General features: G+C 40.4%; 2 protein-coding genes across 2 annotated transcripts in view; one reads left to right on the top strand and one right to left on the bottom strand.

Moving 5' to 3' along the window:
- Window positions 1–3,318: 3,318 nt before the first annotated feature.
- On the top strand, window positions 3,319–95,127 carry unc13c (unc-13 homolog C (C. elegans); the record flags this gene model as incomplete). Its single annotated transcript, XM_083994036.1, has 32 exons — window positions 3,319–7,405; window positions 13,204–13,226; window positions 13,861–13,907; window positions 15,082–15,160; window positions 17,985–18,056; window positions 21,984–22,203; window positions 23,364–23,591; window positions 26,961–27,102; window positions 28,917–29,086; window positions 31,568–31,683; window positions 31,964–32,127; window positions 37,912–38,068; window positions 39,190–39,258; window positions 48,647–48,736; window positions 49,797–49,925; window positions 58,042–58,175; window positions 60,331–60,416; window positions 72,516–72,642; window positions 74,042–74,138; window positions 74,765–74,908; window positions 75,145–75,222; window positions 77,344–77,421; window positions 78,131–78,157; window positions 81,137–81,225; window positions 81,586–81,723; window positions 82,863–82,986; window positions 83,536–83,595; window positions 85,525–85,605; window positions 88,868–89,015; window positions 91,879–91,971; window positions 93,733–93,892; window positions 94,842–95,127. The coding sequence occupies 32 exons, from the start codon at window positions 3,319–3,321 to the stop codon at window positions 95,125–95,127; spliced, it is 7,743 nt and encodes a 2,580-aa protein (XP_083850162.1).
- A 36,139-nt stretch (window positions 95,128–131,266) lies between these two features.
- igdcc4 (immunoglobulin superfamily, DCC subclass, member 4) overlaps window positions 131,267–144,179 on the bottom strand; it is a gene marked incomplete at its 5' end in the record, with an annotated part of 26,040 nt that continues 13,127 nt past the window's right edge. The window contains 7 exons of the mRNA XM_084001558.1: window positions 131,267–138,728; window positions 139,137–139,265; window positions 139,403–139,634; window positions 139,820–139,922; window positions 141,338–141,472; window positions 141,579–141,749; window positions 143,582–143,709. Coding sequence (XP_083857684.1) covers window positions 138,192–138,728; window positions 139,137–139,265; window positions 139,403–139,634; window positions 139,820–139,922; window positions 141,338–141,472; window positions 141,579–141,749; window positions 143,582–143,709 — 1,435 coding nt within the window. The 3' untranslated portion in view covers window positions 131,267–138,191. The remainder of the gene's footprint in view (window positions 138,729–139,136; window positions 139,266–139,402; window positions 139,635–139,819; window positions 139,923–141,337; window positions 141,473–141,578; window positions 141,750–143,581; window positions 143,710–144,179) is intronic.

Below are 144,179 nucleotides of genomic sequence, written 5' to 3' on the forward strand. Positions count from 1 at the left end.
ATGAGTGTGTGTAGCCACTCAGAGCACATTCAATTGCAATGCAAATTTAAAATGTCTTAATACAGTTTAAACAAGTGAGCTATAAAAAGAGACTCTCCTTAATTTTATACATGAAACAAATATATAAGTATTACAATTTTCTCAAAATATTGGTTAAATGAAATTCTCGAATAAGAATGGTACTGTAACTGTATGATTTCACTGACACCACCTGTGTGGATTTGTAGAGGCTTTAAATATTTACCTGCAATGCAAGTGCTATAATTTCTCGTGGTTTTTTCCTTATATTGTGATACAATACTTTATCAAAAAAGAAAAGAAAAAAAAAATTGCTTATTCTCTCATCCTGGTAGAATGAGCCAATAAACCCTACTCTAACAGCTAAAGGTTCCCTTGAGCAAGGCTCTCAGTGAGTAAGCTGCTCACTGACTGACACAAGTTGACTTGTGCTGAGACACCTCAGTTTTTGCATGGGGACTGGGGCATGGGGTGGTGACCCATCAGTTACAAAAGGCAGCTCTTGGCTTCATCCCAGTCTTCAGGAGAGCTGAGTCATGAACCCACTCATACCATTAGAATTTACTGGAATCCCTCTTCACCTCGTCCTGTCATTCCATCTCTGTAATGCAAAAAAGGGTTTTCTTTGGACAAACATCTCAGCCTCAGGGCTGCCTCAAATCTTATCCCGTGAAGCTAACAAATAGTCAGGCTCCAGGATTCATTCCATCCTACAGTGCTGGCAGAAATTCATCTATGTTGGCAACCTAATCTTAAGCTCTATTTGCTAATGCCTGGTCCTTCTTCAGAGCCCTGCAATAAAAGCTAACTGTGATGCTGTGTTTCACAGCTCATTTGAAGTGAGCATGTCTCTGTGGTCATGAGACTGTAGACACATCGAGCTCTAAACCCCAGAACTAATGTGGAGCAGCTGTCAGATCCTCTGCACAACAAACATTCCTCTTTCGACGCAGTTGGCCAGTTCCACTCTATAGAAAACACACACCTATCAGAGCCACTTCAAGCTGTTAAAGGTTTAATACCATGCAGCTTGATTCAAGCAGCCTCTAGCCTGTTTTTCACAGGCTTGAGATGACCATTTGGTCTGCTGCATATGCATTATACTTGAGTGGTTCAGGTAGTGAACCATTGCAATTAATCGAATTGGGACATCAAATGTATGACCATTTAAGTCACTAACTTCATCATTATAATTAGTGAAAAATGCCACATCATCTTCATCATTTTATAATAGATGGAAGATATGGCCAAAAAAGAGAGATTTTGTCTCAGTGTTGAACATAATTTTGAAAAACGGATGTGTTGAAAATGAATTTAAGTAATACACAATGAAAATTATTGTATTAAGACCAAATTTCAGACTCGGCGACTCGTTATTATTCTCCATAATTTTTCATTATTATAATGAAATACATGGCTCAGCAATGATAATGGTTTAGTTTTGACAACAGTATTGTAGCACTGAGGCAATTAGAATAATTGGCTATCTCCTCCAGTAGAAGCTGGATACATCAATGTAGCCAATGGGTCGATTGACCTTGACTGACACATAGACACATACATGAATACATGAATGCACACACAGTCCTGTGCAAAAGATCATACACACACATTCAGCACTTTTTGCACTGTGCACAATGCTCTGAAGGGATAGTGCATAATATTTACCACTTAAACAAAAAATGAAAAAACTGTGCCTTGTTGGAATGTTAAAATGAAGGTCAGGGGCCGTATTCACAAAGAATCTTAAGGTTAAAAGTAGCTCCTAAGGGCCGAATTTAGGAGCAACTCCTAAAAAAAGTGGGCGTGTCAGTCTTAAATTTAGGACTCCTAGTTTTTTAAAATAAGAGTAATTCACAAAGTATTTTATGCCTAAAAGTAGCTCCTAAGTCTGGGAGAGCTTAAAAGTCCTCGTGAGGACTCCTAACTCAGTAAGACCTATTCACAAAGAATCGGAAATGGCTGCAGCCAGGCAAATGTTTGGAGGACTGCGAATTGCTGCAGAGGGGGGTGCTGGAGCACCTGCCCCTTTGCCCTTTGATGCCCAACGTGCCTTTTTGTCGATGTTTTTTTTTTTTTTTTTTTTTTGTCATCTACAACATTTTGGCTATTAAACGGGAGTAGTGACGGTGACGGACTGTCCAATATAGACGTCACAACGGTCGGACCGAGGTAACTGCGACCGCTGCGATGCAGTCATGCTGATGTGAGCCAAAAATATTTTTTTTAACTTGGTGGGTGAGCTAGACACATATTTCTATTAGTAGTAATAGCTCACGTGATAGGGCAGCTCCTTCAGTAAACTAAACTTGTTGTCAGTCTGGGTTCGAATCCTGCTATAGGCCACAGATGTGGGTAAGCCTAATGCATTTTCTTTTCTCATCATTATTATGATCACCATATAATATTAGGGCTGTCAACGAATGTGAAAATTAATATTCAAATGTGGGAAGAAAAAAAAACCAGCGGCTGCTTTGCGAGTGGACGCACTGACCATCATTGCATTTGCACAGCGTCACACTGCAGAAAGTGAAAGTGACACGCGACAAAAACTGTAGCAGAAAGATGCAGATGGCAGAGAGAAAGACAGAAAGTTCAGAGCCCAACTCGGCAGCAGAGACAGTGGTTTGGACTCGAAGCAGTCTAAAAAGCCCCGTCGGACCTGACGGCAAAGAATAAAATAAAAAAGTGGAGCGGAGCTGCCGGCGGCGGCGAGGGGAGGGGAGGGGAGGGGGGGCGCCGCCGGCACTCAACAACCAATCACCGTGTTGAGCGCCTCGAATTCGTGCACGAGAATTGACGTAATCCATAGCAACGGGGCGTCACCAGGGCGTCACTCTTACTCTGCTCTTAGTGATTTATCCTTAGTAAGAGTAGGTCTCAGCGGCTTTGTGAATAGCTTTTAAGAAAAAACTCCTACGTAAAAACTTTTAGTGCGAGTTAGGAGCACTCCTAGCGGTAAGATAAAAGGCTTTGTGAATACGGCCCCAGATCTTTCTTCATGTCAGTTATCAGTTTCCTTCATGTCAAGTTTGGAGATGAAACAATGAGAAACTTCTGATATTATGCATGTTAAGATTTGACAATTGCATTTATCAGGACAGGTAATAACAGCCTTTTTTTTCTTTCACAGAGATGAGCCTTTTCTGGAGGAAGACCACTGGATTTAAAAGTATTAGTGAGTCTCTACATGGACTGTGCTTTTAGAGATTGTGAGCTGGGCTCTCACTGTCAAGCACAGATTGATTGTGCTTTGCTTACCACCGCTGTATAAAAAAACAGTCCACCGGATTGCCATCCATGGTTTCTGCCCTAATCAAGACTATATCAACCTACATTGAAAAGATTTGCAAAGGAATGTTTACAAAGAAATTGGCAAACCCAATAAAGAAGAAAGAGAGAAGCGAAAATAAAGAGCCGAAATTGACCTCTGATTTGCAAGCGCACAATCTAACTCTCTCTACTACACTGAAGACTACAGTGAAAAAGATTTCCAAATGCTCTTCGGCACGTAACATATCACTTGAAGAAGACGACGGAAAGAACGACTGCTCATCCCTGTCACCCACTTTTAGTTATCGTGTCGCTATAGCAAATGGACTCCCAAAAAACTCTCTTTTTTTGAATAATAATGAAAGCATCTTTCCCGAGGTTCTTTCAATTGATAGCAGTTACTCTGACTCCTTGAGTGAGACAAAACCTATCCGGAGACTGGATGAGCATAAATCACACACTATGCCTGTAAGACGAAACAGGAAGAGCCTCATTAGTTTGGCTCCCTCTGATGGCAGTTCTGAGGGTGAACGAGTGGAACGCTCCAGTCTACACACACTTAGACTGGGTGCCCTCCGCAAATTAAGAAAATGGAAAAAGAGTCAGGAATGCGTGTCCTCAGACTCGGAGGTGAGCAATTGGAGGAAAACCCTGGGCATCCGGAGTAAGTCCTTGGACCGTGCAGGACGGCAGCAAAAGAGTTCAACCCTGGAGCCTGGCTCCTCCTCCACAGGTTGCATCAGTCAGACGCAGGATGTAATGGAGATGATCTTTAAGGAGCTGCAAGGGATCAGCCAGATAGAGACAGAACTTTCTGAGCTACGTGGTCATGTCAATGCCCTAAAAAGCTCCATAGATGAGATCTCCAGTAGTGTGGAAGTAGTTCAAAGTGAGATTGAACAACTTCGCTCAGGATTTGTCCAGTCTCGAAGGGAAACACGCGATATCCATGACTACATAAAACAAATTAGCCACCAGGCCAACAATTCAACCTTACGGTTCCTTAATGTTCCTGAAGAAAAGTCAGAGAAAACAGAGAGCATAATATATAAAATACTAAAAGACAAAATGGGTTTCATTGACGCCCCTAAATCATTAAAAATTGAGCTTGCCCATAGGTTAGGGCAACAAAGAGAATGTTCTAATGCAAAACCTCGCCCAATTATTGTCATTTTTGCGACAACCCAAGATAGGGATATCGTCTTGAAAAAATGCTATAAACTTAAAGGAACGGGCATTACAGTCTCCACTGACAGCTTGACTCATGATGGAAAGGAGAGAAAAGACAAAACAATGTCTTCATCACAAACCTACGAAAGCATGGATCTTAAGGTCTCAGGAAAGGATAAAGTAGTGGAGAGTGATGACTGGGACTCAATGGACAGTGATAAAGAACTGGATGAATTAAGCAGAAATAAATATGCAATGGTGATTTCAAAGCCTGTTCACAAGAGTAAATCAGAGAAAAGGCGATCCCATGACCATAGCAGGTCTAGAGAAGAAGTAGGCTACTCAGGTGCAGTTCATTATGCTGACGATTCTTACTATGACCCAGACAAGCATACCAAGGCTTACTATTCTGATTTGACCCCAGGTTGGCTTTCCCAGAGTGACTACTCTACCCCTAAACTCAGCCGCTCTGAGTCTGACTGTTCAAAACTTTGCCAGTCATATTCAGAAGACTTTTCAGAGAGCCAATACTTTACTCGGGCTAATGGCTGCTCCCTGCTGTCCTCCTCAGATCAGGAGCTCTGGCAGAGAAAACAAGAAGACATGGCCTCCTCTTGGTATGCTAGCCCTAGTCACCCACTTGGCCATGAAAATCAAACCTATGAACACAATGAGGTTGAGACAACAGAGACTATTGACAGTGGAGTGAGCAATGGACTTGTCTGCATGTCAGGTGACAGAAGCCACTACAGTGGCTCCCAGCTCTCTCTGCAAGGTGATCTCTCACCATGGAAAGACTGGCATCATCTGGAGCAAGGTGCTGACTCTGGCTTGGAAGCCTCCATAGAGGTCAGCAGTCCCTTTGACCCATCAACCATCCCTGGTTTTCCAGAGAACATCACTAAATGTCAGGAGGTTGATTTACAATTTGAGGGAGACGAGGAATTCATGATGCTTGACAGAGAAACCTCTCTGCCACCTATAACCACCCACATCATTCCTCCCGCCACAGAGCGAGAGTCTACGATCAAGACATCCACTCGGCAGTCTAAAGAGGGAAGTAAAGTGACCACAAAAGAAACATCTAAAGTATTGTCTAAAGATTCCCCTAAAACTGCTGCTAAAGTGACACATAAACAAACTAAGTTAGCTTCTAAAGAAGAAACTACCAAAATATTGCCAAAGGAAAGTCCCAAGGTAACTGCTAAAGCTTCACCCAAAGTGATGCCTAAAGCAGCTCAGAAAGAGTCACCTAAAGAGTCACCTAAAGAATCACTTAGAGAGATTCAGAAATCAGCAGTTAAAGAATCCAGTCAAACCCTCCCCAAAGACAGTCCAAAACTAACACCTAAAGAAACCATAAAACCCACTGTTAAAGAGGTATCTAAAGTTACACCTAAGGTGACTTCAAGTGACAGTGCAAAGGTCAGTCCTAAAGTGGCCCCAAAAGACAGCCCCATAATGACTCCAAAACAAAGTCCTAAAGAGTCACCTAAAGAGAGTCCTAAAATAACTCCAATCGAGAGCCCTGTGCTAACACCTAAAGAATCACCCAAGGACTCCCCAAAAGTCATTTCTAAAGAGCCCCCACAAGTTACATCTGAAGAAGGTCTGAAAGTAGCTGCTAAAGAGGCTCCCAAAGAAGCTGCAAAACTGCCCCCAAAAGATATGCCAAAAGTAGCATCTAAGGAGGCTAGTAAAGTACCCATGAAAGAAGTTACTAAAATTTCACCTAAAGAAGCTCCAAAGGTAGCCCCCAAAGAGAGTCCTAAGGTGTTGCCAAAAGACACCCCAAAAGCAGCCCCTACAGAGACCCCTAAAGAGGCACCTAAAGTAGCCTCAAAAGATGCCCCCAAGGAAACGCCTAAAGCAGTTCCTAAAGACAAATTCCCCGAATTGGATGTCAATCACAGCTTTCACCAGCCCCAGGGTAAATCTGCAACTATGTACCGTAGTCAGAGTGAGATTCGTACAGAAAAGGTTGAAGAGGTTCCCAAGTCTTGGAGCAGCAGGCTGAGCATTGATCTTAGTGAAAAGTCCTTTGGTTTTGGTTTTGGCTCCACACTACAGAGGGCTAAGTCAGCTCTGGAAGTTGTTTGGAAAACTGGAGCTCAGCCTACTCCTACTCCTCCTACTCCTACTCCTGCTGAGGAGCCCACCAATTCCTCTTCATCGTTTATGGGGCGATTCCGCACCCTGTCCACCTCCACAGCAAATAACTCAAGTACTACAATAGACTCAGATGCCCACAATGAGACCTTCTACAAGGCAGAGGAAGAGACAAAGGCTACAGAGGCAGAAGTAGGTGATCAACCAGTGGACAATGAAACTCACTATGTTGAGGTGATGGAGCAGGTACTAGCTAACTTGGAGAACAGAACTAGTGCTGCTGAAACAGAGGAGACGGATGAGCCTGCACAGGAGTGTGAGACTTCTCAGGACTATGATGTATCTAATGACATTGAGGCATCTCAAGATAATGCCTCTCAGGACTTTGAGGCCTCTCAAGATTATGAGGCTGCAGAGGAGTATGAGCCCAATAAAGATGTATGTGTTCTGGAGTATGATTGCACTTTGGATGAGCCGTATGATGAAGAATACAGTGAGGATTATGAAAACCAGCTCACTGAGGACACTGCTGAGTATGATGCAATGGTGGAGTATGTAGACGTAGAGGAACCAGATGAGACTGAGGACAATGATGTGACAGAGGAGATGGAAGAGGGTGATGAGGAGTTAGAGGAGGTCGATGAGATTATCGAAGAGGCGGCAGAGCTGTCTGAAAAAGTGGAGCAACAGCAGGAAGACGAAAACAAAAATGTTCCTGAGGAAAAGCCCATAGAGGCCCCACCTAAGAAACGTGTTCGACCCACATTCAAAGAAGCAGCACTCAGGGCCTACAGGAAACAGATGGCTGAACTGGAGCAGCAAATCCTGGCTGGGGGTAAGACTCTTCACTCATTTTTTGTTTGCCACTTTGTGCTGTTTTATTATGCTTTACATTGTCAGTGCATGGCAGGTCATACCTTTGATTTTCTATAGCTGCCATAAACAACCAATGACTTGTCAAAGCAAATGACCAGAGTCTTAAAGCAGCTGTTTTAAAAACTCTTAATACATTCAAGTCTGCTCTCAGAAATTGAATCATAAAGGACAAAGAAGTAAAACTGGAGACTAGGGAAAGTGCCATGTGTATTTACTGTACATCATGTGTAGCATCAATGCTCCATACACTGCACCATGATGGGAGCCTCCATGACCACAAAAGCTACAAACTGCTAATGGTTGCAGCGCACTACAGCATGTGATAAGCAGTATTGGCAACAATTTAGAGGAAATAATGAGAACACCTCATTTAAATGATTTATTATTGTTATCTAAAACATGCACAAAAATTGGTCTGGTCTGTTAACAACATCTACATCATCTTGGTGTTCCTGGTATCAAAGTCCATTTTGTAGTGTATAAATTTAACTTATGTGGTGGAGACAAACTTGGGGGTTTAGTGTTGTTTGATTTATGAGAACCTTTCACTTTGATCCACTTAAGCAATTACTCTTTGCATAAGTAATTAGTTTTGAGTTGAAAAGTGAGGAGGGATATTTTCTGTAGGTGGATAGCAGTGTTTTGTGACATTAGACCTGTTTTTGTATTGTCATTGCACAGCTTTAGAGTATTTTGTAGAGGACTGTAGCTCAAGGGATAAGACTGTCAAATAGGTTTTCTGGAAGTTTGTAATTTATCATAAAGATTTAATACACCTTAAAAGCTACAGTGGGGCTGGACTCCAGCACTACCATAAGTTCTTGAAAATTAATAGAAACATTACTACAGTCAATTATTGGGTGACATTGTGTTGGCAGACAGATAGAGGAAGTGTGAACATAATGTCTGCAAAAAAACCATCATCAACCAGAATGTTTTGCATGTCACAGAATTTTGTACCATGTTATTAGTTAAACATATTGTGTTCCCTGAATTTAGCAGAGAGGTGATTCTGTCATTTGTCTTTTTGTATCATACATTCCCTTCAAAGCAGTAATTTCCTCCTCAAGGCCTTCTTAAAAAGTATGTGATTTCAATCATGGGTGTACAAATGGTTGGGATTGCTTCACTGAAGGAAGAGTTGTCTTTCTACTGGTAGAAAAGGGAGACAAGGGAATTTCCACTCTTACTTAAAATGAAAAAGCTCTTGACCTACATATGTAACTGCAACTGTGGTACTCATGGAGAGGTAGGCATTGTAGTTCAGGGAATACAGGCTACACCTGAAGACTGTGAAGTTGTGACAGATGCGTGCACAAACATCGTACCATTACCTAACATCGAGCAAAGTATAAATCCAATGTTGTTATTTACTGAAACTCTTAAGCTAGGAGATCTGTAAGCACACAGCCTTTAAGACCAACGAATTGCAGCTTATATGAGACATTACAACGTAAGATGAGAGTACGCTATACCTTATCATCTAAATTATTACCGTAGTCCTACATATATAATACATAATCATTTGAATTATTCCATTGAATTTAATTTAAATGTAGCACTACAGTTTTAGCAGACACATTAATACCTGAGCATCCCCTGGGGGCAAAATATATGAGAACACAGGAAGAAGGGATGCATCAATAATTCTTGCTGAAATGAAGGCCATACTGATTGTAGATTTAAAGTCTTACTAGAAAATTGATTTAAGTGAGTGAAAGAAGATGGTACAATGTGTGTGCCAATTTGTGTTTTTTAATGTGACAATTAACCAGCCTAGTTACATTTTTTTAAAGTATATTTTTGGGGCTTTTTGGCCTTTAATGTACAGGACAGTTGAGAGAGAGACAGGAAATGGGAGGCAGAGAGGGGGGGGTTGACACGCAGGATAGGGCCGCTTGGCGCGGGATTTGGACAGTGAGGACTATAGCCTCAACACATGGGGCGGGTGCTCTACCAACTGAGCTAAACACCACCCCCCTAGTTACATGTTTTACAGGACTACTTTAGTACACAGTACCTGTTTGGTAGGTCACACAGTAGGTTTCTGTATTTTGCCACGATGTCTGCCTCAAAGGTTGAAAACAACACCGGCTCTTCTCAAGTATCTTTGTCATTTCTGTACTTAAGTTTTATTAATAAACTACATTAGTGCGTTGTCTATTTTTTCTGTGTACATCTAAGTTGTTTTCCTAACCTGCTGGACATTTTCGTGCACATTATTTAGTATAAAGCTTGATTCTACAATCACTTTTTTACACTTCCTTGAGGTTTTACCATAATGTTTCCATTCCAGTCCAAGTAGCATTGGACATTGTCACAATGGAATATGGTAAATTCTGTGTGACTTCATTCAAAATGACCATTATTGTCACCCGTCAAAGCTTTGGGTCAAACAGTTGAATTGCTCGTCTAGAGTTAATGGAAACACATCAAAGGTGTGTTTTTGTGAGACTAGGGGCAGTTGTTTCAAATTCATTATTTTACTGATGAAAATGTAGCTATAAAAGGAAGGACACAACTATAGTCCCTACTCCCACTCATTAGCTTCATGGCTTCATCTCTTGTAGCTGATGTGTGCTCACCATGCTCGTGCTCTGAAGCGTGCTGGCTGGTCGAGGTGGGAGCTGTGAAGGGAGTCTCAACAGTGCTGCCACTCCTGCCAGGCCTGTCTTCAACTGGCTACAGCAGCGTCTGTATTCAGATGCTAATTCACACTCCCAAGGGCATTCTGTAACCAGGTCAGCCTTGCTTGGAATATTTATAGAGGTCTACTGCTAGTGAAGTTTGCTGCTTGCTCCTGGGGGAGCAAAGGAGGTAGACCCTCTTTGTGCTTAGTGCGCCATTTCTAGAGAAAGTGTTGATATGTAAAATTCAGATGCAGGGAATGAAGAGTTGTTTTAGGAGACCCCATCCGATTCAAAGCAGTAACAGATTTTATTTTGCTGTTGACTGTTGTAAACAGGGAAATCCCTTTCCTCACAATTATATAACATGTAGTGTGTGCTATTTACATTGTGCCTAGTGTCAGCAAGATTTAGCCCATCATCAGTTTACCTCTATCCTATTCTCTGTGCTCGTTAACCAGCGATCACTTCCAAACCACCTCCAAGCTGCATTGCTAAAATTGTGAGGAATCCTGATTACCACAAAAGTCATCTGACAAAATTACCATACACATTATGTGATTTCAGCTTTATTTGCTTGTAAAAAAAATAATTCAGAGAGAAAATAAGAAGCTCATTCACGTCAACTACAGTCAAGTTTTTTTTTCTCCATAATAGATAATTTAGAGGACGGAAAGACAATTACAGTACTAGCCTATTTATCAGTTTCAAGAAGACAGAAAGACTTCTAAATTTAACTTTTGTCATTGTACTCATTGTACTTCCTTAACTTTTCCTGGATCTGAAACAATTAAAAGTTCAGCATTTAATAATGTTATTAGTTACACATTTTCTGCCATGGCATGTCAAAATGTCTGCAATGAAAATGTAATTTCTTACATAGTTAGTTTTTTAATGAATTTTCAATCAACTTTCCTTCATCCGTAGGGGCGATTGAGTTATACAAACCCAGTACAAATTTACCTGTGACAGTATGTGTAATGTTAATATAATTAGGGAGTCCCATGTGTTTTACTACTCTCTACAGGTTCATTCTTTAAGCCCCTAATGAAATTGAAATACTATGATAATAGAGATTTATTACCGTTTCAATTAAACACTTTCCAGATCTTCTCCAGTGTACAGTTCTTCTCTATTTGTAAGTTTAGTACTTTAATTGAAACTCAACACTGCACCTCAGTGTGCTATGTGTGTGTATGTATGTTTGGGGGTTTCTGTGTAAATATGTGCTCGACTGTGTCCACATAAGAACACATGTTTCAGTGTGTGCTGGACCAAGGGTCAGACCTTTTTGTACTATCGGCCACATGCTGGCTTTTCTGCTCCATTGAGCTCTGATCTATGTACAGGGCAACGGTGTGTGTCCGCATTGAAATTCAGGATTTACTGCTGCTGTTGCCACCTCAACACTTTTACCACACACACACACACACACACACACACACACACACACACACACACACACACACACACACACACACACACACACACACACACACACACACACACACACACACACACACACACACACACACACACACAGGGAGGTGGTTTTCAAACAATCAATGACATTTCTGTTCCAGAGATTTAAGGTACCTGTGAGATGAGGTTTATATCAGAGCTCTGCAGACTATCTTTGTGGTCTGGCTTTATTTAAGGACTTGCTGGTGGAGGAGATGACTCTATCTTGTAGAGTCATGCCGGAAAGTAGCTTAGCTGGTCGCTGTCCATGGTCCCCACTTGGAGCTTAGCTCCTCTGCTGTGTCTCTGTGCGCTGCTTTTTAAAGTTAAAGTTAAATTTGAACCAAAAAATGAATTGAGAAAAGTCTCTACCAGTCAGTAAGCAGTCTCTGCACTTTTAATGTTTTAAAGTATCAGTGCCTCCATGAGGACCACTCATCGTGAAAAGGTGGACACTTGTGGTGAACACTATAAAGCACTCAGGTTAATATCTTCCACCAAATTATTTTCAAGCAGTGCACACGTTCAAGATCTTTTTCTCTTTTAATTGTTATCTATTAATATTTCAATTATGCTTTGACGATTTCTTTCGACTAAACAGACAAAACAAAATCGAATAGACACTGAGGAAATTAAGAAAAGAAACAAATTTACACTGACTTGTGCTGGATTAGTATTAAAATAACTACATGCCAACAACAAACAGTGTGTTTTAATCAGATCAGCAATTTGATCTTTCTCTTCTGAACAGCTGTTTTGTGTTTGTGGCACATTAGATCATGACTATGCTGCTATTTATCACCCATGGATCAATAGCACAGTAATAACACCTCTACAGTCTTGTTTGTTTAAAGGGCTCGCCATCTCGCAGTTCATTTCTAAAGTGGCAATATGATACCAACTGCCTATCCTTACCTATAGTATAGTAATGTCCCACAGGTAACATCAACAACAAAGACATCATTTTTATTCCTTCACTTCATGATGTCCAGAGCTGGTGGTGTATTGTTTTTGGGTTGTCTGTCAGCCTTAATTGACCTTCTTCAAGTTTGGCACAAATAGGATTACCTGTTTAGGTTTTGGTAGCCACGGTCAAAGTCAGTGACCTCACAAACCACAGTTTTAGCCTTGTAAGCGTAATATCTCTCTCTCTCTGAGGGAATTCCTTCAAATTTGATAAAAATGTTCACCTGGACTCAAGGACAAACTGATTAGATGTTCATTACTAAAGGTCAAAGGTCATGGTCACCATGACCTCACAAACTTTTGGCTGTGTCAACGCAATATGTCAAAAACTCCTCAAGGGAACCCCTTTTGAATTTTGCATAAATATCCACCTGGACTCAAGGATGGATCTGATTTCACAAAACACATTTTTTTCCTTGTGCCAGATTACTCATTGTTCAAGGAATGTTCTTTTCTTATTTTAACCTTTAGTTAAAAACCACACCATGTGTGTAAGTTTCTTTCTCTACTGGTTCTGCTGTATGTGGTATTCCTCTGTTTGTAGCAAGTCTCGCTCAGGCATGTTGAAACTGTGGGAAAGTAGAATTGTGTCGTCAGGCGATAATGGCAGATTTGAGTCCTAAGTGTCCTAACTAAGTGTATGTATTTTCAAGTGAACTGCTGCTGTCTAACTCTCCACCTTCCTGTCATTTTCTTCTCCCAGACACCAGTGCTTTGGATTCTCAGGTTTTAAGTCATTGTTTATCAGTTATAAAATATAACCATATAATGTGATTTCCTTGCATGTGCATGTGTTTGTGTATGTGTCTTTGAGGTATGTGGTGTGATGGTGTGTTTTTGCGACAGCCACCTGTGTGTATCTCTGCGTTCGTAGTGTTTCTTTGTAGATACAATTTGAAGTAATATGTGTCAGTATAAAAGGATGAGTACAGCATGTGCCTTTGAGCCATCTTGATGTCACTTGTGCTGGTTATCCTTTTATTCCTTTCTTTTCAGAAAATGATTTGTGTTCCAAACTGGACATTTTGGTCAGTGAGGAGGGGGCATTACACAATAGGCAAATCTGGCCTGAAGCACCAAGAGCGGCAAAACTCTCAGTCTTGAGCCCACAAATTACATTGATGTGGAATAATTTGGTTTTTTGCCTGTGGTGCTTCCCTCCCTTCTCCCTGTGCTGTACTCCTCTCCTATAATTTATCTTGTCCTGAATTGACCTCCAAATATACTGTATTTTCCCTTTTACATTTTGTTTGATTGTGTGCTTGTTTTGTTTTACTGTTACTGCACTGTGCTTTGTGTGTCGGTGTACACGTTTACCTCATATTTCTTATCTTACATTTTGTGTTTCATCTCTATGCAGACTCGCAGTCTTTTGGACCCCAAAGTGCTCGGCTTGCAGTCTGGAGGGTGAGTGGTAGCTCACGTCCTGATATGATCACTTCACAATTACACAAATCTGAGCTGCTGTGTTGCCCCAAGCTGCTGTGTTGCCCCAATGTTGAGGCACATATATGGAGCAGTTAATGTTGATGAAACATGCTGATTCTGTGTCATGCAGCCCCATTTATGTTAGTAATGTATCATGTGCATCATTTTTGAGTCATTTGACGGAGAGAAGATGAATAGAGATGTGTCATGCCTTCACAACATCTGTGCAGGAAGTTATACTAATTTGACTTCTCATATCTAATTGTTTTCATGTGAAGAAATGTTCATGAATGGTTTGTTCTGAACGTGTATGTGAAAGATAAGTGATTAGAGCTTAGCGATGTAGCCAACTGTTGTCATAATGTCAAGAGCGAGCATAATAATGATATTTACCGCATTTCATGGCATGACTGTGCAGCCATCTGCAGCACGCATTGTGCATGAAGGCAGCAAGAGGCGAGGACCCTGGGGTGAGGCAAGGGCCTGTGCAGCTCATCACGTTGTGTATCTTTAGGGTCGCACCACTGATGTTGCTGAGAGTACTGGCGGAAAAGCTTGAGGAGCTTTAGTGTGAAAGCATTGGGCCTCCATGTCAATGTTGAGGTCATTAGAGAGGCTGTGAGTGACAGTTGAGGTGATGCTACTGAGAGCCTCACGGGAAAGGAACTAAGACGGGTGGGAAAGCAGCCAGGGATCTGTGGATTGTGCACAAGGGAAGGTGGAAGATGGAGAGAGATTAAGAGGGGCGGAAACTGCACTGTGTCAAATTTTGATGTGTGGAATCAGTTGTTTGTATAGTTGCTTCACTACTTTGTGTATAACATCTTCGGTATTCATAGTTTGCAAAATTACTCCAATGATAGGTATACAGTAATATGAGTCATGAAACACTTTACAAATTGAGATAACATAGAAGAGACAGAGTCTCTGGGAGCAACAGAGAGTCAGAGGGATTACATGGAGCTCCAGTGTGGGTGGTCTGCACCATGCAAAGTGAAGAGGAAGGGGTGAGACAGGTTAGATAGGAGGCATGATCCATGGTGTTTGCCAGCTGTGTAAATCAAGACCCCCCCCCCCCTTCACTGTAGTAATGTCTCCCCCAGCATGGCATTATTATGATATTAATACACCTTAAATCTGTCTGCTTCTCCAGGGCTGGCAGTATTCTTTATGGTATTGACAGCATGCCAGATTTACGCCGCAAGAGGACAGTGCCTCTTGTCCGAGACCTGGTGAGTCATCTGCCCCAACAAGGTTATTTGTGATTTATGTCCAATCTATCTGAGTGACCCCACATTATAACACACTGGTGGAATCCTTTCTTGTGTAAGTATGGACCCTTGCTGAGGACAACAATAACTTTGCTGACAACCTGATAATATGTGACAGTGTTGCAGAGTGACAGTGATTTTTTTATTGTCTTTTAATATCCTTAGGACTTTATATTCTCAGAGCTGAAGTCTCTGTAACATGATTATTAAAGCCTAGTTTACAATTTGTTTGGGGCTTTAATCAAAAGTTTGTTTAAGCGCCAAATGGTGATGATTATAAACCAGTGGTTCCCAACCTTTTTTGGCTCATGACCCCATTTTGACACCACAAATTTCTGGCAACCCTCCGATCACATGACTAACTATTCAAGAAAGTGCAGTTGCTCAAGATTGTGTGTGGTCCCGACCCCAAGGTTGAAAAACACTGTTATAAACACTTACCGCTTGTATGTCAACCTGCTATGCAAAGTTAAATAGGTTTTTAAAAAGTCACATAAACTTTAATATAGATTTAAAAAAAAAACAAGCTAGGGAAGTGTTGATTGGTAATAAAAACAGCATCCTAAAACTCTGGGCATTTAGAATAGAGTAGGAAATGTTAAATGTAAACTTAGCCATAACTCTATGGCATGATTAATTAGCCAAGAGAGGGTGTTTAAGACATTGCATCACAGTGATGCTCTGCCATTTGTTTTTATTGCAACATAATGTGCTATAACATATCCCACAGAGAGGCCTGTTGCAATGCAGACCACGTTAGCACTGTGCCACATGGTTAGGCTTTGAAAGAAAACACACTGTTCTGACGCCAAGAGATTTCATGTCTGTTTACAACTGTTGGTTCATTATGTTCTGCATTGGTATCTGTCTGTCCTGTGTATGTTTGTTTCTCATCTTCATGTATTAGACAAAACAATGGAATTATTATCAGACTTTATTGAATTAAGTCTCTAAAAAAACATGTTTAAAACATTTCACCCTTTTAGATTATCATGTGATAAAATAGATGGAAATGATAATGCAGCTTGATGTCATACACATAGATGCTGATGAATGTTTATATCACAGTGAACAACATGAGTTGATGCTGTATTTGTCCATATCTCTCATGAAATTAATAACCAACAATGTCTTGGTAAGTATGGGTTGTCGTTTTTTATTTTTTATTTTTATTTTTTGGATTTTGCGTGTATATTTGCCATTCCGACATAGACCCATAACAGCTATGGGTGATATTTTTCAGTGAGTTGTCAGATTTCACCCTTGCCGATGCTTGGCCATTTTTCTTCCATTTTTCCTCTTTTTTTTTTCTTTTTTCTTTTTGTTGCTCAGCAGGTCTCAAAAAGATTTGTATTCAACTTGAAATGTTGACAACTCAACCCAAAAATATATCTAAGAGACTTCATTGACTTCTGATTTAACTGTGTGAGGCTTTTAAATCATGTAAAAGTGACACTGAGCAAGCCTTTTACACTTGGGATGAAGTCACTAGTCAGCAATCTAATTGGTCCCCTTTCATGCCTCTCCTTTGTCAATGTCCCACATTTGCTGTGTGATTGCTTCAGGGCAGCAACAGCGTTTGATTGGAATGGACAGCAGGGTTCCCCCACATTATGGCGGGATGCAAAACCGTAAACAAAAAAACAACTAAATTAAAAGGTGAAAATCGATTCACAAAGCACTGAACGCTATATTGTAGCTGAATAGATAATATCTGGACAGAGGGTCATATTTTATTGCCCGCAGCAACCTCAGCAGTGCTGGTGCATGTTGATAAACTTACATCAACACTCACAGTTCATGTAGAGGTCACGTTCCCTCCTACATTCTCCATGGCTTCCATGGATCTTTACCATAGCTGGGCTGTACAGACAAGAGGGTCGTGGTAAAGACTGATCCAATATTGTCAGCTGTCCATGTCTGCATTCCTCTGTTACGTAACTTCCTCCAGTATGGGATACATGTTTATCAATTTCTGGTCATCCAGACTCAATGGATATTAATATAAGAGCTAATTTTCACGTGTGTTTTGGTGTGCGTCTGTGCGCGTGTGTTACCTGTTTGTGTTTGTGAGAAGCCGTGTGTGGGTGTCTACTGTTTTATGTCACAAGTATGCTTGTGAATGTCTGACGAAGATGTGCGTGTGTGTTTCTATGTTTCTACGTGTGTATGAATGCGAGTCGGTGTTGTGTAGTACAGTTGGCTTCACCCATACATGAGTGTGTGTGTCTTGCGTTTCTCTGTTTGTGTCAAACTAATGTGCAGAGCAGACAGCAGAAAATATGATCAAAGCTTCATTCAACAGAGAAGTGAATATAAATGCCAAGCATGACTGCAGTTAAGTAACCTCCAATGCATGAGTGGATAAAGAATCATGCAGCAGCTGTATAGTCTCTCCTGATGGATAGTTGAATCTAAAACTCTGCGCCCTAACCAGCAGTCCTGCATGGCAGTTGAGACACCTATGCGCTCAGTATGGATTAAAAAAATAGCACCAAGTCCTCTGCTGTTTGTGCTTTCAGCCGTCGCTCTCCCACTCCTTGTCTAATTAAATGTCTTTATTTCTTTCATTCCCTATTCATGGCCTCTCTGGAAATCACAGGCTTTGGTAAGCTTACTTTCTCTGCGCACTTTGATCACCTTTTCACAAGCCATTTATCTACAGTAGATGTTGTGTTTAAATGCCATTGTGTGCCACACTGAGACGCTGCATAAAAGTGCAAAAAGGTCAAATGGGTCGCTGCATAGTATATCCTTCATCTCTCCTCTCATCTTCTTCTCTCAGACCCTCACTGCTCGAAAGGCAGGCATCTCGTTCGCTCTGGTGAACCGGTCTACCCTGAATAATGAGGACCTGGTGAGTAGTAACATGCTCACATTTCCTGCATGAAAATCAGTTACTGGCTATTGTGGAGTCTTATTTGGGTAATGGAGGGTTGTTCAGGGACACAGGATGCTTGGACCCATGCTCTCATTACTTTTAGGGAGGTGTTTGGAGAGCAGGGTGCTGGAAGTCTGACAATTTTTTTTACGGCTGTGCTGTGCGCTGCAGCCATTGTACTTGAGGGCCCAGGATCACATTGCCAGGAACACAGGGTTCCAAGATGAAAATGAGATGGACTGCATTTTTCACTGGCCTTATTTCTTCAGATGTAGATAGATACAGTGTGCCATCATCTGTCCGTCTGCCTGTCCCTTTGTCTATAATACACACTGCAGTTTATTAAAATGGTCTCAGTGGCCAGCTACTCACTCTTTCTCCTGTGGCCCCTTCTGTCAGATCATTTGGCTGAGTTCAAAAATGAAGAGATGGTCCCAGACAATGCCCCACAATTAATGATAAGCACTGTGCATCGAGGAGGGCAGCGCTACAAAGAAGGGGCAGAATCCTTCAGTCGATGGTGACAGACACTTCTGTGTTGACCTCCAAAGCTTGCTCTGCATTAATTGATTGCAATTCTTCCCTCCCGGAGGGAAAATGGAGGAGGAGGCAAACAGCAGGGGAAAGCAGTTTCTCAGTAAGACAAACAAGCAGACAATTTCACATCCACTTATGTGCAACACAGGGCTGAATAAGTCTACAAGATTACGGGATTCAAATGTGCTCTGTACATCATGCGCAAATATTTCATATTTTCAAATGAGGGACGTTGCCCACAATTTGTTCACACTGATTTGTGTGCCTGCTCATTTCACGCATCTATTTCGCACACTTGACTTGGTCCTCATGGTACACATGCCCAGTTGCCCTAAAGTAAAGGGGGCTTGGTTGCTTACTAATAGCCGTCGGTTTGATTAAAGGGGCTTTAGGGATGAACAGCTCATGTCCCAGATGAAGGGGAAATGAAATGATAGTCACAGTGTGTTAATTGGTGTATGAAGGCAGTTGATTCTTGGGCTGCAGTGGTAAATAAGGTTTGAACTTTAGCGATAGATGTCCGGTTTCCTGATTAGGAGCAAAGAAAGAGGAGTTCAGTAATTGGCGGTTGAGGGAAACTGAGTTCCGAGCAAATGCAGATTGTGCACTCTTTGTAAGTAGGACGAACAGATGTCAGAGTTTTATCTGCTGCATTAAGTCCAGGAGAGTGCTTCCCTGTGAGGACTGCGAGAATATTGAACGACCATATGTAGTCCAAGAGTGTGGAGGACTTAGACAGAGGAAAGCAGTGTGAGAAAAGGAGGGAAGTGAGCATTGAATAAAAGAAGATCAGAGCTGAGAGTGACAAATTGTCACCATGGTCCCCCAGCCCTGATTTCACTGATCAGGCAGCGATGTTGAACAATGCCCCCTCTGGTCCCGGGACAGATGTTAGAATCTATTTAGAACGTTTCCCTCTTGATTTTTTTTTCTCTGTTTCAACATTATACATAGTAATTAGATTTAACGGTCTTACTCTGTCACTGTGGACGTATTACCTCCCTCTTGATGCCATTCTCTCTCTGACTCATGTCTCCCATGCATCTGCTTTTTAGAGCAGAAAGGAACATTATGTGTGGGCTGGCTAATGCCCCGTGTGTCCGCTCAGTGATCTGAACACCAGAGACTTTTAACTACGACTGTCAACATAAACCGGGGCCACGCTTACCTGCTGAGACAAAGGCAGGGACTCACTTGTACAAAGGAGGAAGGAAGCTGCGATCTGACACAGGTCAAGAACAATGTGGAAATAAAATGTGATGTGTTGCTTTAAGTCAGTTCAGATAACATCAGGCTGGTTGTTAGTAGAGAAGTAGACTTCACTGATTTTAAAATGCTCTCCTGCTTAATGTGGTTGGTTTTATGAATCTTGCAGGACATACAATAAGTACAGTTTTCTGAATTTAGGTCAGGATATTCTCAGTCACTGCTAAAATTGTGGAGTAGTTAAAGATTGGAGGTGTAGAGGTTTGGAAGAGGATGAGGAGGATTGCACTGTCAATGAAGTGGCTGACAAGGACAATAGGTGGTGAAATTGGAAAGGAGGTGGAGAGATTAGATTCAGCTCTGTCGTGTCGCTCTCAGGCAGAGGCTGCAGCTGTCAATCAAATCCAGCAGTGTCTCGCAGAAAAAAATCACCAGGGTTTCACCAGTGTAACACATGAGAGTCACACATGCGGCATTCTTCCCACACAGGCAACACAGTGCGACACAGGTGTCAGGGCTGACAGTGAGGAGATTGAGCGAAGGAGGGACATTTCAAAAGGCAGAAGTAGACTGTGGAAATGAAATCAGTGGTAAAATATTACTCATGCAATGGTCAAAGAGTGCTGAGGCAGAAAATGAGTTCTACGTTTCACAGGTGTAGGACCATTTTAAAGATTGAGTTGACTTGTAAAATCAAGCCAGGGTTAAGTCAATTTGCTGATAAAAGCAGGGACTGTGAGGTCTCTGCCATGTCTTTGATCGTACGCATTTTGGCTCACTCATTTCTTACTGGCTTTGTCAGAATTAGACAGTTCAGTATTAAATTTGATGAGGAGAATGCCTCTGGTTGTGGCTCTGTTCTAGCTCACGGGGAAGTTGTGGATAAATCAGAGACATCTGCTTTATCTCATCATCCTCAGATTAAAAGGGAAATCTCTGTTTCCCTATGAGTGTCATGAAAGGTTCTCCAGGGTTCAGCAGCCTCTCCATTGCATCAGCAAAGTCTCACAATGTTAGATAACCTTGCAGTCCTGTCATCTGGTTTCATTTAATCATCTCTGCACTCTGTATTTGTGTCTGTATGCGCTTCTGAGTGGGCCACGCTCTAGTCTTTATAAAGTGTAGCGCTGCTGTTCAGGTGTTAAAGCACATTGTCAACACACTGGGGGCTGACAGCATGCGGGAGGGGTGGAGGAGCAGAGGTGAGTAGTGGAGCGCAGTAGAAGTGGAGTGCAAGTACCTCTCTAGATTTATTTTAACCACCATACATCTCCTTCTCTTTTTCTGTCACTTTCCCTCTAGCTCTCTCTCTCTCTCTCAATCTGGATAATGCTCACTTTTAAAAACCTTATTTACAGCATCCATTGATTCTGCCTTCAAGAATTGGCAAGTCCCGGCCCTTTTTCCGGTCCTTGTGGATGGAAGGGCTGCTGCAGTAAAGCATTCAATTTGAAGAGGCTTCTGTTACACAGCAATCAGTCTAGACAGGCCTGTAGTCGACTTCAGTATTTGGTCTGAAGGAGATTTTGTCAGTAAACCACTGTGTGAGCAAGGCCTCTTGGTAAAGAATGCTGTTGATCTCTGAGATGCAAGTCTGATTTACTCAGTCAGTAAGGATCAACCAAGCCTCCTTCAAGTTATGTCTTGCAATAATTTACATAATCGTTAGAACCCTTTTTCAAGAAAGCGTGAACGATGCTGCAGTACTGAATACTAATAGATGATAGCTGCACTTGAAAAGTTATGCTGTGTTAATGCCAAGATCAATGCAGATCTGCATGTACCTCAGATGCAGAATAGTTTGAATTAAACCCACTGTGGTCAGGTTTCTGTGAAACTTATAAACTAAAACGTATTATACCCGCACATGGTGGTCTTTGAACAGGTGGATTTCTCTTGATATCAACATGTATTCTGAGCTTGAGAAAAGCAATTTAAGTGCAAACTTTTTTATTAACTTTTGAAGTTGTTATATCTTATTATTAAATCTTATTTTTACCAGCTCATAGTGCCATGAGAGTATAACAACATCAGCTGTATCTCCTCTATTTCTTCCATCAGCACACACTTTTCCATCTTTGTTTTTATACTCCAGAATGCCTTGCACCTCCTCAGTATCTTATTATTACATCCTCAATATCTCAATTAACTTTTTTTCAGAAACTACATGTCTTCAAGAAGACGCTCCAGGCCCTGATCTACCCAATATCATCCACAACACCCCATAACTTCGAGGTGTGGACAGCAACTGCCCCCACCTACTGCCATGAGTGTGAGGGGCTGCTGTGGGGCATTGCCCGTCAGGGCATGCGCTGCTCAGAGTGCGGTGTTAAGTGTCATGAGAAGTGCCAAGACCTGCTCAATGCAGATTGTTTACAAAGTAAGGAAGCCGATTTATTTATGCATCATAGCTGTTTCCTTTTACATCCTGTACTGTTTTGATTCACTCTTCACTGAAAGTCAAAGTACCCACAAATGTAGTGTGTGTGTGTGTGTGTGTGTGTGTGTGTGTGTGTGTGTGTGTGTGTGTGTGTGTGTGTGTGTGTGTGTGTGTGTGTGTGTGTGTGTGTGTGTGTGTGTGTGTGTGTGTGTGTGTGTGTGTGTGTGTGTGTGTGTGTGTGTGTGTGTGTGTGAGACAAAGAGAGAGAGAGAGAGAAAGCAAGTATGTTTTTATGCCTAAAAAACCTCTTACAGAAAATTTAAATTTTTGAAAAATTGATACTGTAATTTTTGAGTAATTAACAGATTCATCAGAGATGAGTTAAATCTAAAAACATTTGTTTTTCGCACACATACAGTAGTCCTCCAGTGTTACATCAATGTACCACTAATCATCATATTGAATCTTTCTGACTTAAATGTTGTTTTGGTGTACACAACACACATCAGTTCACTCATTATTTCAAATGACGTGCTATGTTTACTCTGCTCAAACAGTCACTTACACTCACCCCAATCTCCAATCAGCTTTTTCAATCAAGCTCACCCACGTTGTTACAGCAGAGGCTGAGGTGAACAATGTGACGTGCTGGCTTCAGGATGATCCTCACGGCAATCCTTGCACACCTTAAGTGGATTAGCTACACTCCTGAGTGCTGTTAAAGTCAGCGTTTTATAACATATCAGTTTTTTTCATAGTTCAAACTGGATTCATCTTTATCATGTTTCCATCTGCACTCTTTAAAGCACTGTAGATAGAGTACATGACACTGATGCAGATATAGAGAATTAACTAACAGACATGCCATGCGTCAGGCACATGAATAATGGCACAAGATTTTTAATCTTGCATAGATGTTCATGCAGACATACAGTAGTGTGTAGAGTCACAGTGACATATAAGATCTGATTAGATGTAGAATGATTTCACACTGTGGCAGTATATACAATACAATACTGTATATGTATATGTGTATATATAGTATTTAAGGCAAAACAATAAAGTGAACTAACCTTAGTTATTAAAAAATGAGACTATGACAAATGTGTGTTGAATTCAGTGGCACTGAGATGCATCTCTGTCACCCTTACTTGTTTCAGGAGCTGTGGAGAAGAGCTCCAAACACGGGGCAGAGGACAAAACCCAGAACATCATCATGGCTATGAAGGAGCGCATGAAGATAAGAGAGAAGAACCGTCCTGAAGTGTTCGAGGTGATCCAGGAGATGTTCCACATCTCCAAAGAGGACTTCACCAGCCACCTGAAAATAGCCAAGCAGGCTGTGCTCGATGGGACTTCAAAGTGGTCCGCCAAAATCAGCATCACAGGTTAGTCTACCTCCTGTTAGTTTCCTCAATCATTTTGATTTCAATGCCATAATAGAATCTTTATAAGACTTTCTTTTTATTAGCTTTGGTTGCACATTTATCAGTCAGCCAAACTGTGACAAATGCTCTGTAAATATCAATGGCCTTCTGCTGCTGCTGGCAACCCTTGACCTTTTGGAACATGACCTTTAACCCTCTATTCAATCCTCCGATGCCAAATCAACAAAACTGTCATTACAAGTGAAGCTCATCCCAGATGACAAACATTGTTATTCTAATTACTTGTTATTAACCTTAAGGTCTTGGTCATTAACCTCTGACATGGAGCCCCAAATGGAAATGTACATTTAATTAGGAGAAACAGAATTTGATCAGGTAGTAGAGAGGAGATGTGATTTGTTGATAATCAGAAAATGGGCTTTGTGGACAGTAGATAAAGATTTGTTTAGTTGTCATAAATTATTACGATCATTCACAATCCTGTGACTAATTCACCAAGGCAATTATTTGTTTTTAGTAACATGTTTATTTTAGATCGCAGCCCAGTCTGTGACATGAAGTTGTAATGAAAACATGATAGGATAGAAGTTAAGCAGTGGGAGAGCGGCACAATAAATAAAAAGCACCTGAGAGGCTGCAGTAAAGAGGCTATGGTGACTTATTATTAGGGTTGACAAGTACTTGCTGCAGCTGACAGAGATCTTTATGCCTTTTTTACAGCTCACTAACACTCTAATACAGATATACGGTTATGCAGATATGATGAAAGACCTTTGTTCAGTGTAGTTTGGATATGAGCCCTCCAGAGCTGCACCTTAAGTTCTGCCAGGTGCCAATCAAAAGATCATGCCCCAGAGTGCAGTTTGACAGTATACTGCTTCACAGAGATGATCAGATGGAAAATTATTTCTATGTTGTTGTTTTTTTGTGACACACATTTTGCTCCATTTTGGTAGAACCATTAGTTCTTTTGGTTACATAATGCTTGAGTGTTTTAACAAGTCAGACCGAACATTTTTGCTTTTCTGTCTCCTAAATTGAAAATTAATTTGAAAACCAATGTTCTTCCTTTTCTTACCTACTGTGACCTGTTTTTCTTTATATTCCAGCCCCATTAGTGAGAGGGAATAAAACTGACCCCATGTGCATATTTAAGAAGAATTTCTGTGTTATTTTATACCCACTTTAATTACATAACCACTGCTATTTGTTCTATTTTCTATTTTTTGCTGGCTCAAAATCTAGTTTTCCAGTGTTCATATTAATATCATTAACATTAGCATGCATTAGGGAATCATTAACTTTACAAGAACGCAAATGAACAAGCATTAATATGTTTATGTACTTGTATATGTGAAGCCAATGCAATGTCTGTAATATGTTGTCTGAAGTCTCAAACCTCGACTGTAATCTGTTGGTGTGGTATCAGTGCCAGGCTCAGCTCGTTTATTGCCCACCATTTCTCGCTGTGTCTCAGAAACAGAAGCAGAGAGGGAGGGAGACAAATAGAGACGTAGAGTAAAAAATTGGATAGGAGATGGAAAAGAGTGGAGGAGAGGAGAGGAGGAGAAGAAAGAGGATAAATTAAAAGGAGAGGTACACAAGAGTCAGAGAGATGTGAGAAAGATCCTACGTTGCCTTGGTCAATTTCCCGGGGGTTTATTGAACGCCTCATTTTAGACTGTAGTTATTGAGTTGTTATTTATTTATCATCTTTAGATAAACAAAAACTGGCATTAGCGCTGACAGTGACCCTGAGATCCTGTATTTCTGGTGAACGGGCACACAGCAAGGCCTGGCAGAGAATATCAACCTTCAGATCAGAGACACTATAATCGGCTATTTTGAAAATTGAAGCTTATCACTTTTTCTGTTGTGGACTTAATGCACAAAACATGCAATCCGGAAAGTCTAGCTAGCACGTTAATGTTAATGTTTATTTTGTGTAGTGGTTTTTCATCAAATTATCTGTCTTATCATCTTGTCTTTTCAATTATTATTTAAAAAAAAGCTAAAACACACCCTGATGTCTTCGTACGGATGTAGACATATACATAGTTAATAACAATTTATTTATTTGGTTTTAATTGGCCCCACCCCAGGCTCAGCAAATATTAACGTGCTGAGGCAGGTATTTTCTCTGAAGGTAAAACTGTAACGTGGTCATGCAACACCTAGTTTGAATGGATTGGTTACAAAAACTTTTGCAAAAACATCGCTCCCTCTTTAATTAACCTAAGAAATGCTCAAGATTAACCTGGACTTGAAGGTTGGGCCAATTTCCACCCCACACACAGAGTGGTAAGATGTGATAACTGCTCATATGGAGATAATGGCTCACACTCTTCAATCTCCACTTGTTTATACATAGGAAATGTGTTAAAGAGAGGTGTAAACCTGCTTTCACTGGGTTGTCAGGTCTTTTTAGACAAAATGCTTGGTGTCATACATCATCGCTACATGAAAAAGTGTGATGGAGGGGTTTAGGACCCTGTTGAATGACCCAACAAGCCCTTTGTCTCAAGATTACTGAATCCTTTATATGTACAGCTCTCTCAGGCCCCTCCTTTACTACAGGAGGCATTTGATTTTAGTACTCCTGGAGCAAGCAGGCCATGCCCCTTGGAACCTCTATATCCTGCCTACCAACTCCAGTCAGCATTGAACTGAAGGATATATGTACCCTGAATTATTTAGACTGTCACTTATGCATATTTAATGTCTCAGTGTCCTTTTTCCCTTTTATGACGCTGTGAAATACTACTGTCTCTCCTTCTCTGCACCTTCTTCTCTGAGTGTGGAAATAAGATTCTGAATCACAGATCTTTTTTTGAAGCCAAGTTTTAGCTCAGCATGGGCATTTTGAAGCAGTGGGCACACAGACGGGGGTGGAATAGCTTGGTTGTAAGAATAGACAAATCATAGATATATTGAGCACATTAAAAAAAAGATGAATAATGGCTGTGGCCATTGAACCAAAGAACAGCTTTGTTGCCTCAGCTTTTGGCAAGTGAACAAAGTTGTCGGCAGCGGAAGCTGTGATGGGGCTTTGATGTTTGAATTGGAACCAAGCAACCAACCAAATAAACAAAATGCAGGCAACTGAGTAATGGAGACAGATTCATGAATGGAAGTGAGAGTCTTCCAGGAAACCTCAGCCCCCAGTGCAATGCTTCCTGACTCCTAAAATAATATACATCTGACAATCGAGTGAATTTAGTTATAGCTCAGTTATATCATAAACAAATTTGGAACAAGTGACTATATGAAATTAAATTTTCTAAACCTTAACATGATCAGATACGGTATGTTGCCTGCGGTGCTTATGATGACTCTTCTTCCTCCTCTCCAACCCTGTCTTGTCTACAGTCATGAGTGCACAGGGCTTACAGGCCAAAGATAAAACCGGCTCCAGCGACCCTTACGTAACCGTCCAGGTGGGGAAGACCAAACGCAGGACAAAGACCATCTTTGGCAACCTCAACCCAGTCTGGGATGAGAAATTCTACTTGTGAGTGCTCTTTATTTTCTTGAAATCTGTCTCACTGGATTATCCCCATCAAGCATAAATATCACATGTTTAAGAGAATCTTAAAGCATTTATAAATACACAATTCAGGGGTTTACCTATATATCTATTTTTGAAATTAAAAGACTCAGTCACTCAGGAAATTGCTATCAGTTATGACATTTTACGCACCAGCTGCACTGCAGAGATTCTGCGGATCGAGACTCTGCTAAACACAGCTTTACGATGGTATCTATCAGTGAGGACAGCACGGGTCTTAACCCTGTTGTTTCAACAACAAAATAAATCCTTCTGAGCTTTAGTGCTTAAGAGGCTCTTCTCATTCTATATGGTTTCTCCATTGTGTGAAGGACTCTGTCGTGTTTCTTTGTAGCACAAATTATTCTCATTGGTCAGAATAGGTATGCAATTACCACAGGATTTTTGCCTCAGTCTGCTGGTTTCGTTTTTTTTTGTTAATCCTTAAATGTTTTTTTCCCTCACAGCGGCAAATAAAACTGGTGGACACTAATGACTTAGTTTATAGATTATCAAGATCTAACAGTAAGTAGATAAACGTGAATGATTTTCGAGGAAACTGTCTGAAGTCTGTTTACTTGACACTACAAATAAGTTGCTTTAGGAAATGTGGAGATTTTGAAAACACTGCAGAGCTCATGTGCTCCATATGACACAAAAATAATATGGACATAATTTGTTCTAGGTCTGGTTTCAGCACACTGGGTATTCATTTTTGTCTTGTCTCTTTTTTCCCATTACATTTTTAAATTGTACTTCTCTGTCTGTACAGTATATGGTGTGGGATCAGGGAGGGTTTGACATGTTGACCTTAACCAAAGAGAGAGCAGCTAATGGCTTTTTTTTTCATTTATGCAATGAGTTTTCCAGTATCACTTCTCTGGTTTCTGATTGTAGTTCGTGCTGATGTTCCTGTAAGAAAAGTAATGTTATCTTAGAAAATAGTGACACATGTGTACTACTGAATTTCCTGTACCAGTTACAGACAAAGCTGCGCACCTGTAATGAGACTCGATGATGGTTACTGTATAATGAAACTATTTCCCTTTACTACAGGGATGTAGATTAATAGAGCAGTACATTACATTACTGTGTGCTTGGCAGAAAGTCCCAGACTAAAGCAGCAGCAGTAGCAGCAACAACAACAACTAGTACTTCCCCCAGAAAGGGATTATTCAAAAAAAAAATACTGCAGATGCTTTTTCTCTGGCTGTCACACCCAAGATGTCGTTGAAACAAAATGTAATCTGTCGGTTTTAATTCCAGAGCCAAACAGTCCAACCCCATCTGAAGCTAAGTGCTTTGGCCACCTCTTTTCTTTTTTCTTTTTTACTGTGAAACGTCTGCCAGCTACATTAACGCAAGTAGGACCAGAGAGATGGAGATGTAGCTTCACTGTGAATGCTACAGCCATTTTTGTGAAGCATTCAACTCTTTCTTGATGATCTTAGCAGGAACTGAGAGAGAATAAAAATACAAAGATGCACAGTAAAGGTCACGCAGTGTCTCGGGGTAATTCCTCCTGCCAGGCAGAACAGATCACATTGAAGTCATGCACACTCACTCATACCCGTCCATATGGACACACAAATACACACATTCGCTGTTTTAAATCAAAACTTCTGTCTCTGAATTCACATTTATGCTTGAATTGTTCATTTCACTTGTCAGTCTGCTCCACTGAATACCTTTGCCCAGCGAGTGGCCACTGAATACACCGTCAGCAATTATGTTGTTGTGTTTGTTTTGACCTGACATAATCATCTTCCAACTTGCAGTGAATGTCACAACGCCACTGACCGCATCAAGGTGCGTGTGTGGGATGAAGATGATGACATCAAATCACGGGTGAAGCAGCACTTCAAGCGTGAGTCGGATGATTTCCTGGGCCAGACCATCATCGAGGTTCGCACTCTGAGCGGAGAGATGGACGTTTGGTACAATCTTGGTATGTTACCCATTTTAGCTGATGAGAGGCTGACTAATTTAAAATCATGGTGGCAGGTAAATGGTAAATGGACTTGCACTTATATAGCGCTTTTCTAGTCACTTGGACCACTCAAAGCGCTTTTACAATGTAATGGTCACCTTTCACACACATTCATACAGCACTGTTCTCAGACTGTTCGCAGACAGGCTTGGGAACTAATCATTCACACACATTCATACAACCGATGATACATCGAAGGGCAAGTGTGGGTTCAGTGTCTTGCCCAAGGACATGCGGACTGGGGGAGCCGGGAATCAAACCACCGACCTTCCGGTTAATGGACGACCCGCTCTACCTCCTGAGCCACAGCCACCCAGTTATGCTGGGGCCTTTATTAGTGATTGTTTGAAACTTGATACTAATTCTTATATAATCACCATTAGAGGAAAAAAAAAGTTTCAACACCTTACTTGGAGTAATATAAAATCATTTTCTACAAATTGCTTTTCATCCATGTAGCACAAATTGCTTAGATTCTCATGTCTTGATTGAATATTATTTCAAGACATGCAGCAGGAGGAAAACAGCAATACATGAAAAAACTGGATTTCTCTCAGCTTGGGAAAACAACAGAAATCCTATCTTTCAAACTGGGTTGTCGTGTTTGAAAGTTGTGAATGTTTACCAGGCTATCAAGTTTAATGGCAAATATAGAATCCTGTGTTTTCTGAAATTAGCACATAGTGACCAGACATTCAGTCCGGACCAGCCAGCACTACAGCTATTGATACTTGTTTTCTCCTCCACTACTCCCATTACCCTGTCAACAATGACAAGATATGAAGATTGATGTTTGGGCGTAGAAAGGGTTGTCCTCCAGTTGAGGTTATCATTAATGTCCATATACCAATAAGCCACAGAGAGCTGTGGTTCAGTTTGGGTACTGGTTCTGTTAATGCAGGTCGTTTCACAGTTTCTTCTCATACATCACTGGTTTCACCATCCTGCATGAGGTTGAATGGCAGCGTAATGGGAGCTCCCACTTCTGTTGAAGTATTATGACTGGCGGGGGCTGTCTCTGTTTGCCTCTCTAGCTAAAAGGAAGCAATTTGTGGTAATAGTGACCCCTGCCCACTGCCGCTGCTCTGTGCCTTTTTAAATGTCCACAATGAATGTCTAAACAGGCCTTTGCTGGTGTGGGTGTCACCCCCCCCCCCCCCCCCTCCAGCTGCTCTCCTCTCTAAGCCTCTTCAGCTCCTCTTCAATCTGGGCTTTTGTGTTTACAGTGCTAGTCTCTCTCTCGCTTTGTCACGTTATTATTTTTCACTTGTCTGTCTCTTGACCAACTAACTGTAAAAGGAAATGTCCCCAATTGACACAGAGGAGATGATTTGCCAAGAATATGAGAGCACAGAGGGTGGGCATTTGAAGTTGACAAACCCCTGCAGCTGTGAAGGCACCAGCTCTCTGAGCTGTCATATACCTGCATTTATGCATCTATGTGCCTGTCTGTGTTGATGGTGACATTGCTCATGCAAGTATTTATTTATTTTTGCAGCAAGGCTCGGTTCATAGATGTGATGTCATTAACCTTTTCAGGACATGATGTCATGTCATTAATGTTTTGTGTTTCAGATGATGTCATAAATGTCTTTTGTTTTTAATCTCTTAGTGTTTTATATGTCTTGCTGCCATGGTGTGGTCAAGGGCAAATCTCTGTGGAGGGGGACAATAATGTTGTTTATTGAACTGTACATTGTATCACTGAGTGGGGTCATTTATGTGTGTGTGCTTGAGCTTATCTCCTTTTTACTAAATGTTACAACATTTATCTTTTACTTGTTCCTCCATCTACCTGGAGAACAGTTTGAATTCAGACCCAGTGATGTACAATTCAGAAACTGCGAAGAGAAACACCTAAAAATCTAGTCTCGTCTTCCCAGTGATTAGTAAGTGTACTGCATCATCTAGGATGAAGAAGTCAGGGAGACTGATGTACTGACTCCTGCTGAACAAGACTAGTTTGTTTGTTTGTTTATTACATGGATCCCCATTAGCTGCCGCCTTGGCGACCACTAATCTCCCTGGGGTCCATAGGGAACATAGTATGTACGGACCACGTGGTATTTGGATTCTGCTTATTGTCAGCTGGTTTCAGCCTCTTATCTCTTTGAAAAAGTAAGGGGCTCATTCACATCCAGACTGTCCAAAAAGCAACAAAACAAGTGAAATTATCTGTTGCTAGGTGTTTTCTTAGATGATGAAAAAAAATGAACAGAGGCCCCAAAGGATCTCTAAGATCAGAAAATTCAGTAAGAAAAGCTTCAATCCATTTTCTTTTACAGCAAATCATTTTGACCACTGATAATACTAGTCTGCGGTTAGTGGTGGACATCTTGGGCCATGCTGTTGGGGTTAAGGGGAAAAAATGATACTTTAACATCTTATTTTGCAGGTAGATTGAAACTAGAAGTCACTAATATAAGTTTTGTGTTTCAGATAAGAGGACAGACAAGTCTGCTGTGTCTGGTGCCATCAGACTGAAGATCAGCGTGGAAATGAAAGGGGAGGAGAATGTGGTTCCTCCTCACGGCCAGTACACCTGTTTACATGAGGTAACCTTCATGATGTGATTCAACATTATGCAAAATTAATGATTGGGGAGATGGAGTATTGCGTTTGCAGGGACACTTAGTAAAAAAATGATAAACTGCTGTGACTACTCTGACAAACTACTGTACCAGTGACTGCACTGTGCAAACATGCCTCCAGCAGTGATAAGGGTCTGTATTTGCTGCCATACGTTGCACAAAGAAATGCCTCTTTTATTACTTGTTGTGACACTGTGCTCCATCACCATAACCTGTTGCATCTTATCTCTCGTGCCACTCACAGAACCTGTTCCACTGCCTGACCGAGGTGAAGAACAGCGGGGTAGTGAAGATCCCACAGGTGAAAGGGGACGAGGCGTGGAAGGTCTACTATGACGACGTGTCTCAGGAGATAGTGGATGAATTCGCCATGAGATACGGAGTGGAGTCCATCTATCAGGCCATGACGTTAGTACCACCCTGATCTATGGCCTTTTACCTCACCGTTCAGTCACTGTCTCATTCGACAGAGTGAAAGGGAGAAGGAGACGAGAGAAGGAGAGCAGAAGGAGAAGAGTAGTAAAAATGTCTCCTCAGCAGAATTAGAGCTTAGGAAACTATTGAGCTCCTAAGTTTGATTGATTAATTGCTGCTCCCCTGGAAAAAAAAAGGTCCTGCCTTGGTCACATTGATTGTGACCACATATAAACAATCTAATTTCCCCTTCTTTCTGTCTCTCTGATCCTCTCTGATTTTGTCCATCCACAAATCTGTCTCTTTCTCTCTCTCTCCGTTTCCCCTGCTCCATTCACACACATTGACACATGCAGAGACACATCACCAGAATCATTAAGTATTGATCAAGGTCATGCAATGTTACACTACTATGCAGTGTTGATGTGTTGGTTACCCCTGCAGAATCTGCAGCATGCATGTAACCTTACGTGAAACTTCAACTTTTTCTTGTCTATACAGGTGTTTTATACAGTAGACATTATAAGAGTATGTGATTTTCAGAAACAGTGTTTCTAATGTAAGATTTGTAATGTAACCACCTGAATACATGGAGATGGGACACTGTCAACTGTTGTGCATTGGTTAAATACAGTATTACTGTATTCCAGCAGACGGTCCAACCATATGACAAGGAGCATTCAGGGAGCTGTGGCTCGATGGACATTATACTTGAACTTGATGTTCACTAAGCTGATCAGGAACTGTTTTAGTTACATTTGGCCACTGCTACTTGGGTCATCGTCCATCTGCTCTAGTCTGAGATTACTTTGAGGTCACCAAAGTTGGGGACAGTAAGAGAAGGCTTTTTACTTAGTCAGCACTGGTTGCAGAGCTTGTTGTGTCTGTAAGCTATATTTTCTGGTGAGCATCTAAGCATGTCATTATGTCTCATAGCAACAACAGCTATTTTAGACAGATTCAAAACCAGCTAAATAAATTCAAGTAATAATCTGTCTGAGCACAACTGTTCCCCTCTATGTGCTGTTATGTTGCTCAGTTTGGGTAGCTATTAAGGCTTTTATCCTCAAGTTTTTCTTCAAAAGGGAGAGTTTCAAATTGGTGTTGTAGAGGAAATCCGCTTCGTCTGTGGAGAGTGTACCTGCGCTACCCTTTAAAGTCAGTAAATTGATGGCATTAGATTTGTACCACAGGCTTTTGAGCATGCCTATTTTTGTTTTCTCACACTAGAAGCACTTCACAGTGTGACCAAAGGACTTTCCTATTTAAACACTATCTTAAAACAAATTCATAGACACCTCAGACCAACCTTGCATTCTTCTGGACCTTCCCCTTATTCAACAAAACTGAGTGCACTCAGCTTGATCAGTATCACCAAATTGGATTAGTGTTATTTAAGTAATTACAAATCCTGACCATTTAATGCAATTGTATTTGTTTTAGCCAAAGACTAAAAATGATGAGGCCATTTAATCTAAACATTGAAATGTTTTGACCATTTAAACTCTAATTAAAGGCCTGGATGAAATAACCAACTATAACAAAAGGCAATAAACTCTTGATATTGTGGATGCCTTTATATATGAAGAAGACCAATTATATTCTCCTATACATGGATGACACCAGCCCTGCACAAATCTGTGAAAAGATGTTCTGTTATTTTTCACAGATGTATCTTTTCAACTGCTTTTTGCTGGAGGGGTTTTTGTCGCTATACGTTCAGCTTTAAAATCCTCTGAGGTTACACCACTGGTTTTCTGGTTTTCTCCTTTCCAGATTACGTGATGATTTTTGCATTGTGTGTGGCATGTTGGACAAATTCCTCTCCTGTCAAACACATGACAGGGAGTCATCTCTTCATTCAGTATTTAAGTATATACAGATCTGCATTCATTGTGTAATGTGAGTTTTTTGCATTCATACGCCCACTCCCACTCTCCATCTGACCAAAGAATGTGCAGGTAGTATTCATCATGCTGCTTTTCATTTTTTGTGAGTAATTGTTTTTTTTCTTGGATTCCTCCTCCTTGCTCCCGCTCCGATTTTTATGAAGCCGTGAAATCTCGTGTCTTATGTTCTGGTAATTCATTACCGTGTGGATCCTTGTTAGATGAAACACAATCCAGGTCAGGCCGTGGCTTCGGCTCTTATGACCTTTACCGTGGAATTTTCCTTAATTGGAATTGCAGGTGTGCTTACGTTGCATTGACGTTGTACTCTGGAGCCTGAATTTCCTGCACTGCTGGTCATAAGACCACACACAGTTTTGTTGCACTCAGTTTTGTCATAACCTGCCAGTTTGTTAATTTCAAATACAAACATCAACAATCACAGCTTTTGTTTGGACTCAGACTCTTGTCCATTGTTTGCCTCTGACTTCAGTAATTCAGGGAGTAATAATGGGATAAGGAATACCTCTTGCCTCACCATTACATTGTGAATAGAGTTTGAGCAGATGTTTTAAATCTCAGATCACCTTTTAAGCTCTCTGTCCTCTGCAGAGTGCACTTGTTGGGCAGTCCCAGTAGCTGACTATGTAATTAGCTGCTGCCTTAGTAAATCAGAGTCTAATTACACACAGATTGTGTTGGCAAAGTGCAGTTTAAATTTGTGCTTTCATGTTTGGAAATCCGGCCATGTGTGTAGCTGAGATGAAGCAATATTGTAAAACGGTTTTGCTTCGTCATCCTGAAATCGCTTAAAATCAAGAAGTGCTTCAACTGTAGTAGCATAAAATAGTCTTGCATTGGATGGTGTCTAATGTTATGTTGTGAAATGAGACCACTGGATCTGGATGTACTGTGTCCTTTGTCATCCTCCTACTGGTCCCATGTCTGAAACATATCACTGGGTTTCTGTTGTGAGCTCTCTAAAGCTTAGTTTAGCTGTTTTGATGATTCTTAAACATCCCACACATCCCACGTTATCAGCCATTGTGTCCACATAAGTGCAACTGCTGTAGCAACATGTGTGTATATAAATAAAACGAGTGAGTCGTGTTTGATAGCTTTGGTGCTGCACACTGGTATGGAGTTGTGGTGTTGCCAGGTGACAGACTATTGTTTTAGTGTGACAGAGTATACTGCAGCAGATGAAGAATTGCTGGGTTATTTAAGTGTAGACGAGTGAAGGAGTAAGTGGCCTTATTACCAACTTTCTCAGGTGGAGTTAATGCTTCAGGCTTGAACCTTATTTAAGCTCTGCGTTTCTCATATCTGCTCTTATTATGCTTCATCAGGAATTTATGAAAGACCCTTCCTCTCTGTTTCACAGAACCTTGACTCCCAGTCACTCCTGACATGATGGCTGCATAAATCACAGCAGCTGCAAAGGCACTCCCACCCTCCTGTGCCACCCCACCCCCTGCCACAACAACCACCAACATACCCCATCCCTTGTGGTCGTTTTTCTTCATCTCACTCCATCAGCACTCCCTACTCTCTACACCTCCCACCCCTCTGTTTCTCTGTCCCTGTCTCTCGTCATCTTTTTCCCATTTCTTACAGCTATCTAAGACCATGAAATGATACAGGCGTGTGCGTGTGCGTGCGTGTCTGTCTGTGCGTATTGTAAATCTCATCCACTGGTAAAAACCAAGGAAGGGGTTATGATAGGACAAGCAACGTCTCCCTCTTGAAAATTGGCTCAGGAGATCCAGCTCTAAAAGCGCCATGGGAATTCAGCGGATGCCATCATCACTCTCTCTGCATCACTCTCTTGCTCGCCTAACCCCAAGTGCTCCTGGGTAATTTGGAGGCTGAAAGCAAAGTAATTAAATAGGCCTCCCGAAGAGAGCGTGTTTGTGTTTCTATTTGCGCGTGTGTGTGCGCATGCATGGGTTTGCACATCGGAAGGGGGGGGGGGGGGTAAATCTGTAATCATTACTCCACATAACTCAGTACCTAACACTTTGGCTTTATGAAGCAATGACTCACTGAGCAAGATGATATTAGTTGCACAATCTTTGTGAAACTAATATCACTATTTGTGTAATAAAAAATATTCATTTAAATGTTAATATCATAGATTTCCCATATTAAAGTCTCATTTTAAAGTCAGTACCAATGTATATCATCCTACAGTTTCACAACAGCATTTTAAACTGAAGTTGTAAACAATATAAATGACCAGCTTTTCGGCTTGACAATAAGATCATAGAATGTAGAACAAAGTTAATGAGCAACCAAATTGTTTTTCCATATATTTATATCTTTAATGCATATCCCCGCCCACTCATTCTCACTTTAATCTCTCAGGCATCTTTACTGTACTGTAAAAAGCATCCAGTGCATCCAGATGTTTGCTTGCTGTGGGTCACGCCGATGGCTGAGAAGGAAGCCCTTATGTATACATTGTCTGCTGCTTTTGAATAAACATACAGATTATTATGCATAAGCATTTTCTCTTTATATCTGGTATTCTATCTGCACAATCTTTTCTGAGCTGTAGGAATGAGGATGGAGCTGGGAGGCTGTTTCAGTGTTCTCTGCACACACTAACACACTTTGTCCAGTGTTTTGCAGGGTTAAAATGAGCATATGCTCTTGACTCAGGCAGAGATCTCTGCTCAAACCAGGTCTCCCAGGCTCCAGCACTTAATTACTGCTGGGTTATGCTGTTGCGTGTGTGTGTGTGTGTGTGTGTGTGTGTGTGTGTGTGTGTGTGTGTGTGTGTGTGTGTGTGTGTGTGTGTGTGTGTGTGTGTGTGTGTGTGTGTGTGTGTGTGTGTGTGTGTGTGTGTGTGTGTGTGTGTGTGTGTGTGGAGGGAGAGAAAGAGAGAGATTGTGGTAAATATGAGGTGGCAAGTGCATTTGTTGCTTGAAAGTGGTTTAAAGTCAGAGGGAGTTAGAATGCTAGTGGAGACAGGAGAAAGGGAAATATGATTTCTTTAAACAGAGGACACCAGGTTTGCAGCAGTGAAAGACCCCTGCTTCAATCCCTCCTCAGGGAGAGATGGCTTGAGTAATTTTAGCACACTGCAGTGTACTGAGGTAAAGTTTGTGCTTGGCTGACTTGTGGATTCACCTCAAGTGTGCACACTGTGCTGGTTTGTCTCATGGTATTTGTTAAAGAGTAAAAGAAACAAACAAGTTCAAAGTGAGAAAGTAAAATACACAACTCTCTTCCTGTCCTGTGATGATGATATCTTAGTTCCCATTGGAACAACTGATTCACTGCCTGACTTACTCCATCTATTACTTTGCAGCTCTATGTTGTTGATAGTAGGTTAAACGGCTTTGATGCATTGCATTATTTGCTACCGATAATCATTAAAGACACTTTTTTTCTACATGGTCGGAGCAGTGAACTTCTTATGCACTAACTCATCCAGCTGAAGTAATTGTATGGAGCACTGAAAATATGCTCTCTGTTTACGAGTTACAAGGTTAAATGATGAAGACATACTGGAATATCTCTGCCCTGCCTTTTGTTTTTTGACTGCTGTGGTTTCTGCATTGCAGAGCAATGAATAGAGAGATACCATATGGCAGCTTTTTGAGCCATACTCTATATTGAAAGGAAAAGTTATCTTAGTGATGAAAAATATTTCTTGTAATCTTTCTCAGCACTGTGTACTCATGGATTTTGAGAGTTTCTAAAGGGCACATTGATTGCTTCCTCATTCTCTTCAAGTGTCTAGTTGACATCAAGTCTCATCTTGTTATATTGTATATTGTTTTCTTTGTATGTTTGTTTACTGATCCATGTTGTCCCTGAATGTCCTCATCACTGTCCCTCATGCTACATTGAATAATAGCTGTTTATTTTTCCCCTGCAGGCATTTCTCCTGTCTGTCCGCCAAATACATGTGTCCTGGTGTGCCAGCAGTGATGAGCAACCTGCTTGCTAATATCAATGCCTACTTCGCCCACACCACCACCACCACCACAACCACTGCCTCTGCTTCTGACCGATTTGCTGCATCTAACTTTGGAGTAAGTGCTTCTATTCTTATCTTGTAGTCTAATGCTGAATAAAAATGTGTAGTGTTCAGTGTCGAGACTTAAATAACACCTGTTACTATCTTATGTTCCGTCTCATTTTTTGTCATCACTCCTTTTAGCCATAGTTAAAGGTAGGGTTGGAGATCCTATTCTGGAGCATTTTTACTAAGCTGTTTGAAATCCTCTTCACACTCTGATTGCAACCAATTAATTAAATGCTTTTTCACAAAAATGAAAAAAGTCAGTCACCCGGGGGACGGACAATCCTGTAAAAACATGATGTAATCATCTTGAACACGATGTTAAAGTCAATTGGATCGTGATGTGTCAATCAAGCTGCCGTCTCTGTCCCTCCCTACTGCTCTACTGCACTAAACGCATGCGCAATCAGAGTCTTCAACGAGTTACGACCTTGGAAAAGAAAATGCCAGTGATCCAGTGTACCACATTGAAGTCTGGTAGGTGGGAATCTACCTCTAAGCGTGATGCTGGATGGCTTTGTTATGATGTTAGGTGTTTTCTTTCACTGAGCCATGAGAAAAAGCTGGAGAAAAGTTAACGATGCTGCACAGTGACACGCGACAGTATCACGGAAAGCAGCGTCACTGACATTGGGATTACATTTGATCGCACCACGAGAGCGACACCTTCGCGGCTTCACCTTGATGTGTACCCAACACCGAACAAGCGTTGCGTGTTCCTGCGCTCTGGAGGTGTGGCTTCAGAGAGAAGTCTGAGGAAAGGGGCTTGGACTTTTGACGTGTGTATGAAAAATGTGGCCTACTAGAACCGTTTTTCCAGGATCTCCAACCCTACCTTTAATCATTTTTCAGTTATTTGTCTAAAATAGGTTGTGCACTTGAAATCAACAAAATCTCAGAGGTGGCCAGTGCTTTCTGATTGAATTTTTAATAAGCTAATGTTGCAAGGCATCAAGTAATATTTGATAGAGTCTGGCACAAAAGTAAATCACAAAAAATTGTTCCAGGAAGTACAAATGAATCACTGCAGAAAAAAGCAGTGGTATGGTCCATGCAGTTATAAATTTTTAGGCCCAGTGCTTTGGGTGTGGTGACACTTTGAACTGATTGATGTAATTTCTTTCCTGACAGAGGGAGAAATTCGTCAAATTACTGGATCAACTTCATAACTCATTGAGGATCGATCTCTCTAAATATCGGGTATGTACAAGTGTTTTTTTTTAATCTTCGTTCATGGGACTTGGGGCATGGGACTGTCACTCGAAAATAAGTTTTTTGGTTGTTTTTTTTAAGTTTAAGTTTTGTCCACATATTGCCTGGTGGGACTGCATTCTCATTGGATATTAAAATGTGTCTCTGTTTTACACATTGCAAGCAAAATCTTTCAGTGAAAATGCAGGTTGCGTGCCATTTTGACTGAAGTGTTGCCATTAAAGCCACCTGCCATCTGCTTGATTTGATACAGGCTTCTAGTTTGATTCAACTCTGTTTACAGTACACTGTGTGCTTTCGTTATCTGGCATGCAGCAGCAATCCATTTACACTTTGCATTTAATGCCAAATTTGCGTCTGTTGCCCTCAAAACATGGTTATTGACTGGATTCTTCTCCTTCTTGGATTCAACTCAATCTGTATTTTATGCCCCCTTTGAATCTTACGGTGCACTCCCACAGGATCCACATTAATGCCATGTGTAATGTTTTACATTTAATATCAGGATTATGCTGAGGTAAATGTCATAGATATGTTGATGTCACACCAATGGCATTTGGTAATGTCTCGTGCCACACTTGTGGCATTTAGTATATGGTTTTGAAGACTGTGGCATTAAACTGTGATATCATGGGGGATTTTTGAAATATATACTCATAAAAATCTTTGATTACACACAAAAAGACCCAGAGACAGAGACATGCTGTGCATTGTTGCTCAACAAAAACAGGAAGAGGGTCCTGGATGAAATTTCATAAATTGAATTTGCATGTGTGAAGGGGAGCTTTGCCATCTCAAGAAATACTGGTCCCAGTGGTCCATTTATTAGACCATTTAGTGAGTTTTTGGACACTTTGTAAAATCTGTAAGATATGCACCTTCATATCTGTATATTCAATAGCATCTGTAGAATGATTTGATGTTGGCTAGCCTAGTGCTATTATTAAAGCAACTACGAAGAACATAAAAAAAAAAAAAGTTTCTGCTGATATCTCTGTGTGACCTCCAACAGCAAATGAGGCTATTTGTGGAAGGATAAGCTAGTATTTCTTAATAGTGTAACTATACCTTCTGGAGGCAGTGGTAGGGTCGGGCCACTGGACGAAATGATTTACACACCTGGCGTGGCTATAAATTAGCATTGAGTTGTTGCTACGCTATAGCCAGTAAAACCGAGCTCAATTTCATTGCTATATTTTCATCATGGCTGATACTGGATCAGGATCCACAAAGAGAAACCTACCGCTTTTGTCTACAGGGGTTGCTAAAATCAACACAAAATGAAAGTCCTCGTAGTTAGGGTTGGGGTAGCTTTAAAAACAAAGGACATACTAAGTAAAATTTACATATATTTTATTTCACTTCATGCTTAATATTTTGGCTCTCAAGCTTCTGTATCCAAAGTTTGAGGCTTCATGATTATAATATTATTAAGTGTTTGCTAGATAACCATGCAAACTGTACTACAACCAACTACACTACAGACTACAAGTGAGTGCAGCACAGAAAGCAAGGATGAGACAAATGTCCAGCAGGAATTTCCACTACCTTTCAGAATGTGAAATCATTAGGTTTCTTATCAATGTACAATATTAGAAAGATATGATATGCATAGTTACCTGTATAAAAAAAGAAAAAAAATAATCAAATTTTTCCTCCCCCTACACATCCTCTGGGAAATGCATTTGCTACATAAGAACAGCCATAGTGACATTTCATCCCCCATTGGAGTTGTTCACACTTGTAGACCTATTTGTCGTATGAGATGGCTTCATTCTTCACGGCCATTTGCGTTGTGATTTCCAGTGAATGATGAGCATAAGGCAACATAAGGAAGCTTGACTGTACTGCTCTATATGGAGAATTTTATTTTACGGCCTGACCTGTTATAGACATATCATGTATGTGTGAGATGCAAACTGCTGACTGTCACCGTTTGATGGTCTTATCAGGCTACAGGCAGTCGGTGTCTATGAATCTCTTTGTGATGAGCCGTTTGGCACAGTCTTGCATCACATGTTGTCTTGCACTTTTTCTTTTTGTCGTATGTTCACTGACGGATACTAAATCTGCTTAGTTGTGTGGTAAACTGGAATAAAATATTAGAACCAAGACATACCAAAATAATACCTAAACTAACTGTAAAATTGCATTTAACATTTAAATCCTAATAAGGATGAACATTATTTCAAAGATCAATCAAACACTATTACAAGACCTTCACTCAAAACATATAATAAAATGTTCCAGTTAAGCAAGTGGTAGGCTATAGATTTATGGAGCTATTTGTCACTATTGCTACATGGCTAACATTAGCATTTAGTCATCACCAGGGTCAAAGCTTCAGTTATCACTGCATTTACAGGGCAAGAGGTTTTAATATCCTGTGAACAGTGCTATGTCTTCAGCGCAGCCTGGATGCTACAGTGACTGTTAATAGAAAGTGACTGAAAGTCCGACTGGGCTGGAGCTAGTTGGTCAGCATGCTAACTTGCATGAGTGAAAAGAGAGCTACTCCATCCCTGGATGCAGAAAGATCTTGTTGAGTAGAAGAATGGATTTTGATGCTGATCTTACAATGGGTGTTTTTGATAGACAAGTAAACCACTGTTGAAGATACAGGGAAACATGCAAATAACTTTTTTAAATAACCTAAAAAAAAATACACAAATGATCTAACCATACATTTTTCTCTATCAATATACAGTATGTCTCTCTCAGGCCACTAAGGATGCCTCAGTATGTTACTCAGGCAGATTGAAATTGTGACATACAGCACATAATCTTCCAGAACAATTCCAGAGGAGAGTAATCCTGTTAGACACCACACACCACCGCACACCACCACACAAACACACCCAGGCACTGATTTGCCTGACCCTATGTACACACATGTACATACACCTTAGCTCACATGCAGGAACATAATACAAACGTGAGTGCTGCATGCGGACATGCACACATGCTTTTATCTCTCCCTCGCCGCCTCGCTTTCACACAGACAAAACCACTATCTCTAAAATACCCTCCCCCAAATGTGCAGGCATCCCTACTGGTGCTCACTGACTCACACATGCACCTGAGCAGCCAAAGACGCACACATCGCCACACTGCCTCCCAGCTGGTGGTGTTACACGCTCAACTGTAACTGAAAGATGACCCTCTCACCTTTAATGTGACACAAAAGGCAGCGTGTCATCGAGTGGGTGATTGCTCTAGTTCTCCTGCTCCTTGTCACAGCTCGCTGTGTGAAGCCACATGTGATTACAGAGACACACCCTGATAGCAGTAGACCTGCTGTCTGCTTGCAAAGGCAAACTCGACAGGATGAGAGAAGGGACAGTACATAGTGAGAAAGAGAAAGGACTCAAGGGGGACACAGAATTAAGTTGCAAATAGTGAGGGAGGGAGAAAGAGGATTTGGAAAGAGCGGTGGATGAAACAAGCTGAGAAAAAGAGAGAGAGCTAGAGAGGAGATTTGGATAAAGAGAGGGAGAGCTGTAGGGAAGAGGAGATGGATTTGGAAAAGACAGGAGGAGGAGCAGATGAAGAATGGAAGGAAGCACGCTCGGTGGATGACAGAGAGGGAGAGGGAGGGTTAAGTGAAGGAGAGATGGCCCTCTTGTATTTTCAGATGGCCTGGCTGTCTGGCGATAAAACCTTCACTGAGACCAGTCACAGAATATCACATTGGCTTCACCTGCCAGCACTGCCCTGCTGCTCTCTTGTCAAGCCTGCCACAGGCCAGTGGTCCATGCACACGCGCACGTGCATACACACGTACGCACACATTCACACAGACTGTTCATACTCTCACTTTTTGAAGCCGTCCCATAGAGCCAGCCTGCCGCTATTCGACAGTAATACGATTCAGATCTGGCTCCTCCGCCCGCTCACCGTATGGATTTCCCTATAATGACATTCTGAGGGGGATTGAGTTTGCTTTTGTAAAACAGAGGGCCTGAATCAGCAGAGAGGGACCCACACTGCTGCTGCCACTCTGCATTTTGCTACATATGTGTTTCTTCACTTTAAACTTTATTCTCACAGCCCTCATGCACAGTGACACCTTGTATAGGCTGTCTGTCCCAGCTGGGATTTAAGGGTTTCTCTGGGCTGGACATAAAATCAGAGTATTCAGAACACGCTGCAAGGGATTTGGGCTGGCTCAGTTTAGTTTGATATAAAGTGATGTTTGTTCAACAAGAACCCCTGGGAGGTGTGTGCTATTCTCTTAAAAAAGGAACTCACTGCAGAATTACCGTGGGACTTTAGAGAAAAGGTTACTTAATATAAACAGTTGGTTTATCCTGTGTGATAAACAAGGCTCTGCAGCCTTCTCCACAGAGTGAAATACTGTAGTTGTTTTAGGCTACACCTGTACAACTACACAGAGATGTTCATAAAGCTGATAAAGCATAAATCAGTGCCATTCCCATGATAGCACTATACTCTGTCATAGAAACATACAACCAGCCTATGTCATCCTCATATGACACAGATATCATTTTCTATTTTCTGTTCGACGAAGGGAATATTCAGGGAACAAAGCTGCATCAGCATTGTTGCAAATATTCGAGATAATCTCGTTCTTTGCGGAGCAAAACCTGAATAATCCTGAGCTAACCCTTTTTAAATTTGTGACAGACAATGTGGAAATTCGAGCGCAGGAGACAAGCCAGTATAACCTTTCATAGAGTGCACAAGATAAGGCACCTGTGCCAACTCTGACGGACTAAAAAAAGAAGAATTATAAAAGTTATTGAAAGGGCAAAGGATTCAAAGTCAAAAATGCAGGAAGTTCTGCTCTTAAATTATCAATAATCATATAAACATACCTTCTTAGCATAGTCCAATAGCAAGGATGATGACATAAGCACTGACTTATACTCTGTGATGTACACCTTAACTCAGGATGGTCAGGGTGACCGTCACAGTGTTCCCATGGCAGTTTGTAGTTCAGTGCTTTTGATCTCTTTTAACACATGATTACCTGCACTCACTGCAGTTGTTCCCTGGTATTTGACCTGCCATTATTCAGCCACTGTAATCTGCACAGGGCATAATAAACGGTCATCCGTTTCACTTCCAACGTTCGACCTGTTGTTACATCATCAGTATCTACAGTGCATTCAGATGTTTTTCAGACAATTTCCTGCTGGCATCCCTGTGTCATCTTGTTGGCATGGTTTAGGTTTTTGCTTTGTTTCCCCTGAACCTCAGATCCTGAGCTCTTTGTTTTCACCCAGGATTACTCCATATTTTCTTGCATCCATCTTTGCCTCGATCCTGACTAATCTCTTAGTCCCTGTCATGGAAAAATATCCCCACAGCATGAAGCTGCCACGGCTGTGTTTGAGGATCAGGATGACGTTAATAAGGTGATGCTCAATGCCTGGTTTCCACCATTAATACTCTGTGGAAATTAGATCACATTGTTCAATATTCATTTCATCAGACCAGAGGATCTTACTTCTCACAGCCTGAGAGTTGTTGAGGTGCCTCTTGGCAAACTCCCAGCAATCTGTCATGGGCCTCACAGTTAGGAATGGCATCCATCTGTCCACTCGACCATGTTGTTACTGATGGCTGCTCTTATATAAGGTTCTCAGACCTAGCCTTAATGTCTATCTCTTTCGATCTGAGTTCAGGTGTGAATGCATTTGGATGGGGTCTAGACCACATTTGACCAAATTCTTTTAATAGTATGACAGCAAATGTGTCCTGGGCATCAACCTACGCAACTGCCTTCCTCTGCCACAGTCTAATTAGTCCCACCACGGTTTCATCATGAACCTCAAAATATTTTACTATTTCAATCCTTTTGAGTTTATATCCCTTCCACTCCCTCTTTATTCTTTCAGTCTTGCTCACACACTCAAACACATTGACAACAGACCCGTGTGTCATTGTCAGACTCGCTAAAAACAGCAAGCACATATTGAGTGACGAAGTGTGATCCGATCACAAGTGGTCACTTAAAGCAGAAGTAAGTGATATATTTGTGTTAATATAAGTCTTAAATAGTTATATCTTCCGACAGCAATCACTTACATAGAGTGTTTGGTCTGAAACACGGGTCTGTCAGTCACTCTGCTCTGCTCTGAGCCGAGGAGAAAACATTTATCGTATCCTACAGTTTTTATCCAATGAGGAGAGAGAACGGCATGCAGGGCTGTGTGGTGCAGCCAAGGAACGCCGTGAATGTGGCGACGTAGGGACGAGGACTGTTATGGTGCGTTCAAGGAAACTCGTGTTTTTCCGACCGTGAAGTCGTACCAGTTCGATCTGGTACGAGTTCACCGGTCGGAAGTTACGAGTGGCCGTTATAGTGACTTTCACCGGTAAAACAGGTCGGAAAAACACGAGTGGGTTGCCTGGAACGCTACAAAGTCGTAAGTTGTGACTTGAAGCTGTAATTTACGATTTCAAAAGCCTGCCTGGAACGCAGCATTAGCGAAAACGACCGGACCACTTACTTCTGCTTTAAGATGCATGTGGAGATGCATCTTTATGTCAGGTGTTAACTGACTGGGTTAATTAGCAAGCAATGGCAAGTTTCGTCTGTCTGTCAATCTCCTCTAGCACAGTATCTAATGCTCAAGGATTAGCGCTGTCTGTAGCAATAGTTAGGAGTGGACTTGCAGAACTTTTTCTTTTCTTTTTTTCTCTTTTTCACAGACAAGAGAAAAATGAATTTTGAAACATGATGCTGGAAATCTTTAAAGAATTATCCTGGCAAACAATTAAAAATACATACAAACTTAACTTCCCTTGCTTCTCAAACACATTGACAACAGTGTGTGTGTGTCACTGTCACTTGATTCAATGTGGAGTACTACATGTTGACCGATCAGAAATACTCTCACTTTCTGTAGGCTATGCCCTATAAGAAGCTGGATACTGTAGTTAATTGGAGTGGGTTTCATGTACCATTGCTGACCTTTCTTTAATTTGATGATAAAAGCAGTTACTTTTTGAGTTCAGCACTCAGAGTAGGCACTGGTCCCACAAAGTATTCAGTGTAGACGACAAAGAAGGAAAAGCTCATCAGCATCACTCAGTCTTCTTCCCATCTTATAATGGACTTTCTGTCATCTTTGGACAGCAGTGCTGATGTTGTCTCTACTTTTGGCGCAGAGATGGATACTTTGTTTCTTTAGTATGCCCGCCTGTAATAAATCTGTCCCTCTTTCCTTTAGTCTTCTGCTGATGAAGTTGGAGTTATTACTGGTCTTTGTATACTCAGACATAGTAGCTGTAAGAGCCAGTCACAGCTCTATACACTCTTGTTGCTGCTTCTATAGAAACAGCTAACCTTGAGAGCAGTTATTTCTACATCGAGGGACTTACTGTAGGCTTTTTTATTTGTAGCAATGGAGAAAGGCTGAATTACATTTTACAGTACATTCAGTTCACAAGTACAAGCTGTGCATCAGTTTAAAATATCACAAATTTAACAGTGAATACTCCTTTGTGAACCCTTACCATTTGCAATCAAAAGAGGCTGTCAAATATGAAATTGAATTGGTTGATGAGATCATAACATTTTGTAAGTAGACATTTGGTTTTTGTGAGGAACCCAGCAGCCACAGAGTCGGTGAACACTTGACTTACCTCAACTTCAATCATCATAATTGTACAGCTGGATTGCCTTTTTCATGTTAATTAACAGACTGGATAAGGCTACACTGTGAAGTATTTGTCCATTTAAATGTATAGAAAATGATATAACATTTTATTGTGTTCATTTTAGTCAAACAGTGGATCACACCTCCACTATCACTGGAAGGCAGACTAGCAGTAGTGATAATTGCACATTTCAGCTCTCTGATCGAGGTGTCAGTGCTTCTACTGGAAACGCAAGAGAGCTCAGATTAGTTGGACATTACTTCAGGGGTGCAGGTGCTTTAATGGATTAGCTGACTTCATTTTTCAGAATTACTTTTTAGCAGCAAAATCACATTGCATTCTTAATTGGTTTCACCCAATAAAATATCAAATTCCTATAAACAAAATAGGCAAATAAAAGACATTTTGAACTATTGCAATAACTGTTCGAGCACTGTGATTTCAGGGTCTGTGCAGACAGCAGCGTTCAATGTTGCAGTGGGGGCTACAGTACAACATCCAAAGGGGACTGATTGTTTCTCTTGTGTCTGAAGGCTAAACACACATGAGGCTCAGGTTATTGTAGAGAAATGTCATTGTCAGCAGAGAGGGAAAGGGTAGTGAGTGACTGATGGCTCTTATGGGCTCCATGCTGTGAGTGAGACAGGTGTCAGTACCGTAGCTGAAGGATTTCTGTGAAAAGGCATCTGGATGAGTCACGATCCTCAGGTTTCTTAAACATTTCCAAATTTTAGATGAATTTAATCTTTAAGCTGAAAACACATGATGAAATACCCCAATAACTACTGTTTGTGATGCAAACTGGCTGCTGTCTTATTTCACCATCAGCAGCTAAATATAGTTTAACTGGTCCACTTTTGCCTGCGCAAGATGCTTGTCAAGCTTGTTTGCCTGGAGGCAGCTAAGCATGTTTTTATTGGGGCCTACACTTTCACCTCTAAACTAGACTATTCCTCATAATTCTGTGTCTAGAGAAATAGACTGTAAGCTCTCAGTAGACAGCTGACTGTCTGTGAGGCATTAGTGGGCCATCTGCATTTGTTTCCACTCTGTTGGTTAGCTTTGAAGACCAGTTACCGGTTTGTGTTGGACAATTATTTTTGAAAAGTCCTGCTCCTGTTTTGTGGTTGTTGTTTGTTTTTAACTCGATCATTATCTTCAATCATATGTCAAACAAACACATAACAAAACAAAAAAAGCTGCTCACATTCAGAAGATGTGAGGCTTCTGCTGATCGGCCTTGACAGAGCTCTCCACTCTTGTGCTGTCAAGCCCACAGGTTGCTGTGAAGATTTGGCTTCATTTCCTGAATCTCTTGTGTGCTTTTATTGACAAGGTAGAGAAGGGCTAGAAAACAAGAAGAATTTTATTAGAGGACTGAAAGAGTTGGAGAAATAGGATAATGTATGGGGCGGTGATGCCTTTCCTCAGGGCTGTCAGGACTTTATATGCTCCCCGTCACGGTGCTGTGCACTGCCTGATGACTTCATGGCCCTGAAATAGCGGTTTTCATCAGCAGAGACCTCCCATGTCCACTAAACGATTAGACAGACAGTCATTTCGTTATGATTGCTGGGCGTCGCTCTGTAATCAATTTCAATGTTTTGGCCTAAGCGATGTGATGTGGGGAGTCAGGGGTGGTAGCGGGTGGGTGGGTGTGGGCTTGTGACGTGAGAGGGCTGCTTTCAATGAGATGTCCATCTCTCTTCATGTTATTTTCCCCTCTCTGTCTCTCTCACTCCAGGATAATTTCCCTGCAGGAAACCCAGAAAGACTCCAAGATCTGAAGTCTACTGTTGATCTGCTGACCAGCATCACCTTCTTCAGGATGAAGGTAGCTTGTGTGTATGAGTGTAATAGAAAGAGAGAGGGAGAGTTGCTTGTTTGGGCTGGAAACAATTTGAAGGGCAGCAGTAGAATACGACACTCAATTTCAGAACGATTGAAAGAAACACAAACATTGCAAAAAATGATGAGAGAGCACAACAGTAGGTAACCTTTGTGTCGCTAAAATACATGCCAGTCATAAACTTTTACCACAGCATCGAGGTGCCCTTGACTAAGTGACGGAAACCTTTAATACAAGGTCCAGACTGTAAAATGTATAAACATTCATTTATAAACATAAACCCAGATTGATTTTAGCCACGTTTGCTATATGTGAAATCAATCAAGACCCATAATTCTTGAGAACTCATTTGTCCCAACACAACTTACCATTTAAATCTAAATGATTTATTGTTGCACAATTTTTCAACCGCAATCCCTATGCATTGGGGTTGTGTTTGTGTAATGTGTGTTGACCTGCATATTACAGTAAGCCTCCATGTTCAAAATGCTTCCAGCTCTGTCTTGTTTCCTCTCCACAAACAGTATGCCGACATGTCTCCCACTCCATTCAGTTCTTTTGGCGGGAGTGGGGGTGTAGCACTGGAGCACTGAGGCATAGCTAAGATGGCAGCTGTGAGCAAAGGAATGAAAACTGTCACTTTAGGTTACTAAAGCTTTCACTCTGTGCCATGCCCATGCTGGGCTTTACTGTGTACATGCACCACTGCTCACACACAGGAGCTACAGTGAATGTGTAGTATAGAATATACTGAACATGCACCTCAATGCCAGTCTGGCCTCATGTCATTTATCTTATACATAATGGATGCGAGTAGGTAGCCCTTTTTACATCATCAAGTTATATCTTTTTTTATTAATACTTTAAACATGTAATATAATATCATTAGATTATCACTCCACTCCTGGAGGGTTATATACATAGAAATGCATTTAAGATAAAGTAGTTGCAATCGATTTGTTTTTCTGAGACAGATCAGCCCAGGAGAACACCTAACCCTGAAAGCATACATTTTAATCAAGCATGTATATTTGTATCTGTGTAGGTACAAGAGCTGCAGAGTCCACCCAGAGCCAGCATGGTGGTGAAGGATTGTGTGAAGGCTTGCCTGGACTCCACATACAAATACATCTTTGACAACTGTCATGAGCTCTACAATCAACTCCTCGATCAGGTGAACAGCTTCCAAATTTGTTTGACTATTACTGCTTATCAGCTTTTTCCGTTCACAAGAGTAAACATCCATCCTCCACAGTGGCAGGTCACATGTCCTGCGCAGAGCAAACAGCTGCCAAAATCTTGAGATCTCTATTCCTTCAGCATTTGTAGGGTTTTTTCCATGAGCCTGTGTCGGTTTAATATCAGCCACACCATGATTTCATGCATATCCACATATACAGCCATTAATTACAGGTGTTAGCTGTGCTGGGCTGTGCTGCTGGCGTCCTGTAAGGCAGCCTTACTGATGACAACCAGCCTGGAGTCTCAGTCTCCTACTGGTGTGTGCAGCAGTGTGACCAGAGAGCAGGTTTTATTGTTTAACTCTGTGTTCAGTTCTTGGTTGCTGTCTTTTACCTGAATCTCTAGTTTGGAGTTTAGCATCATCATCATCAGTTTCACATATTAGCTTTATTTTGCTGATTGCTTTCAGTTGTAAAGAATATGTATCAAATTACTGCTGATGCAAACCAAACAATTTCTACATGGGCACTCCAATGGGAGTGTTTTTTATTTTATCTTATCACTGAGTTAGAAGGACAACTCAGCCAGATATGACGGTGATGAGGAATATATATTTAAATATTGCAGGGGAGGAACAGCAGAAGCGGAAACAGCCACAGTGAGCTGAAAAGGGCTGCAGGTGACAAGCATCTGCTGTGGTTTGCGGGAAGCACACTTGCAACACCTTACCTTGCTGTGTGGCGCAGTGGAAAAACACTCATTGTATGCCAATGCACCTTGACTGGTTGTGACACAACTGAGCACAACCATCCCCCCTCAATAGAAAAACCCTGTTAATGATTCCTCAGTTGGATTTAATGTTATCTTGCACAACAAAACCATGAAATTAAAACATTCACAACCAGAGCTAAGGAATGCTGCTGGTCATAGGAGCCATAGGAGTTACTGTTTCGGTTTGTGCATTAATTTAGGGTGCACATTGTTAGAGTTGAATCACGATAAGGGCAGCTGCCTGCATGGTTCTGCATGGTGAAAACTTCCATCCCTCAAAACGACCAATCAGATAGCCTCACTTTTTTTTCCATAGAAGAACAGGGAGAGAGGCTCTGCTGTGAGGGTTGTTTTACTTTCACATCAGGATTCACATCAGGTTTTTAAAATGTGCGTTGCAAAAAAAAGAAGAAAAGAAACAACATCCTGCAAGAAGCCATTTTAGAAATAAGTATGTTTGTCTTAGTTTTAGTGATGTTTATCTGCCACCTGTTCAGCTTTACTTTTGTTTTGTTTCTGTCATTATGGCCATTGTCTTTATGGCTTCCCTGAGCTTGAAAGTCATAACCCAGCAGACTGCTGCCCCATTGAGAGCAATGCTCAGTTGCTCACAAATATAAACAACAAATATAATGGTCAAGACCGTTTTAACCAAGATCATTTTTATTTTTATGGATTACACACAATGTAATGGAAATAATGTTAAAAAAGCAGAAAGATCAGTGTTTTCATTGTTCATCATAAACTTCTTGTATCAAGAAAAATACACTTTCTGCAATTGTGAGTCTTGATTTGATGAGTAAACACAGTGTGAGCTGAAGCCTTAATGAGCACAACTCACAGCATACCTGCTGTGTGGATTCATACTGTCACATTTAATCTACAAACCAGCAACTCAAAATGCAGTAATGAGCTGGGCAGATCAGCAGCATAAACTAGATAACTGATGCTAAATTGAGTCTTAATTAACTTACTCCTTGCACCATTGCAAACTTTAAGCTGTTTTGGGTTGCTGCTGCAGCTTGCTGACATACCTCATAAGAGACTAGAAGAACACCTTAAAATATGCCTTTAATTACAGGTATTCCCAAAAAAGTAATTTATATTGAATAAGCTTATTACTCCAGGGTCACCTCTAATCAGTTTGTCAATTTGTCTTTTCTCAAATCTTTCTGCAAGTTGCTAGAAGGTAATATCTCCTGTCTCACCTGATTTGTTCATATACTTTCACCTTCAGCCTGCCATAAATCTGACATCACACTTTCCCTTTCAACTTTACTGTGTTTTTGCATTGATGTGTGACAATGCCAGGAAAATATAAATTCAATCCAGCAGGGCTGGAAATCAATAGCCCATATATCATGACTGACGTTTACTAGACAGTAAAACTTGTACACCATCTCTATTGTAAACTTTGCATGAAGGACTTCAACCTTCGAGGAAAAGAAGAGTCCACCATAAAGAGACGTATATAAAAGCCACCAAGCATCAAGCAGCTCTGATGTAAATTACCATCTCTGTTGTTTAGGGAATTTTTGGCTCTTAACTGTCTGGATGGATATTGCGTGAGCACAGAAAATTAGCTGGAAAAAAAACATAAACTTGTATTACGAGGGTGTCATGAGCAGCTGAAGGCATGTTTTCATGTGCTCGCTCAATTGAGAACTCAACGTCTCAGTTATCATTAATGTTGTTTTTCATGTTATTATTACACTTATGAAACAGCATCACCCAGTCCTGGATTATACTCCTCTGCTTTGAACTCATGAAGATATTCACATGCTTGTGTCTGAGTAAATAATCAGGTGACATGCAGCTCTGCCTGATTATTTTATGGTTTACTTCCCAAAGAGAATGGCCTCCACACCACAGAAGATAATGTCTTTTTAGGTCGTAATAAGGTCCAATCCGCTCAAAAGTTGAATAATAAGCTTCCTTTGTTTAAACAGCCTTAGGGGTTGTAAGCAATTACCAAACCGGAGAGATAGACACTTTCCCTAATTACATCTTCGTCCACCACAGTTTCACAGTAGACAGCCTCTCCATCAGTGTTTCCTCCCAGGCAGAAGAAAAAGACATCAGCTTCACCCCAAAGCAAACCTCGCTGTGGCTATAAATTATTACGTTCACACACATTGGTAGCCTTTGACTCAGAGGAAAGAACACATTTCAGACCCCAATTCTCCAGTTGCTAACAGTGACTGAGTGCGGCGACAGAACAACTGACACGGTGGTCAGGCAGGCGGAGAAATATACCAGCCACGACGAGGCATCTTGCATAACATAACAACAAAGCTCTCTATTCTGCCTAGGCATAAAGTGACTGTGGGGGTGGGTTAAGGCAGAGAGAATCTAGCTTAACAGTTTCTGAAATCCCAACAGGAGAGGAAGGATGTTGAAAAGCCAATAGAAGGAGAAATGGAAAGAGGTCAATGGAATCTAGGGAAAAATAAAACAACAAAAAAAAAGAAAAAGGGGCAAACTTTTGACTCATCCAATGTGAAGGAATGTGGAGCAGCAGTACAGTAAACGCATCAGAAAAGCCCGCTAACATGCACATGAATCTATGAAAGCTATGTAAATATATGTGCATTATGCAAAGATTTATTCTTAAGTAGAAGCAATCTGGTTTGGTTGGTGATCTATGACACGCGCACAGGCAGGGATCCACTGAGCTCGAAGTCAATGCCACTTGTTCCTGAGCAAGCAGTTCAAATTGATTGATAAGGAGCTCTCTCACTAACATCATCTCATATTTGCCCACATTACCCAAGTGGTTGATTAAACTGTGTTTGAAGAACATGTTTATTTGCAGAATATGTGTCTTTTAGTGCATTTTCCCATACATAAAGGACAATATTTACACATACAACCGATTTTTACTGTGTCTTGAAGAGCAGTGCCACAGCTCCAGTTCTGCCCTAGCCTCTTTCTCGAGGGAATTTGATCACATCCTCTGAGAGCTTCCTTCAATCAGAGACTCTGTAATTTGTGTCACAATGTGAGAATTGATGAGGAGCCGGTCGTATGCTAATGTTGATTCCCCCCACACAGAGACCGAAACTGCCGAACAATAAACATAAACCACTAACTATCCTCCAGAGGAGAGATACGCTGCTATGAATATTTCTGCTTTTGCCGCCCCATCACTTTGTGTACTGGTAGTAGCGGAAGCACTGTACAGTATTCACCCCCAAGAACGGCTAAGAGCAGAGCCCATGGGTGTGTTGTGACTGTAAAAAAACAGCAGGCCACTTAATCACCTTTAACAATGTGTTTGCATCTACTTGAGGTGAATACCGATAAGGAAAGTTAGTCTACACTGTGTTTTACTGGGGATGCATACTGCATCTAATCCAGGAGGGATGACACAACCTTCATTGTCCTTCATACATGCATATAGTTATGCACGTGTGCACACACACACACACACACGCACAGGCAGGTTTTGCATAGCTGACTCACCTCCTGCAGAGACATTTTTGTTTCATTATTCATGTCTCCAATTTAACAGAAATTTACCTCACTGCAGATCTCCCCCCTGATGGCCCACGCCTTTCGCACCAGGCTTTTCTCTTTGAAGTACTGTATGTGTCACTAATTCTAATTTCATAAACTATGAGTTAGGGGCCAAAATGGATTGTAGGACTATTTCCTACATCTTTGATCTAAACTCATAAATTGCTCATTTTCTTTTCACTAGTAATCACTTGTTAATCTTTCAGTATTCTGAATTGTATGATTTATGGTCCAGGCAGATCTGTCTTTGAGGTCGATTGTCTTAATTTATGATCACACGGAGCAGTGCTGCTTCACTTCTCCAGCAGTTACTGTAGATTATCCTTTCCGTTAGAGACATTTGCACATGCATCCAGTGCCCTGTACAGTCATTGACTCCAGGTTCTGTTTCTCATGAAGTCCAGACTGTCTTCCTGTTGCCTCTGTACTGAAAACCCTTGCTTGCTTTTTCCATGTCTTGCTATATGGCAAATATTAACAGCAAATGCAAATCAGAAAGTTGTGAGCCTTTGATGAATTAACAGTAATCCCTTTCATGACTATGGCACATAAGATGATAGACTTAACTTTTGCAGCCCCTTTGCAGATGATTAAAGCCGTGAACCCTGGGTTCACATGATCAGCTGTCACAGAATCAGCCGTAAGCCCTATCAGTGGTTCTTGTTCCCATGAGATTAAATTCTGTAGCTCCTTCAGCTGCAGCATTTTCAAGACATGCAACAGCATTATACAGTATGATGTGCATTACCAGATATTTAAACCAAGAATCAACATCATTGGACTGTAGTTGATTATTGTAGGAATTGATTAGATTCTGAAGACTGTATTGAGGATAAATGGAACCGTGTTGCATTTTCATTTCCCCAGCTCTCCCTAAACGTCTCTTCTGTGTGCTGTGCCAAAGTCAATATGCAGAGGGTTGATAAATAATTCAGCCTGAATTATTCAAGAACTGATTTGAACATGTTTCATTTTTAACGCAATTTTCTATTCATCAGAAATACGTTTTTCTCCAGTCCGAATTACATACACTAATGAGAAATGGTGTTACACCCTTTCTTTGGGGAAGGTGGGTCCCCACAGTCCACAGTCCACAAGATTATATTTGTTACTGTCAGTATCCATACATTAGCATGTAATCATGCCTGTGTATGATACATATATTTTAGTATGGTTTAGTCTGCTCCACCATACTCCCTCAGTTTCGTGTGTGTGTGTGTGTGTGTGTGTGTGTGTGTGTGTGTGTGTGTGTGTGTGTGTGTGTGTGTGTGTGTGTGTGTGTGTGTGTGTGTGTGTGTGTGTGTGTGTGTGTGTGTATGACAGAGTGAAAGACTGTGACAGTTACTTGCTGACTGGTGGATCAGTGTGGTCGCACTCAGTGTGGGGGGAACAGATGGTCGAGTCAGTGTGGTTTTAGATTCAGCACCTTTCACCTCGGGATAGCAACACTCTGACACACACCCACATCTAAATGACTGAAGAGTTGTAACATTTTTAATACTTTGAATTTATTTATTAACACAATGTAAGACTGATTTTGCAACGCCCTGAACTACAGGTCCCTAAATTCGGTATCGGTAATATTTTTTGCAACATCTCAGTGAAGTGGGGTTTTTTTTTTTCTAAGTTTGGCAGAAAAATTCACTTGGACTGACGTAAAAACATGGTTTTGGCCATAAATGGAATTCTAATGCTAATTACGACAACCTATAATACAAGTGTCTAAGGTAGTTTTAAAAGCATTTGACAAAAGCATAGAAACATCACAGCCAGTGCACTGTAACTGATAATAAATGAGTGTCAAATATGACTCACTGAAACTGTGGAGGGATGGTCTCTGATGAGTTGAGCAGCCTTCTGGCTTCAAACTCAACACCCCTCATCTTCATGCAGATGTCCACCTCCCACACCTGAAACGTGGAGAAAAATATGTTGACAATGTTTGGCAACTGCACGGGATAAATTGAGCGTAATGTAACAATCGACTGCCTGAAGTCAGGACTGTGTTCTTACCAGTTTTGGAGGAGGCCTTGCTTCATCCTCCCTGAGCATTCAGACAGAAAGGGAACACAAGTTTTATCTTCACTGTTCCCAAACCCTCATTACTGTACAAACAGATTACTGTGACATGAGCAGAGTTGTGTGTGTGTGTGTAGGGACTACAGTGGGTCTTACTTTGAACTTGTAGGAGCTGCAGGGGGTTTTCGACTTCAATAGTATCTACATTTTAATCACACTTAAAACATCGGCCACTTAACAGGTGAGTCTAGTTTACATAAAAGTATCGGTACCCACCGAAAAAAAAAAATCCTGACTTTTTAAATTCTTGGACATTTAATCCTCCAACAATGCAATCTCACCTCCCATGTGTAATGTCAACCAAATAGTGGCATCTGCTTGTCAGAGAATTCCTACATGGACACACCATGATTCACAGCCTCATGGTTTTTAATTTCCAAGCCTAGAAATGACAGACAAGAAAATCAGGTTAATTTTCGGTTATTTCCCCAGATTTTACAAAGCTTGAAAAAGCTTTCAACAGACTATGCAGTACCCTGAATGAGTAGTTTATAGAAAATACAAGACATGTAGAGCAGTTGAAGTTGTTGAAGGCCTTGAATTTCTGTGGCGTCTGCAATGCTATTGTGACGTTCAGATGACACATGTAGAAGAGGTATAGCAGGAAACTAGTTAACAGGTAAACACAATTATTTTGATGCAATGACTTGCCAGGCTATTCTACTTGAAGGATTATTGCTTGAAAGTCCAGGAGCAGTAAATTTAAAAAGGCGTAAATTAATCCAAGAAAGTGAATCAGTTTTTATCAAGCCTTTTTCAAGGAGAGACCCATGGGTCCTTTTCATTTTGTTCACTTGGATTAACCAAGTGCCCAAAATGTACTTCAATCTCTTATAACAGAATCTGACCACAAATTACTACTTCTATCCATTAATGGTGGGAGTGGGCATATGATAAAATCTCTTGGAATCGTATTTACACTGTGCATCAACAGATTCCACCTTCAAAAAGCAGTAAAAAAAAAAAAAAAAAAACACGGACCACTTTTTTGTTTTATTTATTTATGTATTATTTCTTACTTTTCTGCACAGGGTTTAGCTTAGAGACAAATATTCCAGGACCAGACTGTGATCTCACTTTATATTTGCCACCAACCCTCACTTTGAATCAAGGATGACCAGTTGACCAGATGACCAGATTTGAATGTCAAAGGCCAAGGGTCAAGGACTGTGATCTCATAAATGTGAGCACATGGAATAACAGAAATAGATTAAAATGATGAGGTAGTGACAAATTATATCCAAAAGGTCAAAGGTCAAATTTACTGTGACATCATAATTTTCGGGAAAAGCAATTTTCTGGCCATTAACTCAGACCAGAAGGGGAGATTGTGGCCGTATTTCCTGCAGCCTGACTGGTTGGTGAGGGACACAAATCCTCACTGTTAACTAGGAGTAGCAGGAAATGTTGTGTCTGAATTAGCAATACATCAGCAGAGCAGTGAACAACGTGGCTGGTATTGATGAAATGTAAACAGTAACACTGAATTACATTCATTCACCATTTCCTTCAAATTCTTGATGTATGTGAAGATCATTTGAATCCTAAGGGGGGATGGAGGACTCAAACAGTGATTTCAGATAATGATAAATGTAAAGACACAGAATAAGTATCGCTGAAGACTGCAGCTACTAATTATCATCACAAAGGGTTTTATTTATTCATGAAAAAAGTGTGACATTTGTCTTCGTTTTGCTTTCCTTTTCTTATTCCAGTTGTATTAAATTCCTTCTCCACAGAGCCGGAAGCAGGACCTTCCCCGTGAGGAGCAGGGTCCATCAATAAAGAACCTGGACTTCTGGCCAAAGCTCATCACTCTCATGGTGTCCGTAATAGATGAAGACCGGACAGCTTACACCCCAGTCATAAACCAGTATGTACTTCTTTTTTACACCATGCATGCTCTTTGCCAAGAAAGTACAACAAGAAACACATCATAATGTTTTAATATAACTATAATTTGCCAGTGGATCTACTTGTTAAATTGTTAAACGCTGAGCTGAGTGAGTGATATAGAAGAGTTTTCACTCTAAAATGTATTGTATAGGACATGTACGTGAGTGTGTTGTTGTGAAAGTAATAGCTTGCAGGTTGAATAGCCATATGCAGATTAACTTTAAATTACTTTTTCAATAGCTGTTATTTTTATTGTGTTTAATTGTTTATTTGGCTAAATTAAGGTCAATTTTGGCTTCATTATTCAGCACAGAGGATTATATAGATGAGGAAGAGAAATCCGTCCTAAATAATCACCTCATATTAATTTTTGAGGATGTAAGGGAAAAGATAAGGGTCCTTCCATTTGCTTCAGTATAATGTGAAAATGTTTTCTGTAATTTTTGAGACAAGAATGGGAGCAGTGTTGCACAAGAAAGCTGTGAGGCAGCCAGAGAAGCCAGCGATGAAAAATACTTTGTTTGCATGGTGAGCCAGAGTACAGATGCATCAAAGGGGAACACAGTGTTGCTGAATTACATAACAGCGTAGAGATTTGTGGGTCGAAAAACAAAGGGGGACAGAGGGCTGTTTGGTTGGTGGTGCTGAGAGAGCTGCAAGATGTTTGTGTTTGTGCCCTTTAGATGATTTGGTTAATAAAATCAAATAAATTGTGAAACCTGAAGAAAATGGAGTGGAGCTTGCCTTAGAAGAAATACGATGTCTCACTCATACATATCCTCTCACACTTTAGCCTCCCCCTTTCTTCTCCTCTTCTCTCCTCTCCTCCCTCTTGCTGATTTATGATGCTTATTAAGACTCTGTTTATGCCCTGAGCTTTCTCTCCTACACTGTCTAATGATAGATGTGCAATATTCATGTGCATTTCCTCCACATTCCTCTGGTCAACTTCCAGAGTGACAGCAACTCTCATGTTGTTTCACCATAAATCCAAGAATGGACCTGTTGCTTTTAAATAAGAGGAGCTGGTGCCAGTGGGAAAAAGAAAATATTAGTCTGTTGCTCTGTGCTCAGAATAGTTACATGGGTAATCTAGCCTGAATGTTTTCAAGACAATAAACTGATCCACAAAATGTATTTTTAATTAGAAGTATCAGCTGTTTTTAATTAAGATAAGAAGCTTCTTCAAAGACCACTTCCAGAAATACTGCACAGCATCAGTAATATCACCAAATAGGGTTAGGGTTAGGCATGTACAGTGGCACAAGATGTTACATTCATTTTTTGCTATAAAGGGTTTTCATTGTCTGCCTTGCCTACAGTACAGCATGTGGGTGCGTTGCAGGGCTGAGGGATAACCAGAGAATAACAGGAGAGGGAGATTCTCAGAGCAATACAGATGAAAGAAGATGCAATTGTTTCTGAGATTCTGTTTTTCTTCTCCAGTAGTGACTGGAAGCACAAATCCACCTCCTCGTCTCAGTGTTTGTTTCTTTGCTTCACAAAAGGATACACCAGCATTTGGAGACAAAAGAGTGTGTGTGTTTGTGTGTCTGTGTGTGTACGCGCACGCACACTTGGGCTTTGTCTGTTGCAGGAGTGTCCCAGCTGAGCAGATGATTCTAACTTCAATAGAAATTGGTGGACAAATTAATCTGTTGTTGAAAAAACAGGGCGGTCTCCCGCGAAAGTAAAACATTTCCAGATAAATTGAACTTTCTCCCTGTCATCTATAAATGTCCTCCCATCACTGTCTGAAGATACGGATAATTAAACAATCGACATCTCACATTCAGGCTTTGACTGAAAATCTATAGGTATTCAAAAAAGTAGATTACTTGCCAAATAGGTTGCCACCCTCTGTCTCCTTCCTCCACTTTGTCATTTCCCTCCCTGTACGTTTTTCCCTCATCTTCAATCCCACGGGTATGTGTGTCCCATTCCGCCCTTACTCAACCAGGTTAGGAAATAATGGGGGATTATTAGATTAGGAGATCCACCAACCATGTCTTTTTGCACATCTGTTAAGTCATTTGTTAGAGATTCGGGCTGGGCTGAGCCATCAGGCCACCCAGTCGAGCATGTCATTATACGGAAATGAGTTTGATTGGAATCCGTCTCAATTCCTCCAGGTTTCCACAGGAGCTGAACGTGGGCAGGATCAGCGCTGAGATGACGTGGAATCTCTTCGCCCTGGATATGAAGTATGCAATGGAAGGTCAGTAATGCTGCTGATAAGACAATTGCTTCTTGAAGGTGTGTGAGTGCGTGTGCGAGTAAGGGAGTGAATAAGATCTTAACATAAATTATATAAACCGATTGATGGAACAAAATAACAGATAACACTTTTGGATAAGGTTCATCATGGTTTGATGTGATGCTCTCTCCTTCCTCTATAACTGCACAGGGATGCATTTAAAGTGTTACTGTGTTATACCTTTGCATATCTGAGTGATGTTTATTGGCTGGTATCACAGTGTTGTTTATCAGCTGTGTCTGGCTGTGGTCAGCTCTACTGCCTATCTAGATTACACTTCCCTGATTTCACTGTATTGATCACTATAGAGAAACTGGAATGTCTTGTAATCAAGATTAACATTGGATCAGTGGCACATTGTTGATGTGCAAGTGCATGTTTCGGTATTTTGTAACCTGTGTTGTGCAAGTGTTTTCACAATTAAGGCACAGTTGTGTATCTGACAATTAGTGAGAAGCTTTTTGATGTATGATTTTTAAGCGGCCTTATCCCCACAACCTAGCATGATTACAGACATACAACAGGCCTTGATGAGGTTACATGTATAACTCGTTTGACGGATGAATTGCCTGCAATGTGCAACATTAAGTCATAAAAAGGGAGGTTTTGCATCATATAAGTGAACTGAACTGATTAACAATCCATATGGACCAAAATAGTCCATCACCCTCCTTCACTATCACTATATACAGAGGAGTGTAAACCAGTCATTCCATCGCAGTTATGTAGCGCTTAATTTAAGCAGAAAAGACGCAAGAAAGTAATTCACATTAAGCATTTGTGTAATCTGCAATAGGTTAGAACAGATTTTGTCCACAACAGATAGCCTTTTTTTTTTCAAAGAGCTGAGATTTGCAGTGATCGAGCAATAAATCTCTGATCTGCTCAGCTGGCAGGAAGACAGATGTTCCAAGATATAACGTGGGTTTTGACTTCAGTCTCCACCCCCTTTTTCTCCAGCTCACCTCCCAAACGGCTGCAAAAGCCTCCAGGAGGTTATTGATTGAAGGAGCTGGGGTTTTTTCAGGTTGGAGGCTTCTGGATCAAACCCCACAGGATATCAGGATATATGGAGAGGGGTGTGGGTGTGGGTGGAATGCAAAAGGGAATTAATGTGAGTGAGGTTGTGAATGAACGTTAAAATGCCTGTGAGTGTGTTTGCACTTAGGGACTCAGTGGGATATCACCCAGGGTTGTGGCTTCATGTGAATGCTTGTTCTGAAGTTTGCCTTGACTATGTCGCTATAAAGCAGTGAGGATTCTTGAGCTGCAATACTTAGAGATCATGCAATATGATGTTAATGCTCAGCAGCAGCACACACTGTAATGTTCAAGTTTAGCAAATTCTCAGACTTTAGCCAGACTTTGTAATATCACATGTTCAGAAATTTGTGATGCCTTTACTGGCACCACACGCCTAGCTTTTATCTTGATGCAGCAGAGTTTTTCACACAGACCTTGCTTTATCCAAGTCAAAGCACATCTCTGGTGAATTAGCCAAGAGAGATAGGAAGTGGTAAGAGACACTGGGCAATCTGACTGAGGTCACAGACTGGAAATGCTCCTTAGACTGTGGCTAAGACAAAAAGCAGAGATGCACCAAAAGAGTCAGCTGCATTTACAGCTACAGAAGCTATCTCAGGACAGTTTTCATATACAGTCCAGACCATACCATATAATTTATGATTTATACCTCATCTTTGCAGCATATACCTGCTGCTTTCTCCTTACAAAATCATTTCAAGTTGCTATGGCAACTGCATACTGCAGTGTCTTGATATACTCTCACATTCATGCAAGAAGCATGTTGATTCTATACATGCAATATAAGAGGGTGTAAAATGTAATCAGCTTTAGCTAGAAAAGTATATAGTATTGAGTATTAAGCACGTAAATCTGACCATGCATCAGATTTTAATGAGACAGGTGTAGATTTATTGGCACGTACATCATGTACACACATGACTGTGCCTTCCTGGACTGAGGTAATGAGCAGCTATAAAGCAGCATGTGTGGATAATGTGAGCTGAGATTTATATGAAATCACTAGTCATAATATATTTTTCTCACTTCTCCATATTTATATAATTTTTAAGATTCACCCTGGTTTTGTAAAATTATCAGTGAAACCTTGGTGGAATATTTACTGAAAATGTATTAAGTGTCAGGAAACATCAGTCTTCCTCACACTAGTGTTATTGTCGAAGTTATTTTTTCTCAGACCTCCCCTGCTTTCTGTCATAAATAGGATGTTAGCACCCTGTTGCCTTCCTGTGCCCTAAAGAGAAAAGTCTCCATCAACCTTGTTTCATAAAGTATTTTCCACCGCTGTGTTTGCACTGGAAGAACATTAACCTATTTATCATGTGTTTTGTGTTGTAACGCAATCCAGCAGATTGTTCACATAATCAAAGTGCATTAATATATTGTGATTTCACAATATATCAATGCACTTTACACACAAGTGTAAAACAAAAAAGAGGTGAATACCAATGTCCCTTATGAGAAGACAATTTAGAAAACAGTTAAAACAGTTAGAAAATTGTGTTTATTTTACTCAATCTGAGGTTCAGCCGCAGCTTTTTAATATGAATGTTATATGACTATGAACAAAGAATCATCAATCCAAAAGAATTCATCTATGAAACTGTCCTCAGCAGCAAGTAGTCATTTTTCACATGTCTTCAAAATAGCATGACTTTAGTCTCATCACATTTTATCGCAGGAGGATCATTGCATTTATTCACACTTATGGCAGAATGGTGTGTCATCAGCATAAAGCTATGCACTACAGTCAGTTCGAGGCTAAATTAATTAGAATTATGTCATTTTTCTTTTAGATAATTAACAAAAAAGGTGTAGCTCTTGGGGGATACCTAATCAATTTTAGGAGTAAAGATCAAAAATCTACCTGTGGTCATATTTATTGAATAAACTACTGATGGACATCGCAGATAAATGATAACCTAAAGGAAACTACACTGCGCCTGACAGGTTTATTATTTTCGAGTGATTACACGGCTTTAATGCTGTTTTACAAAACAACGCAGTTTCGTGATAGCAGAAAAACTATTTATATCATTTGTCTTTTTTTCACTGTGTGAAGGATAATATACAGAGTCACGTCAATCGATAAACAGATAGAGACAGAGAGACTTTTTGTGACCATATCTGAGTCGGGGCATCTGGGCATGTGACCACCTAGGGTGTTCCTGACTGCTGTCACAGCAGGTTTGGGCAGTGTGAGTGTTTGTGTGTATGTGTGTCTGATTTGCCTGAGGGTGTCCGTGTGACAAAAGGAGACAAGAATCATGGATGCACTCGGTCACATATCCGCTCTTTCTGGCTCCTTGAGCTTGAACCCTCTTCCCCTGCTTTTCCTCCTCTTTCCTCCTCTTGTCAGTACATCACTGCCCGCCCACAGCGACACGTGCCAGGAGGAGGACATGACTGTCATCTTCCTCAAAGGAGCACTTTGTATGAATTATTGCTCATTTCTTGTTGGTCCTGCTGGCTGTTGGAGTTCTAGGTTTGGTTTGGTGGAGACAAGCTCGTAGTTAAATGAAGAAGAGTCTGATAGCTCATAAACGAACAGTGCAGACTGTAAACCACATAATATGTTTTACTACAGAGATTGTACTGTAAAATGCATTTAAAAAAACAGATGGCGCAAGTTTGGACTTGGCAAACTTTACATGAGGCAGCAGAGACAACTCCATGTGTGATCCCGTATATTGCTCACATTTAACATCTTCTATACGGGAATTTAGTGCATTTTTGTGGCATTAATATCTGCCTATTCATAATGTATTGGCCATAGTACACTACGTTATGTAACCAGTGTATTTACGTGCCATTTAGTTGATAAACTGACTCTTTGTTAGTCACTCTATAAATCTATCTAAATCAAAATTATCAAAGGAAAATATAACAAATTGCATAACAGATACACAATACACATTTTCAATCAGTAAGACATTTGGCTTCATGCATCATTGGACTCTCCTTACAGAGAACACAAAGAGCAATTAATGAATGCTCAATGAAGAATTGATAACATTGACAGGCAGAGTAATACGTGCAATGTAAGCTAACCATAACCTGACAAATGAGGAAAGTTCCTATCAGGTGTGTGTGTGTGTGTGTGTGTGTATAAAATGTGTCTCCAGACAAAAGGGGACATGAGTGGCTATCTGTTAAACACAGCATTGAAACCATAGGGGATTTAATTACTCTAGTAACAGCTCACTGCTTTCGACAGATCACTCACAAAACATTCCTCCGGTTGCACATTCACGTCTAAAAACTGGTAGTGGAAGAGCCACAATTTATTGTACTTGACTACACGTTGGGGGAAGGTGAGACAGTTCTGATTTGACTCAATGTGTTGCATCCATTTTGTAGGAGAAGTAATACTTTGGAAGTTTTTTACCCTCTAATTTCCCACTGTGATACTTCCTGTACCCACCATCACACTGACAAGCACCTTTGGCAAATGCCTATGTGCATGTGCGTGTGCCTGTTGAGATGATCAATTAAAACGCAACAAACTCACAAATGGGTAGTATACATACTATATGCATGCAAGGTCACATTTGTAATGTATGCACTCTGCACACATACATTCATGTATGTGCTTTTACACAGTCAAAGGCGATAATGATGTGGTAGAGGGTTGGAATACTGAGCCAGTCGAGGTCGTTGCTTCTCTTTCTCATCCAGACAAACGGAAGTAACTCACAGTGACCTGTTTACATAAGAAGGCACAGCGAACTGGCAGGGCAGCTGACAGAGACACCCTGAAGGAGGCGGGCCAGAATGTCCTGCTTTGTTGGTCTGTGTTTTTCTGTCTGTGCATTTGGGCGAGCGCTCACTTGTGCAAGTAAAAAAGAGAGAATGAATGAGGAATAAAAGAGGAATCTATCTGTGTGTGTGTGTGTGTGTGTGTGTGCGTGCGCGCGCACATTACTTAATGAAGTCTTTGATGCATCCTCTGCTTCCTGCTCCGAGGCCCTTGGTGCTGGTGCAGAAATGGATGCTACTAATTTTAGTATCTTAGTGTGGATCTCTGAATGTGTGAGAGAGCAAGTAAGTGCGATAGAGAGGGTGGATGGAGGAACAAAAACAGAATGGATAAAATTAGAGACAGGGAAAGGAGAGGAAAGATGTGAAGGTGAATGGCTGCAGCTAAACTCATTCACATATTCTCAAATGCCTATGGTAAATACTCCAAACGATGCTCTGTTGTCACCCCTAGGTTTTGGAGTGGTAGGTAGAGTGGTTTTAAAGCTCAGAGTGGAGAAGTTCCTGCTGTTGCCTCTTTGCTTGTACCTGGCTCTGATGAACTCCCGGGTAAACCAAAACTGTGTAAAGCAGAAGGGGCGCATGTGGAGCTCAGACTGTGGTGTATGCCAGCTTGTGGCAAACATACGTTCACCCACCTGACACTCAAAGAAGCCAGCCCTAAGTAGTAATACTGTAATAGACGAGTTAAGTTGGGCATTTTAACATGGGAGTCTATCTCTTTTTTTTCTTTTTCTTTTTTACCTGCTGAGGTTGTCACCTTATTTCACACTTTTATCATCATTTTTGTGATGATATCGTAAAATTCTTGATTTTTCAGAAATCAATCTAAAGCTATCACACAGAAAATTTAGATTCAATTAAAACATTGACAGATTGCAAACAAGCTCCTTGACAAAGGTTGCATGCCAATACAGTAATTTGTCTATTCTCTGGTAACAAAGGGAGTTATCGATAGGGAAAAAAAAATAGTGCTACATCCAGACTTCAGAATACTTCAGTGATGAAGTCCCACAGTACATGCTGTATATCCACAGTATGGTTGTTTAATGCCCATGGTCTCTGGAGCATGTCATTAAAGATCCAATGCTCCAGCAGCCTATTAACTCATCTTCAGCTCACTGGAATAGCTTCACTCAACAGAATATTTTAATTGAATTGCAATTAATGTACCTTCAGCAGTGGGAGCCGTGTTTCTACAGAAAGACATTGTTTACGGTGCTCAGGCATGGCTGTAGGATATGTGCTGCAGATTTTAATAAGCTAGCCTATAATTGTTTGTCTCTGATGCCTCTTTGCAGTTATCAGAATAACACTGCACTCTTAGTTGTCTGTCTGTCTGTACCTCAGCTGACAACTGATCTCTTTTTATATTGATAGGGTTTCTAAAGCACCGACATGATGTTCAAGACCTTGCAGGTGGTGCATTTCTGTTACACTTATGTAGATACAGTATTTCATAAATACTTGATACATCCTCTCCATCATCAGTACACGCAGAACTACCTGCAGGAGGTTTTTTTTTCTTCTCTTTTTTTTACAAACACAAGAGTCCTCTAAATGCCTGAAGAACAATTTGTTGTTTCAGTGAATTTGTTTTGATAAAGTTGATAAAAAAACAACAACTGCAGTTTACATTTGTAACAGAAAAGTCACACTACAATGTTGGTTTTCTATTCTAAACCAGGGTGGACTCTTAGATTAGTGAGTCATAAATTTGGCTTTGTCCGAATGCATTATGTGTTTGAGTCACATCAACAGGAGTTAGTGTCTCTGTGGGCTATGGTGTTATAGCAGAGCTGTGTCAGTAGGTCCTGTGATACAGCTTAAGAAGCCTTTTGACAAAACTGGGTCAGAAGCCAAGATGAATGAATTATGTCACACAGAAAACTATACTGGACTCGGCTACTATACTGTTCCCCCAGTCTTTTTTTTCTTCTTGAACAAACCTAACCATATGCTCCTATACATATACATATGTATGCTCAGCAAATGGTGATTGGAGGATGGTGAGCAACTGCAGTTTGTCATAATATCCATGGCATTTAAATCAATGAGGAAGAGAGTGCGTTTGTCAGTCCCTGTGGGCTGAGTCAGACAAGATGACATCCTCACCAGGGACCTTGAGCCTACTCCTCCCTCAGGACAGCCCACACTGTTTACCACCAGCAGGGCACAGAGGCACACACACACTCACACATGCACACACACACACACACACACACACACACACACACACACACACACACACACACACACACACACACACACACACACACACACACACACACACACACACACACACACACACATACACACACACACACACACACACACACACACACACACACACACACACACACACACACACACACACACACACACACACACCAGGATATGAAAGTACCAATGCACAGACTTAAGCACATGCACACATACACACTTGTATGCACACATACACACTTGTATACACAGATTTGAGGGACCAATTTTAGCAGCATAATTATTGCTAGATTATGTGTCTACAGACAATGAGAGCGCATTCAGGCACAATTGATACTTTTGTTTATATATGTGCATTTGAGCATGTACATGCTATTTGCAAAAGCATGGATTGAAGTGGAATATAAATAGAATGTGTGTGATGGTTTATCATTATCTTTTCAGCCCGTCACATTATCTGTTCAGCAGCTGTGCCAATCACAGTGGCCTGTAATAAAGTGTCTCACCAAATGAACCAGACCTACATTTGTGTATAAGACTAAGAAAGCAATGGCCAGACTGATGTGCACTGTAGTTGTGTGATTGCTTTATGACAGCTCGGTGCTGATCTCACACATCCCTCCTTCAATCTAGAGACTGCAGATTGTTTAGGTGTCAGTCAAATGAATTAAAGACAAGGGTGTCATACAGTTTGCAGGCAGTTGTGGATGACATATGCTGCTAATAATTAATGAATAATCTCTCTAGCGTTCTTGATACAATCATTTTTTTTTTTTTTTTTTAGCATTTTTTATGGTGAGGTTAAATAATTTGTTTGCATATTCCACAGCAGTAAATATAGTCCTGTTCACCAGCTGTCTGTTCTCATTTGACAGTCAAAATTCAAGTTTTTGGAATAATTCAAATACCTGACCTTGTGGCATCTCATTTGCAGGCAGCTACTGTATTGTTGTGCCTCTGCTCAAACCTTTGCATCATTCACAGGGTGCAGGGCGCAAACATGCCATACGAATAGATAACACGTGTTTCAAGGTCAGAAAAATAACACATTGTTGCTTTTTGTTTCCACAAGAATAGCACACATTCAAATGTGCACATGCGCATATACACATTATGTGGAATGCATTCTTTTTTTCTTTTCTTTTTTACGTGTCAGTCTGTGTAACACTGCAAAGAGGCCTCAAGAGGCTGCATTTGCATAAACAGCATGAATAACTAAGTGCCTAACCTTCCAGGATGACAGATTGTCCATTTGAAAAAATCTGACACCTAAGCTTACAAAATTATTAGTCCTATGTGAAATTCATCAATGAATGATTCACATGGAGGTACGCCAGCATGTAATTAAGTGTTTGAGCGGTCTTTAACAGTTTGTTAAACAGAAAAACACATGCATCTCTTTTTTCCGAATTCTGAGAAAGAAATTAAATAAAACCCTTTTCTGGATTATGAAGAAAAGAAAAACAAGTTTCACAGTGTCTGTATATTCTGTTGTGGGATCTTAAAACACTGCTCCCTGTGGCCTCATTTCGCTCAGACTTACTCCTCTATTCAGACAGTCACATTGGGCCCAGTGAGTGGAAAATTATATCTTTTTGCTTTTATTCAGAGTGTGCAAAGAAGCACATTCAGTCCCTCTGTTCCTTTTTTCTAGGGAGAGAGGATATCAGCTTTATGACTCCTAAACGGAGGAGTTACGAAAGATGGAAGCTTCTCAAGGACTTATCGCTCTGTTAACCTCTCGCAAGTGTTGTTATAGAATATTTGGATGAACCATTACATTCTTTAAATGATATAGACCTCAATGTGTTAATGTTAATGCAGTACTGCTGATCTACAGTAAGACAAAGTTGTCTACTCCTCCTGCCTTTCCTGGATATTTGTTTAAAAATATTCAATATGAATATCAGTTTAGTGCAATCTCTGAATTAGGGACAAGACTCTTCACTCATTCATTCATTGTTTTTCCTTATGTCATTATGTGATTTTATATATATATATATATATATATATATATATATATATATATATATATATATATATATATATATATATATATATGTATATATATAAAGAAAGACTTGGAATTAACACTTCTTCTGAACCTTTGAATTGAGACAAAAAAAACTTAAAAACATGCTTAGTGACATTGATAAGTATGTATATGATAAATGTGTGAGTGGATATAATGAAACACACACACACACACTCTGCAAACACACATACAGCAAGCTATCACCTGCTGATGTTAACTTTTTAGTCCCCCAGCTGCCCTCCATCTGCTTCCTTTAGGTGACTGTGTGACTGTGAGTGTGTGACAGTGAGTGTGTGGAGTCAGAGCTCAGGGCAGAAAGGTTGACAAACTGTGATTGTGTAGTGCATGTGTGTGTCCTGTCCACCCCTGTACGTATTAAAGCTGGCTGGCAGTGCCAGCTCTGTTATTAAAGTGGCACTGCCACAGTGGGCCCTCTGTTCAGATCACACAGCCTCTGCAGCAGAATAACTGCAGGACCTCTCCGCAGTAAAACAATCTCAACTCAATATTCACACTGTTTAAACCACCTGCTCCTTCTATGACACAGACTGACTAGGTGAATCCAGGTGAAACCTTAAATCCCTCTGCAATTTCAGCCATCAAAGCCACTTTGACCATGAAGGTTAGGTGTAGATGAAAGCAGTGATCCCAGCCGTTTCTAGTCTTCAGCTCCAACAGAAAATATCTGCAAGGTGCTGGGATCATTGTGTCATTGTAATGCACAGGACATTGTAAAATTTAAAACAATCTCCTGCTGTGGCTCCTGAGATTTGTGAAAAGTTGTCCGTTAAAATCTGTTTGTGCAAGTCAAACAAACCCCAGGCATTGTGTAAGAGGAGAAAATAACCTGGATAGGAACGATGCAGCACACAATATTTTATGGCTGTAGTTCTGTATTGGTTTTTACAATAAAGGTCCATCTAGACACCAATGTCTAGATCTGTCATACAGTCATGAGGCAGAGGCAGTCCACTCTGTTACCATGGCTCCTGTAATGAAAACGAAGACATGACACTGTGATCTGGGCTGATTAGTTTATCTGTTTAACCCTCAGTTTTAAAAGTGGGTTTGCAATGAGCTGCAGTAAACTGACTCGTCCAGTCTAACATTGAATTGTACATTTAAATATATTGGCATTCAGGTAAATATGTTAATTACACTATGGAAATGTTCTCCTCACAGCTTAAAGGAGTGTGTGCAGTGGCAGGCGTTGCACTATTCATCAGAGTAAGCACTCAGGATTAAGGAACAGCAGTTAGGGTGCAATGCATTGGAATTAAACATGTCTTTGATGTTGTGTGGATGTATGTATCTCATCTGCAAAAGACTGGGATATGAATATGTTTGTCTTTATTTCTGCTTCACTGGTGTATAAGATCTGCTGTCAAGTGTCCACAAAGAGCCACATACTAGTGGATTTAGCTGAGATGGATTCACACCTGGCAATAAGAAAATGCCTCGAATGTTTTTCAAGTGACCATTTATGATGAGATGCAGCCTCCTCTTCTCCCCACATTTTATCTGTGGAAAACTGCAACAGCAGCAAAATAAATAAAAAAAACAGATATCTGCACTCTGCCATGCAAAAAAGGATTACATGGCTATTTGCATACTGGATAAAATATACAATAAATATCTTAAAATGAGAAGGAAAAGCCTGGACAAAATAAGTGAAACAAAACCGTGAAGAGTAAGAGATAGAGGCAAATACACGCACACACACAGGGCTGAGGTGATCTGCTATGGTACCTTCACAACCATAGAGGATTATTTAACTTTTTTTGAAAGACTGAGTAGCATACTTTGTCACACATTATCTGAACTTCATATGTGAAAGTAGTGGGGTGGCACTTTAATGTCAGTCTGTCGATTTAACTGAATGACTTTCTGATCTTAACAAAGATTTCGATCCTGTATACTGTAAAAGAAAACAGCACAGAGGTGGATTGCATTGTCTTTGGTGTGAGAGGCAGATGCACTGCACACCGAGCCACCCACCGCCTTCCATCTCTGTACCCGATACGTACACAGCAGCTGTTATTCACATGGCCACAGGAGATTACTTGTACTGAAAATTCAAACAGGCTGTAAAACAAATGACAAATACTTTCATTTTTTTGATGAAGACACTCCCTAACTAAGCCGTCACTCTGCTCCTTTTTAGTGTTTTATGCAATATTAACTTGCTTATCTGTAATTTATTTCATGTCTCCTCTGTCTGCTTCTTCCTCTTAGTGTCAGTGCATTACAGTACATGCAGAAGCGTAACAAAGACAATTGAGTTTACACAGTGTTGCAGAATAGTTTCCCTCTCGTTTGTATTTCTCCCTTGTGTTTTTCTCGCTTTCATTTCTTATCCTTCACTCTGTTTTTGCTTCATTGGTTTCCTTTCTTTTCCCTCATCTCTTCTTCCTTCCCTCCCTCTACTGCACCATCACCATCCATTACTTCTCCAGGGGATCCCATGGAAATGTTTAATTGTTCTGAAATGTCTACAGTGAACTGGACTTAATGACTCAGCAGCCATGTCAGCTGATATGAAAGTCCAATCCATTTTAGCTTCAGTTTGTTTGCAGTCATTCAAGCAGGGGCTTTCATTCTTTCTTTTGAGGAGAGCAGGACACATAGACAAGCTTGGTTTTATTTTCTCATTCTTTGATATCTCTATGCTGTACATAATTGAGCCCATTAAGATGTCAGATTAAAAGCAACCACTGCTGCCCAGGTCCTTTTTATGCATATTAAAATATTTGTACATTTCTATTCAAATGTGTTTATGCTTGGGCCTAGTGAGCTTTTTTTTTTTTTTTTTTTTTTTCTTTCAAAGAAGCAACAGAAATATGGCACATGCAACATGTTTACTATTTTAAGGCATCAAAGTTTGACCCCTGCGGTTCTGCCTTCCAATGTACTATGCTGTGTATTCAGTTCATGAATATTACACATTTCTACTGTACATGCTAACATATATGCTTATCATATTTTTATCTGCTTTACAGAGCATGACAAGCACCGCCTATGCAAAAGTACAGAGTACATGAATCTTCACTTCAAAGTCAAATGGTTCCATAATGAGTATGTCCGTGAACTGCCGGCCTTCAAGGGTGTTCCTCCTGAATATTCACTGTAAGTGTCCACTCGTTTTCACACGTGTACAGGAAGACATGCATGAACACGCTTTGACGTTTACTTCACGGTATGTGCAAAAGTGCACAGATACACTATTAATTAAGGAGATATATTTAATTCAACTTGATGTGCTAAAACAGTACAAAGTAGAATTGACTACAAATGCATAATGAAACAAGAACACCCACGCTAACAGACAGGGCAACAGGAAACAAGAGAAAAAGGTTGACAAGTCAAAGCTTAAACTGTTCAGTTGCTTCAGGATGTCTGAACGAATTAGGACTGAGGACATACAGTACACATCGTTCATGGATCACATGGTCACTAATATTTCTCACATTCATATATACATACTGTGACTAAGGCAAAAAGACAAAAGCAAGGACTTAAAGACTGATCTCAGAAGAATGTTTTATAGCTTACATTTAAAATCAATCAAATCATCTGTGTTTTATCTGTAACAGAAAAAAGATCATAATGTGAAGGTAATCACTATATACTGTATCATTGCAATTTGGACCAGTTAGTGGTTGAGTCTGAGTAAAACTGTCATATTTTAAAACAAGTTGATCATGAACTGTTTTAGATGAGGAAACAAATGTATAGGCTAACCGCATGTTTTTGTTCTTCTGTTCACATGTCTTTTTTTCCTTATCTATGCATAATCATATGTACCACAGCAGGAGTAGCTGCAATAAAAACACATGTAACACAGAGAGAGAGGGAGGCAATGCCCTCTCCCATCATGCCAGTCTATCAGAGTAATGACTTGCCCTCCCTGTCTCAAACACTGTCACTCACGCACCATGTCTGGCAAGATTGATTCTTCCAGAGCCGCACACATCATACAAACACACATACTCATACACAAAGTCTTTCTCTTTTGTATGCCCGTCTCTCTTCTCTTTCTCTGTCGCCACACCCACCTTATTTATTGGATCTCCCTCCTGTAGCAGATGCCCTTAACGTGAATACAAAAAAGCTTTCGGGGGGACATCCATTGCTCTGAGGACAAGTTCAGGCACTGTATTAAGCAAATAAATGGCCAAGTGAAAGAGACAAAACAGCATTACTATTCCACTAACCGATGTACTTCCTTACCTGACGTATCCGCCCAGGCCTGTCCTGTCCTCTGCTGTCCTCTGCTGTCCTCTGGCTGAGCCTCACAGTCTCCAAACTGAAACCTGATATCAGTGTCTACTGTGCTGGAGCTTTGGCCCAAACCACATCTTCATTAAACACGCACACATTCCCTGATAGTTTATTTAGAAGTTAAAAAATCATGGTTTCTCATCATGTCTTTCCACGTAAACCCACACTCATCTGGCCCTCCAGACAGATGAAATGATCCAACTGTGATTGGACCTCTCAGTGACAGAAGGCTTTTCTTTTCCAGGTGGTTTGAGCCGTTTGTCATTCAGTGGCTTGATGAAAATGAGGACGTTGCCATGGATTTCCTGAATGGAGCACTGGAAAGGGACAAGAAAGATGGAGTGAGTACAGAATTAATTTATTCCTCAATGTGTAGATTTATATTTAACCAACAATTATCCAAGGTCTGCTAAGACTGAATTAACCTCTTATGGAAAAGGTTGCAGGGGGATAAAGGGAATTTTACAGACATCAAAAGGCAGGGATATGACTGAAATATCAATTCAATTGATAATGATTTTTATAAAAACAGGAAGCAAAACATGATTTTTTTTAGGGCAGCAAAAGACACAGAGGGATATTAGGCAATAATGAGAGGAAATGTGTTCACAAGGCATAGAAATTGTTGCAAAGTATTGACACACCTTCACACGCTTGTATGCATGTGTCAGTTTTATTAGCACACTGGAAGTACATTTTTTTTTACTTCTCTTTCAGTTTATTGTGTAGAGAAGCTTTTCTGGTTGCTGCCAACAAAAAGCTGTTTGAAACATTGCATAGCACTATGATTTTGATATATTTCTAATGTTAAACAGAGAAGTAGTAGAGAGGAATATACAGTATTAATAAATATTGTTAATAACAGTATTCATAAAGGGGCACTTTCTTGGGGAAATATCCACATAAATGTAATCTTCCGTTAGCACTGACTTCTTGTCCTTTTTTTCAATTCTCTTTCTTGCCACAGTTCCAGCAAACCTCGGAGCACGCCCTCTTTTCTTGTTCGGTGGTGGATGTGTTCACTCAACTAAACCAGAGTTTTGAGATTATCAAGAAACTGGAGTGTCCAAACCCACAGGCTCTGGCTCACTTCATGTGCCGCTTTGCAAAGGTCAGGCTCTTTGGAAAGGCCCCCCCAGTGAACCCTGAATGCTCTTGTTGGAAGTAATAACTCACAGTTAAAGAGTTTGCCATTGATCTGAGAAGACTCTTTGGTATATTTATTCATTTTGATATAATCTTGTTACCAGGCTGTCATTGCTTAAAGTTTTCAGTGAGTTCCAGAGATCCAATAATAGAATGGCAAACAAACTGTAATTATAATACTGTCTCTACCCCTCCTTTCAGACTATCAACAAAGTTCTTCTGCAGTATGCTGCAATCGTAACCAAGGACTTTCCTTCACATGCGAGTAAGGAGAATGTGGTAAGTACCCACAGTCTGCAAATATTAATACTAAAGATTCCATTAATGCAATGGTTTTTGATGCAAATACAAATGTGGTGAGTATAATTATGGTGTTTCCATGATGATCTTCTTGAGCATCAGTTGGCATGGAGACCATAAAGAAAATGTTTCAAAGAGCAGCACAGTCTGTTCTAAACTGAGCCCGGTGCGTCTTCTGTAATGCTCTTAACAGTCTTTATTAAGTGAAATGCAATTATTCATTTCACAGCCCAAAGCTGATGGAGCAAAGTCACTGGTATTTTCTGGGCTCTCTGTCCATTGTTCAATGTGATGGATGACCAAATGTGGAGCCTTGTGAGTGGCCTAATTATCCACACTGGTCTTTGAAGTTGAAGTAAGAGATAACACACAGGGAACTAGCGGGGGAGGCAGATGTTTCTTTACAGTGTTGACAGGCTCATTACAATTGTCCCAGAGAAAACATGAAGTGTCTCTTCTCAAGACAGGCCTGAAGAGAGACAGATGATGGAAAACAGGGAATAGGGGACAGATGGTGTTATACGGTAACAGGACTACATCGAATTAAACCTAATCTCTAATTTGTTAAGTGTCTCATATAACACATGAAATGAGTCAGAGACATCTTTACTAGGAACATCAGTGGTCCCCAACCTGAGCAGCCTGTAACACCCAAAGGTTCCTTGTGAAGTTTTACACCTCCAGTGACACTGGTGAGCAGTTTGTCCCACTTTGTTTATGTCATGCAAATTTCGCAAGGATGCATTGGTACATGTGTACATGCTTGTTACACAATATAAAATCCTGCACAGATGAACACGACACAATGTGAAGTAATGAAGAAGGTGATTGCCCTTTAAATCATCAGGGGACTAACTGTCTCAACTGCCACAGTGTGGTCATGACTTACAAGTTTGAATGTTCAGTTTGCTTCAAATTACATTTCAAAATTGACCAATGTCAGACTTATAAATGTTGTTTTTTGTAAGATATGATTACCCTGACACCTTGTTCCCCATTTGTTGAATCACTGATCCCGAGGGCTCTGTTTAGTCTCTCTGTAAAACATAGAACTGGTATGAATACATTTCTTGATGTAAATAATACTGCCAGAGAAAACTTGTTAGCTTGTAGTTATCCTGTTCAAACTGCATTATCTTAATGAATACTGTAAATTAATTGACGAGCAGATGTACATAATTTCACCACTGTGAAATGGGTTTCTTTTTCATTTGATATCTATAATCTTGTTTGATGTCCCATCACCCACTCACATACTAAAACTGACAGTATATCCAATGTAATCAACCTCCTTATTCTGTATTTTCAAGATGGACATATATAGCTGTGGGAACTCGCGATTACGTTCATTCAGATTTAGAATATCTAATCACTCTCAATACGAATATGCTCATAAATCTGGTAGAGAGTGGTCCTTTGTGTGCTGCCGCGGAGGCACCACTGGCTGCTTTGTGGACTGAAAGACACCAATCATCCTGCTCCTATGGGATGGAGAATTATCATTTTAGTGCTATCCATTAGCACAATCATAGTTTTTTGTCAGTTTTGTTGTTGGGGTTTTTTTTTTTTTCTTCTTTTTTTGGTGGTGGTGGGTGGTGGTGGTGGGGAGGGGGGTAGATAATGTATATAATAGGTGTCTAACTGAAAAGTCTGAAGAATGACTCCCAGTCTCCATAAAAAGCACCGTGATTAATGTCTGTCATCTGTTAAACTTGCTGTGGATCTAAGAATCGATAATGCCTGACATATTCAGTGCAGACATTTCTCTCCCTGCTGTATATTACGTATCACATTTCCCTTCTGACCCTTGATGTTGTGCAGAAACCTCGTATCTTTGTATAGATGAAGTGTCAGGAAATCAAAACTGATGGATTTTTACCGTTGTTATACTTGTGATTTGTCCGACAACTCGCCCTGTGTTTTCCATTATATTTGCTGGTTTCTGGCTCACAAACTGTAACCATACAGTGACAACAGCTGTGAGAACAGCAAATTGAATGTACTAGCTTTTTCAGAATGTTAACGATTTTTTTTTTCTGGCCCCATCAGATCAAACACTGCAGAGACAATGTACTCATTTTGATTCTTGTACTTTTACAGCCCTGTATCCTCCTCAACAATATTCAGCAGCTCCGTGTCCAGCTGGAGAAGATGTTCGAGTCCATGGGAGGCAAACAGGTCTGTGCTTACCTGCGTGTGTCTGTCTGCTGAGTGTGTGTAAAGGTTTGAGGCGATTCACTTTCAATACAACTGTCAAAACTGACAGGTCTAAAAATATATTTTATCAAATAAAAAAATATATTATAATGCAACACCACTATGACGTGTGTCCTTTCACTGGAAGGTCACACCACAAGGTTGTCTCAAGTGGAGGATCCCCAGAGCTTCAGAGGATTGGGTGTCATCCCTGAAGGACGCTTTGGCAGAGTAGATGCAAGTTAATACTGAGGTTTAAATCTCCATCCTCAGATCAGCGATCTGCTGCGGAATAAATACAGTGTCATGATTATGTAGATGATCATTGCAAATGACATTTATAAGTGAAAGTGAATTGACCCCCAACACTCCCTCCTTCAGTTATGTATTTACCCATCAAATAGACTAATCTGTCATGAAATTCACTTTGTTAATATCACCTTTCCTTTGTAACTTCCTCCTTAAACCCTCTAAATCTATGTGTTGGGTTTGAAGCACCTTTGAATATGTTCCCTGTCGACATGTCAGTCTGTTAGTCTAACCTCAGAAGCAGCGACCTCCGCTTCTTGTGACTTACTTGCATGTTTCTCTTCCGTATCTAACGCCTGTCTTGCCTTGCGTCTTGTCTCCTGTCGTTGTGTCTTCTGTTTCCCCCCCGTTTCCTTCCTGTGCTCTCTCTCTCTGTCTCCAGGAGGAGGGGGTTGTGTCCTTCTGTAAGGTGTGTGCAATAGGACTCGTCCCTAACACCCCTTCCCACCATTTACCGAATGATACGAAAAAGCACGCCCCCTCCTCCCACAATGCCTCCCCACCATTCCTCCACGCTCTATGCTTCTCACCCCACCCCCTCCAGCAGCATGTGCCACAGAGCATATGGAATCTGAATTACCCATCACCCCTCTGGACAGGCTACTCAAGCTCACCATCCCCAGCGCCCTTGGGATAGTGGTTCAACCCACCCGATCCCATTTTTATTTTTAGCCTGCTTTTTTTCTATCTGCCACTTTTCTATCCATGGCTAATTTAGAGTGATATTTACTAAAGTCCATTGTTACCCCCCCTCCCTTTTTTCTGCTATGTAAAGAGCGGAGTCAGGGGCTCACCAGGTTGTTGGCTGTGGTTTTGATCATTTCTATTCATTCCCCAGGCTGCAGTCACAAAATGCTTCAGACAGGATTTTTTCAGACTGTTTAATGAGCTTCTCAGTTGAGGTGCTGCTCCCTGCTCCCAGGTAGCAGATCTAGACCTGGATCACTCCCAGACTGTTTTTTCTGTCTGGAAAATAATGCAAAAGAAGCCTTTATGTTAGGTAGTTCACCCTAATTTTGTAGCTCAAGTGTATTTTCTGTGAAGGTTTTCCATTAGTTTCCTGTCTGCACAGTAGCCTATTCATTACAGAATAGTACTCTATCAGCAATTAACTCCCAGAGAGCCAGTGTAATTACCCACAGCTGTTATCAAAGCATTACCAATAACAGAGATTAGCAATAATCTCTTACAGTGCCCACATTTATGGAATCATCATGGACTGATGTCCACAGATTGATATCTGGCTTTTTTTGAGTGTTTGTCCTGTTTGCTAATGTGCTTTTCTCACTTTAGTGATGGTGGTTTTTAAACTTTTATTTACTCGGAACTGTTAAGGACAAAGTGTTTTGGAATAACAACCTGCCGGTGAGCAGATATTGTGTTGTTGAAACAGACAAAGCTGAGCTGCAGTTGATAGGCTTTCAGCCAGGGGAGAGTTTGTTCACTCTGGAGGGCTCAGTGTCGAGTGAAACCAGCTACCATGGTGATAGATCCTGAAATTGATGTTTACTTTTTATAAAGTTTCATCACCATGATTGGAAACATTGTCAATCACTAAGTTTTCATCACTGCGTCACTTTCTATTCTATTCTAAGAGTCAAAGATACAGTATGTGAAAATTGTTTGAGGTGTTATCACACCATGTACATAGATTTAGCACACACGCTGACAATAACTAGTCTCTGACAGTTCAAATAGAGCATGAAAGACCTAAGACATGTGATCTACAGTATTCATAGTGTCCCATATGCAATTATCATTCAATACTCCATTCTCCACATCATATCCAATTTCCAGGCCAAACCGGGACCTTATCTCTATCCTGACATTTCAGAAGGTGAATCGTTGATATTTCTAAACTAAAAAACTGCCTCACTGGCCAAGTCAGAAATTATCTGTTACTATATTGTTGACTACATTTAAATGAAGGTTTTTCTGACAGGATTTGCAATCTTCAGGTAGCTATTTGACTGGAGCATCAGGTGCCACATGGAGTCAGAATGGAGTTTCCACCTCTCGGGGGTCGTCAGGTGCCTTGGTTTATCTAACAGCAGGATGAATTTCCTTTGCCAGCATTCCCATTAAGATACAGTGTCCTTGAAAAAAACTGAGAATCTCAATTTCAGAGACTGCCAGGTTGCAGATTAGAGCCCAGTCTAAAACTTTCCCCAGGCTAGGGGGAACTGATAAAAGACTACGGCCTACAGTATTTTTCTGCTATCACTTGAAAAGATGTTATCCATTACTCAAACAGCGAAATAACATCTCTAACCTCTATGGGCAATTTTCTCTGTGACAGAAAAATCTTGCATGCTGCAATCGCTTCCATTCAAGCGACAGCGGTATGAACACGTGCACATGTGAGGACACATTCACACACTTATAAATCTATCCCATTCATGCTGCAGATACAGTAGAAGCATGTCTGCAGAATAACAATGTCTATAAAAGGTTTAGTTTACACGTCCACTTCCCGGCTGAGCCATCCGCCATTAAAATGTGTGAGATGAACGGCTCCATGGCTAAGCTTATCGGTTCTAATGTGACGATCTGTCATGCATGTGGTGCGGTGCCTGGCCTCACACAACCATCTCAGGCACTCAGCCTCAGCAACGTGTGTTCTCCACCCCCATTCAAAACATCAATATTTGGACATTTGTAAAAACGTAATTCATAAGCCCACTCATAAGAGACAAGCGGATGCACTCATACATGCATACACTGACATAAATACACTCACAAACACACACAAGACATCTGATGTCCACCCATGCATTTTCTCACATCATGCTCAAAACCTCAGACGAATACAAACATGAACACATCTGCACATCCATCACATGCACATGCATATTTATGGCACTGCAGAAACCCAACACATACCATGCATGGGCACATAAATGCTGTGAATAAATTTGTGAATTTCCTTCTTGTTAAGGCAAGTCAGTCAAATTTTGGCATGAGAACATACAAAGATACAATATTTTATGTATGGACGTCAGCTTTATGGCCTGAAGTACAACTGGGAAACGGCAAACTTTGTCTACTGTAATGTGTACTGTAGTAGTCCACAAAAATCTCCCATTTTTGAGAGACCACTAGCCTAGATCCCTCTTTGCTGACACCATGTCTCATGACTCGGCAAGCAGTCATCATTGCAGCGCTCGGAGGTGAGCCTTCCATTTGTATTCAGAACGTTACTTGGCACAGATGGCAGGCAGAATGAGTGGGAGGCCACCAGCAAGGCAGGTTACTCTCCTCTGTGTCTGTCGTCTTCCCTCCTTACACCCCCACCCCAGTTGAGGCATCCACCAGAGACACAGAGTTCTAGACAGTGTGGGCTACTGTATGTGTAATGATGTAGTAACTGTCTGTCTTCCACCGACAGCTGGATGCAGAGGCAAGTGATCTGCTAAAGGAGCTGCAGAATAAACTCAACACGGTGCTGGATGAGCTCAGTGGAGTGTTTGGCTCCAGGTAAGCATTACAGTAGTCTGACTCACTGTGTGTGTGTGCGTACCTGTATGGGATAGTTCTTATTTAGGTTAATGTCCTCATTCATTTCTTATTCTGTTAAAGTAATTGTACCACAACACTACTTAGTTATTGACAGACATGTATTCCAGTTATAACTGACTTGAGCACTTGCTGCACACCATGCTTCACAAGCACAGCAAGTTGCTAAACATTTCAGCTTGAGCAAAAGACACTCCTACTCTTAAGGTGTTTTAAATAATCTAATAGGACCAGCAGGAGCAAGCTTGCACCTCCCTAAAGCCTGAAATACACACTCAGCAACAGAAGATTTCAAGTGTTGTTGTGTTTTCTCTCACCTAGTTTCAAACCTGTGATCGAGGACTGCGTGAAGCAGATGAACCAGGAGCTGGTCCAGATGAAAGGTCCTGCCAAGGGGAGCAACGCTGCCATGGATGCAGAGAGTGTCCTCAGGCCTCTTATGGACCTTCTGGATAAAAAGTGAGTATCCATCAAAATAGGATCAAAGTTTAACCTCGGATTTGGTCCTTAGGGTGTCTGAAGAGTTCAAACTGTCAGTCTTCATTTTGGTACTGTATAGTATTGAGAATCTATAATGGTAGCTTGAATCAACAAAATATAAAGCAGTGATTATTGATTTAAGGTTGCCCACTTGTGTTTACCCAGTCCTCTTGAAACTAAGCACCATACACTGGTAATGCCCAAGTACCAGCTGACAGACATTTATGGGGATTGTTATGGATCAAGAGAAGTTTATAAAGAGAGAGGGACTTGACGTGCACTATATTGCAAATGTATAGGGATCAATTCTTACCATGTTATATGGTTAGACCTCCATGTACCTGATACTTTTCCTTTTTTTTGAGGCAACAAGCCCTTTCTCTACATCAACACAGCAATCCCATACCTAATATAAAGTAGGGTCTACTTTTTTTTCTTGCCACGTCATTGTGTTTTTAATGCAGCCTTATCAACATGTGCAGGATGAAAAACCCTCAACTCTGAGAGACCAAAGAATATTGCTCACTGTCAATCACCTCATTAATGATATTTACATTCTCAGACACAATCAACATTGAGGCAATCCTCAATAATTATATTTCAATGTCTAATGTTAGTTTGGAGCATTTAAGGTCCTCCAAATGTGTCGGTGAAATAAATACAGCAGTATCATAATCACTACCATTTTTCGAGAGAAAAAAAAAAGGAGACCTCCATTATCTGTGAATGTCTATTAATTCAACTGAGGGTCGGTATTTACTTCTTAGGCATTCTTGAAAGAACCATAGCGATGATATGGTTCAGCAGAGCTCTGGGAATCGCTCTCAACCATTTGTCAAAGCAACATTGAGGCCAATGGGGTATTACAGGGAATCCTCTTAATGATATGGAAATACAAAATCCTTCCTCCTGTCTACTGACTCCCTGCTTTCACAATAGGGTGAGATTAAAGCATAAAGCTGCTGCATTTATTCTATGAATCACAGGTGTTTTTCTTTACTTAATCATATTATTTATAAAAACGTCATCACTTGGAGTCCTCAGCCATTTTGGCTCCATTTGAACCACGAGCAGCGAGTGTTGACCTGACAATGGCCCCTCTTTTTTTTGCTTTGCAGTTTGATGTTATTTGCAAAGATTTGTGAGAAGACAGTACTGAAACGAGTCCTCAAAGAGCTATGGAAAATTGTGCTGAACACCATCGAGAGAACAATTGTTCTGCCTCCACTGAGTGACCAGAGTGTAAGTTTCATCAATTATTTGTCTCTCTGCTTTTTATTTTACTCTTTTCATTCCTGCCCCCACCCCCAGCCCCTCCTCCTCTTGTCAACCTGTCTCTCTCTCTCGTTTCCTCCATCTGTTCAGCTCTCCCTGCTTCCCTCATAACACACAAATTACTGTATAGCACAGGAGATGAATCAACATGGCATCTCAAAATCTTAAAGCATGTGGATTTTTTTACACAATTAATCCCTCTCTAAAAACCAGGCTGGCATTTTTCGTCTCAGCAATTTCTCATTAAAAGTTTTCTGTTGTTGACATTGGAAACATGCAGGTTTTAGTGTCATCATGTCAAGCAGTTTTTCAAAAAATATCCTTTCCACTGAAAGCTTCCAAAAAAAAATTTGATGCACTGAATTCATTTAGCGTCAGTTAAATGATGCCCATTTAACCTCAGTTTCTTATTTTGGTTATATAATCATTTTACTTTCACATTCGTCTATTGAGTGTTTCTGACTATTCCCCTTGTGTGGTTTTCTGTAACCCAGAAAGTATCTGTTTCTCCAACAGCAAGGAGCTCAGATGATCTTCAGTGCTGCCAAGGACTTGGGACAGCTGTCCAAACTGAAGGTAATTTTCAGTTGTGTCCAAGAAGGATGTTTCACACCTCACTACATAAACACTATACTAACTGAATTACATACATATGATTTTAAATCAGTTTCTCATATCTTGGCAGCCTTGTTCTCAGCTCAGTGAACATACACGGACATCTTGATGGAAAGAGTACAGTACATGAGAATAATTATGGATAACAGAATAAACAGACAAAATGTCTATTAATCCACATTTGAGTATTGAGAGTTGAGAATTGAAGAGAATCTAACTGTTATTTCATACCCTGCCAGATATGGATAGTTAGATAATGTCATTTGAAAACAAAGTCGTGTAAGCTTAGCTTACTGTAGCTAAGCTTCTGTAGGCTTTATTGTGCAGTAGGTTACATCTTACTGTAACATAACCTGGTGTCTTAATTGCTAGTGTTACCAGATGATGTTTAATCCCTAGAGCTCTGTGTAGGGCAGCACTGCAATGCATCAGTGGTTACACTGTGGTTTTACTAACAACCATGGCATGACACTACCTCAGAGTATTTCAGTTCCGAATCATGGGGGTTGCAAAGTGAATGTGTTTTTTTGTTGTTGATGTATTTATATTCATTTTTGTGTTTTGTGTGGAATGTCCTTTGAGGCAACATCTGCTTACTGTACATCAGTACACAGATGGATATGTTTATGTCCCGCTCCTGAAGCACTGAGGTGGTTTATTATCCTCTTGATATTGTTGATTATGACCGATAATCCTCAGCTCATTTTATTAAATTTTATTTTTTTTTCAGTGTAGTTAAACTGTGATTTTCTTAAAAGTTATTTGTTACATTTATTGCTTATAATCATAATCATCTTGTTCAGTTAATATATATTATTCATGCATGACTGTAATTTCATTAACATAACATTAGCATATCATGCAAAATCAGTATCTGTCAAATTATTATTCAAGTGCTGTGTCCTTTGACCCATGTAATGGCATGAAGTTAGGGAATAGCAGAAAAGTTATCTGAGCTGTAACATTGTTTGTGACGTGTGCAGACCCACCTGCCCTCCACAAACCTTAAGGTCATTTTCAGGCAGAACTTACCTGCCTGAAAATGAGTTTATTTTTGTTTGTAGTATTCTATCTTTGTTCCTTCCTAACCTTGGCAGGGGGGATAATAAATTCCCTAAAATATCTCACACTTATAAATTTCCAGGTCATAATCAGAGAAATCGAGAAAAAGGTGTGCACAGCCTCTATTTATTCGCATCATGGGGTTTTCATTAAAGAGATAGCTCTTGCCTGCAGCCTTTTGTGATTTTGGGACTCACTGTGACATTGTTTTCATGCATTGGGTGAGATTCCTTGATGGGTCAAAATCAAGTGAGGAATTCAAGTGCAATTCTCCAAAACAGACCATTCTTTATTAAATATTCTTCATTTCACAACATTTGTCCAAAATCTATTCAAAAGTCTGAATACAAAATACATACATGTTTTTTTTCATTAGCAGCCCATAATTTGTTGGGGTTATTTGTGATTATTATGTTTCACCTTGTGCATCTCTTCAAGTTTCTCCAACTGTGGGTACAGTATGTTGAACATTTGTGGCTGATGTTGCACTGTTGGATTCATTTCTCTCTGAGGCAACATTTAATGCAACATTAATTGAAAATATTTTGTCTGGTTTCAAAAGAAAACACCAGGGAAATATGTCAGTCTAGAAGTTATTGAGGCTACTGTATTACATTCACAAGCTCAGATTATAATTGACAAAGTCTTAAAGAAATTAGTATTGATGTGAAACAGCATCAGACAATGTAGTTGCTAAATGGCTGTTTTGTAAATCAGTCTTTCATATGTAACCATCATGCATCATGCTTAAGGGACTTGGTGAATTCAGATTCTGAATGCAACTTGTGTTGCTGATTAGTATTCGAACTGTTCTGTTATTTCCTCCAGGAGCATGTAATTCGAGAAGAAGCCAGAAGTCTGACTCCACGCCAGTGTGCAGCCATGGACCTTGTTCTTCCCACCATCAAGGTGAGTTTTATGTTGATTATACTTTTGGCTGTACAGCAAAAACCACATGGATGATTAAGCTTGACCTTCAAATAGGACGACTGAGCTACACAAGACACAGCAGAGACATGCAGATTGATTTAAATTATTTAGAATTAATTTATTTTCATAAAACATAGATACATTGTAAACATATGTTGGACCTGCAACTCTGTGGCTTTAGCTATGTGCTTGGTACATCATGAACTGAAATGTCATTGCCCTCCATTTATCAACACTCTAAATAGGTTAGTATTATAAGCAAGGTAAATTATATGTACTGGGGGAGTAATAGCGTGATGTTTATCCGGATATTCACATGCTGGGAAAGGTGCACACCACAATTTTAGGATAAAGAAAAAAAACTGTTTATTTTGTTCAGTTTCAGTTATCTGCTTTTTAAATTGCAGTAATATTATTCTACACGGTATTCTCACAAATACAAAAGATACTCATGACAGCTCCTTGGCTCCTCAGTGTTTCTTGATGAGACACAAGGTAGTTGCAAGCAGAAATAAATACCGTAATAGTTTTAGAAAACACTAGACAGAGTGCCAATTCAATTAAAAATAAAAATAAAAAACAAGAAAGTGGAAGGATGCCCAGACCCTCTCTGCAAACAACAGTGTGGAATACAGTGTAGCACTGTTCACTTCTTTTTCCCTTGTTGTGAAGGGATATGAGACAGTTTCCAAAGACCAAGCCTCATTTCTACAGGGACAAGAGGAGAGTTATGGTGAGGTGCCACAGGGGGAACAGTGCATCATAAAGTGCTGAGAAAACTAATTGATTCTATTGTCTCCAAGGAAACTACCTGCAGGTTTAGATCAATCACGTCACTGGAATTCTTTTCATCAGTATTCTGCTGAGAACAATCAATTAACAGAGCTGAGTAATGCCGTAAGAGAGCAGATAACAAAATGTGTAGAGGGTTACAGACATAATATTTAAAAAGACCAAAAACAGTATAACTATGTTGAAACAGACCTAACTATGCTGTATACACAAACTACTTAAGTATTATTGACAACTAGTATTCCTGTGTTCACAAATTAACACATTCAGTGTAGCTATTTGAATATTCAGTCATGATTGCATTTAGTGATTATCCCACTGTAAATGGATTGAACTTTGAACTAGTGAAAACTAATGGGTGGGATAATGTGTAAATGCACTGGTCCGCAGAGGAGTTCACGTGAAACAAAGACAGCTTGCAGTCCATTTAACAGATCTCTAATAATGCACCATTTACTCCAATCGTTAAACTCTTACCTCTAAATGACATGTTGAAGAAAAACAGCTGCTTCATCTTCCTCATCAAGTTTAGATTTTAAAGATAAAAAATAAAGCTCATTATCACCTCTTTTCCTTAAGCCAGATTTAAATATTAGGTGAATGATGATAGAAAGAAATGTAAGAGGAAATGGTGGAAGGGCGGCATGGCGGCAGGTGATTTTGCCAGAGGCAGGGAGATATTTTAAGCATGCATTCTTCTGCGGTGGCTAGTCCGTTTTGCCAGAGGCAGTATACTGTAGCAGTGCAGCCTAACAGTAACACTGAAGGCATATACCAACGTCGCGCAGCACTTTCTTGACCAGATACTGTACACTTGATCAGTCATGATGCTCTGACAAAGTGATGTGAATGGACCAGTGGTTGATAATCAATGAATACTCTAAACACTGAACGTCTTTAGGTACTTCTCATTAACTCTCATAAACTCACTTTGACTACATCCCCACTGCAATCCATTTTAGATTTCTTTCTAGATATTTTTTCTTATGCAGCTGTCCACATTCCCTGAGCCAGGAGTAGTGGAATTAAGTTTGTTTGTTTGTTTCCCTACGCACAGTTATGACGTAGCTTGATCCACCATGACGAAGGAGTTATATTGAGTTCACATGTGAGTCACATGGTTTGTTCAGAGTGACGTCACTTTTGAAAAAATCATTTTCATGTGTGATTTATAACCAGTGGTCCAAATCTAATTTGAAAAAGATCAGATTCCATGTGATTTATGCTGTTCACATTGACATTAAATAATCAGATCTGAGTCATATAGGCTGAGAAAATCCAGATTCAGGTCACATGGGCCTGCTGTGTGAACCTTAGCCGTTAACACATCATTACTACATTATCTTAACCTTGGTTTCCAAGCGTATTTGTGACAGAAAGTATAAACTTGAATCACAAAATATATCCGGATTCATTATGAGTGTGCTGTTTAATTTTCTGTCTTTTCTGTCCTGATAAACTCCCCCCCTGACTCAATGACTCACCACCTGCATGCCTGATTATGTGTAGTTCACAAGAGGCACATGTTGGTCAAACTGTGATTCATAAGACACTGGTGAGGCAGAAAACACAAGCTCCTACTGTGTCAAGTCACTGCAAAGTTCTGACCTGACATCAGTCAAAAAGACCAGAAGGGGCCACAGTAAGATGTAAGATGCACCATAAAAGTTACATTTTAAGCATTAAAACAACATGTTTTAAAGCACTGAATGAGCTAAAAGGATTAAAAGGAGAAAAAGCATGAAAAGTAAAAACAGCAAGAAAAAAGAAATGGGTCATAGTTCAATCCCCATCTCCACCAGTCCTGCAGCATCATACTGACCCCCAGGTTTTCACTGATGTCTGTGAGTGTGAGTATGGGTGTGATGTAAGGTTGAATTGATGTGTGTGTTAATTGGAGAATGGCATTCTCAAATGCTTTGAGTGGCTTCAGAGATTTGCAAAGTGCCATTTAAGTGCAGCAGCCAATTTACAAGAAGTAAAAAATAAAAAACAAATTTGAAAAAAAGATTTCCAAGGACTTACATTCATTGTCACTTCTTTTTTAGCACTCCCTCCTCTCTTAATAAGATCTGTCCATAGCCACCCCCCCACCTAACATACTATGTGGTAGAGGTGACAGCTCTTGAAAAGAAAGCAAAGACATGTTTGTCCTGAACTATCAGGCTTATCAGCACAAATGTGCATTAACCGTCAAAGCACTGGTTTCAGATGTAAATGCATGGTAATTAGCTACAAACATGACAATTACTGCTGTCTCTTGCCTGGTTTCTCCATGTGTTTGCTCCTCCTTGTAAAATGCATACTGTCTGTTTAATCCTAGGCTTTTTCTCAGGCAACAATAACTTGCTGTCATGTGTAATCTCAAAGGAGGCTCCCCTTATGTTTCCAAGTTATTTCAAAGTTTATATTTCACCCTGGAAAACTATACTACACTATTTTTTTGCAGCAATACTTCCATGCTGGAGGAAATGGGCTGAAGAAAACCTTCCTTGAAAAGAGCCCTGATATGAAGTCCCTCAAATATGCTCTCAGCCTTTACACTCAACCTACAGATGCCTTGATCAAGAAATATATATGCACCCAAACCTCTCAAGGTAAGGATGCTTTATTCTGAGCCAAGGCTGCATTAAGTGTCACATCAGGGAGCGGAGTTGCCTCAGCATTCAAATACTGAAAAACATTTGATTGAAGAGCTGTTTTCTGCTCCAGGTGGGCAGATTCAGACTGGGAAGGCTGCTATGAAAACAACAACTGAACATTAATTCCTGAAAAAAAAATGCTGAACTATAAATGGTGAAGGGGTCCAGGAAGGTGTGAAAAAAGGAACAAGCTGTGGTTACTATCATTCAGCAGCACATTAGCACTTTCTTCTCAGGCACCTAAACATATTCTAATTAAACCTGATGAACTCTAGGAGTGAAATTGTTTATTCACCGTTTTTACATGACATGTCTGCAGCCTTCCACTGCACATTGTGCACTGTGCTTCCACATTGTGCTTTTTTCCCCGGTAGTCTCAGCTCCCTTTTCATTGCAGGATGTGTGTGATTAGTGGTCTCTGCGTCACTTTATTTTCTTTAGCTTATATATGCAATGGACATCGCAGTAATTGCATTTATTTTCTCAGTGTATAAGTAATTTGTCTCTTTCACCATAAATAAAAAAAAGAGTTATCTGAGGCCTCTTCAACCCATACCCTGAAGGGTTTGAATGCTCCCATGTCCCTTCTCTCACTCCCTTTCTATGATTAGAGACGCATAAAAACACTGTCATGACATTTAAGATATATGTGTGGTGTAATCTATAAATTCCCCCTGTGCTCTCTCTCTCTCCTCCTGATACACTTTTATGCGTTGTTGTCTCATTCATTCATCTCTATATGGAACTTTTTTTTTCCCTCTCTACCTCCGTTAAAGCCAAGAAATACCTTCAGGTGTCCAGGGAGATCTGAGAGGGAATTCAGCCCACTGGGGCACTGAAGCTTAAAGCTCCTGGTTGCCTCAATGTGCTCAGCCTTGCAGAACGCTGCATAGGAAACAGAAAGGCAGTGGGAAAAAGCTCGTCAGCCGGGCAGCGAGCGGACCAATCAGCGCTGCTGCTCTCACTGACTGGCAGATGGGCATAGACCCACAGTGTTTTCGCTGTGTGCTATTTTGAGATTTGTTCGACGCGTTTCCAGCTCTTCTCCCCCTCTCTAAATCTCTCATCCCGTTCTGACTTCACACCATGTTGTCGTTCTTCATCTGCAGCGGTCTCATGTGATGTCTATAAGTGTAGGTAGCGAAGTGGTTGATGTGCATTAGGTCAGTAAACGGTGTGCGGATGTGCTGATGCTTGATGTAGCACAGTGGGCACTGATTCATTAATCACCAACCCCTGTGCTCTGACAGCGACACATTTAGACCAAGGCATGTGCTGGTTTACTCCTGTCAAGTGTGCGCTTGGACGCATATGTGTCTCTGTTTGTTAGGGAGCAGGATGAGGTCGTACAGTATGGCTGCTTCATGCCTCACTGAAAGTACAGTACTAACTACCACAAACAAACACATCATTCCTCGTGCAGTAATTGTATGTGAATATCTCAGTTTCTTTCTGAAAAAAAAACATCTTTGTGTGGCACAGCAAAGGGAAAATTTTAATCTGCATGCATGCAACAACTGATGCCTAAAGCTCACCTTTGTTATCACTCAGTTCCTTTGTTCCCATTTCTCTCACTTCATCTGCTAACCCTCCTCGCTGGCACCTTTGTTTTATCTACTTCTGCTTTTCTTTATCTTCATTATGGACCATTCATCTTATTCAGCCTCTTCTATCCACTGCTTTTCAGTCTGTCCCTCCCGCACTCTATTTGAGCCTGATGGCGTCTCTTCTCTGACTTCCATCAGAAAAATAAAGAACCTATTTATTTATTACATTATGTGAGCTGATGGCTGAGGTAAATGTAGTGTAGCATTGCTCCATTAATTTCCCACAAGTCCACTGCTTAATTGTGCAGCAGCAATGTTTTTCAGCCTCCCTCAGCCTCTTAGGGTCTCATTACAATAAATCACAAGGCTTGTTTCTTCATTACCAGCTATAATGGGCACTGCATGTTTGGCACATATTGATTAGCGATTGGATCAGCATGCCCCTTCATCAACCACACCGGCGCTTGCCTTCCACTGTTCATCTGTTGATCCCGTGCTGGGTGAAACACGAGGCAGTTGTTGGAGGCAGCTGAAATGGTCAGGACTCACTGCATCTGGCAAAGTGAGACACATGGTCAGCAATCAATTGTAATTGTTTCCTGGCAACAACAAGTCCACGGTGATTGAAACTGTAATGCTGACGTAACTGTGCAGGCCAGGGTCTAGTTCCCCTCCCCTCCTCCTGCTCACTCTTGTCCCCTCACTACCTTCTTCCTGATATGCTGTTTTCATTTCCACTCGAGTTGTCTGCATGTTGTCAAATCCAGTGTTGTGTTTATATTTCCATTGAGCTGAACAGTTTGATGATTTCATAGTGTAGAACATTGTTTATTTATTGAATCCCCTCACACCATCTGCCTCTGCCATGGCCTTCAAACCAAGCAGATTATTTCATGTTTCTTGTGTTTTTTTTCTCTTTCTTCTTGTCTGTGTTCAGCCTGAAGCTAAAGGAAACCCTAGTTGTGTTTGCTATGGGCTGCCATGAGGGTGAAATCTACTCTACTCCCCTGTTCTTGTTTTTTTAGGTTCAGTTTTTTTTTTTTTTTTTTTAGCTTTGACACACAGAGAGCTCTAAACACACCTTTTTTTTTTTTTTAGCCGCACCCACACCTTTGGATTCGGTCCTCTCATCCTCTCTCTCTCTCTCTCTCTTTCTGTTTCCTGATCTCTCTATTTCCCTGCCCGGCTTCCTTTTTGCCTCTGCTCCAGCTTCTGTGATTTTCATTATGCCTCTGTCCAATTCTCCTGTTGCTGTTTTGGTGTGTGTCCAGGTCAGTCATCCAATGGATCGGTGGGGGAGGTGTCGATGCAAGTGAATCTCATCTCTCACCCTGGCACTGGAGAGCACAAAGTCAGCGTGAAGGGTGAGTTTTTTCCATACTCAGACCTGCTTTTCATCATTTCTATTCAAATGAATTCACACCTGCAAAATGTTCAAAGGCTCGTCACGGACGGCTCATGGTGATAATCTCATTTGTGTGATAGTGCTGCTGGGGCCACGGTCAGGAGCATTGTTATAGAGTCCTGGAGCTTGTTTCACAGACAAAAAAAATTAGGAAATTAGCATCTGAAAGATTGCTGATGCCATAATTAAAGCCATTATATGGAAAAATATAACCACAGCTGGAGTTAGTCTCATGTCTGTTTGCAGAGACTATAAAAAAAGTTGTGGCTCAGCTTATCATTTATTGTTTAAAGATGGTATTCATCTTTATTTTAATGTCTGTATTTTCATCATAAAACTAGCACAGCATTACAGTACGGACGGTCTGTCGGTTGGCCCACGACTTTAGTCCAGACTGAACTCGGTTGGACAGATTGCAATGAGATTTGGTACAGAAATCAAAGTTCCCAGGAGGATGAATCCTAGCTGTGATGGTTGACTTTTTTCTATAGCACAACCATGATGTTGAAATTTGTCTCGAATGTCTCAACAGTTATCTGATACATTGCCAAGAACTTTGCCACACATTCATGTCTTCCTCAGGCTGTATTGTAATAAGATTGTAATCTGTCTGGTAACCCTTTTCAAGAAGCACCAACAGCAGGTGAGATCGATGCTTATTAGCAAATGTTAGCATACTAAAACGCTAAACGAAGATGCTGAACACGGTCAATTTACCTGTTTAGCAGCAGCACATTAGCATTGTTGTTGCAATTATGTTGCATCATGACATTCACATTTAGCTCAAAGCACTGCTGTTTTTAAGCACAGTCTCACAGAGCCAATGGTGTGGCTGAAGACTCTTAATGGTTTCAGACTCCAGTCTATGAATGCTACACTAATTCATTTACCAAATATGTTACCTTGTACAAATGATTGCTCTCATTTGTCCAGATTCTAACTCCTTTATTACTTTAAAGCACCTAAAATGTTTGTTTTAGTCAATTTACAGTGCTGGGTTCTCATGCAAATTGCTTGTTTACTTTGGCACATTACTGTTTGCTAAATCCACATCTATAATCACACATTGGTTCTAGTCTTCTCATTTTCAGTAACAGAAATTGGACTCAGCTGACAACTGAAACTGTTGCACCTCCCACAGCAGCACCACATGCACTACAGCTATAATCAACCAGCAGCAGACAATGTGAACAGCAGTTAGGTTACTTTGACAACAGCCATGTAGATGTTCCTATCAAAGGAAAACACATTATTAGAATTATTTATTATTTTTTCTACACTTCCCAAAATGACCCTTGTTAGGAACCACAAGACAAAAAAAACAAAACAAAACATTCAACATACACTCAATGTTTTAGATTTTTTTGTGCCTCTTTTATGATGGAAATTTCTTATGTCACAACAAGATGTTGAGTTCCCCCCAAGAAATCTTTGCAGTGTGATTTACAGACACCGACATCCTGAGATATTTACTATTAATGTGAGTGGAAGTGGAAACATTTCTGCTGTCAAACTCTGTTGCAGTAGTTCTGACAGTATCTCGGCATCATATGACATTTTCTACATTTAGCCAGTTATCTGTGGAGATAAGATAAATCTGCTTCCAAAAATAGAAAGTGGAGCCAGGAGGTTTAGCCAGCATTTGTGTTTTGCATGGATTCTTCCTTAACTTTCTACAACCTGTGATGTTGCTGATTATTTCTTCTTCTGTGTCTCTCAGTGGTCGGTGTGAACAACCTCATCTGGCAGACCAACGCCATGTTCCGTCCGTTCGTAGAGGTCAACGCAGTGGGACCACATCTGGCTGACAAGAAGCGCAAATTCAGCACCAAGACCAAGAATAACAACTGGTCACCAAAGTACAATGAAACATTCCAGTAGTGAGTAATCCTTCATGTTACTGTAGTTACAGAGGTGGAGAGAGTAGGGAGTGTGTTCTTTAAACCTATAATTCATATTCAGCATTTTATTTGCCTGTATTCAGTCCACAGAATTGTGTGCAGCTTCCTGTACTGTATTCTGCCACACCTTCCACCTAGTATTCAGTGTGTTATCTGCCACTACATGTACAAGATAGCAACTTATATACTGCATAATACCAGTAAAACCTACCCCCTCCCCAGCACTGTGTTGTTCTAAGCACTGTATAGAATAGCTGCAATTTTGCTGTTTTAAAACATAAGTCAAGACACTGCTTCAGCAGTCTATAAGCTTGTCCCCAATACTGTCAACACTTTAATTCTTAGAGCCAAGCCAAGTAAAGTCACAGAGCTAAAGCGATCTGAGGGTGGGTTGTAGCAACAGCAGCATGATCAGTGAGAGCACATCTGCATATAGATTTACTCCTGGCATTGTCATTTGAATTTTAAGAAGGCATTAAGTTGATGACTCATTTGAATAGAAACATTCATTTCACTTCCAAGCATGATTGAATTGTCACATCACAGCCGCACATACAATAGGGAGGCTTTTCACTGGGGAAATGTCTCCCAGTCAAACTCTTTTTCTGACACATTATATTCAGCAAGGAACAAAGCTATATGTAAGTCTCCCAAAAGCTGTGACTTTACACTCATCTGCAGCTCTGCAGAACAAGCCTTTCGGCTTTTTATCAAGTTGGAATCATGTTTAAAGGAAGTCCATCAAAGTCAGTGTAGTATTCTTTTAAGTGACTTACATCAAAGTATCTGGACTAATTTGGAAACTTTACAATGTATGCTAGTTATTTCAGGATCAGTACTGTATATCATAAAAGTAAATCTTTTCTAATTTTGCATCATGTAAACATGTTTGAATTTCACCTCTCTTATCTCTGTGTCATTTTCCCAGTGTTTTGAGTAATGAACATGGTCCAGAGGCCTACGAGCTGCATGTGTCAGTAAAGGACTACTGCTTTGCCCGTGAGGACCGCATCATCGGCATGACGGTCATCCAGCTCCGAGAGTTGGCCGACAAGGGCAGCTGCTCCGCCTGCTACCCCCTGGTGAAAAGCATCGCCATGGATGAAACAGGCCTCACCATCATGAGGATACTCTCTCAAAGGACCCACGACGAGGTGGCCAAAGAGTTTGTGCGTCTCAAGACAGACACACGCTCAACAGAGGAAGTATCATAATGTGCAGCAAAAAAAAAATGCAGTATTAACAGAGTTGTGTTGTCTTAAGTGAGCAATAGAGAGAAACAGCAGGAGGAGAACGAGAAAGAGCTGTAGCCACAGTTCTTTCAGGAGAGAATCTGGAAACAGCATGAGTATGAGATTGTCCAAAGAGAAGTGGAGGAGGCCCAAATGTGGCGAGGCAGTGCGAGAGAGAGAGAGAGTTGTGTTTGTTTGTTTGTTTGTTTTTGTGCATGTGCGTAAAACATCTGTTGGAATGTTCATTTTAAAACTACAGTATGTACAAGTGTTTACTTACCGTATGCTTACTATTAAGTACTATATTCTACGAGTTATGTTAACGAGACATGAAATACCTTTTGTACAACATTTAGTCTTTTTGAACAGAGATTTGTTCCAATAAAGTGCCAAACCAGTGAAAAAAAAGAACAAAACCAACGTATATGAATTATGGTGAACTTAGTATGTTTGAAATTTGCTCGATTAATTTGTCCAGTGTAAGTCATTTTTTGACCGTGTGGCGTTTTGATTGTTGCAAAGTCTTTCATTTTGCACCCTCGTTTTTCGGCTTCACGTTCTTCCACACAGCACTGTTGTGCATGTCCTCTTCTCGGTCATGTCTCTCCCATGATTCCACAGTGACCACCGAGCAGGGTCCTGTCCCCTTGCCTTCAAACTGTTTGTATTTTAAGTCGACCTGAAAATAGACCATGTTTTTTTAAATGGCGATGACTGCTATGTAAACCTTCATAGGTGTTTGTAATTTTATAACCATGACAACAATGACGACAGCCTCCAGTCCTAACAGTCTAAGCAGAAAGGATGGAAAAGTTTTCTATTTCTTTGGCTTTTTGTTCTTTGTTTTCAGCCATCGGCTTCCAGCCTTTCTGAATGACCACTGTGAACATGAGCTTTGGAAGGCAAGCTTACATGACATTGCTGACAGTTTGATATTATTGTTTCATATTTTTCCGATAACTTTGTTCCTGATAAACTGCCAAAGTTATATAAAATATTTGTACAAAAGCAATCCATTACATGTATGAAGATATATATGTACATGTGATCTATTACTTTTTCAATGCTTACTATTTGATTGTTGATAAGGTGGTACTAAGATTTTATTTTTTTTATTTCCTGTGAAGCTGTTAACCAATATGAAAGTTGCACATGTTACTTTACACATTAGTTATATCAGCTTCTGTCATTGGAATTATTTTTCTTCATAAAGGAAAGAGTATAACATTTGGTAAATATGCAACATTCCTATGTATTGCACTGATGGCGAATTGTATGTCATGTAAATATATTTAGTGAGATATTGTACAAAAGTCTACTTTTCTTCAATGTGCATAAAGTATGTGCAAATGTGTTAAGACATTGGGGTCATTTGAACAATTGTCCAGTAAGCTTCCCTTTAACACCCGAACACAAATATTTGTCATTTCTGAGAATTTTTATATTTGAAGCATTAAGTTCACTTGAAATAATTAGAACTAATCTGTCAAGTAATATTCATACAAACTTAATGCACTTTGGTGTCTTGCATTTTGTGCTTAGATCTTAAATATGAAAAAGTTTAATCTTCTAATTTGGAGAACAGTTTGACAAAATTTGCATGCAAGTCTGTCATGCTTAATCTCAAGTAGACTTTGTTGGCGTAAAAGAGGTGTTAAAAGATGACATGTTGTCAGGTGTGTCCAAAGTGAGGATGCAACGCAACTCGCAGACCAATCAAGTTCATTATTTATAAGAAAACAAAAGAAACTGCATCAATGTTTGCAGATCTCTATGCTCCCATGGTGCATATTTCAGTGTTAGTTCAGTAATACGGGCACAAAGAAACAATTTAGCATGGTACATCCTTAACACTATCAGACTTGTGATGGACGGTTCTTTTGTTTTGTTTTGTTTTTTCAAAAGAAGCTAAATTGATGTTATGAATATTGTCTTTATTTCCCTGCATTCTTCTTCCTGTCAAAACCTGTGGCCTAAATCTGCAATGCAACACGACTGCCGGCGGTTTGGTCTGAAATCCAGATGTGGTGTGATTGTAGCAGCTGGAATATTGTCTAGTCGCTAACGTGAAGCTGAGATGAGGGGCTACAAAGTTCGGTAACTGGCTGATGGTTGAGCAAGATAATGTCATTTGATTCAGTTTATCAGATTGGCACAGCTCCCTCTGGAGCCTCAAGAGTCTTTATAAAAACGTTTTCCACATGTGCAGTAGTAGACCTGTAAACAGACTTTGATGTGTTTGATCCACTTTCCCTGTAAGTGTTACAAACATCCCTCAGCCCACCACCAAGCAGATGTTGCACCATTAATCAACTGAAGATATTGTACGTGAGATTGTACCTGAACACACCCTGCCTCAGAGACAACCTTATTCCGGATTCACACTAAAGAGCAGTATGGCATTTTGACATGTAAAGAATATCCCCCAAATTAAAGAATCATGACAGGTTTATTTTTTATTGACTGAAATTAATGGTAGTGGGTTTCAGAATGAATAATTTCCTCCTCACCTACTTCCCTGTGGCGTCTGTGCATGGAAACTTAGCTGCAGAAATTTGAGGCGTTTTTGTTGTTTGATGCAGATTCTTTGAAAAGCACCTACAGATACTCCCACAAGATACTGTAATGCTTTTGCACTAAACATGAAGGCTTTGTCATCAGTTTCCTTTTTAATGATTTCATGGTGCTGAGATGAATGTTTTCAGATCAGTCATGCTCTACTTAATGTCATTCTATTGAACACCCACAGGAGTAGAAGCACATCCCATAAAAACATGTCACCTGGAAAAACTTTAATGCCACTTTTTATTTGTGCCATCCCTGTAAGCTCGGAGAGCTCATTTCAGGATAGATGTGAAATGTAGCCTCAAGCACAACATTGCAAAGCCCAATTTAAGGAGTTGAATGCAAGGAATAATTGTATATGACACTACAAAATCACAATACTGTAAGTTGTGTTTCAGAGATGACTGAAAGACCTACCATTCATCAAAATCAGATTATTCGAGCCACAGGCCACCCCTTGTTCAAAAGCCCACACAATGTAGCTAATCACCTGGAAACAGGATAGGACAGGGCCAGACAAAGTAAGTCCATTTGTCAGTGTCACCCTTTTGTCTTTTCTGTAGTCCTGTAGTCCAGTTGCGTTGTAAAGGAGTGAGGGACAAAGAAAATGAGTAATATCAAGAAGTTGATAAAAGAACAGCTGGCAGAGAGAAATGAAGATACGGGGAACTACAGAATAAGGAAAAGAGATACAGATCGTAAGGAACTTTAACTGTGTTATGCAATTGGAGATCAATGAAATCCCCTCATACACATGATGGCACGTCTTACATGTTTAGCATGTGTACCCCCAGGGTTTTTTTTTTTTTTCTGATTGTTGCACACAGTTGTGATATCTATAATGTTTCAGCTACCGCAACATACTGTATGTTGATAGACAGGTTAATGGAAGTGTACCTTTTTGACAGCAGATAGTCTGGCATGTCATAGCCAAGAAATTCATTAACAACAACACCACAAAAACACAATAAAGTCTCACTTTATGCTCATGGTAAAATGTCAGCAAAGACAGTGGAAAACAACAACAACAACAAAAACATTGATTAACCAGCTTTTTTGCTCATAACCTTACACCAATAGTATATAATTGTCACAATATTGTGACACTGTGTGAAATTTGCTTTTCTTCATTACCATAGCTTAGCATAAAGCCTGGAAGTACACAAGTTCACATGCCTTTATGCAAACATGATGAAGACTGTCTACCAGTGCACTGCTGGTTACTTACTACTTTTGGGTAGCACTTTAAAGAAAGCCACAGTAGACTAGCTACTCTGTTTCCAGTCGTCCTGCTAAAAAATCCCTACATTTCTTGTAGGCATATCCAACAAATATTGGTATTTATTTATTTATCTTTTATTTGTTGCTTAACTCAGGGTGATAGTTTTTGCCATAGCAGTGTGAGAGTTGCACTCATTTATTAGCAAAATAGTTTTGAATTGTGATACTTTACTACATGGTTAGGCACAATCAATCAACAATCAAGTCAAATCAAAGGTAGCTATTATATATCCACAGACATTCAGAGCCATTCAGAGTTGTGGGGGGAAAATGTACCAGCTATTGCAAGAGATATAGAGCTCCCAGTCCACCTTTTCCTTTTGTGCCAATTATGCCAGTCACATCAGCTCACTCTCACACCGTGTAGTCAAAGATTATGGAAGCAGTAAGTGAAGAGAGGAACACATGAGCTTATTGTAACAGGGAAGAGGGAAACACTGTCACTTTCACTCACAGGCTCCCAGAAGAAAGGGGAAACAGAAGGAAACACTAGCATGACTCACTCTACAGTAGAGCTGCCAAGATACAAAATTACATCAACTTTGACTGCCACAACCTTGACCTCTCATTTGCATAATATCAACTCCTTCAGGAATATTTAGTCATCATCTGCGGCACATTTCAAAGGACGAGCTGATTTCCCGGTAAGGTGACGACCGTGTTGTTAAACCCTTGGTCTTATCTCCATGTGTGCACACATTCAGGACAAGCTGCCGATCAGGACAGCTGATTTCTCATCCCAAAGATACTTTGGATTAATCTGCTAAAATAAAGCCTAGATGGATTCCCAGGGGTGACTAATTGAGCGTATGACAGACAGATAAAACAGCAATGAAGCTCAACAAGATTACAACAACATCATCCAGAAGTTATGGGGCACAAGAACAAGAACATGTCCATCTGCGCGATAATGTAGTGCAGCCAGCTGTTATGTGGTGAGTAACAACCCAACAGACATGAAGCATCCAGCCTGGAATTTTCTGTGTCCTTCAAATCGGAGGGCTGTTTATTCTTCAGGGGAAGATTGATGATGGAGCTCACCTCAGGGGGGGATTACTCATTCACAGCAGGATTTTTTCAACCCAGGCCAGATTTCCAAAGTGGTGGATCCAAACCTTGAGGCACATCATGTCATAAAGGTATAAACGTATATATTTTTTAAAGACATATGATGTAATGTGATCTTATACAGTATGATGGGGGAGCAACACAACCCGATTCAGTTGTGTTAACTATGAAATAAAGAATAAAAGAAATAAAAAAAACTAAACAATATACTGAGACAAAATTGATGTACATAAATAAATGAATAATGTTGTACAATATGACACAAATATAACAAGCAAAAAAATAAAGCAAATTAGTTCTCCAAAATAGAGACAGTCATTAAATACACAGCCCCTCAAATTTAAATACATTTAAATGTTATGAGCTACAGGGCAAATAAATATTTAAGAACAACAACAACAGTACTTTGGGTACCAAACCAAGGTCTCCAGCTACAGCACCACAACGGGCCAGGTCTAATCATCCCATTATGACAAAGCTAATGTCAAATATAACAATATTTGATAATCAAATATAATTTGTAGACCCTCTATCATCAGTTGTGTACCTTTTTGTTACATGATGCACTTTAATCTCCCAACTTTCTACTGCCCAACCATACACAAGTAATTATTAGTTTTCATCTGATTGACAAGACATTGCATTATAGTGTAGTAGCCTATAGTTGATTGATCTCACTCAGTCATTGTCCTGATACTGTATGTTCTTTTGAAGTACAGACTTGAGATCCATCACATATTTATCAATATTTACTTTTTGTGATGGTGTGACTATGAATGAGAATTAGCGAAAAGCATAATTACATGCAGATTATAATTATACGAATTACATTTTTACCAACTATAATATGTCATTTTATTTTCTTAGGGTTTTTTTCTTATAGGAAGTTGAGTCTGATCACACTGTCCAGTATAAGTGTGACAAGTCATGGAGGTTTGTGCCCCACTTCATCTCCCCACGGCTTTCCCCTTCTCACTCCATCACTGCTGCCCAGTGCCTCTCCTTTTCTCCTCTCGCTGCTTTAATAAATCATCACAAACACATGTCTGGAGAGATGTATGTGTGTGTGTGTGTGTGTGTGTGTGTGTGTGTGTGTGTGTGTGTGTGTGTGTGTGTGTGTGTGTGTGTGTGTGTGTGTGTGTGTGTGTGTGTGTGTGTGTGTGTGTGTGTGTGTGTGTGTGTGTGTGTGTGTGTGTGTGTGTGTACATTTCTGTGTACCATATACAGTGTCTGCTGTGAGAAAGATGTGACCTGCATGTGATGTACTGTTCCTGTGTTGTGTGCCCATGAACTATATAGTATTAAATTAAACTTAAATAAGTGATTTGTGTGTGTCCTATGGGTGTACACTTGCCCTGCCCTCTGACCTAACCAGTCTGGCTGAGTGAAATTACAGCTGCGTGTGTGTCTCAGCAGGCAATAGGAGTCTTCTCTTCCTTCTGCCAAACAGAGGAAAAGTAGGTCTACACTCACAATGGAGAATTTAAGAGCCTGCCATTAAAGCCCAGAGGTGGTGACACCATAGCAGCATGTGCAGAGCACTAAGTAGTGCACTACCAGAGAGACACAACAAGTGATTTCTGCAGTAATCCTTGCACAAGACAACAGCCTAAGCATTTTGACCCTGAAAGATGAGATGTTGATCTGAACCATGACATGGAGCAGCCAGCCGTTAGTGTGTCGTTGGCACAAACAATGCTGTAATTGCCTCTGTTGGTTGACATTTATATAGCAAACACACATGACGACAAGGGAGGAGAAAATGTAATTTATTTCCTTCTGCGTTACAGTAATCTACTGTAGGTGTAGTTTTCAGTTGACTGCACACAGTTTCATTCTGCAGCTTATGATTGAAAGGAAGTGGCTACATCTGGAATCTGGTCACCAGATCGCTCAATGGGAAGTATATCACTTTGATTTGACAAATCATTACGTTTTAAAGCCTTGGGCTGGCCTGTTTCTATCAAGCATTATCAGAAATCTGGGGGTATAGAAAACAACTCAAATGGCGGCAGTAAATCGCCACAATCTCATGTTTGTCCCCCATCTGCAGGGTGCCTGAATCATTTATGTGGTGGCTCAAAGTAGCATTATTCATATTAGCCTTAATTTAACAAGTATGTAAATAAAATTCCCAGAGTATTTCTCCTTTTTTTGTTTCCAATTTTCTTCTCTATGCATAGTCTTCGCCGTACCATACAGTTGGGCTGAAATATATTTTTCTGCACTGGGCCACTGATACACAACAAAACACAACAGAGGCATTATTCATATTCCTGACTCGTAAATCACCCGCGTGATTTCAAAGAGAGAACAAAGGAAATGGCCGTCACAGCAAGCATACCGCATATCCCATTCCATCTTTATCTCATGGGAGTCCACAGAAGGGCTCTCAGAAAATGGCAACTACTCTGCACTGCATGTTTTTTTTTCCTGCTGCTGCAGTCAGTGAATGCAGCTCTTATTCAAATCTTAGAAGAAGTAAAATGTTTTCCATTTGTGCCTGGTAGGAATGCAATATCTCAAGAAATACTGTCAAACATCTTCAGGGAAGTCCTCCCTCTGGGGATTTTGAGACCTCTCAGTGGTGTGTATGTAGACGCAGTAACACAACATAGCTACAACCCTGGGACTTGTATTATTTGATATCATGCTCAAAGATAGTAAGCCGTAGAGGCCAGGGTATGATGTTTTGGCTGTTTCTGTGATGGTGCTTGTTGCTCCATGCTAACACAGCCATCTCTAACTGTGAGCCAACCTGCCAGCGCCCCATTTGGTTTAGACAATAATCTATGAGCAACAAAGCTTTGAGGGGGACGAGAGCTCAGTGCGCTGCAGGTAGCAGGTTTGAGAGAGGAAGGGATTGAGGGAGGAGAGTCCTCCAGCATGGCCATCTGTTCCTGTGTAATTACAGCTTACTGCCTTAGTTGGACTGCTCCCTGCTCAGTCCGAATCTAGGGCCCCCAGACCAACCTATAGCCTGGCTGAGAGGTAAATGCCGGCTCTGTGTCCTGAACCACGTGATAGGAGTGAAGTGTTAAATGCTTTTCTCACTGAACATGTGAAATAAACAGATGGAGGTTTATGATGTAAGGCGATGTCTGTCTAAGTCGGTTTACGAGCTATTTTCCTGACATATTATATGACAATTATTTGCAGTTGTTGACAAACCCTTAAGATCCCATCCAGCATTCAGTCAGTGCTTAGTGTCATGGATGACCTGCCCTTAATGCTTGTAATGCCACATAAAATTGTATGTGGGGCTGTCCAACATGTTCAATGTAAATGATGTGACTTGTATGCATTTACTGCCTCACAAATCCACCACCAGTGTGGCATAACCTTATAGAGTGGAACATAATTATATGCAGGCATTCAGCCATGGCCATTGCAGTGACAGTTTTGCTATTAATCATAATCACTGGAACAGTGCCACCTTTACACATCATACACATGCTGCATGTAAGTCAGTTTTATTTTTTTCATTTTTTTTTACTAATACTTGACATATGACAGCTTTTTTCATGTCTATTAGTGAACCGGGTTATGTGTAAATTTATATATGCATGAGCATGTCTGTGTGTGTGTTTGCACAGCATGACATTTGGAATTAAGGCAGGTTGTCAGACTTGCAAATATCAGCAGTGACAGTTTAAGATGCACAACTTCCTTGTGGCTACATCTCCCTCTCTAACCATCAATAACCAGGCAGGGATGCACTGCCCAGCTGGAAGGTGGCGGTGTCTCACTTTCAACATTAGGTCACCACAGTCTGCCCCTGTTTCTGTCCAGGCTGGAGAGTAAAGAGGAAAGCCCTGTGGCAGATGGTCAGAGAGAGGGGCTTCATTGCTTTCCACTAAACTACTTAAGTGTCTTTGATTCTCTAAATGGACATGTGGCATGAAAGTGTCCCAAGCGATTAATTGTAACTCTACAACATCAAAATTAGAGCATGAAAAAACAGTATTGTTATGTAATGCATTTTTCTGTTTTTTTGTTTACATTTTTTGTACAGTTTCTCTTCTATCTTCCCCATTAATTATTATTACAGTATTGTTACTATAATTACATAATTATTCAGAATAATATCACTGTAGAGATTCTCATTTATCCATTATATAAGTATATAAACATACGTATATGCATGCTGAATGTAATATACACGGCACTGCATGCTGTCAAAGCATGAAACTACATGCCACAAGTAGTCAACAAGTGTCTAGAGAAGCTCAAAATAGCTTCATAAATGTGTTGAAAGGCCCAGAACTGTGTTGCAAGCTAAGGTATTTACCAGTGCAACATCATTTTTAGGCAGTGTAGTCCAGACTGGTTACTGGCCAAGTAATGAACCAGGATGAAGTACCTGGGCACTCCCATCTTTGAGGCCTATTTGAGTCTTCTCTTATCTCTCTCCCCCCACACTTGATTGCCTCATGAAGCAGGATTATCAAGAAAACTAAGATCTGAAATCTAGAGGCTCTCTAGTGGTGCTAAAACGCAACCTGTCACTTACTGTCTTGGAAAAATATGGGAGTGACGACGGTCGTATAACATATGTTAAAACAATTCTAGCAGGCATAAAGGTAGCATTCCTATCCATTTATGCTCCAAATGTTTATAGTGCAGACTTTTTTAGTTGCTTAATAGATTTGTTATCCAACATGCACGATTTTGCTTTAATTCTTGGTGCAGATATGAATGCCACCTACCTTACAATAGATCGGTCAAATTATTTAACTCAGCACTCAAACAAAGCTTCCTCAGACAGTTTTACCAAACTTTTGGCTGATTTCAGCCTCATTGACACCTTTCGTGCAATCAATCCAACACTATCTCTATATAGTTTTTACTCTAATAGGCATAAATCATACTCTCGTATTGATTATATTTTTATTTCTGCCTCACTGATAGGTAAAATTCATAGCGCAATGATTCTACCTACTTCTCTTTCAGATCATAATATTGTACTTTCCAAGATAACTCTTAAAAACACACCCAGAAAAAGCATACGGTGGCGTTTTAACTCATCTTTGCTTTGTAATGTTGACTTTTGTCAGTTCTTTAAGGATGAGTTACAAAAATGTATAAGTATAAATGAAAACTCTGTTAATGACCCACGTTTTTTTTGGGGTGCTTTAAAGGGATTTATACGTAACACCACAATATCATTTTCAGCCTATCAAAATAAAACTAGATTAGAGAAAATTAATCAGCTAGAGACCAAATTATTTGATTTAGAAAACACACATCAAGTTTGTCCTTTTGATGATATCAAAGTGAGCCTGGATGCCACACGCTCTGAGTTTAACTCACTGCTGAGGCAAAGGGCAGAATTTCTAATGTTAAGAGCTAGAAGAAATTATTACTTTAATGGACCTAGGCCCAGTCATCTACTTTCCTTAAGGATCAAACAAAATGAAAAATTTTCAAACATAACAGCTATCAGCTCCTCGGAGGGGATATTAACGGACCCACAAGAAATAAATGCAGAATTTCGCAACTTTTACTCTAACCTGTATAGCTCAGAGTTGTCATTAAATATGTCAAAATGCAGTGAATTTATGGAAAATCTCAATCTCCCCTCCATAACTCAAGAGGAAGCAATTAAGTTGGAATCCCCTATTACCCTAGATGAACTTAAAAATGCTGTTCTCAATATGAAAAGAGGAAAATCCCCTGGATGGGATGGCATCCCTCCAGAATTCTATGCTATGTTTTGGGAAGAACTTGGACAATATATGTTAGATATGATATTAATGTCAGTTAAAAATGGTTCTTTTCTTAATGATGTAAATTTGGCTTTATTGACTGTTCTTCCTAAACCTAAAAAAGATCTCTTATTTTGTAATAACTATAGGCCCTTGAGTATCCTGTGTACCGAAGTGAAGGTGTATGCCAAAGTATTAGTCTCAAGAATTGAATCTCATTTACAAAAACTAATACATCAAGACCAGACCGGTTTTGTGAAATCCCGCATAGCAGGTGATAATATACGTAGACTATTACATGTGATACATTTTTCCCAAGATATTGAGGACCCCTGCGCAGTGCTGTCTCTCGATGCCGAGAAAGCCTTCGATCGGCTCGAGTGGCAGTACTTGTGGGAGGTCCTTAGTAAATTTGGTTTTGGGCAGGGTTTTGTTGGAATGATTAAGGTTCTATATTCTAACCCTACAGCTGTAGTTACAGCTAACAATATATTGTCCACTCCTTTTTCTATTTGTAGAGGTTCACGCCAAGGCTGTCCTCTTTCCCCACTCCTTTTTGCTCTTTCTCTGGAACCTCTGGCTCAGAGTATTAGACAACACCCACTTATTGAACCTATCACCTTTTGCAATACACACCACCACATATCTTTGTTTGCTGATGACATTTTGTTATATGTTAATAACGCTTTAATTTCTATTCCCCATGTTTTGGAAACTTTTGCTCAGTTTAGTAACCTTTCTGGGTACAAGATTAATTGGACTAAGTCTCAACTAATGTCTTTAAATCCATCTGTTAGTTTATCTACACTCCCATCTCTTATCTCGGTGGTTAATTCTTTCAAATACCTAGGTGTTGATATTTATCCCACCTTATCAGCTATCTCTACCAAAAATTTCCAACACATATCTAAACGTGTTGAGGAAGATATGGAAAGATGGACAAAATTACCTATTTCAATGTCAGCAAGAATATCCATAATTAAAATGGATGTTCTACCAAGAATACATTTTTATTCAAATATGATTCCTCTTGCACCTCCCAAAAACTACTGGGACAGTCTGAATAAGATCACTTCAAACTTTATATGGGGTGGTAAAAGACCACGTCTCAAGTTGTCTACACTACAAAGGAGCAAGAAGGATGGGGGTTTAAATGTTCCAAATTTTAAATTGTACTCTTGGTCCTATATAATTCGTCCAATATCTGTTTGGTTTGATCCATCTATGGTGGTCTCTTGGAGACCAATTGAAGAAAATTTGGCTTACCCACATAGGTTACAGGACCTTGTTTTCTCTGCTTTCCCTTCCAAGAGTACTCAACGCCAACTTGGTCCTATTATGTCTTTTTTATTGTCAACATGGCGAGCAATAGAGAAACAATGTCAGATTTCTTTAAAATGGCACACACATAGCCCTCTTTTCAACAATTTTGACCTCACCACGGGAGGAGCTCCTTTTAAGCACCCTCAATGGTCTACTAAGGGAATCAACACTTTAATGGATGTTTGGGAAGAAAATGGGATGAGATCTTTTGATGATATGTGTTCCCTGTACAATGTCGCAAAGAGTTCTTTTTTCTTTTATCTTAGACTCAGACTAGCTATGCGCACTTATGGCGTTCCATGGGGTGAAAAGTTGGCAACTCATCCACTTTACTCTTTATTAAATGTCAGAGGTAAAACTAAAGGTCTAACATCCAAAATGTACGCTCTTTTAAATTCTGGTTATAAATCTTTAAATATTGGTTATATTTGGAGTAGAGATCTTAATATTTCTGAGAAGGATATATGTTGGACAACTGTTTGGAGTAATCTAGATCATGTTTCCAAAAATCCCAATCACAAATTGATACACTTCAAATTTTTACATAGGATGTATCTTACACCTAGAAGACTCAATTTAATGAAACTTGTATCCTCTCCTAATTGTGATCTCTGCCCAAATCGTGATGTTGGATCTTTCATGCATATGTACTGGTATTGTCCAGAAGTCACAACCTTTTGGGAAATGGTATCCTTAACGTTGACTAAACTTTTTGATGTATTAATTCCGTACTGTCCCAAATTGTTTTTATTGAATGATACCTCTGCTTCGAATTTACCTAGTTGCCATTACCATGTTTTGTTTGCTAGCCTGACAGCTGCCAAAAAGATGCTAGCACTTCGCTGGCAACCACCTCATTCTCTTTCTCGGTCTCACTGGCTATTTTCTTTGTTAGATATCCTGTACATGGAGCTGTCAGTAGCCAGAATGCACAACGCAAAGCAAGCCACTATTACCTCCTGGACTTCGTCAATAGAAAAAATTAAGAACCTTTTGTGCCCCCAAACTGATGTCTAGAGCCTTGTATGTTGTGTGTTTCCTCTGTTTTTTTTTTTTTTTTTGTCCAAGTATAGTCTGATGTTCTGAGCCTGTCCTTGTACTGATGTGTCCTTGCTGCCTGGGGTGGGGTGGGGTGGGAAGGGGGATGTCTTTTCCTTTTTTTTCTTTTCTCTTGTCTTGTGTTTGTTTTTGTATTTATTTATTTTTATTTATATACATATATAATTTCCTTTTTTGTCTTGTTGTTGTTGAGCCCTTTCTGCTCTTGTCCTGTTTTTATGTTTTCCGATGGAAACCAATAAAAAGTTTAAAAAAAAAAAAAAAAAAAAAAACTAAGATCTGAATAAAACATTGTTCATATTTTACATCAGGTGTGTCACCATGGTAATTTACTATAGGCTGCTGGAATAACCTCACTGCAGATTATCTTCAGGCCATTATAGATCCAGTTTCCCTTATGATTCATTATATCAGATACTGTGCAATAAAAGTTTCTATGATTGTCTGTCCACTTTGCCACACTGACTACTGCAGCACGAACTGTATATAGCTTAAAATCCATTTCTTTTATAATGATCTAACTTTTACTGTATGTTGTGCACCTAAAATTATATTATTTTCAAGACTGATGTAATAGATTGCACCACATTCCCAGACAGCACAGCCCTGGGGAGCCTCAGGCCAGTTCTTGAGCTCAAAATAATGTCAGTCCTATTACAATAGTGCAGTGTTGTATTAGTAAGTAAACAAGCTAGCATTAGCATCAACAAGCCAACTTGTGTTAGCCTAAACTGGCTAGAGTTAGCCTACACAAGCTAATGTTATTCTGAACAAGCTGATGTTAGCAGAGTAAGCTAGCTTTAGCTTAAACAAGCCAACATTAGACTGAGCTGGGGTGACTTTAGCTTGCTACCATCACGTTGTTAGCATTAACGAGCTTAAGTTATTCCAGACAAGCTAGTTTTACTCTAAACAAGCTAGCATTAGCATAGCAGTAAAAGCTTCTTCTAAAGGGATGTCAATACACCAGATAGCCTATGTGGAAGTTGGTATGAAATTTCACAACTGATAAAACAAAAGCTGCTGCTAACACACATGCACAAACCTACCATCACTCCGTTAGCGTTAACGAGCTAAAGTTATTCCAAACAAGCTAGTTTTACTCTAAACAAGCTAGCATTAGCATCAACAAGCCAACTCGTGTTAGCCTAAACTGGCTAGAGTTAGCCTACACAAGCTAATGTTATTCTGAACAAGCTGATGTTAGCCAAGTAAGATAGCTTTAGCTTAAACAAGCCAACATTAGACTGAGCTGGGGTGACTTTAGCTTGCTACCATCACGTTGTTAGCATTAACGAGCTTAAGTTATTCCAGACAAGCTAGTTTTACTCTAAACAAGCTAGCATTAGCATAGCAGTAAAAGCTTCTTCTAAAGGGATGTCAATACACCAGATAGCCTATGTGGAAGTTGGTATGAAATTTCACAACTGATAAAACAAAAGCTGCTGCTAACACACATGCACAAACCTACCATCACTCCGTTAGCGTTAACGAGCTAAAGTTATTCCAAACAAGCTAGTTTTACTCTAAACAAGCTAGCATTAGCATCAACAAGCCAACTCGTGTTAGCCTAAACTGGCTAGAGTTAGCCTACACAAGCTAATGTTATTCTGAACAAGCTGATGTTAGCCAAGTAAGATAGCTTTAGCTTAAACAAGCCAACATTAGACTGAGCTGGGGTGACTTTAGCTTGCTACCATCACTTTGTTTGCGCTAATGAGCTAAAGTGATTCCAAACAAGCTAGTTTTACTCTAAACAAGCTATCATTAGCATAGCAGTAAAAGCTTCTTCTAAAGGGATGTCAATACAACAGATAGCAGATGTGGAAGTTGGTATGAAATTTCACAATTGATAAAACAAAAGCTGCTGCTAACACAGTAAGCTAATACACATGAACAAACCTACCATCACTTTGTTAGCGTTAACGAGCTAAAGTGATTCCAAACAAGCTAGTTTTACTCTAAACAAGCTAGCATTAGCGTCAACAAGCCAACTTGTGTTAGCCTAAACTGGCTAGAGTTAGCCTACACAAGCTAATGTTATTCTGAACAAGCTGATGTTAGCAGAGTAAGCTAGCTTTAGCTTAAACAAGCCAACATTAGACTGAGCTGGGGTGACTTTAGCTTGCTACCATCACGTTGTTAGCATTAACGAGCTTAAGTTATTCCAGACAAGCTAGTTTTACTCTAAACAAGCTAGCATTAGCATAGCAGTAAAAGCTTCTTCTAAAGGGATGTCAATACACCAGATAGCCTATGTGGAAGTTGGTATGAAATTTCACAACTGATAAAACAAAAGCTGCTGCTAACACACATGCACAAACCTACCATCACTCCGTTAGCGTTAACGAGCTAAAGTTATTCCAAACAAGCTAGTTTTACTCTAAACAAGCTAGCATTAGCATCAACAAGCCAACTCGTGTTAGCCTAAACTGGCTAGAGTTAGCCTACACAAGCTAATGTTATTCTGAACAAGCTGATGTTAGCAGTAAGCTAGCTTTAGCTTAAACAAGCCAACATTAGACTGAGCTGGGGTGACTTTAGCTTGCTACCATCACTTTGTTAGCGCTAATGAGCTAAAGTGATTCCAAACAAGCTAGTTTTACTCTAAACAAGCTAGCATTAGCATAGCAGTAAAAGCTTCTTCTAAAGGGATGTCAATACAACAGATAGCAGATGTGGAAGTTGGTATGAAATTTCACAATTGATAAAACAAAAGCTGCTGCTAACACAGTAAGCTAATACACATGAACAAACCTACCATCACTTTGTTAGCGTTAACGAGCTAAAGTGATTCCAAACAAGCTAGTTTTACTCTAAACAAGCTAGCATTAGCATCAACAAGCCAACTTGTGTTAGCCTAAACTGGCTAGAGTTAGCCTACACAAGCTAATGTTATTCTGAACAAGCTGATGTTAGCAGAGTAAGCTAGCTTTAGCTTAAACAAGCCAACATTAGACTGAGCTGGGGTGACTTAAGCTCGTTAATGCTAACAACGTGATGGTAGCAAGCTAAAGTTATTCCAGACAAGCTAGTTTTACTCTAAACAAGCTAGCATTAGCATAGCAGTAAGAGCTTCTTCTAAAGGGATGTCAATACACCAGATAGCCTATGTGGAAGTTGGTATGAAATTTCACAACTGATAAAACAAAAGCTGCTGCTAACACACATGCACAAACCTACCATCACTCCGTTAGCGTTAACGAGCTAAAGTTATTCCAAACAAGCTAGTTTTACTCTAAACAAGCTAGCATTAGCATCAACAAGCCAACTCGTGTTAGCCTAAACTGGCTAGAGTTAGCCTACACAAGCTAATGTTATTCTGAACAAGCTGATGTTAGCAGAGTAAGCTAGCTTTAGCTTAAACAAGCCAACATTAGACTGAGCTGGGGTGACTTTAGCTTGCTACCATCACGTTGTTAGCATTAACGAGCTTAAGTTATTCCAGACAAGCTAGTTTTACTCTAAACAAGCTAGCATTAGCATAGCAGTAAAAGCTTCTTCTAAAGGGATGTCAATACACCAGATAGCCTATGTGGAAGTTGGTATGAAATTTCACAACTGATAAAACAAAAGCTGCTGCTAACACACATGCACAAACCTACCATCACTCCGTTAGCGTTAACGAGCTAAAGTTATTCCAAACAAGCTAGTTTTACTCTAAACAAGCTAGCATTAGCATCAACAAGCCAACTCGTGTTAGCCTAAACTGGCTAGAGTTAGCCTACACAAGCTAATGTTATTCTGAACAAGCTGATGTTAGCAGAGTAAGCTAGCTTTAGCTTAAACAAGCCAACATTAGACTGAGCTGGGGTGACTTTAGCTTGCTACCATCACTTTGTTAGCGCTAATGAGCTAAAGTGATTCCAAACAAGCTAGTTTTACTCTAAACAAGCTAGCATTAGCATAGCAGTAAAAGCTTCTTCTAAAGGGATGTCAATACAACAGATAGCAGATGTGGAAGTTGGTATGAAATTTCACAATTGATAAAACAAAAGCTGCTGCTAACACAGTAAGCTAATACACATGAACAAACCTACCATCACTTTGTTAGCGTTAACGAGCTAAAGTGATTCCAAACAAGCTAGTTTTACTCTAAACAAGCTAGCATTAGCATCAACAAGCCAACTTGTGTTAGCCTAAACTGGCTAGAGTTAGCCTACACAAGCTAATGTTATTCTGAACAAGCTGATGTTAGCAGAGTAAGCTAGCTTTAGCTTAAACAAGCCAACATTAGACTGAGCTGGGGTGACTTAAGCTCGTTAATGCTAACAACGTGATGGTAGCAAGCTAAAGTTATTCCAGACAAGCTAGTTTTACTCTAAACAAGCTAGCATTAGCATAGCAGTAAAAGCTTCTTCTAAAGGGATGTCAATACACCAGATAGCCTATGTGGAAGTTGTATTAATGCAAAGTACCTCTGCTACGTCTTAGTGCCTGGATAGAAAAACACCTACGATATTTATTTATGCCTTTACACTATCTGAATTTTCCACCAATAATCCTCTCTAGGCCTCTACACTAACAGTATCACCTTTGACTGTTAATAATGTTTGTATTGCACTTGTACAGGATTACTCTTGAGAGAAAAAAAAACATAGAAATGAATCAATATTTTTCCCAAACTTACAGTAATTTCATATTGTATATCGCTGTGTCCCTGCTGAATAGTTTTGATGCAGTGAAGATCATTCTTTTTTTGTAAGGCTGCACCAGCCAAACACATTCTCACACCTCATCCTCATCTCAATTTAATAGCACCACTGGGCTATATAGGCTACAAACAATACAGTACTTAAATTAATAGATTGTTTGGGTTATTAGAACTGGGGTTGTACTGTACGAGGAAGTCATTCACGGTCAGTAGCCTATATTATCTGCAGTAGACTCACGTCAATGTGCTAACATGACAGGCACTCAGCAGCACAAGGGCAACAGTGGAGCAGCCAGCAGAAAAAAAACATGTTTCAGGCACCAAAAAACAACCAACCAACCAAACAAACATACAAGTGAAACAATACAGTATCCACTCAAAAGACGGTCCTACTGTTAAAAAAAAAGAAAGAAAGAAAAGAACGAGCAGGACACTTGTGCAGCAGGTGACCCATAGTTTTGTGTTGTTGTTGTGTTGTGATAGTGGCAAAAGGCTCTTAAGCCTGCCTAATAATAAGTATTATAAGTATTATTATTAATAATAATATAAGTAGGTTGTGGTGGATGAATTTATCAACAACACAGTTATATGACACAGGAAAGAATTGTTTGATTTCAGGTAATTAAAGCAGAAGTAAGCGATCCGGTCGTTTTGGCTAACTTCTTGTCAGCCGATGGAGTTAGCAGTCCCCGCCCTCGTCCCTACGTCGGCGCATTCACGCGCATCCCTTGGCTGCACACACAGAGAGGACCGCCCCTTTATGCCGTTCTCTCTCCTCATTGGATAAAGGTTGTAGGATACAAGGAAAGTTTTCTCCTCGGCTTACAGCAGAGCAGAGTGACTGACAGACCCGTGTTTCAGACCAAACACTCTATATAAGTGATTGCCGTCGGAAGATATACTAAGACTTATACAAATATTCCGCTTACTTCTGCTTTAAACTGACCCCTTCAGTAGGCCTAAAGTTAACCCCTCTCATTCCTGTAATCATGACAACAAAGCTTGTCTTAATGTTGAGGAAGTTAGCCTACTCATTTTACCCAAATCACGATAATTATGGGGATGGCTAGTCGTTTCGTCATCATAGTCTAAAATGTCACTTCCGCAGGATATTCAGACATAACTGCGGGAACAATTCTCAGCGGGGGTTGCTGAGAAAAAAAAGCTCTGTGCTGCACTTTTTTTAGGCTATATTGTGCATTGAATTCATATAAATAAATAAAAAGCTCTCACTATCGTTTCTGTTCTGAATACAGTACCGCGAAGTAGAGGTGCTGCTTGTGGTGCATTTGGATTTGTGTGATGCAGTCGGTATGTCTGGCCTAAACCATAACAGTAAACATGTGTAAACAGAGACGTTCTATATTGTACTTTGGTGAAAATCAGTAGGCTCTCAGGCTCTCTCAGTTGCATGTCTATGGTAACCATGACAACCATGATCCATCAAGCCTAATCTAATACATCCATGGCCGTATGCATAGAAAGAGAGAGAGAAAAGGTGTTGTTTAGGTTGAAGGGCTTATGTTGAAATGTACACCTCAAGTCAGATTTTTTTTAATAAAGAATCAGTCAATAAAAACAGTGAAAAGAGACTTAAAGCAGAAGTGAGTGATCCGGTCGTTTTCGCTAATGCTGCGTTCCAGGCAGGCTTTTGAAATCGTAAATTACAGCTTCAAGTCACAACTTACGACTTTGTAGCGTTCCAGTCAACCCACTCGTGTTTTTCCGACCTGTTTTACCGGTGAAAGTCACTATAACGGCCACTCGTAACTTCCGACCGGTGAACTCGTACCAGATCGAACTGGTACCACTTCACGGTCGGAAAAATACGAGTTTCCTTGAACGCACCATAACAGTCCTCGTCGCTACGTCACCACATTCACGGCGTTCCTTGGCTGCACACACAGCCCTGCATGCCGTTCTCTCTCCTCATTGGATAAAAACTGTAGGATACGATAAATGTTTTCTCTTCGGCTCAGAGCAGAGCAGAGGGACTGAGAGACCCGTGTTTCAGTCCAAACACTCTATGTAAGTGATTGCTGTCGGAAGATATAACTATTTAAGACTTATATTAACACAAATATATCACTCACTTCTGCTTTAATTTATAAATTGATGAGTTGTGTACAAGGCCGCGCACATCCAATTTAAAAAGGTGCTGGCCTCAAACATAAATGTATGTATAAATGCGGTCTCCTCTTTTCTTTTTTCTGTTTAAATTGATGAGTTGTAAAGTTCTTTTAAAATGAGGTTTAAACCCCTACTGTAGATGAGTTGATCTATGATCTGTAATCTGCCTGTTTACCCTGTCGCTCATGATTGATTAATTACGGGGGAGCTTGGCCACAGTCCCATGGCCACGTCGGTTATCTCATAGATTGTAAAAAGAATGGACGTAGGCAGCACCCATGACGTCACCGATTGGTTTGGGGGAGTCTGTCTTGTGACCCTACTACGGGTCTACTTTCCATATTTGGAGAGGTGCGGTGGTTAGCTGGCTGAGAACCCGCCCACTGAACTTGAAGCAACCAGTTAATGGCCGGTAACCACACCCCCACAGTGTTCATGGAGGTGGAAACTATCGGTAGAGACCAAAAAAATAAAATGTACCAGTATATGCTTTTTTTAATAAAATCCAGCCTATTTTTTAGGCCTTTTCTCGAAAATTGCATATCCATAGTAAAATGAGTATATCTCTGCGACCACAAGGTCTATTTGAATACTTTTGGTGTCATAGTAAAGGGAAAAAAATTAGGAATTGCTGAGATGTGTAAATTTCAGTATATCTGTTACTGGTGAAGAGTAAATGAAGATGACACACAGAAAAAAAATAATAAAATTAATATTCGCCTAAAAAAAAATCATATTTTTGATGAGTGCCCTTTAGAATAATGCTGATGAAGCTCAAACTCTCTATAAAATCATTGTACAACATGTGAACATTGTCTCTGCAGTGGTTGATTCTGATTAATTGAAGCAGGACAAAATTATTGAGATTGTACTACGAAATATCCAGGCGGTCTTGGTCTGCTGTAGCCAGAAATGTGGCGACTGGGTCCACACAGAGGTGCTTCATGAAGTTTGATGTCTAGTTGTTTGTTTGAGTAGTGTTTGGGTCATATAAACATGGTTTTTACACGTTGTAGCCCAGCTTCTGCTGTTTAATTTGACATATTATGACCATATTCTTTCATAATCAGTGCAGTGGGGGCTCTGTTATTGTTATGCATGTCTTCAAGTCCCCCAATTGGGGGACTCTGGATTTTATTAAGCTGTGAAGTCGGCTATTTTAACATGGGGGTCAATGGAGAGTTGCTCACTTCTGGTCCCAGCCCCTAGAGGCCGCCGGAGAACTGCAGCTTTTTGAACGCGCTTTTTTAGAACCCACAACTCCCCCCTTGGTTTATCTTTGGCCGCGTCTCATTCGCGGTGAAGCTGTTGGGAGTGTGAACTAAGACTGCTAAGTCATTTTTGGTTGTATGTTATGAGCGCTTTTACTGTATTCTGAACCCTTCTGAAACATTATTACATCTGGCTGTATGGGTAACTAGCCATGGTAGAAGCTTTGTCTGCATGTGATGAATGAGTCATCCATGTTGAGAATGTTTAATGGTGCTCACATGTTTTACATAGGCTATACTGTACCTTATTTTATTCACACTGTATTCAAGTTTAATCATCAAACCTATTTTCATTAGTTAGACTAAAGGGCAATTCCATGTGTCATTAACTGTTAAAATCAACTTAAAAACAAAATCCGATGATAAAGTACTTTAAATCAGATAAAATCAGAGTGGACAGTGGACATGATGTGCATATTTTTGTACATTGTAATATTTGTGACGTAACTTTTGTAGCTTTGTAGGCTATATGCTCTGGATGACAGGCTAAATTTGGATGCAAATACAGACCTCCTTTGTAAAAAGGTAAACCAACACCTGTTCTTTTGAAGGAAATTACGCAGTTTCAATGTTGATACGACACCAATGAGAATGTTTTACTCTGCTTTTATTGAACCTGTTTTTTATTTTAATGTGATTTGTTTGTTTGGTTACCTTAGGGTTTAGAACAAAAGAGAACTGGTAAAAATGCTCAGGTTGTGCTGCAAGATCTCTGGCCTCAAGAATCTTGAACAGCTATACGACGAAAAGGCCCGATTCAGTGTTTCTGATCCTCTGCATTTTTTGCACACTGAGTTCCATTTACTCCCTTAAGGTCGCAGGTTTAGTGTCCCTAAATGTCTTACCAATAGGTAGGCCTTAGCTGTCTTTTGTCCCGTCTGCTATGGTGTCTCTTAAGAAGCACGGACATCAGGTCAGCGCATTGCTTTTACCTTGTATGTTGTATGATGTGACACATTTGATATGAAATATGGGAAAGCATGTAATAAAAAAAAATTAATAATAATAATAATAACATGGCAAAGCATATAGACCTGGGAAGTCAGAATTGTCTCAAATATCCTTTTTTTACACAATGATTTCCTGTTAATTTGATAAATGTGTACCAGGTGAAGTCCTCTATTTGACAGCCATTCTGTGTAAACAACATGAGGGTGTCCCAGCCAGTCAGCCTTATGATTTAGGGGTCACAACTCATTGGTTTGATTCACATTACATTGTCTAAAGAATGAGGATAGGTTGACATTACCTGCATTGAAAGACTTGATGATTTGTGGCTCACTGTAGCCCGGGTTCGTCCGTAGGCTTAAATGGATGTCTGGATCATTAATCTCTATAAGGAGAGGAGATGGCGCAGGTATACAGGCCATGTTAAGGAGCTTCCCTCCTCGGATGATGCATCATCACCAGCAGCCGGGCTCTTTGCACACTCATCTTTGTTTCGACCCCTGACAGGATCCCTTAACACCCACAGAGCCTCAGAAAGCCATAGTGATGCTGAGGATTGGTAAGACCACAACAAAGTCACTCCCTGGCTGAAGGACTCTTGTGAATACAAATAACCACTGCCATGATTGTAGGCTTTTATTACTATCATCCCGTGAGTGATACCTCAAAGGGGAAGGCTGGGGAATTGCATTAACATGATTGTAGAATTGTCTTCTTCCACCTTGCTGGTACTGGGCAGACAAATGATTAACCAAGAAAGACTAGATTGTTTACTGAAGGATCAGTAAACTTTAAAACCTAGGAAAACCTGCTTGACTTTATCTAATTTGTTGTCAGTCATTTTCCCTGTTCTCATTGCCAGTCCAGACAGTATCTCAAAGGTATATTTTGACATTCTGAATCTGAATGGAAACATGCTTTTAATTAGTCTCTTAGAAAGGACTGATACAACTCTACTGTGAATATTAGGCAAACTCCAGACAGCAGGCATTCATCTAAGTGTAGCATAAAGATGGGACACATAGGAAATATAACCCCTTGTTAAATAAAATAAAACTATGTTGTTCATACACTTCAGTTATTTTATAGACCAAAAAAGTGTTGATCTATTAGATTTAGAAACACATTTAGGTGAATTTTGTTATCTTAATCTTAATCTACCCCACCTTCTCACTCCTTTCACCCATCTGAAGTCAACTTTTCATCCTCTCTGTAGACACACCAGCGGGAGGGGACGAAGATGCAGACCTGTCGTCAATCAAGCTGAGAATTGTTTCCATGGCCTCCAGTGCAACGGTGCCTGTCTCATTACCCTCAGAAATTGCATTTAGGAGATCTTCCCCAAACGGCTTCACAGAGCTTAAAGTAGAGCTAGACTACTCACCCATGATCACTTCTTTGACCCCAATCAAGTCCATGCCTGTACATGTATGTAGTCTTTAGCCCTCATTTTTGCAGTCAATTAATCTTTGAACTCAGAACACTGTTTACGTACATACATACAGTACATACATACATACATACATACATACATACATACATACATACATACATACATACATACATACATACATACATACATACACACACTACACACACACTATAAGCAATGTCACAATCATAGGTCTGGGTCATGTAATAAGTTCTTCTTTTGGTCAAGTTCGGCTTAAACAAGATTCAGTGATTCATTTCATTGCTACCGATCTCTCTGGTGCCAATCCACCCACCGATACCGAAAGATACTGTACATACGGATACAACTTTCTTACACATTAGGGTGGGGCTTAAAAACAGAATGCCTTTCAAAGCCTCTAACACAATCTGTTGCTAGTACCAGTAACTTGGGTCCTTGCTGCTAATATAACCCTAATTATCTGAACTGAGAGAGATTTACACAGTTCCAATCTATACACAATTTCCAATTTGTTAACTTACCCCACAGTGATTACTAGGAAAAGTAAAACTATTAGGTCTATCAATATCTAAACAGCTGGGGCCATAAAGATAGTTGCCCATCCTCACCATCAGTGTTATTGCTTCTAACAGAAGTACAAATAAGAGCAACTGCTCTCAGAGTCCTTCAGAAATGTCTATTCTATTGAGCTCATTGCAGCTAAGTAGCTTACCCTACAGGAAATGTTACATTCAAATGTTAGTGATGACATGGCTGATAGTTTGTTTATTTCAGCTGGTGAAATGATGCACATTAGACGTCATTAGAGATATTGGTTGTATTCACCAGGGCTGCTACTGCTGTGCAGTAATAAAATGCTTTGAAATGAGGCCATGATGAGTTGAACAGGGTTAGAGCGAGGGAAGACAGCTGTAATATCTCACACTTGTACTGTTGTGCTTTCAGGAGAGCTGCTGTCAGAATAAATCTCACCAATGGCTGTCCAGCTATTGATTGTCCCCCATGGTTATTGGTAATAAATTGATCCTACAATTCAAAGTATAGTGATTCAAAAAGAACTGTCTAGGGTGATATGTCTTTTCATTTTCCATTTTCCACATATTTTCATTTAGGGTCACAAGGGCAGATTTGAAGCACTGGATGAAGGATGTGTATGACGAATCCCACCCCACCCATCAGAGCCAAGAGACAGTCACGCAGGTAGATGTTTTCAAGCCTTTGGCTCACCTAATCTACATGTCTTTGCAGTCAAACTGAAAACTAAAAGGCTCAGTGCAAACCTAAACAAAGCAACAACATCATGCTTCAAACAGAGTAAAAGTCCAAATTTGACTTGTCAACCTTTATGTTTCTATTATAGTGTTAATTTAGCTGTTCACAATCTCAAGACAAACACAGGAAATTCCTGCAACTATAATTCAAATAAGAGATGAAAGGAAAATGGTAGCAATTATTGATTTGTCATAACTTGGAGCAAAACCCAGTCTTACACAAAGCCCCATTTCTGGCACAGATGTGACTACTAGGTTCACCAAATAGTTCAGTGCAGGTCACAGAGGTTGTTCAGATCAAGATTCATTGCCTTTTAGCGTTGGGCCATTTGTCTTCCAAATGAAGATGCCTTTAATGAGCCATTGAGAATTCCTTTGGTGATCTCTTCTTACACATTGGTCCTAGCTGTCCAGCAGTAACCCACAGTCCCAATAAACAGCTACATGGCAAAGAAAATGACTTAACATGACTGAACCTGGTGGGATTAGGGAGAAGGAGGGAGAGTCAATCCTTTATTGATTTCTCTGTCTCTCCCCAGAGGCCTTGCACACAGTTCTTTGGCAAGAGCTACCCAGATTGTTGGTGGGAACCACAAAGATGAGCTGATAGTGGCTATGCTGTGTAAAGACCAAGCTCAGGCTGAGATTAGAAACTTGTATAAGAGAATGTGAAAATGTTGCAATTGTGCTGACCAGCTGCATAGAAGTGATCCCAACCCCAATTGAAGGATTGGGTCCACAATGCTGCAGTTAAAAACTCATCTGTCCACGGTCTCTCCATATGGCTGGATGTGGAGTGGAGGAGGAACTCTAATAACCTTTATGTTGCTGCTTGGGGCCCAGGGAGCTGCCTGCATAATCATCTCAGCTCAGGCAGAGCACTGAAACCATAAATCAGTTGAGCGCACTCAGGCTGGGCAAGTGTCCTCATGGCCTCATGGCACAAGTCATCTGTTTGGCTCGGAGTTGTCTCAGAGCCTTCTCTCTGGGACAAGATGGTTTTTTCGGGGGCAAAAATAAGGAATTAGAGCCATTCTGGAAAACATTGTTTCCTTATTGTGTTGTCTGAAGTCAAATATAATATGTGACTTTGTTCATCCCACCTTGAGCAGGAATCACTACAGAGAGCAGCATTATATTAGTTGAAGGTCAATTTAAGAAGCTATTTTATATTTGCAGTACCTACCACTGACACATACTTTTTTTTTTTAGCAGTTTCTGGTTGAATGATGTTTTCTGTCAATGGTGTGCAGTATTTTGCAGCAGCCTTTAGAGACATGCTTGGTTTTGTTTAGTGGTTATGTCAAGGGTGAAACCAATACATCTGCAGTGAAAATCAACTGAGGCAGTGATTTATGTACATACAACACTGTCAAAATTGCCAACAACACACCATGAAGCCCCGTTTGCACCACTTGACTGTATATTTAATCGTTCAACTAGACCGTAAACTTTCAATCTTCTCTGACAATTACGTCTGAAGGAACACAGACTGCAATTTACCCATTATAGCAAACCAGTGTTAATGCTTTAGGATGTTGGATGTTTCATGAACAAACATTTATGCTTTAATAAGAAAATAAAATGAAACCAGCATGTGCTAGTGGTAGAAGAACCTCTGATCTGAATATTCCTGATTCAGTGCATGCCATATGTTTGTGTCTTTTAACTCTGTGACCTGGAGTAGACATCCAGACGATGTCTGATGCTGCTTCCCTGGAAGATTTGTTGATAACAAAGTGCAAGGTATTTCTCCTGGGTGCTGGGCAGGAGCCAAACCTGGCGTAACAATATAAACAGAAAATGAGGGTCACCCTCAGGCCATTCCCGCATTAAGCCTCAGTGAGAATGTCGGGCAGATGAAAACTGATGAATGTAAAACCACTGCAGCAACCCAAGGTTCAAATCACCCAACCTATGTTTTCTGTTTCAGTTTAATTGTTATGCTTTGTGGATGCTCCCAAGCTGACCCAATACCAGACAGCCTATAATAGCTTTAGAATTGGAAGTGAAACAAAGAAATTGAAATAACTTTTGCAAGGTTTCCTAAGATCACCCGTATCTACAATTCATCTAAGATTTGCAGAGTGATGCACAAAAAGACAATGCACTTTCCATATAAAATTAACCTCTTGTTTTGTGCATCTTTCCACACAATGGTAGTTCTTGTGAGGCAATTGGAAGGGGAAAGCAAAGCGTCTTCTCATTATTTTGCTCTGAGTTCCAAATGCGAACATGCTAACCCACTTGAATTTGTATTATGATTTCCATATTTCACAAGTGTTTCACATGCATGTGTTTTTAGTTTTTAATTTCTGCACCACATTTGTACAGTTCATATCTCTGTATGTCAAGCATGCTGAAATTGTGTCAAGGTCTAGTGTTGAAGTGACTGCTCAGTGGTTGAATACTTGTAAGGCTTAGAGAAGAATGAAAGAGGGAGGACTGAAAATCATATAAGGCCTCTAGAATAGACCTCACCAGATGGGGCTACATCGACCCTGCCGATGTATGATAGGCCTTTATTCATTAACAATAAATCATCCTTTACCCTGACAGTCTTTCACATTATCAGTGTAAACCAAATTAGGTATGTGCACTGTAGATCACACGGAGGAGCTGTTTTCACAGCAGCACTTTGCCTCTCATGCATCAAAAAAGGCATGTTTTTCATTTTTTGCATCACTATACCAGTCATGTCTGCCATTATCCTTAATGACTGATGAAAAGGCATGCGGAGGTTGCCGAGTAACGGAACTCTCCACAATCATTATTTCTGCTCTTCCCACATTTTAGCCCCATGTGTGAATAATATGGCTTTAATAATAATGGGGCAGATAACACTGCAATTCCATAACACATTTTACAGGCTCGTGGTCCTAAAAGCACCTTGTGGGCATCTAGAATAAATAAGGCCAGCAATAAACATGCCATGCATAGCTTGCTCAGCCCTTGAGCAATTTTCTTTACTGCTTAATGTGAAACCCTTGGGTCAATGCTCGTTGAGTGCAGCTTTAAGAGACTTAAATGTAAATTTAAAGTTTACAGTATAATTGTTTGATTCGTTGTGTCTTGCAGCACTCAGACCCAGCAGGAGTGATGCAGAGCCATGGTTATGTGTTCAAAACAACAGGTTTGACTGTTTGCAGATGGGAAGCCAATGAGGGTTCTTGTCCTTATATCACCACAGTGATTGTACTATTGTCCCTAATGTGTCACCAATGAGGCATCCTGTAACAGATAAGAGTTAGCAGGGAGAAGGTGCTGAGGGAACAAAACATTCAACATCCTTGCAAACCTGTGGGAAACACTTGTATTGTTAATACTTTAGTTGTCATCAACAGTTTTACCTTGTTGGTACTTGACCGTTAATAAAGCCATTTCTTTTTAAATTGTCCTCTAGAGCAGACTTACTATAGCTGATTAAAATTTAAGAAAACTAAGTGCACTTTTGTGAGAGGATATGTGTATGTGTTGTGGACTGTAGCTGCGAGTACGGAGGCACTTAAGAAACCACCATGAAAAAGTAATGGCACAGGAGAAATCTTTATGCATCATCAGTGATGAAATTATGACTAATTCTAACATCGAGATATCATTTTGAAAAGATTCAGACCTCTTGAATTCTAGTAGAACCAACAAAGCTGCTCAGAATTGTTTTTGTTTATGTAGAGTGTGACTTTTTTCCAGTGTGTAAAATGTGGGAGAAACCGTGATATCTAGCGTTCAGATTCTAGATTTAGCGCTCGCTCGCACACAAATATACACAAATATATTTATCGATAGTATAATCAGATTTTGCCAATACAGTAAACCTTGCCAATTATTACACACTGGACCTTTAAATCATACTTTTCTGTATTTCTTGTATGAAAAATGCAACGCAAATAAGTAAGTATTTGCAAAAGAAAAATAGAACCATAGCAAGGAAGGTGTTCAAAGGCGAAATTAAAGTAAAGTAAAAAAAAAAAGTTTTAAAAGTATTATTTTCTAATTTCAAAGGAGTGAGGACTTTATCAGCTGTGACAGCAGAGTTGGTAAGCCGAGTCTCTGTCTAATGTTTTCTTCAGTCCCATTCACCGTCAAGAGGGCAAGAACCCCAGAATCCTTGAACAGATTAAGGGGGTAGAAACCTTGAGAAGGGCCACAGGGGACCCCCATCTAAAGTGTAGAGTATGCTTCTGCGTCAACTCCACGACGTGCACGGTGGCATCGAGGCACCGTGCACCTTTTGAGGTTCTGCGTCGATGGACCGTCCGCAACCCTGTGCTTTTCGCCACCATACCACTAGGGGTGTGTGAGTGGTTTGCAGAACATTAATCTTCCAGGCACAGTGAACAAAGGCGACCGACGTGGAACAGGTGTTGTTGGAGTTAGAGTGGATCAATGTTGAAAAACAAATTGCTGATTTGCAGACAAAGGAGGAGATGTTTGCAGTGGTGGTCAAGTTAGACAGAGGACGGGGGAATATGCCAAGCTAACTGCCAGAAATGACATTCTGAGCAGACCAATCACAGCCCTTGCGGTCTGTGTTGCCCCAACTTGTAGTTAGAATTTTTTGGACGTGCACCTCAGGCAACAGCATAGGTGTTCGTTTCGCCGCAGAGGGCTCAGTGAGGGTACGCTGTCAACTTGACACAGAAGCATTAATCAGGCATGGATGATGGACAACCCAGCAGAAACAAATTTAGGGTTGAGTTTTCAAAAATACAATGGGCTCACAACTGTAGTTGTTGAAATTTGGAATACTCATTCTAATTGATTTTGACAGTATGACCCAACTCAGCCACTGCTGTCTGGCTTTCTGAAATGTTTGAGTCAGTTGGGCCCTCTGCTGTACTGTAGTTCTGATGCCCACAGTTGACCTTCCTAGCACTGGTAAGATGCAATCCTTGTCCACTGCTCTTGTTTGAGGAGATGTCCTTCTGAGCTTTCTTGTGTTATGGTTGCTGAACCTTTTTGTTTGCAGTTCTTTAATGCTTTCCTCCCATTGTGCACTGGGTTTTTTAGGTTTTCCATCTGCTTTTCAGGTCTGTCTTTTTTGACACCACCTTCTTTCTCTCTGGTGACTGTTTCCTGGGCTGAGAAAGTGTGTGTTGGAATTGTGGAGGTGGGTGCCATCTTGTCTTTTTGAGACTGAGCACTAATGCTTTTTCTCTTCTTTGGACTGGTCATTTTGTACAGTAGAAGATTCCTGATCTGTATAGCATCGTAACAGTCTCCTTTATCCATTCTAAGAATGGACTTCAAACTCTGAAGTAATGTTTGAAGTCACTAACTTTAACTTTCTCTGGAAGTATTTCTTTGCAAAAAGAAAAAACTTCAGTAGCTACACATTTGATAAAACTGATAAATAAAGTGGGGGGGGAAGCCATTTCTGTTGCAAAACTGTCCATTACTTTCACATGTCCAAATTTTAGATATTTATTGGGCAAATTATGCTGTGGAGTTTAGTTTAGTAACATAATTTATCCCCTGTGTGTCAGCTAGACTAATTCATCCAGTTCATTAACCATTGTGTGCCATTGGTAACTACCCCAGGTTTCTCAGTGGCAGTTTTATGTTGAATACTGAGGAGAATGACCATTCTTAACTGGAGATATCGGTACATTTATACAGCAATAGGCAAAAAACGAGTCAAAATCTGACTGATCACTAGCTAGTCACTTCTCTCTTGATGTCCGAATGACATAGGAGGATAGACTGGCTTCAAGAAACGTACTTGCTCCACCCATTCACTGCAGGACAATCACTGAAAGTACCATCCTGACCTATTTTATTCATTACTCATTATTATTGCATGGAGGAAGGACTGCATTTTGTACCTGATTTGTATCCGACTCCCATTAGAGAGCGATCACTTCAGTGCCAGTAAACCTTCACAAACATTGCTTGATTTTTAAGTTAGCTTTTGATGGATGCAGTCAAGTCTTCAACACTAACAAAAGTTCCAGAGCTGTGATGGTTAAACTGCAGCGACAGCCTATGTAAAATGTACAACAAATTATTTTTAATGACACTCTTGATGCTCTGGGATATGACGTTAATGGCTGGCATGCTTGCTGTCGTCACCGCCTTTTGCCACAAGAAGCTGGCAGCGACTTGTGAGTGAATCTAGATAACGGCCGAGTGCTGTGTGATGTGCAGCGCACATCGCTTGCACATACTTGGAGAGCTGAAAAGTGGGTCACCCAGCCCACTGAGATTCAGCCTGTACCATTCACTGATGTGGAAATAAGTATCCTGCATCAGGCCCAGCTAGCAAGGCTGCACTACCAAACACTGCCACAGCCAGCACCCAGCTTTGTTGCACACTAAGCTGAACAGAAAATGAGTCTTTTGAACCAAGATCTTAGCTCATAATGCAGGACTACAGTCATTGTTCTGTAATTTTCCACACATGCTCAAAGGATAAAGTGTTGTGTTGAGGCAGAAATACATGCTGCGTACATGTTAGAAATGGCCTTTTATATATTCAAGGATAAATCAAAAGAATTAGGACTGTAGAAAAAAGATAAAGCTTTATTATCACTATTTAGTAAAATGGACATGTGATTTCACTAACATGCTCTGGGGACATTTCACCACCAGGATTTTTTTAATTAAGTTTTTTCATGTGATTATGTTGTATTGAGGTTATCATCATCAGATTATGTGCCTAGAAATGGTGTTATTTGTCCAAGGAATGCCTCTGACCTTAGTTACTATCACGTCCTTGCTCTTTTAGCAAACTGAGCCCAGTTTATTCCATGCTATTCTCATGCAGTCTATCACCCGCAGTGTTAGCTGGGTTTACGTACTGTAGGTTACTGTCTGAAACATTTGACTTGCATGAAAGTCTACACCTTCACTTGTTTGGTTTTGTTATTTGCTAAGATGCATTTCTCTCTGTGTTCAGTCAAACAGAGGAATTCCAAATTAGTAGAAATGCATAACTTTATATTGCTAGCAGGCATACGAGTAAAATTATATCCCTTGAGCCCAGAACCAGCGTGTTTATATGACTCTGCCAAGGTGTAATGTATGCAGAGATTTGAGCTCCGGCAGCTTTGACACCAGGTCAGAGTTAGATATAATGTAAGGGCAAGTAAAACCCTTGTAGGATGACTGATGGCCAGGAGCCAGCACTTTACTCTGAGTGAGCCTGCACTGGCAGGCAACATGCAGGCTTTAATCCACATGCGCTGCCCAAAGCTGAAGGTTTTCATAGCCATGGCTGGCTCACAACTATAGCTGGATCAACTCTGTGTTGGCTCAGTCTAAAGCCAGAGACAGGCATGCTGTCAGTCCATTACCAGATTCAAGGCATCCCTGTACATGGGTATCTTATCATCTGTAGGCATGTGTTGTATGGATTGTAAACATGAGGGGAGGACAGGAAAATGAACGACCATTGCAATAACCAGCATAAAAATAAAAATACAAAAATAGATAAATAAAAATACAAAAACACTACCTTAGCACTTCAGTCCATTTAACAACATAATGATACTCCCTCCTTCTTTGTCCAGTCCTTATTTCTCTGGACAAGGGGGTGAAGGATGCATGATTTCTTCACTCCTATTAAAGGGATAGTTCACCCTAGAATGATATTTCGCTCATTATCTACTCACCCTCATGTTGACTAAGGGCTGGAAGAAGTTTCGGAGCCCACCGTCCCTTCTCTGAGTTACAGGGGGTCTTAGCGTAGCAGTGCATTTCAATGCCATGGTAGCAAAGGGACACCAGAGCTCTTCGTAAAAAAAACACACACAAAAAAACATCCAAATACCTCCATGATGCTCGTATGTAATGTCCGTCTTGTGCTGAAGCCCCAAATTGCGGAATTGTCCCGAAAAAAATTAAATAAGTCCACATTCCAAGCATGTTTGTAGCATTAGCTCCCAGTGTTGTTGTCCGGTCTTCCGCTGCCAGCGCGCATGCGCAACGTTCGCACTGAGACTCGAGTCGGTCTCAGTGCTCTCATGTGCTCTTGCGCATGCGCGCTGGCAGCGGAAGACCGGACAACAACACTGGGAGCTAATGCTACAAACATGCTTGGAATGTGGACTTATTTAATTTTTTTCGGGACAATTCCGCAATTTGGGGCTTCAGCACAAGACGGACATTACATACGAGCATCATGGAGGTATTTGGATGTTTTTTTGTGTGTGTTTTTTTTACGAAGAGCTCTGGTGTCCCTTTGCTACCATGGCATTGAAATGCACTGCTACGCTAAGACCCCCTGTAACTCAGAGAAGGGACGGTGGGCTCCGAAACTTCTTCCAGCCCTTAGTCAACATGAGGGTGAGTAGATAATGAGCGAAATATCATTCTAGGGTGAACTATCCCTTTAAGAGCATAATGTCTAGCCCCTGGTTGTACTAGAGGAAATTGGTATACAGTGGGTTTTAAAGCTGCTTCCTCTCTGGGGCCCTATTGTGGCTAACAGTGAATGGAGAGCTGCACAGAGAACCAAGGGAGAGTAGCTGGAGCAAACAGCCATTACTGACAGCTCCCTGGTTTCTCTGCTAGCCATGACACTGTGAGCTCAACTTTTACAGAGACCTCATTGGGCATATGGGAGCTTACTGTAAAGCACACAGGGTTTAATATAATTCCAGAGATGTAGCCCAAATAAAGCAGATGACTTCCTCCACATTCATCCCCCTTTCAAATCCCCTCTCCCTAACGTCCTTCATTTATCTCCTACCTCATTCTACTTCATTATCCATCTCCTCAGGCTGTGTCTGTTTAGTTTGGGGAATATTTGATTGGCAGGTTATAACCCACAGTAGAGCTGACAGAGGAAATGTCTTATCTGCAAGTTGGGTTGTTCCCTACTGTAAATTTTTGAAAAATTCTAAATAAATGCAATCCAAAGAAAGCATGGACACTTGAGAATAATAATAAAAAAAACATTTTTGAGGGAAGTTGCTTGAACATCAAGTGTATAGGCTAGAGTACACAGAGTAGAATAAAGCCAGGAGAACATTTTCAAAGAACACACCTGTGTGTTTTTTTCTCTTTGTTTCTTTTTTAGGGGAAAACACTCAGAAAGACAGCATGACATTCAGCTAAGGTCATGCGCCAGCCCCCTACACATGATGTCATCACCACATACAAGACATGGAGCTTTTTATATGGGGATATAAATTAGTGGAATAGTAAAAAAAAAAAGAAAAAATACAATGTTTTGTGAGGGCTTGATATCTTGATATCTAAAGACAGATCAACTGTGACATTTCAGACCTAATGTACTTAATATAGTATCTGCACATTAGAATAGAAGACAGGATGGATAGGACAGGTAATTGTAAAACTGTTTATCATTAAAATACAAGACAAAGAGGGTTGTAATGAAGTCAGGTGAGTGTGGCTAAAATGAATCCTGTTATAAATGATACAAACATCCATGTATTTGTTTCTTATTAATTAGTTTTTTGTACTTTATATTCTAGTCCTCCTAATTTTGTTCCATCTAGTGACTATAGCTGTAAATACAGCCCTGATGTTCCACGTAGACGAGGATCAATTCGCAAATTCTTGTACTGTAAACCCAGGAGGTCTTCTACTGTACGCTTTGAACTGTCAGAGAGCACGCATAGTTCAGCTGTGAAGCAAGTGCAGCTGATGCTGAAGGTGGAGACTGTAGTAGCGTAGTAGCGGGAGCAGGAAGAGGCAGAATGAATGGGCTGATTCAAGAGCTTCACATAGTTATTTCCCCACAGGCAAAGAGCTCTACCTCATTAGTACGGCCCTCACCTGACTTTCTGTGCTCCACTTGCCCGCCCCGCCGATGAAAAATGAGGCATGCTGAACTAGCCCAGAGACCTCTCTGCTGTTGGAGGACGGAAACACCATGTACACACAAACAACACACATTACACATCCAAACAGTGGCATTGACGAGCACAGTGAAGAATGAGAAGGCATGCATTTTTGTATTTGTCTACATGCATGGGTGTTTGATATTATGTATTCTGTCTCAGACCTCTGCAGAGCAGACGCGCCCTCTGATTAACAGTGATGAGTGGCTGGAGATAGGGAGTCCGAACCCTCTGTCGCTCAGCGAGAGCTTTTATCTAAGTCTTCAGGGGATTCTGCCATGTGATGTCGCCTCAGTGCTCCTGTCTTAAGTCTCTGCCCTCATCTCCCCCTCTTATCTCCATCACCTCCCTCTCTGTCTTTTTTACTGTCTGTCTGTCTCTCTCCCCTGTGCACACATATACACACATTTTAGCCTTCCATCCAAGACACAGTAACACAGATGGATAGATGTGTGGCCATTATGCACTTACAAACACACCTTTTTGTATTTCAAATGTACGGTATGTATAAATCCATATTTGTCTTTTCTTTCTTCCATTTTCCTCTGCATGTAAATTTAATACAAGATTTTCAGGGACACAGAGTAATCTCCAGCACAAATCTATAACAGGTATGAGGTCAGGGCAGCACAGAAGGCTCAACACTCAAGCAGCCATCTCTTATAAAGGAGTGGCACTAAGCTACTGTGGTGCTTTTCAAGACGAATTTGGAATGACAACACTGCCCTCAAGTGGTAAACACAAGAATGGCAAGTTTAGGTATGACTGATTGTTGTCCTCTGGCTCTAGTGGATGAAAAGTGTGGCACAAAGCAACTGAGGGCTTGTTACCTGGCTGAGGTGTGTGCCCAGGGGGAGGTCAAGTGGCCAGTTATTACTATTCAGGATTTGTGTATAGCTAATTGTCCCTCAGTGGAGCCAGGGCAGTCTCTCTGAAAGTAAAATTATTATTTTCTTCTTTTTAAAAAAAAATCTCTTATTCTTTTAAGTAATACGTGAAAATATTTAATCAGAAGTAGCTGTGGAAGTTATTTGACCTTGGCTCATTAGAGCAATTATATTTCTGATTTGGACCAAAGCTTCCAATCTATTAATGCAAAACAGGACAAACCAATACATCATATCCTGAGATAGAACATAAAGTAAATATGGTAAATGGTCTGTATTTATATAGCGCTTTTACATCATACATCGCATTCACCCATTCACATTCACACACTTGATGGCGGAAGCTGCCATGCAAGGTGCTAACCACGACCCATCAGGAGTAAGATGTCTTGCCCAAGGACACTACGGCAGCAACTGGGACAGAGCGGGATTCGAACTGCCAACCCTTTGAACATTGGACGACCCACTCTACCACCTGAGCCACTGTCTGTTAGAGGTTCTTCGGGCCTGTGGATCAAAATGAATTAAATATGACACAAAATAACCATTCCAGGCAACCTCCCTGTTATCTTAATTGTCATTTTTGGGAATATAAGGTGCAAGGTAAAGTATTCATACAGGGAGTTAAATTTACTGATAAATCTTTGGAGGCAAAAGTGATAGAAAAGGAAATTAAACTGAGATTCAAAATTGGCTTCATATTCAAAAGAAAGAACCTTACTCTCCATTTTCTTTCATGTTTATTTACAGAAGAGTAGTTTCCACAGACATCTTGAAAGTTGCTGTAAGTTTTGACAATTTCACATATGGTAACACAGTGGAAATATTTCTACAAACCACAAGTACTACCTGATTCCTTTGAACAAGCAATGTTTCTATCACAAATCATGGCCATTGTCACCATGGCTAACACTGAGTAATGCATCTGTCATTTTACAGACTAAGAAAATTGCACTTCTAGAAATGTAAAGATGACAGCCCAACGTTGTTAATGGCCCAAGAAAAAGGGCTAATCTATTACGTGCTCCTACAATTTGCTCCTAAAGTAGCGTCCATGACATAAATGAGGTTCTGTTCGGCACACAATGATTACAAAGGTGTGTATGTAGCTGCAGAGCGTCGCTGGTGGCACATGACCACAGAGTCTGTGCCTACACATTCTGCAAAGCATGACTGACCTGGTACACACAAAACTAGAGTCGAAAGATGTGTACAAAGAAAAAGAAAAACCCACAACAATGTGACATCACTGGACAAAGCAGCTCACTACAAAGCACCAGAATGTACAGAGAATAGCCGGAGAGACAGAGATACACTGAGTGATTTGTACAAAACAAAATATCTGTGCATAAGTTTCCCAAAATGAGGTTTTGTTTGACAACAAATGACATGTATCTGAGTCAGATATGCTGGCATGATCCTCTATAATTTTATGCAAAGATGGGGCACCTGAGTAGAGAAGACGTGATTATTTCTAAATGGCTGTCTGCACTGAAAGGGTATGACCTGCCTGGGGAGGATGTCCCTTCAGCCCTTCTCCCTGCCTTGCATTTCAGTCAGTGAAGTGGTAGCCTGCCAAAAACGGACTTTTAGGCTGTTATTCATCCAGATATTTCTTTTTTTGTTTTGTTTTTTTTCTAATACATTTTATTTTAAGCTTAAATTCCAATTACGAAAACCTCTGCTTGTATGAGCTTCTTAGAAACTATCTCTGAATAACAATGTAAAAGTCAAGTTGGATTACTTCCACTGACCCCTCCTCCCCTCATGTTTTTTACCCCTTCACTATTAGACTAGAGCTTTCCAGGCCACTGTGATGAGTAGAGACTCACACTGAGGTAAAACAAAACAGTATATCCTGTTTCCTATGAAGAACATACAAAACTACATGATGCTTACGTGTATATGTCCTACTCTTTACAAAATGTGCAGTATCAAGAAACTGATCAGAATCAAATCAACAAGTTACCAACATGAGGTATACTGTTTTAATAAAAACCCTTACAAAAAGAGGATGAAATTAACATAATTATCTAATTAATCATCATCTCTACGAAATAAGAGCGTGAACAGTTTCCCCTCTGATTGTTCTAGCCAACAAAAAGACAAACAAAAGGGGAAAAAAAGTTACATGTATTCCAGAGACAGTGGTTAAAATAGTTATAAGAGCTCCTATAAGGAGAGGATACATCCTTTGTGCTGGAGGCAGGCTTTATGCTAATCCCCATTTCAGATCCTCTGTGTCAGCTCCTCCCACCATAATAACCTACTACTGCATCAAGACTTCAAACACAGGCAAAATGGTGTGATTTAACTGATATGTCTGTGGGAAAAAAACATGAAAACCTTACTTTTAAATGCTGGATGTTATTCAAACATTAGATTTTGGCAGCTATATTATTATAAAATCTAACTTTTGCATCACAGATGTGATAGTGTCTTTGTTTAACTGACTAACATCCACAAAACAGCAACTCGCTGGCACAAATCAACCTGTACTTGGTGTATTATTTTCATCTAGGATGTTGGGTATGAGACCGCTTCACAAAAACCATGTGGTGTAGAAAGCCTCTGTAAGATGAGGACGAACAAGAAAATACTTTCTGGAACCATGACTGACTCGAAACACTATCTTTACTGCCCTAATTCAGTGACTGCCTCCTACACGTGGGTATAGTCCATGCGTTTTTTCACACATAGCAGCTTTGGCTACAGTATCTGCAAATGCTGCAGTGAAAGAAGGAACTGAACCTGGGTCTGGATGAAGCCTGTCAGAGTAGCAGAAACACAATCACAGGGGATTTAGCACTTCTCTTCTTAAGGTAGCATGGCTAATCATGGCGGACCTGGACTGAGAGAGGTATGTTTAAGATATCAAACTGGAATGCTTTTGAGAATATTTCTGGATTTAGGACATACAAGCATTTGAGGATGATGAGCAACAGTTTTCAATGTAGAACAGTATCAGTAAAGAACCTGGGTCAAAAATATGCACAGTTTGGGAGGTTTGCTTCAGCTTCAGCTACAGTATATAGGCCAAGTGATCCTCAAAACACAAGGCAAAAAGCAGTGGCTGCATTGCTCTCTATACATTAAACATGTAACCTGAATCAATGAAACCACAACATGACTGATGGGACCGTGGCCACAAATAACAAAATACTCGCCACTTTAAGTTGGACAGCAGTTTCTGTCCCACATTAAATTACCTACCATTAATGTATTAATTAATGTATGTGTTTAGAAGAATAAATAAGTGTTTAATCATGAAATCTGAATTCTCCTGCTGTAGCAAACCCCACGCATGCACCCTTATTTGAACTTCCAATTACAGTTTGACCCAGATTTGCTAACAACACATTCAGTTCTGTCCCTATATGACTGCTAATGCATAAAAGCTACAGTACATACTTGACGACACCAAAAAACATGTGTTTCATACATCATCATAAGCCATTTACATTTCTGTTGCTGATGTAATTGAGTTGAGCTGGTGAAATTTTACAGTTGCATGGACATGAGTCTAAACATAGGCAGAAACAGGAGGGGGTTGCTCCTCTCCCTTTCACTGTTGGATGACTAGAAAAAAAACACCTGAGAGAAAATGAGACATCCCACATATTAGGACTGAATTCAATGTTCTGCTTAAATTTGTCATTTTTATAATAAACCCAACTTCCCTGTTGTTTCAGAATCATGCCTGTGTTTGTCATATTACAATCCACAGACTACATCCCACTCATACAGAGTAACACTGACATTTCTTTCCCCACTGAAAATAAAAATAGTTACACTATCCTGTTAGAGTCCTTAATAGTGTTTTTGTTGGGAAGCACCTATGGGAACCAGCTTGTAACTAACCTCCAAACACATGTCAATTATCACCATCTAAAGGCATAACATGTTAAACCTTCTGTAATTATAACACTTGTGCCACCTGCAGGCATTTAGTGTTAAAACATGGTCATATCACAAACGAGACATTTGCTCATCAACGTGAAATAATTGGTCACTACTTGTGAACTGATATCAAACTTTTGGTTGTTTGTTGGCTTTGTGACTGGGCAAGGAAAGAGTATGATATTTGATTAATGTAATTGAATTTATTACAGAAAAATGCTAAACCGTCAGGTGACATTAGTGTTGTTGAGCGTGGTGGTCAGAGCTGCATCAACCAACGAAACGAGAGGGAAGAGTTAGCATTCTGGTGTGGCAAAGATGGCATGAACACTGCACACTGTCACATGGTTTGATTCTCTTTAATGCACAATTTGGCTAACGAACATGACAAGCTTGTCTTTATGGTCGCTCAGCCACCAAGATACAACACTCTGTGCCGCAGCAGGTAGACTTCTCCTATACTGGCAGAGGAGTTGTTGAAGCAAGAAGGTATCTGCTACCAACATTTAGAACGGTCTTGTACTCCTGAACTTTGGACCCTTAATATAAGAAGACATTTGCATTTTTCATCCTGATCATGTAGCTACAATGTCCCCTTTAAACCACAGCCAGATCTGGTTCTCATAATATAGACTTTCATCCTGATGGTAGTTTTAGAATTGGATTATTTCAACCTCATTACATATGATTCATACTGTAATGACAGCTCCCCTCAGAGAGTCAGACAACAACATACTTTTTTTTATTCCCCAGTATCATCAGACACTGAAGGTAAAAAAAGAGGACTGTCAAACCGTGATTCCCCCAAGTGAGGGACATGCTGAGCAACTGTCCTGCTACAATGGACTGTACTGTTCTGCAGTAGTCAAATAGTGACTGGAGTTTGTCCAAGTCTGTGAAGGATTACACTAATAGTAAGCCATGATTTAGTAGAGTTGTAAAAACACTGTGGGGGATTGTGGAACAAAAATGCAGTTTTCAATTCAAGTGGCAAAATCTTTCTAACACATCTAACTATAAGTTGTAACTGTAAAGTAAATCATGTCACCCAAGATACTGAACCTAACCTTCCTGATGAGTTGAACAACATGGGTTTGATACTTAATCAAACCCACAGCCTTTTTCTGTTGCTGTATCTAGGCCTGTGACTCCACTGTTTATATACTGTATCAGGTAGCATGAGGTAAGAAACCTGCTGTGCAGGTAAAACAGTAGGAAGGCTGCAAGCCCCAATCTGGTATCATCTTTAACTGGTTCCCTGCACAGCAGAGAGTCCCAGCATGTTTTAAATCTGCTGTCATGGCGCCTGTGCCTAAAATACCAAACCTAAGCAGCCGAAACACCAACCAGACACACACCCCTTTGTTTTTAAGAAAAAAATGTAGAATACTATGGGGTGGTGTAGCTTATAGTGCAGCAGTTGAGGCCATCAGCACCTACAAGTACATCTTGAATGTTGCTGTAGCTGAAAACTGTTAACTTGGTAGACACACAGTTCAAGAGAAATCTTAGTACCAATTATTCCAGTTCTCTAACTGTCTGCAAACCATTGTTTTGTTTGTTTTGACAGAGGGGGTTAAATAAAAGTTAACTGAGCAAAGCTGTGATAGCTTCCTCAATTTTGAACTCTGATTATTATTGTCGCTGTTTTCTTGAAGCACAAATACTTTTTGGTTTCATTCACATTTTACACTCTGTACTCTGTCAGGTAAAACTCAAAAGCACCCACACACATGCATGCACATGAACACGCACACATACATACATACATACATACATACATACATATAATATATGTGTGCGTACACAGTGTGCATGTATTCCACTGGGCGCACACGTGGCACAAGTGTCAAATTGCAGGAGCTATTTATTTCCTTGTCTATAGCTGGTGTCAGTTTGACTAAAACTGCAATGGAAGAATTTGGCTGGACCTAGTTTCAGGTGATTTGTATCAGAGACACTGAGTCTTCTTGTTTTCTGTAGGGGTTCAATATACTAATACTGAGTGAAACAATCATACGGCGATCTCAGAGGAGGTTGCAATGCACTAAAGCGACATAATTTCCTGTTGAACACAACACAAGAACATACAGTCTGTATGTACGGACGATTATTTTTGCAAATATGAAAGACTGTCAAATCAGACAAGTTAAGAAAAAGATCTTAAAAAGGTGCTAGTTACATAACACTACTAAAACCACACTGGAAACCGTCCTAAAAAGAAATGAGGTAGTGCTGTTGATAAGGAGTAGGGATGCACCAGTTCCCCTTTTAGACTTAAAGCCATCCTGACTCATTCAGTTGTATACACTGATTAATTAGGAAGAGCAATATGATCCAAAACTTAAGGAATAAAAGTAGGGGGGTCAAAGTAAAAAAAAAGAAAAGAAAAGAAGCAATTTTATTTATTTTTTGCATCTCCTTACGTATTTGGGTCTGACTGACGCTTTGTAGAATTTTCCTATAGAGAAGAATCAGTATTGTTGAGTCAAGATGAATTTTTCTTAAATTACTGTAAAAACATGGAAAGCATTTCATATTAAAATCAAAATTGTACTGAGCCAAAAGAGACAGTGGGGTCCAACAAAAAGCACATTGATGACAGTATGGACATTGGTGCATCCCTAACTGGGAGATAAACCAGAAGATTGGTTTATAGATGTTTTTTTTTTTTTAATCTCCCACCAACATAATTAAACCAGCGTTGACATGAATATGTAAATACTTTGATTCCAAAATGAGATATCCACTGTCTTTAAAAAAAAGAAGAAACAAACAAAATACTTCATTTTTCAACTGAGCGTCCCTGGTTTACAAAATCACACCACCTGGATATATGGCATTTTGGAAAGGAAAACTTCATGTGTACCAAATCTGTATGCTCAATATTTTTTTTTATTTTGAGTGATTTTTTTCCTTTATGTTGACTTATGTTTTGAACTTATTTTGAATATAATAATCTATAGAAATATACAGAGGTTATAAATGCACCTAAAATATTCAGGCACCTGAGACCCCCACACTCCAGTCAGGAAATGTGTGTAAATGTGTGACCAATTGAGTTTCTGTGAGATGCTGTGGAAGTGGAATTAGCTATGCAGTTACCTTTGTGTATGTGTGTTTGTGTGTGTGTGCGTGTGTGTGTGTATGTGTGCACCCTGAGACAGCAGGAGGCTGGAGAGAGACACAGGTGTTCTGCACTCTCAGAGTGTGCAGATACTCTTTAAGGCTTATTCCTTAGTGCCACAGTAAAGTAGCATCTACATGGCGTAGCCCACAGAGACCCACCGAGCCTCCACGTCCAATCCTTCCAACCACGATTGTAGCCTGTCCAAGTGCTCACTCACTCTGGGAACGGTGCAGGCTTTTTTTCTCATTTCTGAGTGGAACAGAGCCACGTGTGACACAGTGGGAATAGCCTTGTTCAATCCACTTCCATCTGCTTGGTTAAGTGAAATCTTTCTGTTCTTTCCTGTGGATAGGAAAGAAACCTAGAGGAAAGTATGGTTGCAATACTAGAGAACGCATATCCATATACAGTACTCTACCACTAAAAATATACTGTATATGTAGACTGTATATACACTATGAAACAATGGAATCAAAGTACTTATAAAAACTTTGCAAGGAAGAGAAAGAAATCCAATAATGAGGTGCATAAAAATAATCCTTCGGGGTTCTTCCTGGGTACTTTGTACTGAAAGAAAATCAGTCTGATGTCTCCAAGTTTGTACGGGTCGATGCCCTACATGCAGATGCTACGGGCACAGATAACTGTGTGCTGCTGAGGTAGAGTGGACAAGGCCGGAGCTGACAAAGGGGGAAGGGGACAGTCCGACAGAGATGGCCTTCCCTGGTGCAGGAGGGCAGTGTCTGGAGTCCCCGTTCTCCAGATGCTCCGACCTCAGCACCGACCTCACAGTCTTTGGGGAGTGGAAGCCATTGGTCAGCCCCGTGTCCTGCTGTGGTTGTACGTCTACAATAGCCGGCTGGTCTCCTGCGATATCCGGCTCCCTGTTGTGATTACCCAACAACTTAACCGAATGGAAACTTGAGGGACTTTGTGCCAGAGATAGTTTTTCTAGCGGTTCCTCCTCTCCTGGTGAGCTTGGCTGGCTCAAAGGGGAATATCTGTCCTCAGATAATGAGGGTCCCCTTGTTGCATTAGAATCCTTCTCCCTCTTGCTGCCCTCCTCGTTTTTGTCCCGCCCGGGATCTGACAGCTCAGAGTGAACAATGACTTCTGCCTCAACCTGGTTACTGCACAGGGACGTACATAGATGATCCTCGGAGCCCTGTAACAAAAGAATGTCACTGTTACTTAAGGCACTTTAGACATAAGCAACTATCACAATAGACTGTTTGTTAAACCACCTCCCTGAACGATATTAGGAAAACTTTGGTGGGCAGTGTATTTTTTAGTCCAGTCAAAGTTTTAAAATACAAGGCCAAAAACTAAAGAATGGATTAAACTGCTCTAAAATATTCCTTCCTACAGTAACTACAATGGTAGCCTACTTTTACTTCAAAGCTAAGAAGCACTCATTAACTACTTACAAAGAATATTCAATCTAAAATTGTGCTTAGTGATGCTAATGCTAAAGCTGCTTGATATATATACTGTATATACTGTATATGGTATATAGTATACTTCTGAAATTGATACATTACTGGAAGCAATTGTACTGAGTTAATTTATTTACCGTGCCATTATCATTAATTAGCATGTTGAAAGCTCCATTAATGAGTGTTGGAGAATCTTCTGTTATGGTCTCTCTGTATCTAGTGATTCTGTTGGCCCAGTTATGACTCACAGAGCCGTTCCAAGCAGCCTGCAGGATGAACGGCACAATGGATGCATCAAAATTAGAACGATTATCTTTCTATTCACCACATTTAAAATAAAATAAAAACAGTATATCCAAGGCTCATCTGGAAAAGAGTTCCCCTCCCCCCTGCAGGTTTTGACCTTGGGTTCAGGTGCAGCGCCATCCTCCCCTTCCCCTGGATTAGCACTTGCCATCAGGCTCTGCTCCTCTGGGGGCTCTGCTAGCGGCTGACCAGACTCTTGACTGCCTGGGGGCATCAGTGTTTCCAGCTCGTGGCTATCATTGCACTCTGGCAAGTTAGAAGGTATGGGGCAGCCTCCCCTCCTGTACTGAGGGGTCACAGCTGTGGAGTCCAGGCCCCCAGATATCTCCCTATATAGAGCAGAGATGACAGGGTTGTTGTAGGATTTGGGGCATCATCGAGTTAAATTTAGTATAGTTACCTGGTTTGTGATAAGGGCTTTCTGTTTGTGACATATTCTGTGAGTAAGATGAATTAGGAAGGTAGATGGGTTCATAAGTACAGTATAAAAACTGACACCGTGGTATTAACATACCTGGATTTGCTGTTACGAAAGCTAAAACACATGCACAGCAGGATGCATATCAGACCCAGACATACACCGACTATGATGCCTGTCACTGCATGGATGTCCAGCTCTGTTACAATATCAGACAACACGGAAAAGAAGAAATAAGGAGTTTACACATGGCAGGAACATTGCCAATCCCAAATATATCAAACCCATTTTGATATTTGAGCTATTCACAATAAATGTAAAGGCTATGGCTCTAGAGCTCCATCTTAAAAATACAAAGAATTATCATATCAAGGGTTAAATAATATTTGACTCAGACCTGACGTAAAGAGACTGAAAATTTATTGATTTCTTCATTTAGAACAAAATCACTTGGGCAAAGTGATATAGAGCAGTATTCAACTTGGGACAGCAGACCGTCATTGATATTCATTTATGCTGGGTATCTTTGGCAGTCTGGACATGAAGAGGAAACAGATGGCCGGAGCTCTCACCCACCCACCAGCCACCTCAGTCCAATTCACACTGCATACTGGCAACACTTTCACTGTCCATGTGAACAAAATAAACCTGTTACTCTGTCTTTTTATTAAGAGCTTAACTAAATGAGATTGCATTCTCAATGTATATATTGAGAATGTGTGTATATATATACAAAGATGTATATATGGTGTTACTGTTGTGGTACTATTTGAAGGCGTAAGGTCAGTGAGTTTAAAAAGCTCAAGCTAAAGAGTCTTTCACATGGGAGCTAATGGTTTAGTTTGTATCACTCCCTCAATTACAAAACGGGCATTCAAATATTAGAGGTAAAACTTAAATGCTGACTGATCGAATTAAAAAGTGTATAATGAGATTGCATGCTCAAACACAAAATGACAGTAAAGAAGTAGAGTAAAGAAAGTGCTTTTCACAGCAATTTTGTTAGGTAGAGAGGGCAGTAATTCAAAGATCTCCCCCGTGGGTCGCTGATGATGCTGCCCCTTTGATGAACATTGAACATTATCCTCAAAATGCACTTTAATGTAAGAGGCTAAATAACAGTGTTCCACAGAGCTGGATTTTTCTGGTAGAGACAAATTACCCACTTTAATAGGAAAGACAATTTGGCCTTATAGCGCTATCTTTGCGAGGCCCAATTACAGTTAAATTCAAAATGAGGACATTTTTACATTTTTGCTTTCATGTTAACGGTAGAATGTGTTAAATGCATGAATGAAGGTGAATGAAAGTCCTCATGAGAACAGAACAGTGTGGGTGTGTGTGTCTCTGTGTGAGAAAAATCTTAAGCAACAAAGAAAGAAAAGAGCAGTATTACAGTATTATTTAAATTTTGCTGAAAGTAATGAGAAATCATTAATTATTCATGAATAGAAAATTCATCAAAAAAACACGATTAGATTTTTGTTTCTTTCCCATGCGTTCAAATTTCCTCTCTTATTGTCCCTCCCCCTTACTGATACTAGTGCTCCTAAAACTACCATTACTTATTTTCTTATTGTCAGCTTTACATGCACAACATAATTCAGGATGTACCATATTGCTGAAGGGGAGTGTGAACATCCTTTACAGGTGAATAAGGCCCTGGCCCCACCTCAGTGGATGCTCCCAACTTAAAAAAGTAATGGGTGCCACTGGACAAGCCCTGGACCTCCACACTGGTAATACTCCCTGAAAAACACAGCAAACGATGGGGAAATTTGTCAAGATCCACATTCAATTATGGAAATTATTTTGTTTCAGACATTCAAGTCAAGCCATGCAAGCCAACACCTACCGTCCTGAGAGAGATTCCTCCACAGGTACTCAGGCTGGCTGAGGTTTCCACTGTACAATATCATGTAGCTCACGATGACACCGTTGGGCTCCAGTGGAGGGCGCCAGCTCACCAGAACAGAGGAAGAGTCCAGAGCACTCAGCTGCAGCTCCTCTGGAGGTGTGGAGGGCCCTGAAGGAGACAGGGGGATTGGGTCAGTAATTATAACCCAGAGATAAGCTCTCACAGCTGGACATTGTATATTGTCTTTGTGGGGGATTTGACATGTTGTGCAACAACCATCTGCGTCTTCATGTCCTCGTCACCTGGGTACAGGAGAGAGGGGACAAGCAGGCTAATGGGGGAATGGGCTGGGGCTCAGGTGATGATAGGGGAGAATGTGACAGAGTGACTGGTGATAATAATGTCATTAAAAGCGATCCACTCTACACTCACCACCCTGACTTGGCTGGCAGATAGAGTCGCCGGCCAACTTAAGAGATAGCATTACACCTGGGTGTTTTATTACACCCAGTTATCACTGTTCAAGGCCAACCACTAATTTCCATGTTCATTGGCCAGTTGCCAGCTGACACACTGATTTGGACAAGTGGTCACACAAACACAGCCTGATGCATAAGCCAACTAAGGGCCTGCTTAAGGCCCCTGTGGCCACCAGAGGGCCCTCAACAGTACATCAACAGCCTCACAAGGGAACTTGAAACAGAACCTAAATCCAATCCTAACGTAGGTAAAACTGTAGGGTCCTGGACATTACACAAAGGCCCCTCCCTCCTCATGTCAGAGCACGTGTCAGCATTTACAAGTTCAGTGAGAGGATGAAGCAGATGCTCAGCCCTCTTCACAAAAAGAGGGCTGAATTGAGAAGAGCAATCAGGTAAATGAGTTATCTCCCTAAATTTGATGGCAGCAAATAACAGCAACGTTAAGTTCATGTGCAACTCTCTCTCTATCAAGCCAGGCTGCATGCATGTCTCAGTGCATCTCTTGTTCTATCTGTGACTGTGTCTGGTTTGCATCCACTTGCATTGCTTGATTCTGTGACTTTGTGCCTGGAGAAAGTGAGAATGATGTACAACTATTTATTATGTTTGATAAACAACAGTGTTTATAACATTGAGCTTGGAAAAGATAATCCTGCACAAAATTAAATTTGTGCTTTCCAGCAGCAACCTCTGTGGGGACCAGTCCAGACAATATCGTGATGACACTCGTCCTCATAGGCACACATCATTTTAAAACAAGACAATGACAATCTAGTCTCTCTGTCTAGGTTCTAGTAAAACTTCTTGCTATGATGGAAAGCAATGGATTGACATGACAATTGACTCAACACCTATATTAAAATGCTGATTAGCTGGGCAGCCCCTGGGAGGTTAGGACGAGCTCTGTGTGCATATATTCTCTTGCACGCACCAACTGTAAAGCACATCCTCACAAACACATTACAGCACTTGAAGGCTCAAGGAAGCAAAAATTCAAACCCTTTACCTTGCAATTCTAAAATAATTGCATCAAAGTGGTGTTTAAATTTAAAGGTCCTTTCAAAGGGAATGGCTGATGAATACATTGAAAGCTCGACTTTTTTTTATTTTTTTTTTTATTTTTTTTACTTTAACCCTAAATCAAAGAAAACTGTTTGTTCAAACTGCACCTTATCACACATTTATACACATCTTCAGATGGCAAAGGTATAACAATGCTCCAATTTATTGTGTAGTTCCCTTTGAGGAGGTTAAGTGATTTTTTCAACGGCACTGCTGAGGGTTGTGGTTTTCATTTATCCATAGTAAAACAAGACATGTAGGACACTCTTGTGTGAATTCAAGTACAGTAAATGCATGTAAGAACGCCCTCACCTCCCCCAAGAAGCCTGCTGATTACTTAACATGTTTTAAAGCCTGCAGGGAAATAGTAATGCCTTTTGAATGTGGGATCATTAAAAAGTAAAGCAGGAAGGAGAGTCAAGTGACTAAATTGACAGGAACAGAGTGCAGACTCACGGTCAGACAAAGTGGACTCCTCTACTGTTGCGCTGAAGGGTCCCACCACATCCACTCCATTAGACTGTACTGCCAGCTCATAACGGGTGAAGGGCTTCAGCGCCCCGAGCAGTATCTCCTGAGCAGAGCTGCAATACACAAACAGAAGAGAGCCCTGAGTATTCATTGTACATTTTATATTCTACATCAGAAAGATTTGATTTAATCTGCCAGTGGGCCGCTCTAGTGTATAATTTCTGTTAACCTTATACTTATACCTCTCATCACCTGCAACTTTCCAGCCAAACAACTCCATACCACTCAAGGCATTTTTTTTTTTACAAGTGTAGGAGGCATTATGAATGCAGAAGCAATGTTATGTGCTGGTTTAAGTGATGCCTTTTAAGACACCTCTTTGACTGCCACACAAATTATTGGTAATAACAGAGCTACCAAATTCTATTCAAATTATAACTGAATTCTCCAGAGATAGAAATGTACTGGTCTATTTGGGTGTTTGGTGATGGACAATGAAAACATTTTAATGAAAGGAAATTCAGAAGCCAAGGTGCTGTTAAAGATGGAAAAAGAGGACTAAAATTCAATGACTTCAAAGTCA

This window comes from Trachurus trachurus (genome assembly GCF_905171665.1).
Source record: "Trachurus trachurus genome assembly, chromosome: 3".
NCBI lineage: Eukaryota > Metazoa > Chordata > Actinopteri > Carangiformes > Carangidae > Trachurus > Trachurus trachurus.